The following is a 141922-nucleotide window of genomic DNA, read 5'->3' on the forward strand; positions in this document are numbered from 1 at the left end:
GTGTGTACATTACTTTTAGTTGGTTTATATCATATCCTATTTATTAATATAGATGGGTCAAAGAGTAATTTCAGCTAGCCATATCAAAACTTTGTTTTGATGGATTGTACAAGTCTTAGGAAGTATAGTTGTATGGACTGACAATCTTAACCATCTGATAAGATATCCAGGGTTTTAGGATCATCTTTTGGTTTCTCCAAAAAAGTCAAAATAAGTATTAGATAAGCTTTTAAGTTGTTTAAGTTAAAGACCAATACAAAAATGATATCTAGCAAAGGGCAAGGGAGTAGTAGTGAAAAACGAGTTTCAATGAGCAGAAGGAAGTTCATTCTTATATCCTCAGCTTCATATTGGTTATCACTAGGGGTGACTTCGGATCGGATCGGATCGGATTAACCTCCTTCGGAATTTTTCCAAATTTTTTTCGGAACCTAATATGCTATCCAAATCCGATCTAATTTTTTTTCGGATTCAAAATATATTTCCAATTTCAAACTTTCGAAATTTCGAATAACTTCGGAAATTTCAAATACTTGGTAAATTTTCAAAGATCTCTTTACTTTCAATTATTTTTGGAATATCATACATGATGTTCATTGTAGGGAGAGAAAACCATGTCCACAACACTAATGTACCAACAACAATACGCGACTTGTTTATTGAAAAACCCATTTTCATTCAAACAAGTGATCCAAGAAAAAAACGAAAAAGAACCTCGCGCCCACCAATAGCAAGCATTGCATTCTGTTGAGGTCTGGGTATTTGTAATGTTTCAATCTTTTTTTGTGTGTGGAAATTGAAGCGTGAAGTGTCTGCATAAATAATGGATTATGGTCTTGGACTCTAAGTAGCTTTACATAATATTCTATCTATTGGAATTTGGCTTTTGGATTGGTCTGGAAGTCATTATATGACTCAATGACATTTTTTTTCATCATTGTTGTTATTATAGCGGGGACGGTGTAATGACAGTAGAGTGGTCCAATTCAAGTGGGGAAGTAGCGGCTAGGTTATGTTTTTGTTTTGTTTTTGGAAGTAAAAAACTAGAAAATGAATGAACGATCGAGATCTAATCAAGTGGATAGTGAGAGAAGTATATATTTTCGGAATAAATTGGCAATAATATAGGAATTTTCGGATCGGATCGGATTTTAGAATTATATCCAAATCCGATCCAATTTTTTTTCAGAATTTTCGAAAATCGAAAAATCGGAAAATCGGCCCATGAAAACTACACCCAGAGCCAGACCAATTTCGGGTTGGATTTCGGAAAAATCGGAAATTCGGCAAAAAGAGACACCCCTAGTTATCACAGATCACACTCTCTGAGTCAACTGCAAAGCACTTAGTTTCACTCGGATTGTTCAAGCTTGCATTGGAGTCGGGATGCGAGGTGAGTCAGCTCGAGTTATTTTGCTCCTTGCATGACTATATATATTTGAAATGGTTATGGGGTTAAGGCAGACTCCCACCTGTGTTTTATTTTTATTTTAATAGGTACTGATGTGTCGATGTTATGTTTCAGTCAAGGGGTAACATTCTGTGGGTACAACATTCAAAGTTAACATAAGAGTTTAGACAACTGGTATGGTGTTCATCATTTTTTCTTAAATCAAGGAAGTTCATTCTTATATCCTCAGCTTCATATTGGTTATCACAGATCACGCTCTCTGACTCAGCTGCAAAGCACTCGGTTTCACTCAGATTGTTCAAGCTTGCATTGGAGTCAGGATGTGAGGTGAATCAGCTCGAGTTATTTTGCTCCTTGCATGACTATATATATTTGAAATGGTTATGGGGTTAAGGCAGACCCCCACCTATGTTTTATTTTTATTTTAATAGGTACTGATGTGTTGATGTTACGTTTCAGTCAAAAGGGTAACATTATGTGGGTACAACATTCAAAGTTAACATAAGAGTTTAGACAACTGGTATGGTGTTCATCATTTTTTTTTAAATCTCTACTTTTTATTGTTATTTGTCTTCAATGAGAACAACTCATCCAAGCTTCTAAATCCTTCGCGGGTTTTAGAAGGAAACCTAATGGAGGGTGTTTCACCTCTTTTACCAGTCATGGGACGTACACTTTCATCTTATGTTGATTTAAACATATAACCTATTAATGTAGCAAGTGAACTTAGCTCTCCTAAACTTTGAATTTTTTTTTGAAGAGTTTAAAAAGTCCCATGCCATCTTCATCCAAGTGAAACATTTGTCTCATTCATATTATAAATCAATGCTATATAGTTGATATTTCTTTCATTTTAAAGAATACTTTTAACAAGTGTGCATGGATCGTGAGACTATGCAAGTCTAGAGGTTTTGGTTTCATTGAGTACGCATCTCATGAGAATGCACAGAGTGCTATACAGACCATGTACCAACAGGAACATCATAGCAGAAAGATAAGGGTAAATTTTGCAACAGATCGGTCAGGAGGACTACACAATTGCAGCGGAGACTATGGTGGTGGTGGTGGAAGTGGTGGTAGCAGTGGAGGTGGTGTCTATAGTAGTAGAAGCAATTTTGATGGAAGTGCTATTGCTGGTGGCCGGTTATGGTGGAGGCGGTGGAGAGTATGGTCTCACTAATGGAGGTGGCAGTGATAACTTTTTTAGTGGTGGTGCAAGTGGCAGCGGCTATGGTAGTAGCGCTGTTTTTGGAGGACACGGTTAGAATCATCCTTTAGATGATGAGCTTGGGACTTTACTGACAAGTGGCCGGGGATGATATATCTCTTTCTTTATAAGATTTGAATGTTGCACCAAGTAGAGTGAACATAAGTGTGTTGAGGATATTAGGTGGTCGTCATCCTTTCGATATGATCTTTCTTTGGTAATGCTCACTCATGTTTTGATTTTTATGTCGGTTTTAATGTGAGAATGTTTTGGTTAATTGGTTATATGTCATGCATACCAGATTTGATATATGAATATGTCAATTCATAGTTAGGGTTGGTGCACGTTGGCTAGCCTTCAAAGGTGCTAATAAATCATGGAAGTTGATGTGTTTGATTTGCTACCGAAAACTATATTGATCAAATTTCAGTAAAAAAAAGTTACACACCTATATGAATATGTTCACTCTTTTTCCATTCTAAGTGAATTAACCTTATTATTACGTGTTAGTATAGCAATGCTTCAATCAATTGTGTGTTGTAATCTCAAAACCCAATTCCCAGATATCGAAACCTTGGAATGTAACTTATATTATATATATGGTCAAAATAGGCAAGCATAATAATTTGGTATATCGAATGTACAAATTACAATGCACATGACAATTGTGAACTTTTCTTGTTGAAATAGCATGCAGGGCGGTTTGCCATATGTAATGCCAATGTTTATTTTTTATGTCTTATATTATATTTCAGAAAATGATATTTCACTTATAGTTTTCTTCTATATGTATGTGTGGATTCAAAACTGTTGTTTTTAATGACAACACATTTCTATTACATTGATTTTAAAGTGCAATCTGCCCTATTTTCTCTTATTGATTCAAGTAGATAAATAACTAAATTTTATAATACCTTCATGGCTTCACATGCTAGGAAAGTTGGCGAGGTTACCCATTGATTTTGCTCTTTGTGGCTTAAATAGTAGTTTCCAACAAATAGTAATAACATATATGTCAAGGTTAGAACAACATATATCAAAAAATATATTTAAGTTGAAAATGCAGAGGTGAAACATATTACACCAAAATCATGTTGAATATAATAGATATGGTTGGATATTTTCGCATCTTAATTCAGATTAATGGCCTAATTAGCTTAACCATAGAGATTTTTTTGGGCATAGGCTTAACCATAGAGATGATTGCATCGTCCTAATTGCCTTTTATTTGACAACTATTTTATATATATTTTTTTTTTTTCCCATCTGCATTGGCGAGTGATGCGGAAAACTTAGGATATTTTTTTACCAACTTAAGCTAATACATAAAAGTGAACCCATTTTCTGAGGTTGAAGTCAGCAAAATTAGGTGTATAAATATCTTATGTAACACGTTGAATGAACTGTGACACATCACTTGAGAGGATGTAAATGGAGATGAACCCTTTATTAATAGTTCTATTGTTCTTACTTATCTAATCTTAACGCCTACTTTATCTAATACATGAAAGTATTCCCCATATAGCTATATCTATCAGAAACTCATTGACCCAACCACATAAAAAGTTGAAATACAAATTAACAAGATTTAAATTAACAGGCATATCCGTACAAACTATTGCAAAAAAAAAAAAAAAAGGCCCACAAATAACAGACCCAACATAAGGACCTAAAGCAACAGACCTTAAATTAACTGACCTGGCCATAGGCCAGGCTGCATAGCTAGTATATTATAGTATATTAATATAGATGGGTCAAAGAGTAATTTCAGCTAGCCATATCAAAACTTTGTTTTGATGGATTGTACAAGTCTTAGGAAGTATAGTTGTATGGACTGACAATCTTAACCATCTGATAAGATATCCCGGGTTTTAGGATCATCTTTTGGTTTCTCCAAAAAAGTCAAAATAAGTATTAGATAAGCTTTTAAGTTGTTTAAGTTAAAGACCAATACAAAAATGATATCTAGTGAAGGGCAAGGGAGTAGTAGTGAAAAACGAGTTTCAATGAGCAGAAGGAAGTTCATTCTTATATCCTTAGCTTCATATTGGGTATCACAGATCACACTCTCTTAGTCAACTGCAAAGCACTCAGTTTCACTCGGATTGTTCAAGCTTGCATTGGAGTCGGGATGCGAGGTGAGTCAGCTCGAGTTATTTTGCTCCTTGCATGACTATATATATTTGAAATGGTTATGGGGTTAAGGCAGACCCCCATCTGTGTTTTATTTTTATTTTAATAGGTATTGATGTGTCGATGTTATGTTTCAGTCAAAGGATAACATTCTGTGGGTACAACATTCAAAGTTAACATAAGAGTTTAGACAACTGATATGGTGTTCATCATTTTTTCTTAAATCAAGGAAGTTCATTCTTATATCCTCAGCTTCATATTGGTTATCATAGATCACGCTCTCTGAGTCAGTTGCAAAGCACTCGGTTTCACTCAGATTGTTCAAGCTTGCATTGGAGTCGGGATGTGGGGTGAGTCAGCTCGAGTTATTTTGCTCCTTGCATGACTATATATATTTGAAATGGTTATGGGGTTAAGGTAGACCCCACCTGTGTTTTATTTTTATTTTAATAGGTACTGATGTGTTGATGTTATGTTTCAGTCAAAAGGGTAACATTATGTGGGTACACATTCAAAGTTAACATAAGAGTTTAGACAACTGGTATGGTGTTCATCATTTTTTCTTAAATCTCTACTTTTTATTGTTATTTGTCTTCAATGAGAACAACTCATCCAAGCTTCTAAGTCCTTCTGCACGGTTTTAGAAGGAAACCTAATGGAGGGTGTTTCACCTCTTTTACCAGTCATGGGACGTACACTTTCATCTTATGTTGATTTAAACATATAACCTATTAATGCAGCAAGTGAAGTTAGCTCTCTTAAACTTTGAATTTTTTTTTAATATAAAATTGAATATATTAGTTTACCTACGAAATGAACGATGAACTCAAAACGTAAGTAAACTAAAACTATCTACATGTCTATTTTTTATCAAAGATTTCTACTCTCAATCCTATGAGATATAGTGGAGTAGAGTGATTCGTTCCACTCCTAGTCCTTCCGCATGCTATGTTCTCTACGTATAAGTACTCTACTTAAGGTCTAATGAGAGATTTACAAAAAAGGCAACTAGACTACGATGCAACTACCCACAAAAAGCAACTAGTCGGTTATCAAAATAACTAAGGGAATGCTACGTTGATTCGATGATAAGGAGTTAGAGGGGGATTGATTCCACCTTAACTTCGACTTAATCCTATTAACGGCGAATAAATCGTAATCGAATTGAACTGTTTCGCAGAACAATTGGTTCTTCCTAATCCCTAATTACACATGACATTCCTACCAATTTATAACTAGCATGTGAACGATTAAACCCATTCTCATGGTGAACTAATCGTTTCTAGAGTGGAAAGGAAATTACGACGATTCTATGATAATCGGAATCAAGCTTTCATCAAGGCTTCTCAACCCCCTCTAATGGAGGTTTAGCCGAGAATCATTACGCAATCATTTTCGATTAAATTTAAACTAAACATGATATAAAGAATTGAAATTTACTAATCTAAATTAAACAATAATTAAAATCTAATTAATAACTAAGAATTGAATAACAAGTAATAAATGAATCAGATCTAACACAAATGTAAATGACAAGAATCGAAATTTAACAACTAGCTATTTTATTAATCAAACTAATTAAGAGTAATGATTCTAATAGTTTAATCTAAAATAAGAATTGGATTTGAAATTAAACTTAATTAAAAACAATTAAATAAAAACTAGATCTAGAAGCTATTTTAATGGCTACTTTTTACTCTAACCTATCTACCATTAACTATCTACCATTAACAAAGAGCTAAGCTTTTGTTTTTATACTTTCAGATCCAAAAATCGTGCATGGGCTTGGAGCCATGTTTTGGGCCAGAGAATCAGGCCCAAAACCCAATTCTTTCAGTCCAAAAAGGCCTCTTCAACTGCAGTTGGCTTCAATAGACTTTTCGTCCACTTCTGCTCCTCTGATTGGATCACGACTTAGACCATTGGAAAGCTCTTTCTGAGCTGGTCGTTTTGACATAAGGTAGGCCCCATTCCGAGGTCTAAGTCCAAAGATATGGCCTTCTAAGTTCTCACGACTTTGTGTCTTTGTTTACGCCCAGCGTCGACTTTTCAGCTTTTGACCGGACTTTAGAAAGGCTTTGTCTTCTTGAATCTTGGCCTTTAATCACGGAACTCCTTAGTAACCGACCTTTGCTCCTTTATCTCGCTAAAGTGGCACATTTCTGCACATAATGGACTTTGAAGCCTGAAATGCATAAAAACACGTGTCGGTGTTAACTCTTAATTATTACTCACATAATTGGTCTAAAAGTATGTGCATTCTGGGTTAAAACTACAGTTTTGGGCTCTTATCAAACCACCCCAAAACAGCATTTTGCTTGTCCTCAAGCAAAGATGAGAAATTAGAATAAGTGACCAAAAATGGAGTTCTAACTACTCTCGTTTATTTGAGTCGCGATTGCATTGACCATATCGCACAAGGCGTCTTAAACCACTAGGAATTCCCTAGTGGACGAGTTATAGCCTCGTGAGAGTTTTCCGATGAAGGTACTCACAAACTTCATCTATACTACAACGACTAAGAAATAAAACTATTGTTTCCTTATTCATGCTCTAAATTATCTATACCTCTCATTAGCAATGCATATAGAGTAATCAAGTTGAAACCTAAGCTAATATATGCATAATAATCAATCATCTACAATAAACATATATACAATGAGTAATACTATGAAATGCCTAGCGTGTTCGTTTTCTCTCAAACTTCGAATAAGCGTCCTTAAGTAGGTTCTCACAATAATAGTCAAGATACAACACTCGATTTTTTCCACTCAAGTTTTATTTACTCTACAGTGCTTGATGGGCACACTTTACCTTACAATTAATCTCAATGACAACAAAGGAAGCGAGTCGATCAAACACATCTGCCACTTACTATCACACTAACATATTCCTAATTGAGCTAGAGGTCTTTATTAGGTGTTGCAAGGGATTAGGAGATGGTTTAAGAAGGAAGGAAATGGATATTCAAAAAGGACAAGTCCGAGATAATAGAGTTTTCATATTATGTAACTTAGAAAACCTTGTTATTTTCTTTTTGCTTCTATACTTTGTTTCCATCCCTAGCCATATTTTTTTCTTTTTCTTTTCTTTGGCTTTTGACTCCCTTTTATTCTATTTTTGGAGTTTTTATTTATTTCTTTTTTTTTTTTTCCTTGGATGGAAACTTCTTTTCTTTATTTTTTGAAGCAATTAACTAACTTTTGTTTACACAAGTTTTTCTCTTCTTCTTTCTTCCTCATTCTATTCTCGGACTTATTCTAAATTGGGTAGGTTGATTTATTTTTTTATTTTGTTTTTGTTTTGTAACAAAGGTAAAGGGATTGTGGTTTATGAAAGGCTAAAGAAAGGCTCGAGAGAGGCTTAATTAGCGGAAAATAATTCATAGGTTTGAATTTTTGGCTATATCGATCCAAAGAGGGCCTAAATTCTCGCTTAGGATATGGCATAGTGATCAAGCAAGTGGGCGTGTGATATCTCTATCCGGTTTTACTTCTCCCTTGTGTCATTTCTCAAATGTTTAAACTTCATATAAGGCTTTAGGCTATATTCTCACAGGATTTGTAGAATAAGTACTCTAGCCTAGATTTGAAACTTATCGCTAACAATCATAGATACTCATGTAATATATTTATAGATAGATGGAAAGATTATTACTTACATATTAACCTAAGTTTCTAACAATTATTCGATGCAAAAGCTACGTGAGATTTCTAGATTGTTAAGAGCATAGAAGGAAAACAATACCACTATTCCTAAGTGTATAGCATGAACTTATTTTATTTATATTTTTGAATTTTTAAAATTTTAACTAGAAAACAAATGCATATTAACTCTATCTATATCCTAATAGATGCCTTAATTACACGTGTTTCTATGCCCCCAAACAAGAAGCATCGTTGTCCTCAAAGCATTTAAATAAAGAGGGTAGGAAAAATACCATTGAACGCCGTGAAATTCGGGGATATCTGCCAAACAAAGTTAGAACGTACTAATATAGGTAATAAAAACTGACGCAACTCTATACGAGTTCTATCCATTATGGGGTTAACAAGAATGAAATTGCTTGGGACATAAGCAGACACTAACTAGAATGAAAACTTACCTTATCTCCCGTTGACTCATCATCTTACTCATCCTCTTCTTCCATAAAGAAGTGAGGTTCCTTTAAGATCTGCCATGCCATGATAATTTGCCGGGCTTCCCGCCATTTATCATCTATTATTGCTAACCTATTAAGAGCCACTTGGTGCGATGGGGTGTAGGGTGCAACCCGATGAGGTTGTATCCTCCACCATTGCCAAGTCATTGCGCGGAAGGATCGAATAATACTATTGGTGGGTCATACAATGTCGATCGTAATCCAATCCGCGGAAACGCGTGTACAAAAAAGCGGAAAGAAACATAGCATAATACGGGAAACTAGAAACGGGCATAAGAAGGAACTTATGCCTCATGCTATGGGATCGAGCTAAACTAGATATCAAGGTTCGGGAAGGTCATGACATATACGTCCCGGTGGCTAAAGCAAGGAAAAACGCCGCAAGTGGCATCATTCATAAAGAAAAACGCGTCATTCCCCAAAATGTTTAGCATGATCCAAAACATAACAGTTCCTATGTTCATGGACGAAGGCTACCAAAAGCGGCGTTATAGTCCCCTTTGTCCTCGATACGGAAAATGCCCGCCCATACGACTCATGCAAAAACTCATAAGTGTAGACATACATATTATCTACCCAATAGCACCATGGGTCTTGTATTTCAGCGGGCATAGCAAGTCCAAGAACAAATGCTAGCAAGAACCTGGTAATTTCCATTGGTTCATTATCAATGTTGATGGAGAACACTTGTTCTCCATCTGGTCTTTCAAAGAAAATGCAGTTATCGTAAAAATAAGATGCTAGTGTTGGAGAATAAAGTACATCCGTCTTACCATAAGCGGCTCCCGGCCGATGTGATCGCCTCGCGAAACCAAGCACCATAAGTAGTGCTTTGGAACAAATCTTCGAAAGACTGTTCCGGTATCAATGTTGGAGATGTCATCTCAAAATTACGCTCTGGAATAGCTGCGAATGATCCGGATACTTCCCGCATAAAACTGAAATTTTTTTTGTCCACGGAAGTCAGGGCTCGAGTGCGCTCTGAGTAGTTGGAATTTCCAGTGTTTGAGCGCCGTCGCTCATCTTGAAGCGAAGTCGCCTCGACAAAAATTCAAAAAAATATCGCGAGAAAAGTGCGCGAAGTTGCTGAAACTCGGAAAATGAGCCGAAACGTGGGAATCGTGGGAGTGAAAGGTGAGTGATGGAGTTTAGGTGTAGTGTGAGTTGTGAGTGTAGAATGTATGAAGTTTATATAGGTTTTAAGTTGCTAAAACGGATCGGAAGTTGCCAAAACTAATTACTGGCGGTTTCCTGGAAATCCTAAAATTTCCAAACCCGAAAAAGCGGAAACAACTCATTATCTTGATTCTAATTCAAACCTAGTATCTTTTAGGTTGAATTTATGATAGAATCTACCTATTTAATCTAGATTTCATCCTACCCTTATACTTATTCCTGGATATGCCTAAACGGCCATATTTTCACCTTGACTCCGCAATAAATTCTAACATGAGGGTTATCTAAATATCATGCTGGAATAGATAAAATCACCCCCAAACAATTTGGGAAGGTGGGATCAATATGAGACAACCACGCATAATAAAAATAACCGCATTATATTAAAATTTTCATTCGGAATACATTTCACTACAAAATTCAAATTACGGAAATAAACTTACATTAAAATAAATAACAATAATGAAACTACAAATAAACATAAAAATATCAAACGATGCTATCCCTAACTACTCCGGTACTGGTAGCGGAGGGCACACGGTCCGGAGACTGCTCCTGGGCTCCTGATGGGCCAGCACCATTCGTCCTTTGGCGACGACGCTCGTGCCTCGATGGTGTGTCCTCAGAAGGAGAGTCCCCGTGAGGTGGGAATCGTGTAAGCATCTCTTCCCTAACTCGGCGCTGAGCTTCTAGCTCGGCCCTCATCTCTGTTCCCACCTCTCGCCTCTCTCGGTACGGACCTCGGGTTATGATGCATCGTTGCCTGTCGAGTCCGGAGGTCTTCGCAGATAATGTTGAGCGAACGCATGCCACGATGAATCACAGCCATGCATTCTGCGTCTGACCAACACCTCTCCAAGGCATCCGCATCAAAACAAGTCAAATCCTCATCATCCTCCGAGGCATTCTGATTTCCCCCAACCTCCTCGGCATTCTCCTCTCCACCAGCCTCTTCTTCTTCTTCTCTATCCTCAGCCAACCTCCACACTCGTTGGACACACTCCTTATAGATGCGCGGGTTACGGTGTAGGGTGATGTAAGTCCTATCAATCGCCTGAGCTGCTTTCAACTTCAACATGATCTTGGTTATCAACACGGGGAGAGGGCAAATGACTTCCCTACTCCCCCTAATCATGCTAGCGAAACTCCAAGATCTAACTTCGTGCCACGCTCCTCGAGTATCCATAAGATATGGAGGCGATTCGGGCCGATGTCGCCGACCTTCTCCTTCCCCAGGGCGTTCCGACCAATCCATCGAGTTGCAAACAACCGGTTTGGTCCTAAGGAAGCTCGTCGAACACAATGCGATCTCGCGTTGTAGTCCCCTCCAATAACCTGTCTCGTTCATCAATGGCTCTACCCCCATTATGTTGGGACTCTTGCGGGGTGACATCGGATGGATTCTAGGCGGGATGCCTAGAATCTCAGCCAACAACCCGATCGTCACTTCCTTCCTCCCTCTTACGCCACCACAACAAAAATCCTAGTCCCTTCCAACTCCCTCGTGATTGTAGAACCGCCCCACTAAGTCCTCGTGGGTAATATGCTTCAATCCGAAGTACCACAAGCTATTCCAGCCTCGATCGATCATTTCGTCACCGTAGAGCACGGCGCAAAGTGGTCACCGGTAAAAGCTTGCTCCGGCAAAATTCGGCGTTGTTGAGCCATTGGAAGTTTGGAATGTAGTGGGGGTTTAAATGGGATGTGGTGGTGGGATTTAAATCGAACGACTGAAGCAACAATGGTGGTGGTGGAGTGGTGGCGCGGCAGCACCAAAATTTGGAGTTTCCGGTGGTTTTTGCTTATTTAATTTGGTGGAGGTGGTGGTAGGGCGTGTTTGGAGTCGATTTGGGTTAGGTATTGATTTTGGGCTTGGGTTAATTTTCGTTTTCTTTTTAATTTGATTTTGTTTTAGGTTTTGTTGAAGCTTTGGGCGTTAATGGCGGTATGGAGAAGAAGATCGCGACTGTTGGCTAAGGTAAGGGCGCGGTCGCGCTGTCGGTGGGCGCGGGTTGGGCCCAAGCCCAAATCGAAATTTGTGATTTTTTTCGATTTTTCGCGAAACTTCAAATCAAAATTGCCGCCGTTACACGGTCCGATTTTTTCGAATGAGTTATGGAAATGATCAGGAGAGAATTTCCAATCCAATGATCCATAAAACACTCTATTCCGATCGTGGATGACATATAAGATAGTGGAAAATGCCCCGAAGTGCGTGCATGACGTACGTTATGCGAACAATTGGACTCTAAAATCATGGATTATGTCAACCCGAATCATAATATAAACGGCCTAAGCAACTGTAATGGGACATAAACATTCTAGGATAGAAACACGAACACCCCACCCCTAAACAAATTTTTTACAACGAAGCTTAGAAAATTTGTTTTTAGTAGTGGGTCTTTTAAAGTCAGATTCCCGAGACTTCCTATATTACTATGTTTATTCTTTATATATATATATATATATATATATATATTATATATATATATATATATATATATATATATATATATATATATATATATATATATATATTTATTTATTTATTTATTTATTTATTTATTTATTTATTTATTTTTAATTTTAAAAAGAAAACAATAAACAAGAAAGACATAATTCACCACATAGAGAAACATGACTCAAAAATCCAAGAAAACATGCAAGAGTGGAAAAGTGAATTATGTTTAAACGTGGACTTAGGATCCGTACTTACGACCACACACTCCATAGAGGGGCCGGTTACCTTAATGGTGCACTCACCAATATATGGAAATGAAAGAAAATGCACCAAACACAAAAGTTGAGTCATTTATAGTCGATACTTTCGAGACTTTATCTAAACGTATGTATGAACATGCGGTTTATCATATATCAACAACCGAAATAGTTGTGGATCATTCCATAAATAAATATCACAAAAACATATCCAAACACAATCAAGCACCAATATTTCCTATGACGCGAAACCTAGTGAAATGAAAGCCAAGTCGATAACCCTATTACGTAACCTAGCATGCACCTTCTTTTTCATTTTTTTGAATGAGTGGGTGTTCTAGTAAATAAGTGTGGAAAAGTGAATGGTTGTGGAGAATATGGTGGATATGGATAAGTTGTAGAAAAGACGACCCAGAAACAATGAGGATGTGGTTTTAGCACAAAACTCATTCATTGTGTGTGTAGGACTGTCTCAAGTTTGAAAATGAAGGTGTCAAATGGGTTGTCCTTACGAAGTATTTGTTTACTAGGTGGATTTAAAAAATTATAGAGCACGGGAAAACAAAAGGATCGAGTGCAAACTCGAGATTCCTTTCAAAGGGTGGAAGGAGGGAGTCGAGGTGGATGTTGTGCAAAGTAGTTCTTGATAGGGTGAATCATCACCGCTCTAAGAAACTCATCGAATTGCTCATCTAGATTGGTCATATCCTCGTTACTATGATAGTCCTCTACATCTTTGAGAAAGTCATCTATCTCATCCTCATCCGTAATATGTGTATCAACTAGTGTAGGGATGGAAATATTGGAGTCTGAACTTCCAAAGGAAAAGAAATTTGGGCATATGATTATCCCGAACGTGTTGTTGAAATAATCTCGAGCAAAGCTCTCGATCATGCTAACCTCTCCATCCATAGACGAATTGGGTAACTGTGTCTTTGTTTTAAAAACATTGACTTCAACAACAAGATGGCCAAAAGACATGGACATTGAACCATCGCGGCAATTAATGAGCGCATTGGCAGTTGCCAGAAAAGGACGCCCTAAGATGATCGGGACAGAGTCGTTAACGACTTTTGTATCGAGGATGACAAAATCAGCCGGATAGTAAAAATCCTGAATTTTTACCAGAACATTTTCGACGACACCCTTAGGATACTTAATAGACCGATCAGCTAATTGCAACGTCATTTTAGTGGGTTACATCTCGTCTAGACCTATTTGTCTATACAAATAAAACGGGAGTAAGTTAACGCTAGCCCCCAAGTCTAATAACGCGGTCGTCGTATAAGAATCTCCTAAGGTGCATTGTACAGTAGGACGACCAGGGTCCTTGTACTTAACAATTCCATTATGTTCAGATAAAGTTGGGAATTGTTTTGTTAAAAAGGCGTCTTTTGGTATATTGGTCTTACGCCTAGTAGTACACAATTCCTTAAGAAACTTAACATGGTGTGGTAGCTTTTTTATAGCTTCGAGGAAGGAAAGGTTTATAGTTAGATTCTTGAAAAAGTCCCTAATCTCCTCATAATTAGTATCCCTAGTTAACACGGCTAATTTTTGTGGAAACGGTGGTTTATGTTTATATTTAGCAATGGTATCACCTAGATGTTTAACCGTGGCTTTCTGTTTCTTAGGTTGTGTTATAACTGGCACCTCTACAGTGGTAGGCTCTTCAGTTTCTATTTCGGTATCTAGTAAAATAGCGGTAGGGCGGTAGGGTAACTAACTATAGGCATAGTTACTTTGTTATCAACCACTCTGCCAGAACGGAGAGTGGTGATGGCCTTTAACTCACCTATATTTTCATATTCATTACTAGTATTATCGGTTACCTCAAAGGCTGTATTTGTTGTTTTAGGATTAGGTATTTCGTGACCTGGAAACACACCTTTGGGTTGGGCTTTATCTTGAGCCAACCGTTTGGTTAAATTATTAACGGATTGTAGAAGCTGTTGGTTAGATTGAGCCATGGTTTGGAAAAGTTTTTGGCTCACTTGTATGAAGGTGTCAAGACGATCCGGTTGTGTGGGTGTAGTAGTCACGGGTGGTGTGGTTGGAACTATTTCACGTGAATTATTTATGGGTGGATTTTGATAGTTATTATTTACCGAACGATACCTCTATTAGCATTATAATTATTATAACTACATTGACCTTGTGCTTGACCTTGTCGAGGTTGCACTTGGTTGTTATAATTATTAAAATTCCCCGACCCTCCCTTGTCGTAGTGGGGCTTGGTTGAAGTTGTCGTAGTAGCCTAACATATTGATTATTGTACCGCGAGGTGTGGCGTGTTGGTTATTTCTCCAACCGGTTGGGATTTTGTCTCCAAGGGCGTTAGTTCACTATTAATAGAACAAGCCTGTTCATAGGTTATAGACAACGGAGTCGGGATGTTCGGGGCTCAAATGAAACTACATGGATTTGAATTTACATTCATGACGGGGATAGGCTTTTGTTGAACGTAAAAATGGCCTCTACCTTTTAGTGAGTGATTCGATTAGAGTTTTAAGCTCGAATCATGTTTAATTTCAAACATACCGCGCCTTAATCAGTATTTGATGAACTAGCGGGCGATGGATATCATCACTACCCCCAGTTGTTATTTAAGCTTTAGTTTGATCCTCTAAAATTTATAAGCCTCCGAGGCTCCTTTTTTCTTAAGAAACTACCCCCATTCATTATGTCTAGGATTTCTTTATGGTGGTGTAGAAGTCCTTTGAAAAGGCAATTAACTAACGTGTCTTTAAGCTAAGTTATGATGTGGACACTCTATAAGGAGATCGGTGAAACGATTCCAAGCCTCTGAAAATGATTCATAAGGATTTTGTCGAAAAGAAATGAATCTTGGAAAGCATCTCATCCGTCTTTTAGGTGGGTAAAAATGTTCCATAAACAAATGAACAAGTTTAGCCCACGAGTCCACGTAATTAGGCACTTGGGCGTTAACCAAGACGCCTTATCGGCTAAGGTGAAAGGAAATACCCTTAGTTTAATTTGTTCCGCATCAACCGTAGGATGGTGGAATGTTATTAGGACTTGTTCAATCCTACGCGTGTTGATAAGGTTTTTCATGGTCTAAGCCATGAAAAGCGGGTAACAAATTAAAATATTTGGGGATTCGAAATCCCCAATCGGTCTATAGAACGATGCAAGATTTGGGGCTATCGCTCAAAGCTTTGTAGAAGTCAGAGAGAGGAGTCTCTTCTTCGTCGGGCATTGTGTCAAGTGATGTGTGTGAAATAGTAGCTAGAGGTGTAGTGGGTGGTATACTAGATAGACTTGTTTGTTGACGTTGTTGTGTAATTACGTTCTGTGTTTTTGTTCGGCCAGACCTTAATCTCATACAAGGCTAAAACCAAACTTAGCTAAACACATCAACACTCCAAACAATTCTGATATACTAGTATAAACCTCTAACATGAGATGCGAGGTGTGGAAGAAAGGAATACCTGATTGCGTCCTTGCTTCGCTTATGAATAGCGTCTTGTTTACGTGTGTTCAGTGTGTATAACAAGTTAGAATACTGAAAAATATGAAAAATCAAAGTTCGAATCAAAACTGCCGAAATCCGGAAAAATTTGCTAAGGGCGCGGGTCGCGCTCGCATAGGGCGTGGGCGCGCTCCGTGTAACTTGGTATTCCAGAGTTTAAGGGCGGGTCGCGCTCCACATGGGGGCGGGTCTTTGCTCCGTGCTATAAGAGGCAGTGCGCTCTGCTAGAACACGGTCGCTTCGGTGTTATTTTGTCGAACTTTCCAACGTTGAATCGGATAACCACAGTATGAATCAAACACGGGTGGGTGGGTGAAATGGGACTTTAACAAAAGTACTAACACTATGAAAACAATACGAAAGTGAAACTAAGATGGCAGCGGCGCCATTTGATAAAATATAAAATTGAATATATTAGTTTACCTACGAAATGAACGATGAACTCAAAACGTAAGTAAACTAAAACTATCTACATGTCTATTTTTTATCAAAGATTTCTACTCTCAATCATATGAGATATAGTGGAGTAGAGTGATTCGTTCCACTCCTAGTCCTTCCGCATGCTGTGCTCTCTACGTATAAGTACTCTACTTAAGGTCTAATGGGAGATTTACGAAAAAGGCAACTAGACTACGATGCAACTACCCACAAAAAGCAACTAGTCGGTTATCAAAATAACTAAGGGAATGCTACGTTGATTCGATGATAAGGAGTTAGAGGGGGATTGATTCCACCTTAACTCGACTTAATCCTATTAACGAATGATCGTCAGAATCCGAATTGAATCCGCTTCGCCAGAACAATTGGTTCTTCCTAATCCCTAATTACACATGGCATTCCTACCAATTCATAACTAGCATGTGAACGGTTAAACCCATTCTCATGGTGAACTAATCGTTTCTAGAGTGGAAAGGAAATTACGACGATTTTATGATAGTCGGAATCAAGCTTTCATCAAGGCTTCTCAACCCCCTCTAATAGAGGTTTAGCCGAGAATCATTACGCAATCATTTCCGATTAAATTTAAACTAAACATGATATAAAGAATTGAAATTTACTAATCTAAATTAAACAATAATTAAAATCTAATTAATAACTAAGAATTGAATAACAAGTAATAAATAAATCAGATCTAACATAAATGTAAATGACAAGAATCGAAATTTAACAACTAGCTATTTTATTAATCAAACTAATTAAGAGTAATGATTCTAATAGTTTAATCTAAAACAAGAATTGGATTTGAAATTAAACTTAATTAAAAACAATTAAATAAAAACTAGATCTAAAAGCTATTTTAATGGCTACTTTTTACTCTAACCTATCTACCATTAACTATCTACCATTAACAAAGAGCTAAGCTTTTGTTTTTATACTTTCAGATCCAAAAATCGTGCATGGGCTTGGAGCCATGTTTTGGGCCAGAGAATCAAGCCCAAAACCCAATTCTTTCAGTCCAAAAAGGCCTCTTCAGCTGCAGTTGGCTTCAACAGACTTTTCGTCCACTTCTGCTCCTCTGATTGGATCACGGCTTAGAACATTGGAAAGCTCTTTCCGAGCCGGTCGTTTTGACATAAGGTAGGCCCCATTCCGGTGGTCCGAGTCCAAAGATATGGCCTTCGGAAGTTCTCTGGCGACTTTGTGTGTCTTTGTTTTACGCTTTCGCGTCGACTTTTCAGCTTTTTAACCGGGCTTTAAAAAGGCTTTGTCTTCTTGAATCTTGGCCTTTAATCATGGAACTCCTTAGTAACCGACCTTTGCTCCTTTATCTCGCTAAAGTGGCACATTTCGCACATAAATGGACTTTAAAGCCTGAAATGCATAAAAACACGTAATCAGTGTTAACTCTTAATTATTACTCACATAATTGGTCTAAAAGTATGTCTGTTACAGGGTTAAAACTACAGTTTTTGGCTCTTATCATATAATATGCATAATATTTGCCCATATGATTCTCATTTAAAACATAAAGAATTAGAGTTAATACAAAAGTAATGCTTTTAGTATATAACCCTATCAATAACAATAGCTTGGCTACACATATCATTTGCAAAGATTGGGAACACTTCTATAAGTAGTCCCACCTAGCTCTTCTCCCATGCCAGATGTATTAAATTGTCTGTTATCAGTCTCTAGTCAACATATTTCATTTGCATATGATAGAGTGGGTGGTTGTTATTTGGACCATTCTGATGGTGCCAATCTCTCTCTTGCCCAACTATGCACCATAAGTATGATCGTATCCCTGGGATGATTCCTAGTTCATGCAAAGAAAAGACCTACTAGGGACACCTTTGTGACCATGAAGTTCATCCTAGAGCATCTTTTTAAGCATTCATCCTTGGTTGTTTAATGATATAAGGGCGTTAGTTTGCGTCTTCATGATTAGAGGTGCTTTGCCTGCAGATCTGCCAACACAATTGTGATCTGGTACTGTCGGGCAATCGGGTGTAGTGACCTAGACTCAATTTGTTGGTTCCACCCTGAGATTCGGCCTTTAGTTTAGTATCCATGCAGCTTCCCTTGGGAATCACATGGGCTAAATGCCCTTTCCTCTCTCTGCCTCTAGCTTAAGCCAAAATAAACTAATTTTTCTTTCGTACTCGAGCAGTAGAACATATATTACTTGGTCAAGGCAGAAGCTAGAGCAGGAGCAGCTCTACTTTTATATTTCTTAAAAGTGGTAGGTATTTACCTAGAGCGTAACTTATTTTCAGGTCTTCAACGACTTATATTGCCTTAAGCTTGAGGAAGATGTGAATGAGGTTCTTTTTGCCCTTTCCATGGCCCTCTCTGTCAATGAGGCTAGCTCACCAGATGCTACTCTTCAACTTTAGAAGCTGTTAAAGTTAACTCACACCGAGAGAGGGCAAACTATTCTTGATTCCATAAAGAAGATTGAGTGTTTGAAGTAGGACGCCGATGAGGCTAAGCTCACCTGATGCTACTACTCGACTTCAAAAGTTGTTAAAGTTAACTCTCCCAAAAGGGCCAAATTGTTGTAGATGCCTCAAAGAAGATTAAATGTTCAAAGTAGGACGTCTTATGTCTAACTTACTGTAACTTGATTTTTGGTAGTGCTGGGCTGCTGGCAATAGAAGAATTCAAGAATTCTGTTGTAAAATTTGTTTAATTTAAGGTCATATTTTTTGTATAGTTATTGGCCTCCATATTTCTGAGGAAGCTTGGGGACTGCGTATCAGAGTCTCACCCAAAAGTTCTTTACACGGCTTGTTATGTTGGTCACTTTGTCATACTATGGAAATTATATTTCAAACCTTTCTGTAGTTCTTTTCCACTTCTTGTTTCTACTCTTGGAGAAACCATTCTCAGAGGTTAGATTGGTTCAATGAATTGACTGTCAGAGTTTTATACAATGTGGCTTGAATTTTGGTTGTCAGAGTTTTATATAATTTTGGCTTGAATTTTATATAATGTGGCTGTCAGAGTTTTGGCTTGAATGTGCTGTCAGAGTTATATGTAAGAGTTTTAATTTTGGCTGGCTGTCAGAGTTTTAATTTTCAGTGAACTCTGTAAGACTAAAACTATGTAAGAGTTTTAATTTTGGTTTGGTCAAGTCGAGTTTTAATTTTCGTGAACTCTATTCTGCGCTACTATCGAAACATGCCAAAGAAGAATGCCAACTCTTCTTTTTTTTTTCCTACGATGTTACAACTTACAAGTCAAAATGAAAATAAAAATGATCCTACTTCATGGTCCTTGTATAGTTATATCAACCTCCTCATCTTAACAGAAGACTAATTCCACCAAACACACCATGAACTTGATAAAGTTATTTAATCTTTGTCTGTAACCAATAGCTAGACCAATCAGTTCTTTAATTCTCTCAATTTAGCAGTGGTTCAGGCCTTCAAGGTGTTCTATCCTCTTCAGTCTAAGAAAACTTCAATGCCAACACTCTGCAGCGAATGCCTCTAGCTTGAGCAATGTGATGGAAACGAGAGACATCATCAAGGCCCATTCCTTGAGGACAACTAAAGTAGAAATATGGCTCGAACCCATGAACGTTGCAGCAGACGCTATGCCCTAACAATATATAAAACAGAACACTTAAATTTTCCAACATTATCCAAAAATACATCTCTTTTACGTTCTCAATATCTCTTAACTGAATATCTAGTTTTCTTTTACTCATTTAAAAAAGACTCGACGTCATGTGATGTCAATTATTATCAATCTACTGTTGGAAATGAAAGTTAAAACCATTAACTCTAGACACAATCTGTAGACTTGATGATTCACTCAGATTGTCACAGGTTCCAAGTTTCACAATGATAGTAACTGTGCAACCTTTGTCGAGACCATCACTTCAATCCAAATATGACTTTCCATGAGATTAAGAAACCTGATTTCATCCTAGAAATGTGAGATGATAATTTTACAAATTCAACAAAAGAATTGCCAATAACTAAAACGTAAATTTACAGAGTTGAGCTTGATTATCAGGGCCCAAACAAAAAACAAAAAAAATAAAAATAAAAATAAAAAATGGAATTGTGCCATTAAAAAAATCAAGCTAACAGAGTCTGTGCTATCGTTCATAGCTCAACAGCTCAAGCACCTACATTTCTCATTCCATTAGAATCTTGTAGTAAAAACATATGCCACTAGATCAACAGACATCAGTGGCACGGAATTAAACCAGCAAGTGACCACAATGAAGTTTGACTGGAAATATGAAGTTATCAGTTTTCTTTGTTCCTAATCATGAGTCAGGACTATAATAACCAGATTATTTATTTGTACCTCTTACAAAGAGCAAGTCCAATTCCTGTAGCATCATTAATCCGATTTGGTCCACTACGAGATTGTGCAAATTTAGTAAAAAGATGTGGACTATCTTTTGGACTGATTCCGTAGCCAAAATCTTTAACCTGCAAATAAAAAAAATGTGACAATGTAAATTAATGTGCAACATAAAAAAAAAACCAAACGTCTCAGCAATTGCCGTTTCACCATGTTTATGAACATTAACTCCTGTAACATGTCTATCAGAAACACTTCATAGTATATTTGAAGTTCAAACTAGTATTCTTTGATGCCCATTCCACCCACCGCCCCGCCCTTCTTCTCTGTTATTCTTAAATTCGTCCATATCAATTATATTGTAGAATTTATTGAGCATATTTTCTTTTTTTGTATGGAGCAAGTATTAACAGTTTTATTGAACAACATAGTAATTTAGACTACTTAACACATAATAAATTCACATGCACCATTCACTGACCTATATACATAAATAGAAATGGTTGTCACTTGACACGGTAAAATTCAGAGCCCCTCTAGTCTCTCAGGGATTCTGGTTTGGCAACAGAAGCTAGAACTTAAACATAGCCTTCCTTAGTGAACTTCACAGCATTACCAACAACATTCAATATTATCTGCATGATTCGTTTCTCATCTCCAACAGCAAATACAGGTAAATCAGGTGATAACATTAGTGTAAGTGATAATTAATGAAGGTAAATCAGGTGACAACAACTTACCTCTTTAAAAACTCCATGAAGGTTGAAAGTTTTGCAATCTAATTCAAGGCTTCCATCTTCTTGAAAGTTCGAAAACATCATTCATAAAAGTCGCAATTTGGGTTAAAATTGGTTGAATTTGGAGGTTAAAATGGGTTGAATTTAGAGAATTCGATTTTGGAGAAGCTGCAATGGGTTAAATTTGGAGAATTCGATTTTGGAGGAGCTGCAATGGAGAATTCGATTTTGGAGAATTCAATTTCGTGCTAGAGAGGAATAGGAAAGGAGGGGAAAGGAGGGGAAAGGAAACCCTTCGTAATTATGATTTCCGTACCTTTAGATTTGGGCCTTTGATTTCTGATTTAGATTTGGATGATCTAACGGTTGTATTTGGGTTCTTCGATGGCTGTTTCGGTTTTGGCTGTTCACCTAGCCAAACCGTATATTATATATAATTTCACCATGAACATTCTCTTCTGCGTTGGCATTCTCGTCCCGAAAACATTCAACCAAAAATAAGCAAAGTTTGATCACCTTATGAAATATAAAGTTGTGATTAAAAAAAATAAAGAAAAGTACAAGTAAAACAGTTTAGAAATTGTATAAGTAACCACTTATGATACCTTGGTTCGTTAAGATTCTTGAAGTATGATTAGTTGGTTGTGACATATAATCTACCGAGATCACCAATGTTGCATACTCGTGAAAAAACATCATGTTAAGTGAAATAAATGAATAAGAAATAGAAACAATCAAAAACATTATATAAAAACAAAAAGCTCTCATTCCTTTAATCAATCTTAAATCTAGATGATGTTGCATTTATGATTGAAACACTTAGAATTAGAGTTACTCTTTAAAACTTTAATACACTTTGGGAACAAAGTAATACTACCAAGAGGGTCATACAAATCATAAGCATTATCCAATAGGTCACGCATAACAAAATTTTCTAGCACATCTACTACTCATCTTGTTTTACAAATCAAGCAATAGGGAGAAAAGTATCCTCCTCACTGGAAACATAGTTTTTGTCAAGAAGACTACTTTGTCAGTGAACGAGTTCTATTATGAGAATACTCTTCCCACATAACTTCATAGCGAACTGGAAAACACTTATAGAGTAATGGTTAAAGAGTAAACACTTCTTCACTAAAATAAGGGTTAACTACCCATCTGGTATCCATGTTGGCACGAGGCTAAACTCTAAACCTATGTGGAACAGTCACACGCTCCAAGGATGGTGCTTAGATGACTATATACAAAGAACCAGACTTCCGTGCATAAGCAAGCTAGGCCAACCAACAAAAAATGCCATGTATGCTATAAAAAGTGTACCAAAGAGCCTCTCTACTGCCTCAAACAAATCTTTTAATGGACTGGAGTTATTTACATTACCTTGTGCAGGAAGATGCCAAGATACAAATTTCAAGAAACTAATCTAAGTTTCAGACGGGTACACCTACCAAACAAACAAAGAAAAAAAAAGAGGGACACATTCGAGTGACCGAACCTCTCAAATTTAATTGCCATGATGCCTCACGAGGGTTTTTCAAAGGAGCAGCAATGTGACAACAAATACGACCGATTATGCACCATGAGTTTTAAAGTTAAAATGAGAAATTTAATTGATAAATTATAAAATTGCAATTAAAAAAAAATCAAACTAAAAAGGATAAATTCTTACCAAATAAATTGAGAATAAAAAATGAAACGAGTAAGACGATCTTTAAAGGCACGAACCGAGAAGCTCACAAACTGATGAAGCACGCACTAACTGACTTGTGAAATAATATATTAACAAAATTAGTAATTACAACTTCTGGACTTTCAATTCACAAAGATGAAAAATACTCTCTGTACACTTGATTTCGCACCTGCTTTGGCCAATGAAAGAACATAAAGCACCATGAGCATAAATCCAAAATTCTACCATGATAAGAATATTCAAGAGGTATCAAAAGAATTAATATATAGCTTGTCTAAAAGATTTTGGAGCTATGGGTAAGCCTTTACCTACATTTTTGGTCTCGGTACATATCCATCAACTGATCCAAAATTAAAAATTAAAAATCATAACAATAAGAAACAAAAAACAAGCAATATAAAAACAAGTGCAGAAGAATTTGGAGATTAGCCCAACTGAGTGTGACAAAAGAGAAAAGATATAGGCGGGGAGTAATCAAACAATAGTACTTATAAATTACTAGTATATAGCCCGTGCCCAAGGCACTGTTACAAATTAAATCCAAATCAACCAATCAATCATAAAAAAGTCCAAGGGGTGGGGTGTATAGTTGACCAAATCAACAATGATCCAATCTATGGTTAACATTGTAGACGTACATGACTCTATAAGACTTTGGATATGCCATGTCACAACTTGTGAAATACAAAGAACTGCTCATCAAACAATAGTACTTATAAATTATAATACCTCCAATAGAGTATCCTTTCTGCTGTGTGTGGGATTGAGCTTTTGCACCACTGAAGTCTACATCTACACCATGTATGCTTGCACACTGAAATTCCATCTTGTTCTCAATCAATGTCCCAATTTTGTCCGAAAATATATATTTTATCTGTCTATGATCCTCATTTATATTCAATTTCCTCATTTATATTCAATGCCCAACACTGGAACCTCGAATTTGATGCTTCATCATAAAGATCGATTTGCGTTCCTGATCATGAAGTAGGCCTGCCCAAGGTGGACAAGCTCCATTGAAATTTCGAGGGAAATAGGTATCAAAATTTGGAACACGATATTGACCAGAGGGTGGAGACTATCTCCAACCCCAATCCATTATAGTATGAGTTGTTGTAAAACACTTTATCATGGAAGGTTAACTAAATCCAGAGGATGCTACTTGGTCGTTGTTTCCTGTTTCAAGACCACACCAGCCAACCCACACATTCATTCTATCAAACACATTAAGAGCAAGACAAACGGCAATTTAGAGAATAACCAACCAACTAAAGTGAATCATCACAAAGAAACAACACAGAGAGAAACTAAATCGCCAATTTAGTATCGAACCCTCTCAAATTTAATTGGAAAGAACTCTAGTAATTAGATTTCCTCAAACGACAAACATAGATCAAACACCATAAATTTCAAAGTGAAAATGTCGTGGGATACTCATAACAGAAAAGTGGAAAATGAATGTGTCGTAATATAAACTAACAAGATGCCACGGTTTTTGTAAATTAGTGGTATAAACTAAAATCCAAAAAAAATCAAATAACTATCTACCGTGGTATACAAATATTAGGCACGGTTATTACAAAAATAGTGGTATATAAACATGTACGTGGCATATGTCTTTATGTAGTAGTGGTGGGTGCCTAGCCTCCAGACTATGAGCTGCTTCCAACATCGGGGTTTCATATCACACTGAAATTGGTATTGCCCCACCTAAAAAAAAATTAAATAAATAATAATAATAATAATAGAATTTCCTTGTTATCATCCCTGATTAAAATGCCATGTGACATCATTTTAGGGAATTGACATAAATATGTTGGATATCTTGTTGGACTAACTAACACTTTAAAATTAGTTGGATATATATCTAGCTTCTTGGACTTGGACTAAAACACTATGAAGAAATCCCTTTATGAAGGATGATGGCAGTTAACTAACAATTGGATTTCAGAATAATATAACGGCTGTAATTTGTTAATGATCACATTTCCTGATTTTTTATATGTACATCTACCACTACGTAGGGATGAGCCAGATGGTGAACTTGGAGTTGTACATGCATGTTTTATCCAAAGGCGCACTAGGGACTGCACATTAGCTTTAATTCTGGAATCCACATATTTATATCCAAATTAAATCATGGCGAAACATGGTTATACGACTTGATTAAAAAAAAAAACTATTAATCATTAGCTGTTAATTTAAACAAGTCTCCATCACCCAGTGCCGGCCCTGAGTTTCTGGTGGCCCGAAGCCAACTCTTAAAATATGGCTCTATATGTGTAAATTCACATGTCAAAAACAAAAATCGATGCATTTTTTGCCTAGCGTTATTATTTGTTATCTCCTATTTTTAGTCGAATTCCTTTTTGTTTTATGTAACAAATAAGATTTTATACATCTTTTGACTTCGTAATATGTGAAATAGCAAGTGGATTTAATAATTTTATTAGCCATATATAAGCTACAATTAAGCCTATAATTATATTGTTCTTATTAGTAAGTGTTTATTACAAGGTGTGTTAAACTGTTTCAGTGGACTCTAGTGGTGGACTGGTGGTCCCTTACTTTTCCAAAATAATGGGGGCCCAAAGCGCTTGCTTGTGTGGCTTTGCCTCAGGGCCGGCACTGCCATCACCGTACCTCTATAAATACCAACTTGATATTACATTCTCTTATAAGCTTACATTCTCTAGCTTGCATTACGAACATATATATATTACAGTTCTTTTATAGTTAACATTTAATTCATTATGGCGTTAACATTTAATTCATTATGGCTTCCAATAACAATGGATATGTTGTTCTCCTTCTCTCCCTAAACATCCTCTTATTTTCCATGGTTGATGCAACTAACTTACACTCCCACACCAACTTCCAAAGGTACATGCCCAAGAGATGCCTTAAAGATTGGTGTTTGTGCTAATGTATTTGGTGGTTTGGTTAGTGATGCGGAACTAAAAAAGATTTAGAAAAAAAGATGCGGAGATTTTCAAAAAATAGAATAGATTTAAGAAAGAAGAAGATTGAATAGAAGAATTGTAGAAGTTGAGCCAAAAAAATATAATAGATTTTGGAGATTTGATAGTTGGGGATGGTTATATGAACTCCACCTTATATTGACTCCAAAGTTGCTCCACTTTTAAAAGTGGACTTACATGATGAATTGAGGGCTAATGTTTTGTGGAGATATACATTACATGATGGAGAACACCCCCACAAAAAATTAGCTCAATTGAATATGCTTAACTTTGTCAAAAATTGTTATGAAATTAAAAAAATCTGGGCTGTTAGCTAATTTCATAACATTCTAAACGATTTTTTGACGAGGTTGTACATCTTCAAATGAAGTGATTTTTTGTGATGATGATTTATATTGTGTGGAGAATATCTCCACCAAAAATCAGTTTTTAATTCATTGTATTTAGTGGTGGAGTTATTTTGGAGTCACCATAAGATGGAGTTCATATAACTATCCCCTTGATAGTTTGATAATTGATAATTGGTTGAATGAACTAAACTACAATGACCTCTTTATATGGGTAACCCATACTTGATTAATAAGGAAACTAGACTTCTAAATCTAACCTAGACTTCTAAGTTAATTAAACTATAAATAGAAAATACTACATATTCCAAATTCCTATTAAATAATAATTTTAATTTGAAAATAATAATTTTAGCACAAGCAAAAGAAATTCTAGCAAGAATGAGGGGCTAGTAATCTTACATCATTCTTCCATTCTTTTGAAAAACTCGACCTCGAGTTGATGATAGGAAAAAAAAAATAACCTTGTTTTGTCAAAAACAATATTTTCACAATCTTTCGACTTCTTTGGTGAAATTTGCGTAGTCTTTTGCTTGAAGTAAACACATGTCCAAAGGAAACTTCAAACGAACTTTCGACGATATTTCTTGCGCTTCTTCGAATAATATGTAACTATTGGAGAAAAGAACAATGTAAACAAATCTTTATAAGATGGAAAGATATAAAAGTTGGTGTGCACTATTCTTCTTAAAAAAACTCTATCTTTTGAAAAATCTCATCTTTTTGTCCGATCTGTAGACTTTGAAAGTTGGAATCTTCATAAGCAATATGTGGAGTATTCTTTGTAACTTGTGGAGAACCAACATAAGAAACAACATCTTCTTCGTTCATCGTTTCAACATTTTGAGGAGTATAGACTAGTGTTAGTGGAGGTGAGATTGGAGGTATAATTAGAGTGGTTAGGAAAATTTTCGGTGGGGATATAAGAGCGATAATTTCATGGATTATTACAGAGGTGTTAGGGTTTGTAAAAGTGGTGGTGGATGTTGCAGAAGTAGATTTGGGATTTGTGACAGTGGTGGTGTTAGGGTTTGCAAAAGTTTTAGTGTGAGAGAATGTTGCTTTGAACATATTCATGAGTCTTGTCTCTAAAGCTTCAAGTTTTGCATCAAATGTTTCGAACTTTGAATCAAGGTTTAATTCGAACTTGTTGAATTCTTCATTTGTAACAAATTTAGTCATTATATATTTGGTGTGGCTTACGGAAGTGGTGGTGGTGGATTGTTTCAAAGAGGTTTAGAAGAAAAAATGCATAGATTTTCAAAAGAGGGAATAGATTTAAGGAAAAAAAAATATTTAATAGAAAAATTATAAAAGTTGATGGAGAAAAATATAATAGGTTTTGGAGATTTGATAGTTTGATAATTGATAATTAGTTGAATGAACTAAACTAGCTACAATGACTTCTTTATATAGATAAGCCCTACTTCATTAATAAGAAAACTAGACTTCTAAATCTAACTTAAGACTTCTAAAGCTAATTAAACTCTAAATATTAAATATTAAATATTTCAAATTCCTAATAAGTAATAATTATAATTTGAAAATAATAATTTTAGCACAAACAGGAAATTCTTGCAAGAAAGAGAGTCTAGTAATCATACATCAGTTAGTGCTCAAGTAGGTACCCCTATTGCACACTCATTCAAGGGCTTGTTGATCTTGAAGCAGCAGTGTGCCTTTGCACTGGTCTCAATCTCAATGTCTTGGGTCTCAATCTCAATGTCCCAGTATCTCTCAGCTTACTTCTTAATATCTGTGGGTGAAAGGCACCAACTGGATTCCAATGCCCTTAAGGTTGGTTTTTGATTTGGTTGCTTTGACCAAATTGTTTGTGTTATTTGGAGCTTTGATTCGCAATAACACACTGTTTAAAATAGAAGTGTGATGTTTCGTACTTTCGTATGTATGTAGGATTAGTATGTCATTCAATTCTTATATACATCACAAAGTAGAGATGATGTGATTCCCTATGACCCTATAACTCCTATAAGAGCAAGTCCAATGGGTGTTATATGGGTTGCTAAATGTCATATAGTACCCCAAAAACCAAAATATCATTTCAATGGGGTTGCTAGAAGGCTCATAAATTTGGCTAGTGTGATAAATCTAGCCAAATTTGTAGCTTTGTCTAACAGCTACCATAATAAATTTTGGGAGACGGACGACACATTTTCTGCTAACTGTGTGTTAAATTTCGAATGACGACAGAAATTGTGTCATCTGTCTAAAAAAAAATTCAACCTAAGTTACAAACTAATGGATGGACGGCAGAAAATGTGCCGTCCGTATCCATTTAGCACATCAAAACACAAAAGAGCGTTGGAATTAAATTCAAGTTTTGATCCCATATTTGGCTGGCCAAGGTAAAAACCCTTAAAATCTTATGTGGCAAGGGTTTAGCGGCTCTTTTAGCAACCCTCCATTGGACTTGCTCTAAGTTATTGTAACTAGTTCATTTGTTCAATCAATGAAAAAAAAAATCTTTTGGTACTAGAATTTGTTACTTAACTTATTTACATGCTTGAAATAATATAGAAATTTTCTTGGAAAGTATACAGGACATTCGTTATATTACCAATTATGTTTGCTCGGAACAAGATATAGTACTGGTTGGTTTTGATTTCATAAAGTATATCTGAAGCAGAGGCACAAAAAGCTGGATCCATTTACGTTTCCATTGTAATATTCGATAGATAATATGAAGTGAATCCAGAGTTGAAAAATAAATAATCTAAAAAAATGCTCATTGCAGCAGAACTGACCCATTTTGTTCTGCCTGGACTAGAAAATAATTGCCTCGTAATGATATATAACAAAGCAGTTCGTATAGTAGAGATAATTTTAGTCTGTGTTAAGTTCATCTGTCCGTTGGATGTTGGAACTCAGACAACAGAGGCTTGTTATCCGTAAAATTTAAATTGGCAAGGTCGACTAGAAAATTATATTGATTAAAATATATATAGTACTTCCACTAATTTATCCTTGATTAATTGTTCAGAGGTGGGATGCTTTGTTGATTCCAGAAGAAGTTCTCTGGATCAACCTTGTTTTTCACCTGTGCTAATCTTTTGAAATTATCCTTGAAATACATTCTGCCCCAAACCCTAGCATTTAAGTAATTAACTTGTCCGGACATCTTCATTTATGCCCAAGTCAAGGTCCTTGTAGTTGATATTTGCAGCTCTTGGGGACTTGGAAACATAAGAGCATTTCTAGGTGGACGCATTCGTGGTCGCATTATTCAAATTTGAAGAAATGCGTCAAAATTTCCCGGAATTCCAACTCTAGGTGGACGCATTTGTGGTCGCATCATCTGCTTGTTCGCAAATTTGGCAATTTGGATGCAGATGCGACGCGACATTGGTAATGTCGCGCGCCATTGCAAATGTGGCCCCACAACTTTTTTGACTTTGACCAGCACCACACGCGCCAATTGCACTGTCGCGCGTCACTCCTAATGTCGCGTAAGGGTTTTTTTTTCACTTGCGCGCCACTCCTAATGTCGCGTGGGTTGTTTTCAAATTATACATGGGCGACATTACAACTGTCGCGCGACAGTGCTAATGTTGTGTGGGTTGTTTTTTGGTAATCGAATTTGCGACTAACTTCTTCATTCACATTCTTCAAATATGAAGAGTATGCTACCACCACCTAGAGATGCTCTAAGGAGTCATGTATTTGTGTAGACGTCTTACGGATTTTATGTACTTTTTAGATGCAGAAGCCCCCTCTTGCCACCACATGCAATACTGAATATTGTACAAGTTCCCAACTCTATGGGGAAATGGAATTGCAGATTCTGATATCTTACTCATTTTTCCTCCGAAAGGCTCCCATATCAGCATCGGCGATTTCTCTTTTTCTAATAGAAATTTCCATATGCCTTCCATGGAAGCACTGGAAATTGGCTCTTTTACAAAGTCAGATTTACACTTGAAATAATTCTTTGATTGCTGAGACCTGTTCAACAGAACATCCACTGGTTGCCCGTTCATATTTGCAGTGTAAAGAATTGAATTGATCCAACTCATTTCAGTGCAATCTTTGGCTTCCACCCCAGGTCTGAAAACTCATTTTCATTAGTGGAAGTAGTTCTTTGACCCTTCCAAGATATAGAGACTGAAATGAAACTTGTATAGTTCTCTTTTTTTGTTTCATTGTCCACAGCTTGTATGATAGCTCTTACGAAAAGATCTGCGTGGAACTTATCTGCGACGTTTTGCCGTTTGTGAAGAAGAATAGTAACTCCTGCTTCCAATTTTTTGTGCACATTGAAAACTGTGACAGTAGATGGGACAGAAACTAACTTGATTTTCCATGATACAATAACTCCAAAACTAGCACCTCCGCCGCCTCTTAATGCCCAAAACAGTTCTTCACCCATGGATTTCCTATCATGTAGTTTCCCTTTTACGTCAATGAAGTACGCATTCAAGATATTATCAGCAGCAGTGCCATATTTTCTAGATAACGTGCCAATGCCGCCACCACTAATATGCCCTCCTATACCAACAGTAGGACAAATACCTGCAGGAAATCCATGAGTGCTACTTACTTTTGCAATTTGGTAATAGACTTCACCAAGAGTGGCACCAGCCTGGACCCATGCTGTGTTATGGTTATATATATCAACATGTACTTTTTTTTTTTTTTTTGATAATATATGGGTTCAACGTGTACTTGTCGAAACTTAATAAGATCAATTATGACAAAAGGCTTTTGAGATGTATGTGATAGGCCTTCATAGTCATGACCGGCCTCCACTTCGAACTCTGATCTGAAGCTCATGTTTTTTAGAGCAAATAACTGCAGCTTGGATGTGTGATTCATGGAAGGGTGTGACAATGAACTGAGGATTTGGGGTTGTAGAGGAAATAAACATAAGGTCTCTTGTACAGAATATTCCAGGATAGGTGAATAGGAAGAGTCACTTGGTGAATATATATAGTATCTTTGTGATAGGTGTTGAGGTATTTGAATTGTGGGAAAGGCATTTGTTGAAGTTTGTAGAGATTGAATTAGAGGTTGCGCTGACATAATTGAAGAAAACAGGAATAGATGTATTTCAACGAATGCATAGTAAATTGAGAAGTCCATATAGTTGCCTGAGTGTGTTCTATGCCTCTATTGATCAAACATACTATATATATAGCATTTTAAGCTATAAATGAAGTCCATTATGCACAGATAATAAAACAATGTGAACTGACTTCGATTTGGTGTTAGTTGTCTCCATTTTACTCCTTTTGGATGTTTTCACATGGTGGTCCTATTTTGACTCCTATATATTTTGAATGATATAGCTCTTCAAGTTCCCTTCGAAGTTCAAAATTTACAGGAATACTTATTTTTTTGACTAAATGAGCAGAGAATTGTATTAAAAATTCTTATTTAGTTGATAACAGATCAGATCTTGCCGCCTTGGCATAAGCCCGTAGCTGAAAAAAAAATTATGTTTTGTGAAATTTTAATGTTTTATAATGAATAAAAAATTTAATATTTATAATGAAAACAAAAATTTAATGTTTTGTGAAAAAATTTATGTTTTGTGAAAAAAAAATTTGCATAATGTTTTATCAACAGGCAATTTTTTAAGGGTCCTATTACTGCCAGACCCCATTTGTGTTGGGCGGTTTCAAGTTGGGCGAAGGCCGAGGGGCCTTGTCCCATTGTGTCAAGCAACTCATAAATCATACACCCCCAACCAAATACCAATAAACCGCAAACCCGGCAACCCCACAAACCCACACACACTTTCGATTTCCATTTCCACGATTTCACTTCAAACCCTCGATTTCGCGCTCGACCAAAAACCCACAAACACTCATAATCATCCCTTCTACTTAACTTAGCCACAAATATCCTCTTTCTTTCACACACTCTGTTTCTCTCTGTTTCACACACATATTTTAAAATTTAAACAACTCGTAAGCTTGCTTCTTCAGTTAAGATGTGATTTGATTAATGTGCATCTGAACAACCAAGATCCAATCATCCAACTAATCAACATTCCGTTGTAAATGAAGCCATTTTTTTCTTTAGTTATTCTTTTGTTTCCTTTAGTACTGGAAGAAGCACATATGATGGGAGTCAATTATCTCCATGAATATTTAGTGATTGATTGTGAGCTTCATTAGCATACATAAAAGACAAATACTATTTTGCTCAGATGACCCCATCATTTCGCAAATTTGAACTCATTCAAAGGAAAGTTGGTGACTCAATTAAACTACCATCCATACTGAATAAAATATTTTGCTTACAGATTGTGAACCTTCTACTGAGCTTTGTATCTGTTGACGTCAATGCTATTAATCATCAGAATGAAACCGCAATGGATTTGGCAGATAAACTCCAATATGGAGATTAAGGAAGGTCAGTTGAAGGTCGGTGCGAAGCATGCTAGGTATGAGGCAATGGAACCGAAAAGAACATGTTAGTGATATAAAGCATGAGGTGCATTCACAGGCTTATCTACGTAATGCAAAGACCCACAAAAGATGTGCGGTATTGCCAAAAGAGCTACGGAAACCGCATGAGAAGCTTCAAAACACAACAAATTCTATAACCATTGTTGCCGCTCTTTTTGCCTCTATAGCATTCATGGCTATATTCAATCTACCCTCGATTACTTTGCACCTTGGACCGATCTTTGGGAAAGCCAACATTGTCGACAATGTTGGGTTTCAAGTGTTTTGCTTTTAAATGCTACATCTCTGTTCATATCTCTAGTTTGTTGTTGTGTTCGGATACAATATGTCAACTGGAATATAAAAAGTATATACCATCAGTTGCAAAAACTCAAGCATTCTTAGAACTGTTTCATTTCTAGAATTAAATAAATTTTCCAAACAAATACAATACGCACCATATAAAGATTACACCAATGATCATTTTGCGCTTTTGAGTGTTTGATAAGCCAATCAATGACACTGCCTATGTTGATCGAATCCTTGCATGAGATCATGTAGCGGCAGACTTCTCTATCTTTGATGGACTCCACTTGTATGTATGTTTTTGGCATTTGGACGGTGTGGCCACACCGTTTGAGATAAAGTCAAACGGTGTGCCACACCGCCCAAAATGCCAAAAACAAAAGTCATATTTTTCAAGTACTAGTTTCAAACGACATGGCCACACCGTTCGAGACTAAGTCCAAACGGTGGCTGGCTACACCGCCAAATGCCAAAAATTAGAATTTTTTTGCCAAGTTCAAATCTCAAACTACAGGTTCCAATGATTTAGTCTCAAACGGTGTGGCCATGTCGTTTGAGACTAATTACAAACGACATGGCCACACCGTTTGAGATTAAGTCCAAAACGGTGTGGCCACACCGGCCCAAATGCCAAAAAGCGAAGTCATATTTTTCCAAGTTTTAGTTTCAAACGACATGGCCATACCGTTTGAGACTAAGTCCGAACGGTTGGAGTGATGAGACCGTTTGGTGTGAAATACAAACGACCTTTTAGCAAACGCGTCGTTTAATTACTACATGCATAATTATTACATGTATAATTATTACATGTATAATAATCATTTAATTATTACATCAATAATTCCTACATGCATAATTATTACATGTATAATCAATCGCACACATCAATAATTCCTACATGCAAAATTATTACATGCATAATTACTACATACATAATTATTACATGTATAATCACCGTGTACACATCAATAATTTCTACATGCATAATTATTACATGTATAATTACTACATTCATAATTACGTTTAATTTATATTTACCTTATTCTTATTAAATGCATCATCATCCATTCATCTATTGTTTGGCTTTTTTAACTTGTTTCTACATTCTTTTTTGAATGGGGTCACTTGGAACTTGTTACTATTTTTTCTTCGGGGTTAAGTGATGATGATTACATTTTTCACCTTCGCCATCTTCACAAAATAGGGAAATAGGGTTGGGCTCTTCCATTTTAGTGTTTAGTGTTTTAGGGTTTAAGGGTTTAAGGGTTTATGATTTTTTATGGTGGGAGAAAAGAATAAAAAGAAGGGTTGAAAAGGTTCGCAAAATTGTTTTTGGGGTCAACACAAAACAACTTTTAACAATTTTTTAGTTTTTGGAGATGGCATGCCCTTTTTAATTGGAGATGGCATGCCACTCATGCCTGGCTTGGAGTCAAATGCAACTTGGTAGCTACTCGGCCTCCATTTCTCTAAAGCCTAATCTCCAGTGGTCCTATTCCTTAGTGGCTTATTTGATTATTTCACTATCCGGGTTGAGTGGGTTCAACTATTGGACTATGGGTTCTGAATATCTCTCATCTCTTTCTTCATTTAATGCGCATGTACTTATGTGTTTGTTTGTCATATAGACCCGGATCCATTCAACTGGATTGATTGGCTAATGGAAGACTTACTATGTGGAACAAGTCAAATATGGTGCTCTTTATGTTTTGCTCACAAAAAAAAAAAAAAAAGGTCAAATATGGTGATCTACTTATCTCTGAAGGCGATAAGATCATGACTGGGGAACTGTGATAATACAAAAAAAGTTACAGATTTGTAGTAGGAAACTAGGAACAGAATGGGTTTAGTATGGGTCTAGACTTCCAGTGCTCCAAGTGACCTTATTGATGAGTTTGAAGCCGAGTTTGTGTTGCACTGTGCGTTGCACTGAAAATTCCGAAGCTGCCATTTTCATTTTTAAAAGGATTTTGATCAAAAAAATCCATTGCAAAGGGAAAAAAACATTGCTCAGAGAAATTGTATTATATGGAAATGAAATAGAAGTGTGGATAATTGCTATCAAAAAAATACTTTGTAGGAAAACATTTTATTCAACATATACAGATATACTCCAGCCTTACGCCCTTCCATGAAAAGGTGGAATGCTTTGTTCATTCCAAAAGAAGTTCTCTGGATCCACTTTGCTCTTCACAGTTGCTAACCTTAGAAAGTTTCCTTTGAAATATTTTTCACCCCACACTCTAGCTTCCAAGTAGGTTGTATTAACATCGTGATTTATGCCCAAGTCAAGATCCTTGTAATTGACATATGAAGCTCTTGGTGATTTGGAAACATAAGGAGTCATGTAATTATACAGCCTTTTTGTTGCCTCTAGATACCTTGTAGTCGCACTTCCGTTTTGCCATGGCATGAAATATTGGATATTGTACAAGTTACCAACTCTATGCGGGAATGGAATTGAGGATTCTAAGATCTCATCCATTCTGCCACCCAAAGGTTCATCGATCATCATTGGCGATATGTCTTGCGCCAGCATCACTTTCCATATGCTTTCTAAGTCAGTCTCAGAAATGACATTTTGTACAAAATCAGATTTTCCCTTGAAATAGTTCTTTGTTCGTTGAGACCTGTTCAAAAGAATCTCGACGGGGTTTCCAGTTAGTCCTGCAACGCTTAGGGTCGAATTGACCCAACTCATTTCATTACAATCTTTGACCCCCAAACCAAGTTCTGGAAAACTGATTTTCATTAGAGGAAGTAGCTCTTTGATAGTGCCCAGAAATACAGATTGGAATGCAACTTCTATAGTTCTTCTTTTTTGTGCACCCACAGCTTGTACGATAGTTCTCATGAAGATATTTCTGTCGAACTTATGTGCAACATTTTGCCATATGTGAAACAGACTGGTTGCTCCTTGTTCTAATGTTTTTGGTATATTACAAACAGTGACAACTGCTGGAACAGGAACCAAATTGATTTTCCATGCAACAATGACTCCAAAGCTGGCACCTCCACCTCCTCTTATAGCCCAGAAAAGATCTTCTCCCATGGACTTCCTATTGAGAATTCTTCCTTTCACATCAATGAAGTATGCATCGACAACATTATCAGCTGCAAGGCCATATTTTCTCATTAGAAAGCCTAAACCCCCTCCACCGATATGTCCGCCCACGCCCATAGTTGGGCAAACACCTGATGGAAATGCATGAGTGTTGTTACTTTGTTCCGCAATACGGTAGTACACTTGACCAACAGTTGCACCAGCTTGAACCCATGCTGTTTTATCTGCGATATTCACATTGATCTCTTGAAATTTAACTAGATCGATAATGATGAATGCCTTATGCGATATATAAGATAGACCTTCATAATCATGACCACCACTTCGAACTCGAATCAAGAAACCGTATCTTTTGGAACAAATGACTGCAGCTTGGATGTGGGATTCTGTCAGGGGTGTTACAATGAACTGAGGTTTAGGTGTTGTGGAGGAAATGAACATAAGATTCTGAATAGAGAAATCCAAGATGGATGAATAAGAAGAGTTATTTGGGGAGTAGACTATTTTGGTTATTGGGGTTGAAGTCTTAGATATTTTCCTAAGACATTGAATGAAGGTTTCAGAACTTTTACCAGAAGCCGTTGATAGAGTTGAAGTAAACAACAACACATGTATCAGAAGGGATGCAAAGCCTATAAAACCCATGCTTGATGCTTGGCCTTATGAGTTTGCTCAAGTTTTTATGTCTTTAAATAGAGATCGGTTCCGTTGACAAACAAAATATATTGTTCCAAGTCCAAGTAAAAGTATAATACAAATAGATTACTTGACAACAAAGTAGATATTATCTTTAAATATGTTCATGCACAACATGTTATGTACTGTATTGAACAGTTTATATAGTGCCCACAGCTTATATATAGTGTCATATATAAACTGTCGACGAACAAATTAATAAATATAAATTAAAAAATTGTTCAAGACACTATAAACTCCTACGAGTATGTCCATCGGTTAACGGGTGTCCGTTTAAAAGTAAGCCGGTATCTTTAAAATATAATAAAAAGTCAAGTTATACGAATCAAATAAGACGCGCTAAACAACATCCATTTGGGCGGCTCATTTGTTCTATTTGATGACGATCAGGACTTGAGGTAAATACTTCACCGCAAACTAGATGTGGAACGAGCCTTAATTGCAGTGCGGCATAGAAAAGTCTTGGTCATTGCTAGACATATTGTGTGCGTGTGTGGAATCAATCATTTGACACGTGTTTGGATCATTCCACTAAAAAATTGTTTATGTGTTGTTTAGTCCATTCAACATGAATTTCTTTGTTTTTAAAATACAAGTCAATTATATCACAATTCAAATGGAGTATAATGAGGATGGGGTGCCATACAGCCACACTAGTCAATGAAAAACTTAAATAATGGTAGAATATGCACAATGCATCTGGCGTATACTGGCTGTGGACATGTTCATGGGATAACTGAAATATTGACGAACAATAAATAATTGTACGACGTTTTTGTTGTACTAGTTATTCAAAATTTCTAGAATAAAGCTTCAGATCTAGGATTTGATGGTAAAGTTTCTGAACGCAAAGAAACGGATTAAACTAGAATGAATGAAGGGTTGACTTTTTTTTTGTTCAACTCATATCATTTCCAATGCAAGTCAATATTTTCTTCCTCTTATCACTTCTACTTAGGTATTTTTCTTTTTTTCTACTATTTTGGTGAAAAGCAAGGTGAAACTCTCTAATGCAAAAGTGAATATTAATCTCGGACGACAGAATGTTAGATTACGTCGGGACATATAAAAATCGAAAAAACACTCCGAACGGAATGAAACATCCCATCTTAAAAAAAAAAAAAAAACCCCAAAAACAAAAAAAACCCCAAAAAAAAATCGAAAAATTATGCGAGATGGAATGAAATATTCTGTCCGAAAAAAAACCCATTTTAAAAAAAAAAAAAAACATACAAGACAGAATCCAACATCCCGTCCGAAGTTCACAAATTAGCCACTATCTCGGTTGAAGGTTTCACTCTGGTAATGACTTGGGAAAATAGTCACCCTCCTTTTCACCTCTGCATTGGGCACTGGATTTGAACAAAAAAGAGGTGAAAATTTTCACATTCCCCTCTTTTTCACCTGCATTGGGAATGCTCTCCCAATGCAAGTCAATATTTTCTCCCTCTTATCACCTCCACATAGGTAGTATTTCCCCCTTTTATCACCGTTTTGGTGAAAAACAAGGTGAAGTTGTCCAATGCAAAAGTGAATATTAATCTCGGACGGGATGTTAGATTCCGTCTGGACTTAAAAATTGAAAAAACGCTCTAGACGGAATGAAACATCCCATCTGAATTTTTTTTTTAAAAAGTCGAAAAATCATGAGACGTAATGTTTCATTCCGTCCAAAAAAAAAACCCATTTTTAAAAAAAAAAAACACACGAGACGGAATCCAACATCCCGTCCGAAGTTCACAAGTCAGCCACTATATCAGTTGAAGGTTTCACCCAGGGAAAATAGTCACCATCGTTTTCACCTCTACATTGTGTTGGTATACGACTCAGATTTGGATAAACCATACAGTTAAGGTTTTGGTTTCCTATTCTAAATAGGATTCTAATTGAACCTTACAAATCCCACCAACTGGTCTCGTATTAAGGTTTTGGTTTTCTATTCTAAATAGGATTCTAATTTGATACCCACCTCTATAAATACAAGATCAGTTGGTGGGATTTGTAAGGTTTAATTAGAATCTTATTTAGAATAGGAAACCAAAACCTTAACTGTGTGGTTTATCCAAATCTGAGTTGTATACCAATACATTGGGCACTGGTTTTGAACCAAAAGGAGGTGAAAATTTTCACATCCCCCTTTTTTCACCTGCATTTGGAATGCTATTAGGGAGAGATCCTAATTTCCCTATAGATGGGGGTAATCCTAATTGGCTCATCTGGAGGTAATACTAGTTAACCCATGAATGAAACACCCACAATCTCTATGCTGAAAAGATGAAAATGGTTGCCCTGGTTGCCGGGGATAATATCTGAGCTCTGAGGTGTCATTTGTTTTTTGCACACAAAGTAAAACAAATATTTAGACGCGCCCTGAGGTGTCAATCCTAGCAGATTCTACTGGTACCAAAACGTTGTCTGAGAGAGTACAAGAAACTATTTTTTGTAAATGGAGGATGAGAATAACTTCGGTCAGATTTTCAGATCAAATACCAAATTATTGAGCACTTACTTTTCGGTTACACCATTTATATCCAACATTTAAGATGGATCAGCAATAAGAATATACAGCAAATTATATAGACAAATTTCATTATCATTGTAATAGAAAATACATGTGTGGAATTAAACATCAGAATCCATGCTAATATCTCTTCCTGTGCTCAAGAAGTCGAGAGGAAGAAGTGGTATGCTTTGTTCATTCCAAAAGAAATTCTCTGGATCCACTTTGCTCTTCACATTCGCCAACCTTAGAAAGTTACTTTTGAAATATTTTTCACCCCACACTCTAGCTTCCAAGTAGCTTGTATTAACGCCCTGATTTATGCCCAACTCAAGATCCTTGTAATTGACATATGAAGCTCTTGGAGACTGGGAAACATAAGGTGTCATGTAACCGTATAGCCTTCTTGTTGCTTCTAAGTACTTTGTAGATTCACTACCATCTTGCCACGTTATGTAGTACTGAATATTGTACAAGTTACCAATTCTATGTGGGAATGGAATTGAAGATTCTGAGATTACATCCATTTTTCCACCAAAAGGTTCACATATCATCATTGGGGATATGTCTTGTTCCAGCATAACTGTCCATATCCTTTCCAAGTCTGCAATGGAAATAGGTTCCTGCACAAAATCAGACTTACCCTTGAAATATCTCTTTGATTGTTGAGACCTGTTCAGCAGAACATCCACAGGCATTCCACTTAATCCTGCAACGCTAAGAGTCGAATTAATCCAACTCATTTCAGTACAATCTTTGGCATCCAGACCAAATTCTGGAAAATTAATTTCCATTAGTGAAAGAACTTCTTTGGCAGTGCCAAGAAATACAGATTCAAAGACAACTTCAATAGTTCTGTTTTTTTCTCCATCCACAGGTTGTATGACAGTTCTGATAAGAAGATCTTCATGAAACTCAGGTGCCAATTTTTGCCACTTATAAAATAGACTAGTTGCTCCCTGTTCCAATCTTTTGGGAACATTAAAATAAGTAACAACCGATGGAACTGGAGCCAACTTAATTTTCCATGCAACAATTACTCCAAAACTAGCACCTCCACCTCCTCTTATAGCCCAAAAAAGATCTTCACTCATGGATTTCCTGTCATAAATTTGTCCATTTACATCAATAAAGATAGCGTCGAGAACATTATCAGCAGCTAAGCCGTATTTTCTCATCAGAAAGCCTAATCCGCCACCACTAATATGCCCTCCTACACCCATAGTTGGACAAACACCTGCAGGAAATCCATGAGTACTAGTTTGTTCGGCTATCTGATAATAAACTTGACCAACAGTAGCACCTGCCTGGACCCATGCCGAGTTATCTTCTACATGCACACTAATTTGTTGAAAATTAACGAGGTCGATAATGATGAATGGCTTGTAAGATATATAAGATAGGCCTTCATAATCATGGCCACCACTTCGGACTCGAATTAGTAACCCAAATTTTCTAGAACAAATTACTGCTGCTTGGATATGGGATTCGTGAAGGGGTGTGATAATAAACAGAGGTTTTGGTGTTGTAAAGGAAATGAACATAAGATTTTGTATAGAAAAGTCCAAGATGGGTGAATATGAATAGTTATTTTGGGAGTAAAGTACGTTGGTTATTGGAATGGAGGTATTAGAAGCGCTTGATAGGCATTGCCTGATGTTTTCAGAGCTTGAAACAGAAGTTACAGATAAAAATGAAGCAAACAACAGAATATGGATTAGAAGGGGTGCAAAGCCTATGAAACTCATATTGCCTCCAAGTGTTTCACTGGGAGTCTGGGATTATGAGTTTTTCTCAAAGGTTGCATGCTATATATATTTTGAGCTCATAAAACAATGATGTTTGAGTCTGTTTCAATTCACATAATAATACACCCTTTAAAGAAAAGATAACAGGTGGATTACTTGAAAAGAACAAATACATAAGTAAAACAAATAATCACTACAATATCTAGAATAAATTCAAGTTATTTGAAATGAAATAATGTGCTGTATCATACACGAGTCATAAAATGCAAGATGAGTTATCATTCACCCTCCAGTTTGCTGACGCATTTTCTGTTTTCATGTAATGCAAATACTTAATTGCCTTAATCACTTAACGTATGAGAAGTTGCACGCAAAAAGAGACGTGGAGATGGAAGGATTTGGTTTGTGCATTCTTGAGGGTGAAGACTTCATGTATGATTTTCATAAATATAATATTGCTACTAGTACATATTGCTAGTTTATCCAACACAGAAACATAGTACGAGAAACTCAATCACAGTTATCAAACAATTTGATGAAAACTAATACGGACACATTTACAGTCTATTAGAATTTTAAGTATTGCTGAAATTCTGCAGAACTTACTTTGTTTGTGTGAAAAGGTGTGCACTGGCTGATCCTTTTTATCCTGAATTACCCTGCCCCGTTTTCTTACATAACAGAGAGTGTTGTTGATCAATCTTAACAAGTCTAAAGCCTTGTACTTCTGTAGATATCGAGTAATAGATATATCCTTTCCAGTTTCCATCTCAGAAATTCATATATATTTTTTGAAATATTTAGAGGGTTAGGCAGACCCACACCGGTTACTGCCACAACAACTACAAGAAATTCATATTACTGCCACAACAACTACAAGAAATGAGTTCCAAGAACTTACTTTCTATATATAAGATAATGTTCTGTCATTTCTAGTACATACTCCTCTTTCCAATAATTATAGTGAGGCCATTAGACCGTTATGATTGCACATCATGACATGATAAGTTGCTTCTCATTGGTTAGCAGAACCTCCCCAAAATTAAAATCTGACAGAAATATAATCTGAATATGGACATACACCAAGGGAGTTTTCCCCATCTTTTTCCGCTTGAGAGGAGAGGCGGAATACTCTGCTCATTCCAAAAGAAGTTTTCTGGATCGACCTTGCTCTTCACAGATGCTAATCTTTCAAAGTTATTCTTGAAATATAATTTGCCCCAAACACTAGCTTCCAAGTAGCTTGTTTCGATATCCCTATTCATGCCCAGGTCAAGATCCTTGTAATTGAAATATGAACTTCTGGGAGACTTAGAAACATATGGAGTCGTGTAATTGTATAGCCTTCTTGTTGGTTCCAAATGTTTTGCAACTGCATTAATCCCTTCCTCTTTCCATTCGATGAGGTACTGAATAGTGTACAAGTTACCAACTCTATGTGGAAATGGAATGGCAGACTCCAATATCTCATCCATCATTCCCCCAAAAGGATCACATATCATCATGGGTGATATCTCTTCTCCCAACATCACTTTCCATATACTTTCCAACTCGGTAATTGAAATTGGTTCTTTCACAAAATCAGATTTACCTTTGAAATATTTCTTGGATTGTTGAGACCTGTTTAACAGAACAACGGCAGGCTGCCCATCTAAATTTGCAACCTTTAAAACTGAACTAATCCATCTCATTTCAGTACAATCTTTGGCCTCCAAACCCAACTCTGGAAAGCTTATTTCCATCAAGGGTAGTTGTTCTTGGACACTTCCAAGAAATAAAGACTGAAACAGAACTTGTATTGTTCTGTTAAATGCTCCATCCACAGGTTGTACTACAGTTCTCATGAAAAGATCTTCAGGGAACTCATGAGCAACGTTTTGCCACTTGTAAAAAAGACTAGTTGCTCCTTGCTCTAGTGTTTTGTACACATTGCACACAGTCACTACTGAAGGAACAGAAACCAACTTAATCTTCCATGAAACAATGACTCCAAAACTAGCACCCCCACCTCCCCTTAAAGCCCAAAACAGATCTTCACCCATTGATTTCCTATCAAGAAGTTTCCCATTTACATCAATGAAAAGAGCATCAAGAATATTATCGGCCGCAAGGCCATACTTTCTCATCAAAAAACCCAATCCTCCACCACTGATATGTCCTCCTACTGCCGTAGTTGGACAAACACCTGCAGGAAATCCAAGAGTACTACTCTGTTCAGCAATCCGATAATAGACTTGACCAACAGTAGCACCAGCCTGAACCCATGCTGTCTTATCTTCTATGTCCAATGCGATTTCTTGAAAATGAACGAAGTCAATAATGATGAATGGCTTCTCAGATAAATAAGACAAGCCTTCATAGTCATGTCCACCACTACGAACTCGAATCAGCAACCCTTGCGTTTTAGAACAAATGACTGCAGCTTGGACCTGGGATTCATGAAATGGTGTGACAATAAACTTCGGTTTTGGTGTTGTGGAGGAAATGAACCTAAGGTTTTGTATAGAAAAGTCCAAGATGGACGAATAGGAAGGTTTACTTGGGGAGTAAAGTATGTTGGCTATTGTGGTGGAAGTAGAATTGAAGTTGTTGGAAAAGCATTGGATGAAGTTTTCAGATAGTGTATCTGTGGTTGCTTCTAGGATTGGAACAACCAAAAAAAGGTAGATGACTATATGGGATATCGACAGTCGGAAATCCATTACTGACTTTCATATGTGTTCGTTACAGTTCCAGTTACACATATGTGATACGACTATAGGAGACCAGATGATCTGCACCAAAGACCAGAGGTGAAACATAAGGATGTAGCTCAAATTACTTAACTTAATAATCATGAATCAGAGCTTTACATTATACTTTAGTATATGGGTAGGGATGTAGGGACATATATGTTTCACATACAAAATCACTCAGGAGACAGCAACAGGATCTTCAAAGTTCAAAGGCTGAAAGATTGCTACGTGTCAAATCAAAATGGTGATTCTCTTGCTCTCTAACAATGTCAATTATTGTGGTGATTCTCCACCACTGACTTTGGTACTGGAGTCTTCTTGCTCTCTTTTCTTGTCACTTTCTCACTTAAAAAAAATTGACCCTTAGTTTATTTGGTGGTTGAATATGTTGTCAAAAAATCTAAAATAATCGATACCTTCTTAATTTTGTAATCATCTCAACTTGTTCTTGCAATTAGCTTTCTTTATTTGTCCATTCTTTAATCATCTCGACTTGTTCTTAGTTTGTTGAATGACGACAAACAAATATTACTAGACTAATTAAAAAATATATCAACATGAAAACTTAAAGAATTCAGAGACAACACTGGCTTTCATCCAAGCATATAAAGGTGGACTATATAGTTATATACACGTACATGTCCAAAAGTGGGGTATATGATCAAGGAATAATTGCAGAACACAAAAGAATCCATCACTACTGGATTATAAATTTGCACCTAACGGATTTAATTATATCCCACGTCTTTCAAGTGCATACACTCGCTATATGTGGACAATATTCATGGTAGGGACCTAACTCATAAAGTCATAAGTTGAAGTTCAATAATGTATAGATCCCAGAATGCCGAATGCCGGCCCTCAGGCTGTTTTTCAATTGCTAGACACATCCATCGTGACCAGTATGTTCACTAGTTCTAGATTCAAGATTTATGTAGTCATGCAACTCATAAAAAAACTAACAGAATAATGGAAAATGGATTTGAGTAAGGAAAACAAACCTTGTATGAGTCGCTGGTGCCTGGTTTATTAATATGGATGAAATAGATAAACGCCAAGGCAGGATTTCAGTTTTAAAACTGATGTATATATTGTGCATCCCTTGGACGAACTAAAGCAACGATAACTAAGAAGTTCGGGAGGCTGCGAGTTTGATGAAATACAAGTTTAAGGCAGGAGATGGAGAGTTGCTAGACACGTAGAAGGCATTGCAAATCAAGCCATGCCTAACCACCATGATGGGCAGAAGTAGAGTTTGTTCGGTGTATGAAGGTAACAAAGCGGGAAAGCGGCATTTCAAGTATCGCGCAGGTGCGACCAAAATTAGTCCTCGAGTACCAAACATCTACTATCTATATACTAAAGCAGAGACCTCCATGGAGGATTTTCTCTCATCCTGGCAAGACTCAATATGAGAGTTAGTTTTTCTCAACCTATAAAAAATAATAATATGAATAATAGTCTTTTCTAATAGTTTACAATCTACGTATACAAACCTCTTTGAAGAAGAGTTTGAGTGTATTTCCAATTCTTATATATTTGATCAAATAAAAAAAAAATCGCAAAAAAATAGGTGATTTGTAAAAGGTAATTTCTATTACTTAATCAAACACTTTTAGTGTTTCAATTCTTATATATTTGATTAAATAAAAAAAATCTTTAAAAATAGGTGATTTGTATAAACTAATTCCCTATTACAAATCATCAATTTTTCAGATCATGATAAAAGCACCGCTTATTTGAATATATCCTTAACGGCCTCAAAACATAGTTAAAAACAATTATACAAAAAACTAACATCACAAAATATATAATATAAAATGAAAAAAAAAAAATAACGGAAAAAACAACAATGACAAATATTTTAAAAATATAAAATCTTGAATGAAACTAACGTCAAAAACAATTAATGGGGAATCAAAACCTATGGAAATGCATCAACTAACTTCAAATAATATTTAATGGAAAATCGGAATTGAATGCAAATGCAAGCATTAAATTAATCTTAAAAAGTAATTAATAGAAAATTGGAATATAGATACAACTGCATTAAACTAACCTCGAAGAATAATTAACGGAAAATCAAAACTTGGATGCAAATACATCAAACTAACATAAAAAATAATTGTTGGAAAATCGAAACCTGGATGCAAATACATTGAACTAACCCTCAAAGATTAAATTAACTCTTAAAATCGAAACCTGGATGCAACTGCATTGAACTAACCTCAAATAAAAATTAATTATAAATTGGAAATATGATGCAAATCGTGGAACTAATCTTAAAAATAATTAATCGAAAATCGAAACCGGATGCAACCGTTACAACTAATTTCAAAAAAATAAACTAGATGCAAATGTATTGGACTAACCTCAAGAAATAAACGGAAATCAAACCTGGATGCAAATTCATTGAACTAGTCTCAAACAATAATTAACGGAAATCGAAACTAGATGAAAATACAACTTTATCAAATAATAAACGAGAAATCAAAAAGCTGGATGCAAATGCATTAAACTAATCTCACGAGAATAATTAACGGAAATCGAAACCTGGATGCAAATGCATTGAATTGACCTCAAAAGAACAATTAATGAAAATTGGAAATTGGATGCAAATGTATTGAACTAACCGAAAAAGAATAATTTGAGAAATTAGAAATTGAATGCAACCGCATTGAATTAATCTCAAAAAATAAATAAAGGGAATTGAAAATCTGATGCAAATCAGTATTGAACTAACCTCAAAATATAACGGAAAATCATAAAACCTGGATGCAAATGCATTGAACTAATCTCAAAATATAGTTGGGTTATATGTTATGGGAATGCCCTCGATAAGTATAGTTTTGCATTTAAAATGATGTTTATCTTATCTCTTTCCGTGTAATTGGGAACTCATTGCTATTCAAGTAGCTTCAATATATATGAACTTTTCTTTATTAGGCAATCTCACAAAACTTCAATCAAACTTCTTTTTTATTAAATAACAAAATGAAATTGAAGGGTTTTATCAAAAGTGAGTTCTTTTTTTAATAGAAAGTGAGGTTTTTTCACGTTATAAGAAATTTGGTTGAGTGATCAATATAATATTAGTATATAATAGTTCCGCATATTTTCAAATATTTTTCAGAATAATTAATATAACATCACCCGTTAAGTAGATAAGCTTTGAAGATTTCGCATAGTGAGTCATGCATAATTTAAAGAATAATTAATGGGAAATCGGGAACTGAATAATCTTCGATGATCCCACATAGTAAATCAAGCATAATTTACTTTTTATGTCATATTTGCAAGGACACTACAGATGGATCATTAGAAGTTAGTATTACACACCTCATTGGATAATTAAAAGAAAATTGGAAACTGGATTCAAATACATAACTGAGCTCAAAAAGTAATTAACGAAATCTAAATTTTATGCAAATGTAATAAACTAAACACAAAAAGTAATTAACTAAAAATTGGAAATTTGGATGCGATTGCATTAAACTAACGCTAATAACTAACGGAAATTAGAAATTGGATGCAAATCTTTGAAAAATATCTAACGGAAATCAAAACGGTATGCAAATACATCAAACTAACCTCAAATAATAATTAATGGGAAACCAAAAAAAACCTGGATGCAAATGCATTGAACTAAACTCAAAAAATAATTAAAAGAAAATAAAAACCGAATGCAAAGAAATTAAACTAACCTTATAGAATAATTGGTGAGAAATCGAAACTAAATGCAAATGCATTGAAATAATCTCAAAGAATAATTAATGGAAAATCGAAAACGGGATATAATTGCATCGAACTAACCTCAAAGCATAAATAATCAAAAACTAGATACATATGTATTGAACTAACCTTAAAAGAGTTATTCACGGAAAAACCGAACTGGATCCAAATGCAATGAACTAATCTCAAAAGACTAATTAACTAAAACATTAAAAATAGATGAAACTGCATTGAACTAACCTAAATGAATAATTAACGGAAATTATAAATTTGATGTAATCAGATTGAACTAACCTACAAAAATAATTAATGGGAAATCGAAAACTTGATGCAAATGTATTGAACTAACCTCAAAGAACAATTAACATAAAATCGGAGAAATTAGATGCAACTACATTGAACTAACCTCAAAGAATAATTAACTAAAAACAAAAAATGTTGGATGCAAATCAGATTAAACTAAAATCGGAGATTAACTAACGGAAATCATAAATTGGATGCAAATGTATTGAAATAACCTCAAAAAATAGTTAAGCTGGAAATTGGAAGTCGGATATAACTTTCAAGATCGATCTCAAAGCATAAATGTCCGCTTTTTTTAGCCTTCTCACATGAGTATTTACGAGTAATTAGGAACCTAAAAGCGAAAATGAGTTTATAAAAACAGACTCTTTACATGTATGCAAAGGTGTATAGAAATAGTAAACTATCGAACTAACCTAGAAAAACAATTAACGGAAATTAGAAATTGGATCAGATGTATTGAACTAACCTCAAAGAGTAATTAACGGAGAGATTGGAACACGGATATAAATACAATGAACTAATCTCAAATACTAATTAATTAAACATTGAAAATTGGTCGGATGCAACTTGCTTTTGAATTAACCTTAATGAATAACTAACGAAAATCATAAAGTAGATGCAATTGCTCTTGAACTAACCTCAAATAATAATTAATAGAAAATCGGAAACTTGATGCAACCGCATTGAATTAACCTCAAAGAATAATTAATGAGAAATTGAAACTGGATGTAACATACTACATTAAACTAACCTCAAAAATAATTAAAGGAAAATCGAAACTTGATGTAAATGCATTGAACTAATAACCCTAAAATATATTTGTATTATATGTAGAGGGAATAAATGTCTCGACAAATATAGTTTTGTATTTTAAGTAGTGTTAGTCATAATTCATTTATTGTGATTGGGAATGTCTTGCTATTCAAGTAGCTTTAATATTATCTTCGCCACATTGGGCATTCTCATAAAACTTCAATCAAACTTTTATTGTTAAGCCTAACAATAAAAAGAAATCGATGAGTTTTATCAAGGTTTGATGCTTCCTTTTTATAGAGAGTGGTGCAAGAAATTTAAATTAGTAATTAATATAATTTTCATATCTCATAGCTATGCATAGTTACTAATATTTTTTAGAATAATTTAATATAACGACACCCGTTCGTAGGACACGTTCATGTGATAAATATTTTCAAGTGGGAGTAGTGTATTCTTTGAGGATATGGAAACAATCAATCTATTTTAGTGATTTGTACACATTAGTACGTAAGCCGAACGGTGATGATTTCTTCGCTAAATTACCATAAATCTAATAAAACTATTAAACAAACTAGATCGAGTTTAAGATAATTCCATTTGAAAATTACGGATTAATATCCTAAACCACAAAGTGAAGAAGCTATCTCAATTTGACCCCTTAGTTTTCAAGTACTTATACACCATAATCGCTGCTCATTAACGTATTTTGGTTTATTTTTTCAATAAAAATATATTCGATTCAAAATTTGCCGATAAATCACCATAAATATAAGAAAACTATTATATAAGCTAGATCGAGTTTAAGATAATTCTATTTGAAAATTACAGATTAATATCCTAAACCACAAAGTGAATAGACTATCTCAATTTGATTCCTTAGTTTCAAGTACTTATGCACCATAATTGCTACTCATTAACGTATTTTGATTTATTTTCAATAAAAATATATTCTGATTTGAAAATTTGCATGCAATCACTATAAATCTAAGAAAACTATTATACAAGCTAGATCGAGTTTAAGATAATTCTATTTGAAAATTATAGATTAATATCCTAAACCACAAAGTGAAGAGGCTATATAAAGTTGATCCCTTAGTTTCCAAGTACTTTTGCACCATGTATTATTGCTCATTAACGTATTTTGGTTTATTTTCAATAAAAATATATTCTGTTTCTAAAATTTGTGTGAGACATTTTGTAAAGTCTTTTCAAAGACACAAAATATTTAATAGATCCCGGCGTATGACCGGGTTCAAAATCTAGTCTATATCTTAATATTAAAGCTCCCACAAGGAGTATTTTTTTGCTCTATTAAAATTCCACGCCATCTCCTATTAAAAACGGAAATTTCTCTCCTATTTGAAAAATAGGAATTCCTCTTCTATTATAACGAGAATTCTTATCCTATTAAAACAAATTCTAACACTTCTAATTAAAAGCGGGAATCCTTCTCCTATTAAAACAAAATCTATTTTCCAATTTAAAAGCGGGTTTTAAAACTTAATTAAAACTTCATTTAAAACAATTTGTTAAAAATTAAAAATCATTTATCGATTAAAAACGATAGTCAACGGGTTAGAAAAAAATCTAAATGTTTTCAAAAGAGCCCCTGCGATGTATGCACAACCTACAAGCTAGCTTTTAATATTAAAGCTCCTACAAAAGTTTTTTTTCAATCTCTATTAAAATTCCATGTCATCTCTTATTAAAACATAAATTTCTCTCATATTTGAAAACGGAAATCCTTTTTTACAATGAGAATTTCTCTCCTATTATAACGGGAATTATTCTCCTATTAAAACAAATTCTAGCACTTTTAATTAAAGTGAGAATCCTTCTCCTATTAAAACAGGATGTCTCTCCCAATTGAAAAAACGGGTTTTTAAAATTTAATTAAAACTTCATTAAAAATAATTTGTTAGAAAATTAAACGGGTTAGCGACTAAAACGGTAGTCTCAATTTTCTAAAAAAAATCTACATATTTTCAAAAGAGCCGGTGCGTATGCACGGGCCTACAAGCTAGTATCGTCTAAAATCTAAGAGCATTCCCCATGCAACTCATTATTTGCAATGCCGCTTTCCCCAACGGTATGTTAGATTCTGTCTAGACCTAAAAAAACGTTCCTAACGGAATGAAACATCCCATCTGAAATTTAAAAAAAAACCGAAAAAAGTTGAAAAATCATGCGAGACAGAATGAAAAAACACACTAGACGGAATCTAACATCCCGTCCGAAATTCACAACTCAACCACTATCTTAGTTGAAAGTTCCAACTTCATTTTGACTTGAAAAAATAGTCACCTTAGTATTCACCTTTGCATTGGGCAAAAGTTTTGAACCATTGGAAGTAAATAAAGTCACAAACCCACCATAATGACTTGCATTGGGAATGCTCTAAACTGACGTCTAATGGCATATTACAAAATTCTGAGAAATCCACATTCATAATAAACAGCCGATTTTCAGAGACTGGCATTATATATCTTAACGGACATCACCATTTTAAGTTTTTAAGTGTTGAAATATTCTCGGTTTTTTTAAGTTCCTACTTGCTTACTTGGTAAGCCCTCCATACAGTCATAGAAATTTTATAGGACCTCTAATATCATCACCCAAAAGTTTTACCAACTTAACTAGAAAACACTTAATATCACAAATCCTCAAATCTCAAGTCTCAACCGGCAACAAATGTCGTTGGCTTTGATCCTATCATAGAACAGAAGCTAGATAGTAACATGTTGTGATTGTAATAATTTAATCATATACAACATTGACATATTTAGATGCCTTTGAGAAAAAGGGAAAATGCGGACAAAGATGGCACCATTTTTTTACCGTGATCTCAATTGAAATTCATTTGAAACTCGCAATGTTGCAAGTGTCACATTAATTATCCATCACAATTAGTCAATTTTAAAAAGAGAAATTTTCCGCCAAACTGTGCTAGGCCTAGGAGCAAAGCAAGAAAAAGTACCAAATTGAAAAGGAAATTTGGCACTAAACGGACGGCAGGGCAGTTGACTTGGTCTTGCATGGAAGAAACAATCAAACTTGACCAATACGAATATCTTGTTCACAACAAACGTCCAAATTTCCAACCAAGAGAAGAAGAAGAAGAAGAAGAAGAAATTAAAATTACACTACTTCAAGTCCAACTCTTTTCAATGAATCAACAAAAGAAAGATACTCAACCATTCTTTGATCTTCTATCAAAACTTTTAACTACAGTTCAAGAACTTGCTTCTTTATCAGAAAACACTCATATCCAAAGAGAGCTTTTCACAGACTTTGCCCTCTTGGTACATCAGTTCACACCTATACTTGAAGAGTTGAGAGAAAGTTATATCATAGAAAAAACCACAATTATAAAGTCACTGGAGTCACTGCACACTGAGCTGAAAAGAGCTATTACTTTGATTCAGAACGGGAAGACAACATGTTTTTTTAAACAGATAGAAGAGGTTGCACATGATCTTGGTAGATGTTTGGGGCTGGTTTTTATTGCAAGTGTTGAAGATTTTTCAGTTGAAATGAAGCAGAAGATTGGGGCTTTACAGAAAACATTGATGAATGCCAAGTTTTCGGAGATTGGGTTTTCGCAAGAAGTTGAAGAGGAAATCCAAGAGGATAGAATTGAGCTTGATGTGGATGGTGTTGGGTTGAAGCTTAAGTGTGGGGATGATGAAAAGTTTAAATGTACATTATTAGGATTGAGACATTTGCTTACTGAGAAAATGGTTTCCAATGAATCGGTGATTGAGGAAGATATCATTCCAATTCTGGTGAACAGATTGGCTTCAAGTAAGCAAGATAACAGGTTCAACATCATTGTAGTACTGAGAATCCTAGCATCTGAGAATGATGATAACAAGGTTGGTTATTATGTAGAATGTGTTGTTACGTATGTTAGTTTATGTGTGTCTGTTTATTTTCTAAATGAGTTAGTAGTATGCAGGAAAAGATGGCAGATGTCGAGTCTTTGCGGACATTGGTGCGGTCTTTGACGAGAGATGCTGAAGAACGTCGAGAAACTGTGGGGCTTTTGCTGTCTCTCTCGGAGATTCCAGCTGTTCGTAAGAGGATTGGCAGAATCCAAGGCTGCATTGTTATGTTGGTAGCATTGCTCAATGGAGATGATCGTCTTGCTTCAAAAGACGCAAGGATGTTGTTGCGTGCTTTGTCGAGTAACACTCAGGATGTGCTTCATATGGCTGAAGCTGGTTACTTCAAACCTTTAGTACAACACCTTAACGAAGGTAATTACAAATCTTCTACCATCTCTTCCAGTGTCCTTGTATTTGCTTCATAGCCATAGAATGAATTCAGAACCATAAAGGATACGTGCACTTGCCATCTCTCCGCAGGTTCTGATATGAGTAAGATTCTAATGGCAACAGCAATTTCAAGGATGGAATTAATAGATCAAACCAGTGCTTCCCTTGGAGAAGAAGGGGCAATTGAACCCCTTGTTAAACTGTTTCGCTTTGGGAAGCTGGAAGCTAAGCTATGTGCATTGGGTGCTTTACGTAATCTGTCCTGCTTAACTGAAAATGTCCATCGTCTTGTCAAGTCAGGCGTTGTAGAATCTCTACTTCAACTCCTTTTCTCTATCACATCTGTGCTCATGACACTTCGGGAGCCAGCGGCAGCCATTCTTGCAAGCATTGCTCAGTCTGATTCTATTCTCGTCAATCAAGACGTGGCACAGCAGATGCTCTCTCTTCTAAATTTGTCTAGCCCAGTAATTCAGTATCACCTCTTATGTGCTCTGAACAATATAGCCAGCCACTCCAGTGCATCAAAGGTTAGAAATAAAATGAAGGAAAGTGGTGCAGTTCAGCTTCTCCTGCCTTTCCTAACTGAAAACAAGACTCAGATCAGGACGATTGCATTGAATTTCCTGTACAATGTCTCTAAAGATTTTGCGGGAGAGCTTACTGAGCAGCTCGGAGAGACCTATCTTAACATTATAGTAAAGATTATTTCAGCAACAACATGCGAGGATGAAAAAGCTGCTGCAGCAGGTTTACTTGGTAATCTCCCAGTAAACGATAAAAAGGCAACAGAGATACTTAAGAAGGGGCATCTTCTTTCCATTATAGTCTCTTTGCTTGGTTCAACCACTATAGCTTTCACGCCCGCGAGGATAAGGTTAGTTGAAAATGTAGCAGATATATTAGTTCGATTCACAGTTCCTTCGGATAAGAAACTACAACTTTTATCAGCAGAACAAGGTGTGATTCCTTGTTTAGTGAAGTTACTCTCAATTGGGTCCCCCGTTGCCAAATGTAGAGCAGCAACTTCACTAATGCAATTATCACAAAATACACAATCACTTAGCAACTCCAAACCCTCAAGATGGTTGTGTATTTCTCCGACCACTGCACATTGTGAAGTTCATGATGGCTACTGCTCTATCAAAAGTTCATTTTGTCTAGTCAAGGCCGGCGCTATCACCCCACTCATCCAAATTTTGGAAGGTAAAGAGAGAGATGCTGATGAAGCAGTTCTTTGTGCTCTTGCAACTCTACTGCAAGATGAGATATGGGAAAAGGGAAGCAATGTCATTGTTAAAGCCCTAGGAGTGCAGGCCCTTACAAGAGTTCTTGAAGTAGGGAGCTTTAAGGCTCAAGAGAAAGCCCTTTGGGTGTTGGAGAGAATTTTTAGATTAGAGACCAACAGAGTACAGTATGGAGAGCCGGCTCAAGTGATCCTCATTGATCTTGCACAACACAGTGCTCCAGCATTGAAATCAAAGATTGCAAAGATACTAGCACATCTTGAGCTATTACAGATGCAATCGGACTACTTCAATACTTAGACTAAGCTCTATGCATGGCTTGGGTGAGCTACTACTGTGTTTGTTTGTTTTTTATTGCTAGCCACCCAATTTTGTATATCAAATCAACAAATATTTTCCTATGAAAATACTAAATTTCCAGTGGAACTTTGTTTGCAAATCAGTTATACAATCCAATTATTCCTTAATCATTTTCAGAGAAATGAAATGTCCAAAGAGTTTCAAAATGCAATGATGTTAATGCATGTTTAAATTATTCTGGATAAAACTTTCCCTGGCAATTAAACACACACTCAGTACTGTGTTTATGGTTCGGATACAAAACCTTCAGAGAAATACCCTCTAAAGTAACATAAACAAAATAACATATGAAAACATGTCAGTTTTAAAATGATAAAATGTGACCTTTGAACCTTCAGAGAGGACCCTCAGTTTGCTTGTGGCAATGGAAACAGCTTTTCTATCACACGATTAGAGAGAATCCTGTTAGGATCCAGTTTCATCCGTGCTTCGTTATACGCATCAACAGGAAAGCGCTTCTTCAATCTTGCTTGGAGTGCTGCAAGCTCGTCCTTGTCCTTTGGGACCTACAGTAGATAAAGAGCAATTGTACAGTATGGTTCCTAAAACACATATTGCATAAAGGCGAAAGTTACAATGAACAAAGTAATACCCAACAATGCAAATTACAGTGCTCCTGCAGCAAATTAAATGATTCTACCACCATCAAACTCTACACTAGACCAACTGATAAACCCTAGACGTAAACTTGATCAAACCCACAAAACTTTCATGCCCAATCTCAAGTATCTCAACCATCAATTGACCACACTAAAATAGTAATTAACAGCATAGCCCCTATTCATTCCCACTTTAAAACTATAATTAGAACTAAACATGACCTCCAGGATTCTTACCCTATTCATTCCCACTTTAAAACTATAATTAGAACTAAACATGACCTCCAGGATTCTTACGGAAAAACAGATCATCCTTCAAACTTCAGTAACAATGCCGACTATCCTAATTCACAATCATAATATAGGAGGGGGGGTGGGGAGGTGTTAAAAGAGATCAGATATGTGATTCCAGCAATATACAATCATAATTCACAAAGTAACATAATTTCCTCGCAACACATTCTAAATCATGTGCTCAAGTGTATTCTTTTTATATTAATAAGAAAACCCTTTCATCAAATTAAAAAAATGACGGTCTGTGACATAAAAAGGTCAGACCAGATGATATTATTATTCAAGAGGTTACTGCAGTTATTAACTGAGTTATACCCAGATAGATCTTGGCTACAAGCATATATAAGTTGCGATCACTACCTCAATCTTAGCCCAATGTTCATAAGAAGAATATTTATCCCATAACCGAGTCATTGTCAAACTCCGGTAGTGGAAGAACTCCTCTGTGATCTCCTTTCTCTGTCGAGCATCCAATGTAGGAAGATACATGATTATACCTACCTGGTAAAAGCATGAAAGTTTAACAGCTCAGAAAATCATGTTCAGTATATCGTTGTTGAAACCTTGAGAGCACAAAAGATTTTGTTCAATAGTAGTTATGTAAACAGATATTGTATTAAGGAGAATGATTTAACTCTTAGAAAACCACAGAAGTTAAAGGTGTGTGTATGTACACTATTAATTTCTTCTCTTATTGGGCCACTAAGCAAATTAGCAAACAACCATTTTTCTCCCTCCAGTTTCTAGTCAATGACCAAATGTAAGATGGTTGTTTGTGCATGTGATTCAATAAGGGAAGGAGGCGAAAGTGGATCATACATGACTTCCATATGAAACAACCAGGCAGTGATATAAAGTTACCCATGAAAATAAAGCATCTTCTACCGAGCTTGAAGCAGGACTCATGAGGCTCATGCTGCGAGCAGTCCACCGCTGCTCTATAGGAGCAGGTGCTGGTATTTTTTGGTTCTGTATGAGCTGCTTCAACTCTTCCATGTATTCCAGGTCCTGCATGCTTGGTTTTGCCAAAGTTCCAGAAGGGAAGCAAGTCTCTGAGACCCACTGTTGACCACCACAATCGAACCCCAAAATCTCATCATTCCAACCCACTCTATATCCTTCTGATTTCCTCCAGAAGTCTGCCTCTGCTTGATTGGCTTTTACCACTAAGTCCTTGTCAAGAGGATCAACAGCTAGAATTTTATCTCTCAGCTCAGTAAATGAGAGCTCACTTATGTCCTGTTCCTTGTCTTCAGATGACTTAGCTTTAATGTCTACAGTCCTGCAAGCAACTAAACTAGCAAATGATTAGCTGAAATAAAATAATTTATAGAACTCAATTTTCATTTTTATGAAACGTTAGGTTCTAGACATGGGGAAAAGAAGAGAAATATCAAACAAATCCAGGATGAACTTTCGTTATCAGTAATCTATGTAAACAGTCATAAATATTCAGTAGACGCCAGTAACCTTAAAGTGAGTGTCAAATGATATACACACAAACAAGTCTATGTCCAATAGTCCATTGACAGTTTGACACAATGATATAACCCCATTAGTATTGTATTGGATTCTGGGAGTGATGATAATTAATAGCTTTACCTGTACTTCTGAAGTAACTCTAGGTACAAGTCACGAAGTTGTTGTAATGCTTCATCCTTTGTATATTTGGGTTTGAATTTAGGTGGACCCTTCCATTTTGAAACAGGATTGCAACTCACAACCACAACTGTATCTGTATATGGAATCCACAAATACTTTAAATGCTTATTTTCAGCCAGCCTTTTCCTGCACACGTAAACAAGATTTTGAACTGTAAAAAAAACACTCACAACAAACCAGATTGAACATATACCTATCAAATTAGACTTTATAAACTTGTTATTTCAGAATCAAAAGTTATAAACGAATCAGAATCAAGGAAATAGTTACTTGTGATTCTTCTTAATATCGTCGATGTTGGAAACAAATGTATGCTCCACGAGCTCATGCCTCTCAACACACTGGATGGTGACTTCAGCAACAACTCCAAGACCCCCAAGACCACAGCGAGCTAAGTAAAACAGTTCAGGATCTTTCTCCTTTGAAACTTCTATAGTTCCCTTGGCAGGGGTAACCAGTTTCATGCTGATGACCTGCTCATCAATGGGAGGCAATCTTGCACCAGTGCCATGTGCACCAACCTGAGATGAATACAGAATTGAAAACAAAATATAAACCTGATAAAGACAAGGGATATTTTACAAATTCATGAAAACACACAAAATTAAATGCACAACGAAATACAAATACAGCTTATACAATTCAAAACTAAGTTTAAGAAAGTTGATATTGGAAAAATTACAGAAGTTCAATGATAACCTAAAGAATTGGCATATCCTATGATCAAGAAACTGGAAATATGTATGTTGTAAGTGGGGCTGTGGGAGTCACCTTAGACATGGTATTTTATCATAGTCATTCTTTCTTTTTGGATCAATAAAATACAAAATGTTCAATCCATAATAACATGTTACAAATTACATATAATGATCTTAATTAGCAAGCAGTTTCCCTTTATCCATTAACAGTCTTAAACCTATCAATTCCTACACAATACAGATTGTTCAAACTTTTAGGTCCAAACTCGAAACCCATATATTCACATTCATATTTCTCTCAAAACCAACATCCACCTATAAAAAAAAAAAAAAAACTACCTGAACAATCCCACCAATCTGTTGTTCCCTAATAGACGCGAAATTCTGCAAAGTAAGACCATGTTCCTTAATCCCATCAACAAGTTCTTGAACTCTAATCCCAGCTTGAACTCTAACAACTTTATTCTCCCTATCAACATCCAATATCTTATCCATTAAAGCCAAATTAACCATCCCATTCCTCTGTAACCCAATCCCATTAGGCGAAAGCCCAGAGCCTACGGGTCGAATTTAAACTTTTTATCATTAGCATCTTGTACAATCTTTTCCAATTCTTGTAAATTCTCAGGTTGGTAAAAATTCCTAGTTTGGACTTGATGTGTACCACTCCAATTTGAAATGGTATGTAAGTCTTCAGGTAATGGTTCATATTTAAAGAAATTAGCTTTTTTGTGTTTAGCATTTTCTGGTAATGGGAAGGAGTAGTATGTGACAAGGCCGGATACTAGTAATAGGGCTGTGTAGCCTATGTATTTACGGATTTCTGCTTCTTTTGAAGATGGGGTTGGGGTTGGGGATGGGGATGAAGGTGGTGATGTGGAGAAATGGCGAAAGGGAGTTTTGAGAGGTGGGCTAGATTGGAGTGTGGTGCGGTGGAGGAGTGATTGAGTGAATGTGGTTTTTGTTGCTCTTTGTGCTGCTGCTCTAAACATTTTTTATTTGTTGTTTGTGATTTTAGAGTGCCCTTATTTTATAGGTGGTTTTGCAAGGTAATGGTTTGGTTATATTTCAGAAAAACAGACCAACAACTCTGCTACATAATAAGTACATAACCAGCATGTATGAATAAATTTTGAAGGGGAGTTGTAACAATAGAGATACAGGTGACAAGCAAACTGATTCAATTTCTTAGTTTACAACCCACAATACCAGCTGAAAGAAGCTAGGAAGGAGCATTAATAGAGACTTATTAGAGCCTTGCACCAAGCAAGGTCAATAAGAAATCCTTGTAATATCCTGATGTATCATCAGTGACTGCACTGTCGAGGCTTGTTTTGAAGACATTGTTGTACTCTCCTTTTATATTCATCATGTCGATTTCAGCACGAGTTACAATTGCTCTTGTTAGTGAGTCTTCATCAGTTCCAAAGCCAACAATTGAAGCTCTTACAACCTGTGTTCAGGGGAAAATACTTGGTAGTATGAGAAGCTTTTCTTTGGAGTAGATGACTATGCAACTAACATTAGATATTACCTCTGCAAACTGTTTTTCTGGTCTGTCGATGCACCAAACCACCTTTTGCAAAAGAGACTCCAAATCACCTGTGCCGCAGCTTTTAATATCCTATCAAGTATCAATAGCAAACTTATTAATTGTTCTTATGAAAAGATCATTATATTAAGACGACTCAGATCAAAGTAAAAGACATTTGATTGAAAGCACCAAAAACTTGCTCGAATATAGGCATTGTAACATTTGAAAACATAGCTTCTATGTTATATCATAATATACCGCAATTGCTATATGTAACAAAAGCACTTAACTGAATGTAAAGAGGAAAATCTACTATATGAAAAGTACCTATGGAAATAACAGCTATGGTTGTTCGTTAGCTACAGGAAGGGTACCTGGTCGATGGGATTCCCATACTTTTGCGTGTATAACTGAAATGTAGCTCTGAGTTGGAATACATTCCTTATGCTCAATGTATGTACCACGTCATCGTGGTCCAACTGCTTCATTTCAATGGCCTCCCGAAGCTTAGCAGCTTCTAACTCCGCAACATTGCCATCAATTACTTCCCTGTCATATCTGTAGGAGCTCACTAAGCCCACAAGAAGCTGTCATTTCCACGAAAACTTTAGTCACGGCACATTAAAGAAGAGTAACTAAACCAGGATCAGAAGTATGTACTAGCTGAAGTTGCTACAATTCCATTGAAATGATAGTGCTAATGAAAGAAGTAGTCAATTTGGTTTACAGAAGGCATTTCAATGCTAAGTATAAAACTATGTGAATCAAAGGCACCTTTTTCAGTGGGGCGGCTACATTGGAAGCGATATCTTCTTCGAGTGAGCAATCAAAGAGAGAACAATATGACTGTCTCACAGCCATGAGATGATGTGGAGATGTGGAACATGCTATCTCTACAATCACTTGCAGATGATCTATATTTTTCTTACTTTTCTTTAAGACCTCATTGGCAAGTTTTGCATCTCTTTCATGAGGATCCAATGTCCACAAGACCACTGCTTTCTGTCATAGCAGAATTTCACATGTTAAAATCCATAAAATAAAGGTTAAAAGTGAACAGCAGCTTGATTACGGATTACTCCTGTCAGACTTAACTTGAAATGCACTCGCGCTAACCCTGGTTTTGAAGGTAATACAGACTACTTGTGGCAATTAATTTCAAGTTTATATATTCACAAAATTCTCCGGTCTTGAAAGGATGTTAACCCAATTTTCTGATGGCGACTAAAGAATCAAATAGCAATTGAACAATGGGATTGACATTTGCTTGCATCCATTGTTGTAGCTTCTTCCGAGACTTGGAGAAAACCCAAAGGCACATTTTGAAAGATCACCCGGCCTTGGTTAAACAATTTGCAAAATGAAGTAGTTGTGATGTACTTCTATTGTAATGTTATGTTTTGAAGATTCAATTGTGTCAGGCTCGAAGCCTTTGAAAGTGATGTATGCCGAACCTTCATCTAATGACTATACTCTTAGAGAAGGCATGTAAATTCCTATATTTTAATGATACAGGTAGGGGTCTGCCTTAACCCCAAAATCTATTAAAAAAAAAAGCAATTGAACATCCTTTTAAGAATAACAATGATGATTATACATATGAAGTGTGTAAAGTAACTGCTCCTTATATGAATTCTAAGGTGAACTATTTCAAATCTTCATAACATATTATATATGGTCCTATTTCTTCAAAACTGTCCGAATTCTTTACCTTTGCTAAATTATTATTGAATTTAAACTTTGTTACTAGTACACATGATCAAGTTACAATCAACCAAGATAAAAATGAAAAATTAATATAACCAAAACATTCAAAGTTAATAAATAAAAACAAATACTTGTATGGTTGTAAACATGGATTGTTTTTCAGCCAAACCAAGATCAAGGACAAAAAAAGTCTACCTCAAAATCACCAGAAAGCTCAGAATGAAGACGATCAATGAGAGATTCATTGTAAAGTTGCTGATAACTTTCTCTAATCTTCTTTATCTGGCTAGCATTCCTATGACCCAACACCCATATGATTGCTTTCTCATCCGTTCCCCATCCTACAGCCATAAATACATAATATAACCATCATTCATTGCCATATCACAATACCATTCCTAACAATAAGAACATGCAAGAAACTTAAACAAAGCAACCAAGACAGAAACAGACAGCATACCTTGGAAAGCTTTTCTAAGGCGTTCACTGTCTTCATTTGGAGTAGGAACAATTTGTGGTATTCTGATCGTACTCATGTTTGATGATACTGAATCCGTGAAAAGTTTCTGTGCTTTGTTCCCTGGAATGTAATGTAAATAAATAAATGTAATAGAGGTTTTAAAGGAAAATAATAACGTACGTCAACTTATATAGTTAGTTATATATTCAACTGATGTTTTACTTTCTTTGGCTAATTAGATGCTTTTATTAGCATTCCACATTTTCATTTCTAGGAACTATAACGTTTCTCTGACTCATAGAGTGTACAATGATCCTTTTCTTTTGTGACTCAACTACCCTTCTCTTGATTATTGACCAAGTTATGGACTTTTGGCGCAATAAACCGGAGTGCATACTGCTACTACAAAAATCTGGGATGTGAAAAAGATAAACGAGGGCATACACTTGATCTATCATTTCTTGTTCTCTGTCTGTGTCTATGTGTGTGGTGTAACTGTGTAAGTAATTGACCCTCTAATAACTACATTGGTCCCCAGTCCCCACTATCCCGTTCAGTTTGATGGAGGACTGATTGATAATATATATATGGGTAGCATGTTTCACTGATTCCACATGAGAAAGTAGTTTAGTGCGTGGATCTTGTTAGTTGTTTTGGCATGAGAAACATGGTGCTCTTTTAAAAAACGTGTACAATTTCCATCACATACATTCTAAAGAATAATGCTAATAATTAACCTTTTCTAGAGCTTGCAAGTTGCAACAATAATGCTGATGAGTCCACAAAATTGTTTTTTTTCACCCTTTTAAAGTTTTAATCGCCACTACACCAGTATGTACTATGTAGCACATTTTTGTCATATTTTAGCCGTTTGAAGTTTTGAACAGCCTAATTGAAAATTACATCAAAATTTGCTGATAGAAATTAATCCCATCCAAAGCAAGAGTGCATTGGTTACTTCTTAGCATATCCTCAATAATATTCTTAGTCTCTTAGAGCAAGTCTAATGGAGAGTTGTTAAATTGGGCTGCTAAAAAGTGTTACATAGGTTTTTTAGCTTTCCCAGTAAAATTTGGCACCCCAAAATCAAAAAACCAATCCAATCGCGTTTTTTGTTTTGAAGTGCTAAATAATACAGACGGCATAGTTTCTGTCATCCGTCCATTATTTTGTAACTTAGATTGAAATTTTTTTGGACGGACGGCACAATTTCTACCGTCCATCAAAATTTAACACACGGACGGCATAAACTATATCGTCCGTCTCCCGAACTTATTATAGCAGCTACTAGCGAAAATCTTAACTTTGGCTAGATTTTTAACTCTTTCCAAATTTAAGACCCTTTTAGCAGTCCCATTAGAATTAGAATGATATTTTTGTGGTTAGAGTGCTATATTTGCCTTTAGCAGCCCATATAGTCTCTATTGGACTTGCTCTTAAGTGGGTGTACGTGCAAATGAAATATGAACCGAACTCACCAAACGCATTCAATTTGTGGATAGGATCGGATCAAATTATTGAAACAATATATATTTGTGGATGAAAGTATATTTGTGGATGAAAGTCAGACATCTTTTTCAGCTAAACCAATGCTGCCTCAAGAATCAAGGACAACTGATAAGGATATATCAAGTTGGATCGCAACTTCAATTTACAGGTTGTTATTTGATGGAAAGTGTGAATTGAAGAAGAGATTTTGTGTATACTCTGATCCCACAAAAAACTGGCACTGTCGCCTAAATAATTTTCCTTCTCAAGGTGCCATGCCATTCACGTTTTGATATCTAGTACGAATTTGCAATTATTATGGAATTTACCTATAAAATATATATAAGATGCATTCATGCCAAGACCTGCCTTTGTGAGTTTGTGTTGTTAATATTATGAAAAGTCTAATTGATTCTTGACCATGAAGAAAACGCCAGAGTGACTTTGTTTCATGAAATTAATCTTTTCCTTCCAACCACAATTCCGGCAGAAGTACAAAATATTTATGCAAACAACATTTTTTTTTTTGTTACAAATTAGAGCTTCAAATTCTTACCAGAGCATGTGAAAGTGTGAAACACAATTACAAGTTACAAACTATTAGTATTGCTTATGGAGTAATTAAGCACAATGAACAACATATACAATTAGCTAGATTTCAATTCTCATTACGTCAAAAAAGACAGACTAATAACCCTTTGTATGAATAATGATCTTCACAATTTTTGGAACAGATGTACCTCTCTGGTCCTCGTTATAACTTAATGAAAATTTGAAATGGTCAAATGTGTTACTAAAAAGCACCAAATTAATCCAACTCATGTAGCACATACAAGGCTTCAAGATATGAACATACAATGAGTTTCTATCTTAATAATTGAACTTAATTAAAAATTCTTAATTGGATGAAACATATATAACAACTAATCTTTCAATTTGATGTTACATGACCGATTTTAGGACAATAATAACGAAGTTTATTTGGTAACGAACAAAATTCTTCATGGTAAGTTCATAGAAAAATAAATATCAATGCAATAAGTGCTTAATGAATTGAAAAAAAGAATAGAATGCCCTTGGACTACTTAAATGACCAAAGTACCCTCCGTGTCTGAATATAAAGATGCAGCTGAGGCCAACCATCACCATTATATTCTTAATTTCAAACTCTTCGGACTTGTCTACTGTTGTGACAAAGAAGAACAAGAAAAATGGCATTAGTAGAAGACGTTGAAGCTCTAAGTAGAGCCTTTTCAGGTTTATTGTCTTTATTCCACTTATTTTTATTTGAGTTCACAAAAATAAAATCGTAATTTGTTTGGCTTCTCTCATTTGTTTTTATCTTTTAATATAATAGGAATTGGGATAGATGAGAAATCGATAATTTCGATAGTGGGGAAATGGCATCCGGAGCACACAGATTCATTTAGGAAGGGATGTGAGTTCTTTTCAGAGGATGATCATCATCATGCATTTGAGAAGTGGGAGAACAAATATGTCAAACTACTCGAACTCGAGTTTTCACGATTAAAGGTAATTAAATTATGCAAAATCTAGAGTGCGCAGGCTGTACGTGGAGTAGATAATCTAGGCCCTCCTATCAGCAAAAGGTGCAGTACAGGCGCACCGGTACATCTAGCGCACGAGTTACTATATATATATATCAAAACTGCCCCATAGGCCCATACGGTCAATGTTTCATTTACACCAAAACTATTTTCTTTAGCTGGTTAATAAACGTAAATGGAAAGCTATATTCTAGTAAACCGTTTATTTCGATCTGCTAAACATAGAACATTTTGACAATATAGGAAGCGGTATTACTATGGACCATGCATCCATGGGAAAGAGATGCCCGTATGATCAAAGAATCTTTGATTAAAGGACCCCAATCTTATGGTGTCATCATAGAGATTGCATGCACTCGGTCATCGGAACAACTTTTGGGAGCAAGGAAAGCATATCACTCTCTCTTCGACCGTTCAATCGAAGAAGACGTGGCTCAACGCATTAGCGACATCAACCGCAATGTAAGAAATGCTGCTTCTAGATCAATGCGCCATTTTCTCTTTGTTAATAGTGAAAAAAAATCCTACCTTGAACCATGAAGATCAATTCATAAATTTGTAGACTTGGAAGTTGGAATAAAGCATAACAGGAAAGCACATAAAAGAGTTGGTCCAATCCCATATAAATATAGTCGTAAGCCCAAGCCCACACGAAAGTAATCAGAACCAAGCCTATATAGGAGTCATAAGTCCAAACCCATTATATGTAGGTGTAAAGGTTGTTGTTGTTACTAAAAAATAACTATGAAAAGCCACTATTGTCTTTCAACACCTATCTTTCTATTTTCCTATCACATTGCCCTGACTGACTCTGGAATTTGCTCAAAATGCACAGTTCTTTGTTGCACTGGTCAGCCCCTATAGGTATGAAGGCACACGAGTGAACGAAGAGACTGCAAAATCAGAGGCCAAGGTCATCGCTAGCGCCATCAAGAATTCTGGTGACGGACTTGTTAAAAATGCCGAAGTGTTGAGGATACTGGCAACCAGAAGCAAGCTATACCTTAAAGTTCTTTTCAAGCACTACAAGGGAACTAAATGGCAAGACCATTGATGAGGTAAGTGCGCATATTTGTGTGTGTGTGTGTGTCCCCTGTATGTTGCTAAAGTAGTGTGTTCATTTGCATGCTCATATATTTATTAGAGTTCTGTCTTGAAGATATTATGTCAAAATTTCTGTTAGGAACTGAGTCAGGGTGAGTGGATCTTGAGAAATGCAATTGGGTGCCTTTGCTCTCCACCAACCTATTTCAGCAAGGTGAAGTAGCGTATCTAATAGACCACATTTTTGTAAAATTTGGCATAGAACATAGTTTTTAAAGATTGCAGTTTATTGGAATGCAGATATTGGATATGGCACTGAATGTTAAAGCAGATGAGCATACAAAGGACGCTCTAACTCGAGTGGTCGTCACCAGAGCTGATACTGACATGAAGGAGATCAATGAGGAGTACCAAAAGCTATATGGAATTCCCCTTTCGCAGAAAATTGAAGAAAAAACTAATGGGAACTACAAGGACTTCTTGCTGACATTGGTTGCAAGAGGAAACTAGAAAACATAGGTGTTACTGTTTGGATTTCGTACTTCAAGTACCAATTAACCAATTATAAAAGGTGTCCTGGCCTAGTCTTGAATGATACGCCCTTGCGAGTATCAATTCTTCCGTTTGAGTGTTTAGTTATGTTTTTTTCCTTAATATTAATAATGGAGTTTTTGTTCTAGCACCATATCATCATAACATTGCATTTTCTCAACTAATTGTTCATGTATTGGACCTTGATACAAATATCCTGAAACTCTTCATACCCTTGGTTTACCATTCTTCAAAATACAGAAATGGAGGATTTGCCCTCTAACTTCTCACAGTATGTTGCCCCACATGTAATTATGTAAATGATACAACATACACTGGGTACTCAAACACCGATGTATTCTTGTAAGGGATCCCTTCTTGTAATCATACAGCAGTTGCTCATTTAAATGTTCTAATGCAAAATTAACCATTATACCTTGGGAACAATGACATTAGTACTGAATTTCAAGTCTCAACTTATCCATACTTTGGTGAGGCATGTTAGCTTCTCCTCTTAAGTCTAACAGGCAATCCACCTTTCATCTTAAGAACAAGAGACAAAACATAAGGTGGCTTTTTCATTTTCTCCACACTCCCACCACCATCAACAGCCACAACCTCAAAACCATAAATCACAGCAGCAGCAATAGACTTCATTTGCATATAAGCCATCTCTTTCCCCAAACAAATTCTAGGCCCACTATGAAAAACCGGAAATCGAAACTGATCCAACGGCTGGAACACCCCATACTCATCCAACCATCTTTCAGGTCTAAACACATTACAATCTTTCCCCCACACACTCTCATTTCTCCCCACAGCATAAGCTGAATAATCAGCAAACCACCCTGCTTTAACCTGGGTCCCATCAGGTAAAACATCATCATTAACAGTTAATCTTGTATTAATCGGTACAGGTGGAAATAATCTCAACGACTCAGATATCGCCGCGTGGAGATAGTGTAACTGTTTCAAATCTTCATAACTGAAATTCCCAGATCGTATATTTGGTACCTGAGTTAACTCATTGTAGATTCTAGTCTGGCAGTCAAAATTAGCTGATACTAACCAGAAAAACCAAGTCAACGCCGTTGACGTAGAATCCTTCCCTGCGAGAACAAAGCTAATAATTATATCTCGTAAAAACTTCCGTTTCTTATTCGTATCTCGAGGCTCATCACAATTCATGAATCTCGATAACAAATCTTGTCGATCTCCTAACGTAGAATTATCTTCTCTTGATTCAATGATCTTCATGGCATAGTTATTGATCACGTTAACCCCATTTCTAAGACGTTTTTCAGATCCCACGTTCAAAAATTTCTTGGTCTTCCATAGCAAAGGCAACGGTGAAACGAATCTTTCAAAACAAATCCCCGCAGCTTCATCGAAAGCTTTAACAAAGGAAATTGAATTGTCATTTGACTGGGGCTGTTTTTGCTCTAAACAGCCAGGATCATCACCAAAAGCAAGTTTGCATATATTATCAAACGCGAACTTCCTAAAAACATCTTGAAGATCAATGCTTTCAGAATTATCACAAGATATAGAAAGCAATGGAACAAGTCTTGAAGAGATTTCGTGCTGAACTGTTTGGTCAAGAAATGAACGAAGTGAACGAGTGTTAAACTCAAAACTAGCAATCTTACGTTGAGTAACCCAAAGCTCAGAGTCAACGTTAAAAATGCCATCACCAATAAGATCATGAAGACAGTTGTGAAACCTTGAACCTTTTATATAGTTTGAGAAGTTGGTTCGAAGAAGGTATTCAATGTTTGAAGGATTTGAGGTGCAGATACCATGTGATATGTTGAGGAAAGAGTGGACGGCTAGAGTGTTTGTTGGGGTTGTTGAGAGCATGTCTGTAATCCAGTCATGGAAACGATGATAGTTTCTTAGGAAAGCTATTATGTTACCTATTAGTGGGTAGGATGATGGAGAGGGGTTTTGGTTTGGGAAGAACGAGTGAAGGAGAAGATGAGGAGGAGGAGAAGTGATGGTATAGTGCATAGGAGTATGGGTAAGGTTAGCTCGTTGAAACCTGCTGCCATTTTTAGTGCAGGGACATCAAGTGTGCTGGAAGCCTGGAAGAAGTTGAGTTAGTTCAAGAATCAAGATGAGATAAACTACACAACTTCATTTTTAGCTATCTTAGATCTCACATTGATTCACAAAGTGAGACACAAAAGTCGTACATCTTACCGCATTTTGCGAGCGAAGTTATGTGCCGCCGAAATACGCGTGGCGTGAAATAACTGACAGACTTAAAATAATACGTTTAGGTACAAATCAACATTAAATAATTATGGGTCTGCAAGCCCAATCAAAAGAGCTCAAACGAAATAGCTTGCCACTCAAAATGGTGGCACGACAAGTTTTAGCCAAAGAATGCTAGCAGACAAGAGTTGCATACTTTTTTTGCCAACTACAAAGAGTTACATACATGCCATTCTCTAGAAGCCCAAAAAGTTTTTCCCATTTAGATCTCAAGATTAAAAGTTGTGTTTTTCCATTTTAGTGTGAGAGAAGTCCAATGGGCATATAGCACCCAAAATACCGTACCTAATGATCATTTGTGACTTTGTCTAGTAGTTGCTAAAGATAACAGTGGGTTAAATTGCAACATATCGGTACTGTTCATTGTTACTGTTTAGAATTTAGAATTTTTGCTGCTTGGCATTGTTCATGTTTACTGCTCAATTTTTAATGTTTTAAAGTGAATAGTAAAAGAGAATAGAAATTTTGTCGTCCGTGCATCCACCTGATTCCACAAAATATTTAGACGTGTCAAATTTGGCTAGCAAGCTAAAAATGTTGTGGCACCCTATTAGCAGCTCGCTCTCTATTGGACTTAGTCTGAGTGATGTATACTTATGCAACCACTAGCAGCTTCTAGCACTCCTCGTGACATGGGGACCTTCTGTCGTTACTAGTGACAGTGCCAGTGTTGTATACTTGTATTTATGTCCATGCCATTTTCTTCGTTTACAAGTTGGAGCCTACAGCCTAGGCCCTAGAGCTAGGAACTATCCAACAAACAAAAAAGTTAAATTTTGGACGAGTCATCGAGTATGACTCTCAGGGGGCACACCCAAGTCATTTTGAGCCATCCACTAATCCACTTGACCACTATAGCCCAAAAGCAGATAAGTAAACCACATGGGATCCGTCTATATTTCTCCAAGGAAAGCAACTTTCAAACAAATTTCAACCACGAGCACTATAACTTTCCAGATACACAAAATGGAAAAATCAAAATGCCACTTAAATGAAATCCAAATGAATCTCAAATCAAATTCCAACCAATAAAATTCCAGCATTTGATAATACTCTCTCAACCACAACTTAAGATACGCACTCCTTACACGTGTCACTTTCTCATAACACCCATAATCACCACCAATCATCCCATAACGCCACGTTAGCACACCCTCATTTTCTCTCTCCTCTCTTCACTTCTCAGCACTAGCTTCTCTCTCTTTGGAAAAAAAACAACTCTTTCACTGTAATTTTTTTTTCAAGAACTCTTTTTGATGATTGTTTCTGTGTTTTTGAACGATTTGGTGTTTGTTAGAGTTTGGCCATGTGTAAACTAGACTACTACAGCAAGTGTTTCATTAAAGGGTTGAGTTTTGGTGTTGGGGTCTTTTTTTACTTGTGTGGAGATGTTTGATTGGAACGACGAAGAGGTGAGTTCACTTAGTTTGTATAAAGTTTCGTTCTTTTTCGTCGAAAATGAATCACTTTATTGACTGCTTATATGCTCACTGCTTTCTACTTATATATGTTTTTGTGGGATGTTTTGGTCTGTGTTTGATTATTGTTACTGTTGTTGTGGGCCCAGTTTTTTGTGAGGGGAGTGAGGATTTCAGAGGGTGTTTGCAGAATCATTATACATATAGTATACATCAGCTAGTGAGATTGGTAATGATAAGTGATTAGTAAACTGTGAGAATAAGTTGACTACTGAATGGGAGTGTAGAGAAATGTGTTATTTGTATAAATAAGTTATAGATAATTGAGATTGGTGGATTGTGTTATGAATTAGTGAAATTGCCAATCAATTGTTGGCATGAATGTTCTTGGATTGATGAAGTTGGAAACTTAATTACCAATTTCAAATAGAAAACTAAATTAACAAAAAGTGGGGAAAAGAGTGAACTATCCAACTCTTAGTATCCAAACATTTATGTGGAAAGTACCATTATATATTGAGTGGACACAAGAAAGAACTATATAACGTGTCGTCTTCTTTGAGTCCTCATCCATCTTTAGTGTTTATGTTTTATTTCCAAGATATTGTAATCTTCTACTGATTATTTTGTTTTAGCACATAGAATAGAAGTTATATTCAATTTCTGTTTGAAGATCGTTTGCCATCAGTGAAGTAAATAAATATGCTTGTCTAATTCTTTCCACTTTGTTTCAGTTGTGACTTGTAACCATGACATGGTTGTTTTTTTCTTGATTTTAGCTTGGGGACATCATATGGGGTGAGGTCAGTGAAGTTGATGACCACATTGTACCTTATCCCAAGGGAAATGAAGGGAAACCACTGGTTACATCTGGTGATTACAGAAAGAAACAATTTATTCAAGGACAGAAGCCTGTTAAGCTTGCAGATCAGAAACGACCTAAAAGTTACATCTTTGGAATTAAAATGGAAAGCAGCACTCAATGCAATACAAATGAAGCACTTCCAGCTCCAGGAGCGGAAATTGACTCCTGGCCAGGTTCTCCTTTAACCAATGTTACATGTGATGGGGGGTATGGGAGAAATTTCAAAATATCTACTGATATGCAAGTAACTGGAACTGAAATGCCCAAATTTGATTCGGGAAGAGGTATTAGTTTGTTTATACCTTCTTACTGTTGATACACCTTAAGATTACGTCATCTTCAAATATCCGCTTTTGTCAACAGAGGATGCTGCTCAATCAAATAGCAGGCCTAGGTCGTTTGTAGATGAGTGTGACGAGAAAGAGAACGGTGGATTTCTTGAATATAGTTGGGAAAACATTGGAACCTTTGATGATTTTGACAACATGTTTAGGTAATACATCATATCTCTTTGCTTCTTGACACGTGATTTAATTGCTAGTTCTCAAGACCTATTGACATTGGATTGGATCTTCTGGGGTTCTGGCTTATGAAGCAAATCGTTTCTTACATCTTTTTTGTTTTTCGTTTTTAAGTTATTGGTATCCATCTGACTAATTATGTCCTTACAAGTGATGATTCTGCAGAAATGATGAACCTATATTTGGACGTGAAAGTCTTGGTGACGCTGAACTCTGGTCATCCTCTGCAGATCTATTCAGCAGTCCAACAAAGTCATTCCCTATATGCTCCCCCAATTCAGGTATGAATGCATCGAGTGTGTCGGAACATGAAATGAAGCAGGAGTTTGTGCAACATGAAGACCACCCTCTGACCTCTGGCTTTGGGAGGACAAATGATCTCGTCTCTTGTGATATTAAGGATGTAGACTTGAGCAAGGATCAAGTAGCCACAAAAGAGTGCTTCCATCTTGTGGACCCAACTGTTGATTATGATGGAGGAAAGAGCAAAACCTTGCTGGAGGAAAAGGTGGGAGATGTCAATAGACTTTCGACCATATCTATCTTGTCTGTTTTTTGCTTGATTGTTTTTTACTTTGAAAGAAAACACTGTACTTGTTTGCTTCCGCAGACAAATACCAAGATGATGGAGACAACAGAAGCATGGAGGACACATCCCGCTAGAAAGGTATTGCATATCAATCTGAAAACAATCTTTAACGGGTCGGGGAAGTCTTTGGATTTTTCTATCCAGTGTAGATTTCAGGGAAATCATTACAGTAAATGGAAATACGGAATCTTCCGGGGATCAATATCCAGTACTAAAGTTTGAATTTGAGTGATGAAAGTAAATGCTATCTAAATCTTTTAACTCGGTTCTAAATTTGGTTATTGATATCTCAATCTCTAAGGGAAGGGAATGAACCTTGTAATGTATAACTCACATCTGGATTGACAATGACACCTTAGTTCTGTTGTCAGTAAAGAGAAGTTAAATGAGGCGGAATAAGAGATGGGAGTTTTTCATCTTCTTTACTTTACCTTTAGTAAATTTAAGTGCAAAAATTGTCACTAAACTAGGGTGGGCTGAAGGTTAAATATATAGCTTAAACACACTATCTTCCTGTCGTCCCTCGTACGGTACTCACATTTCAAAATGAGGAATATAAGGCAATGTCGCCGTCTTGACAAATATAGGACATCTCCCGCTTTTCCTTGGGCTGTGCTTTCATTTACAACTATTATTTTCGGGTTAAGATGAGTTGTATTATGTTTCATGTCTACTTTGTGATGTCTTTGCTATTTTCATCCTATCCAATACTTCATGATGTTTTCTTGTAGCTCAATCTCATCAACTTTTACTTTGTTTTGTATTTTATATTCCTCTTGATTGCACCTCCTTCTAAATTCTGAACAATAGGTGGTTCTGCTTAAAGTGCCATTGGTTCATTTGTATTCAGGTCAATGGGAAAAGGAAGGTGTTGAAGTATCCAGAAAATGAAGAATGTGAGGACAGATCATCTCAAGAATTGCATAGTTCGTGGTCTAGTGTGAATCATTTTCAACCCTGTGGGAACCAGTTTGCAAATTCTGTTGTACAGCCTATTCCATCTTCAGTCAATTTGCAAAACCAGCCTGTTGGACCTGAGTCTTTGTTTTACTGGCAAGCCACCCATCCATATTTCTTCTCTGGAGATGGTAATTCCCAACATCACTATCCCTTCATGCCAACACTGCCAAACGTTCATTCCGAGAGAGATCAGCATCAAGCAGTACTGGTGGACTATGGAAGTTCTCCTGCATCATTGAAGCATGCAAATCCTCTGAAGGTGTTTCCAGCTCCCTCAAGACCACCAACTATGACTCGCCAGGAAAAACTTGAAAAATTAAAGCGGAGGCAACAAATGCAGGCTATGCTTGCTATTCAAGAACAGCAACAGCAGTTTGGTCCTCAGGGCCCTCGTAGTGATATGTATAATGCTGACAAATTCCCTCTCGAGAATCAACACCCAGATACAGAGGGTAGTACAATTGAGGCCGAAGAAAACCTGAAAGTTACTCCCTCCATGGAGCTTAGTTCTCCTATAGAACGCGATGATTCTAATACAGTTGCCATGGAGACTGAGAATGGTTCGTTAGAAGTAAGAGTGTTAGATCAGCTTCAAGATGTTATAGGAAAGGTACGAATCATCACTTTCCAAGATTAGATAAATATTTCTCCCGTTATATTGTAAAACTATATCTTTCCTCTTTTTTTTTTTTTTTTTGAAGTGTAAGACAATACTACTTTCTCTTTCTACAGCTGGATATTAAAGTAAGGCTTTCTATCCGGGATAGTTTATTTCGGTTGGCTCAAAGTGCAACGCAAAGGCATAACACCATTGATACAAGCAGTACAAACAATAATATGCAGTGTGATGGTGCTACTACGAAAGAAGCAGACGAATATAACAGGTTAGTGAAACCAAATGCATTTCTTATCATTACATTATTATTATTATTATTTTTTTTTTAATTTGTAGTTGGGCCAGTACTGTAATGTATCTTACCATTATGGATATTAACCATAGCAGTTTTGTTACCCGTAAATCTTAGACGCGTACATATTTTTTTAGTGATTAAACAAATTTTTGTTGTTTTGGACTCGTTACATTTCTAAATTGTGTCTAGTTCTTTTTAATAGCGTAAACTAATTAGAGCAGCTTATAACTAGGTGCGATAGTCGCTACTTTGGTACAATAACACAGTTTGGTTCTTTCTCAACCCTGCCTTGACCGGGTAAAGATAAATGATTACTAATAAGATTTCCAATTCCAGTATTGTTTTAAGTGATACAGATTGAGAACTCGTAATTCCGACTGATACCGCACGTGAAGTTGTGAACCCTGTCCTTCAGTAGTTATTTTAGAATCTTCTTGGTCCCAATTTCTCACTGTTGCCGAAATCAATGTGGACATCTATTTAATGGCAGAGACCAGCAATGTCATGTAGTATTAGGGGCCACTGAGATATCTTTCCAGCATTCAATTCCTAGACAAGCCTGATCACCGTCAATTATTTTGACTTGACTTTGTATTCTTGCAGGTTACATAGGATACCAGAGGTCGAAAGAGACACAAATCCAATGGACCGAACTGTAGCTCATTTGCTCTTTCACCAGCCGCTGGAACCATCCACAGGACTGGTCAAGGATGGTGAGATAACTGGATCTCATGGTTTTACTAAACTCATTTGCAAACCGGAGAGGGAAGGCATCAATCACATTTCAGCTGGATGCATATCTGAGTGCTCAATTGAGAAACAAAGTTTACCTCAGCCATCTTGCATGGTGTCTGAAAGAATGAATGTGGATCAGTTCCAGAGCAATTGTTACACAAATACCCTTCAAAATATAGCAAATGTTGAACAAGAAAACTTCGGAAAATGAAGGCTCCAACAGAGTATAGTGTAACACGTGTTATTTATCGGTAATTCCTTCCTTTATCCCCTTCCATAAATTTTAGTTGCCTTCTGTCATTGTGTGGATTTTTTGGTAATGTGGTGTTTGTTTTATTGTCAGTAACCGGTTTTGATCGAGCATGGGGTGTAGCGACTGTTGAACTTTAGTTCAGATGAGGTCGCCTTCCTCCTTTATTCGGACAGGAACTGCTAGTTGCTTTAATACATATCTGTTTCTGTAAATGAGTGACTACCTTATGCCCCAATAAGTGCACCTGCTGGGGAACTCCTCATATGCAGGTTAAAGTGGTCTGTATCTAAGATGTCCAGTGAAACCACAACTTAAACATCCATGTTTAAGTCTTAGCTTGTGTTACTTATTTCAAGTTTTCAACCGTATCAGTTTGTCTATGGATCATGTTTTCAACTTCTTATGAGATGGAGATGTATATATGTAACAGATGTTTATATTTGGCTAGTCTTCGTAGTTGGTAACTTGGTACTAACGGAAGAGTTGGAGGCCAGAGCAAAAGTTGTAAAAAAACATGGTTTGCTAGTCCCAAGCCAAGATTGGCTGTATATCTGACTCAGAAGACAGTACTTCATCTAATTGTATATGGTTTCTTATATTCTTTGGGTTCGAGGTGGCAAAATTTGAAGTATAAGAGCGTCTTTAATGGTGACACCAATTCATATGCAGACACCAAATTTTGGTTAAAAATCATCTTTAGTGGTACACCAATCAGTCAGTAACATAAAAAAAAAACCAAACACCAAATAGGAGCCCATTCTTCTCTGGTGTTTGGTTTGATATTTTATCTGTGGTTGGGCCTGTTGTGGACATGTTTTTGAGTAGACAGACATTAAATGTGTTGTTCCTTTAGGATGGTGCTGTTTTGTGGTTGCAGCAGCTTTTTATGTATGTTAGTTTTCGTCGAGTCCATTGCACATTCCGTTGGTTCTTTTGTCAATTTCTCCTTAAGATGTCTTCACTGTAGATTATTTGAAGGCATTTAGTTAGACTTAAAGTCACGTGAATAGGGAAGAAGGGAAGAAGCACTCAAGCAGTCAAGCTTACACCAAAATAACCAGTTCCTTTTTACGGGTGTTGGTCAGGATCTCGGTTAAAGTCTTTCTGAGATTCTGCATATAGAATTAGGTTAATAACAAAGGTCGACCACAATTCTGCCCCCATGCAGAGTGTGACACCGGATTGGGCGGTGAACTAGAAAGTAATTAACACAAGTACAACTCAAGAGAGAAACAAAGAACTCGCCACCCTATGGAAATCCACCAAAGGGATAAGAGTTATATAACCAAGAAGGACTCCTTCTCAATAACTATAAATTCATTCAAAATACTGGTTTTCTTCCATTACAAAGTCTTAGAGAATTTATAGCTAAATACAAATTTCGAATAAGACGAGACGAACATTAAAACTGATAGTTCTCCTAGGTTCACAATCAAATATTAATCTGAATCTGCACAGGACGTCACACCACTAGAAATCTCATGAAATCTAGTTTCCAACTCAACTTACATTTCGCAAAACAAAGATTTTTAGAAAACGTTATGATCATTAAGCCATAAGGTGTCAAACTGGACTGCCAATCCCAATTAGGCTTATTTGGGCTGTTTCTAGGACTTTTGATTGGATGTTTTGTCATCAGAGTGCTTACACTTGGACACTTGGTCAGTGTTGGAATGTTTAGGTACTTCCTTTCCTCATAGTAAACAAATACTTAAGCCCCGAATACTTCACCATAAGCACAGTAGCATTACTCTTATAGTAAACAAATACTTAAGCCCCTAACAAACAGCCTAATACTGCAACCCGGTAACCCCCAGTGCTACCATAAGCACAGTAGCATTACTCGCTCTGCGACTCAACGTGCGCTTACTGAGAGTTACTGAGGAACTCCAGTTTACTTTCAAATGCTGTTTCTTTCAAACTGTTATGCAGTATTATATTGGCGCAGTTAGTACGTCAACCTGTTAGAATAACGAAAAGACTCGAGGAAGGCTAAGATAACAATGAACATAAAATCCCCGTGTTTGACGCATAAACATGCAAATCTCCCCGGAGCAGAATTTACATTTAACATTGACAACATATTGCAAAGAATAATCTGATATTACATCTTATTCACAGTGAAGATAGCTCTCACAACAGAAAACGTTTTGTATATGTATGTACACAACAGAAGTTACAAATTATATCGTATACATGCCAAACTGCTACTCACCTTCTCTTGACTGGGATATCATCTGCTTTTTTCTGCGCAGCAGCTACCGCGTTTGCCAATTTAGCTCTTATTTTTGGTATACTTACAGAGAGTTTATTCAGACAACTTGTGTACTGCTTTCCCTGTTTGTCAAGAAAATCTGAAAACCTTGAAATGCTTGACTGGTTAATTCTGACACCAGTCTTGTCAAATTTATCCAAACACTTAGCTAAGCTACTGAACAACATTGAACCATCAGAGACAACCCAGTTGGCCAAAACTGAAGCGGTAAATGTCTCAAAGGTATTATCAGGTAATGACAAAATTGTGCTAACAAGCTCTGGAGTAGGAGCACGTCGACAACAAAGAGTGAATAGGCCTCCAACGGCAATAGAATGTACATTGGGATCAAAGTCACCTAAGCAGAAGAAATCCGTAACTACGTTCTCTACTTTGACTTTGGATATCGCTTGCTCAGATCCAATCAAGGCCCAGAGCTTCTGTTGTTCCACAAATCCCCAACTGAGAGAATTCTTTATAATATGAGATACTAAATCAGTATCCTCACCAAAAATAGCAAAGCTCTTCAGGCATATCTCAAATTGCAAAGCAACAATATCTGCATAATCCAACATTTCCAGAAGTAAACGAATGAACTCATCCTTACCAGTGGACAAATCAGGAACAAAAGAAAAAATATTGCACAATATTTCTTTCAATCTTTTCTTCTCCCACTCGCAACAGGACATCAAGTCTGAAATCAGGATCTTATCTAGAGAGGTATCTTTTTCTAGATTACATGACATTAGAAAACTTCTGTAAGAAGTAAAAGCACCTCGTATTAACTCGATAACCTGTTTACTGTCAATTTTAGATGCAGGAGGAATAACATTGGCAGAGCCCTTTCCTCGGATAGTCATGAAAGAAACATACTTGTCAATGTGATGCTTCAACAACAGCGTCTCTGAGCTACTTATCCCACTAAAATTGTTTTCATCTTTTGGAGTACCCGAGCGATCAATCTTATGTGCTTCATAAGCAAGTCTCGATGCATAAGATAGGATGCGGGGGCCTACTAGATAACCATTCTTTGACCAGAATAGAACCAGTTCTTGTATCCTTTTATTCTGAGAAAAGATGTAAGTGCAAATGACTAAGGCTGTTGCGGACTGGATTTCATCATCAGAGTTAAACTGAGCTAACGATTTGAGAGGTGCAAACATGTCGTATCCATTTGAACAGAATGCCTTCGTTACTTGAGAAGCTAATGCTTCAGGACGGAGAAAAGAGTTCGCTGAAGTTGCACTGTCAAGTGATTGGATACCATGGTTTGCATAGGAAAAAAGCAACTCCTCCAAAATTTGAAGTCCTGAATCTTTTGAATGCTTTTTGGATTCTCCAAGTCTTCGAACTAAATCCTCCATGATATTTATTGGATTTTTATCATGAATAACTGGTGGAGTATGAGAAGCAACTGGGATTTTTAATACTGAAGAAATGGTTTTCATTCCATTTCCTTTGGGGACCATAGGCGGCTTTTTCGACACCGAAGTTTGCTTCTCCAAATTAGAAGGGCCTGGCAAACTCGGAGGTGGCAAAGGATGATGTGGAAGACGCATTGCGAGTGCAGACTTCGAACAGATATTAGCCAGTTTTTCTTTGAGCAACGGAGAAAGTAGAGTACAAGAACTAAACACCTCCAATGAGTGCACAACTCCTTTCTTAACAAGCACACCAAAAGTGGTTGAAACACCTCGAACAATAACATCCTTCCGTTGAACATCATAGATGTCCACAAGGTGTAATAGAAACTCAAGTAAGTTCTTAGTAATGTCAATGTAGGTGGGTATAGAGTTCACCATCAACAACATCCCCGGCTCAATATTCATAATATTATCTACCCTCTCATTATAAAACATCCAATCATAGAACAATGCAAGTTTCGTATTAGCTTCAACATGACTATTCCTACAACATGTTAATAACCAACCTATAATTGCCCATCTAGAAATAACATTAGACTGAATAATCTCATTCGGCGGGTGATGTGCACAACATATAAACCTAACAATATCAGAAATAACAGTCTCACCTTCCGGCCTGTAAAAGAACTTCTTCGCAAACCACGCTTGGTATCGCTTCTGAAACCCCCATTGTACATGAGTAAGTAAAAATCTCAACTGGGTCTCCATTTCAGGCGTGATTCGCAGTAAAAGATACCGACTAGACGTCCTCAAACAATACAACTGTGAAATATCACTAAAACCATCAACTCCAAACACACTAGGATTCAATAACAAGTCTTTCCAAATATCCTTAAACTCTGGTACACAAACCAAGTCTTGCAAAATCCTAACAAGTTCTCTACCAATTCTCAAACACAAACTAAAATGATTCCTTATCACTCTAACACAAAAATCAATCTCCATTCTCTTCAAAGCTTCATACTTTGCACCAGATAACTTACAATGATCACTCAAAACTCTAAGAAATGTAAACAGACCACTAGTTAAAACAAGCCATTCTTCCAAAACCCAGTCCCAATAGTCCAAAAAAATTCTAACCAACTCAACACACAACCATAAATTCCCATCACTAAAATCTCCAACAACAATACTTCTCATCAACAAAACCACCAGCCCATCAACTCCAACACCAGAAACATCCACAAGTACACGCACAACACTCAACAGTTGTACTTTTACAGACTCATTTAGCCTTGGGTAAGTTTCAAAGACAAGTTTTGATACTAAACTTGTAAAATATTCATACCCGTCTGTTATTATAGCATGTAAGTGTGTTATATGAGTTTTGAAGGAAAGGGGTTGTGTTAAAATGGCGTATAAGATAGCTTGGTTGAGATTTGAGTATTGGGATGGTGTTGGGATTGTTAATGGGAAAGGGGGTTTAAGTTGAGGTTTAAGGAGTTGGAAAGAATCGAGTAGCGTGTGTTCTAATTGGTTTTCTGCTTCGTGTAGTTTGAGTTGAAGTAGCTTCGAAGACATTGAAGCAACTAGAGAAAAGAGGCCAAGGAAAAAAAAAGAGAGAGACACAACAGAGAAAATAGTTAACGGGTCGGTTCTAATCTGGGTGACCCGAAAAGAGTTTTTGCTTTGGGCCCCAGTCTAATTGCAACCCAACTGTTTGCTGTCTACAAGACCTCAATTTCTGACTCTCCAAAGTCCAAACGTACAAAGTCATATCTCAACCTACAAGTTTAATTAATGGTTGATATTTTGTAGATAGGATTTCTCCACCATAACTAACATACCCACCAAATTTCGGATCATTCAAATTGGTCTAACCTAATCAAATATTATTATAAAATCAAAAAATTCTGAACCGTTAGATAAATGTTCAAAATTTAATTCTAGTTTTCGCAAGATTAGACATATCCAAATATGATAAAATTTTGTGGACATGTTATCCCTTGTGAAAAAATCATATCCACATGTCTTAATTCAATTCGTAAGTCGACAGAGATGGAGTGGCTACTTTGTTGTGAGAAGATCATATATATATATATTGGATTTTGTATAATTTATTATTGTACCACTTTGTTTTAGGTGTACCGTGTTAGATACTGGTTAGTTGTGTGCAATTTGTTATTGTTTAAACTTCTCATCTTTCAATTATTGTGGCCACATTTTTACTTTTTAAACTCGAAATGAGCTACTCTTATTTTATTCACAAACAGAATAAGATTATAAGATGGAGCAAGAACAAAATTTTCCATTCACTTTCAACATTTGCATTGTTTTTGGCACCAAAGTCGCCGGAAAAAGAAAAAGATATGGCCATGCAGAATGGGACAAAAGGGGTCATAATCATAGTAGACTATATTTCTCAACTGTAAATTTACCCGCCATTGATGATAAAGCTTTGAACGTAACTTGTTATGAAAAACAGCATTGTATTACAAGGCCACAAAGTAATACGACAACTCAACCACAATCGTTAATGAAAATGAGGATGTTCCATTTTCTGTTTTCAATATAGGACCCCCTTAACATACGCTTTGACTTTATTTAGTAAACATGTTTTCAGAGTAAACGTAGAAACACCTCAAACACAAAAAAACCAAAAAAAAAACAAGAAACAAATGAATTGTTCATGTGTTTTTCTCTTACTTTCAAGGTATAATTCAGAGCAATGCTAGATAACATGTTTTTTTTGTCTACATAGCTTTGCTTTTGATTGTTTCTGCAACCATGGCCCATCATCTACTTCTACATATTTTTTTTCATAGTTCTTTAATCTGTTTTTTATTCCCTTATAGAATGTGAAAAAATATGTTCTTTATGTTTTTTTACATTCCTTTTGTTTGTCTTATATTAATATTTTACTCATTTTTGAAGAATTTTTCATCTTTTTTATTTTTATTTTTCCTTTTGCATACAGAGGGGACCTATTTTCTTCCATTTGTTTACTTTGATATCTTATTTGTTTATTACTCTTTAAATGCAGATAAGAAGCAAGATTTTGGCTATGCTGAAATGAAATTTTAGTTTGTGTTTCAATTGTGCATCTTACAAGTACAGGGAATATAGTAATTGCGCAAATGAGCTTCCTCGTTTACTCCTCCCCAAGACCGACAGTGCAAAATGATTTTCTTAAATTTTAAAATAGCTATCTCAAATTCTGGGGGTATAGATGACTACCAGGCACGAAAAAACCAAATCCCACGATGTTCCAGGTATGATTTTTAGTTTATGTATATTAGCAAACATTTATTGTTTATTAGTTATCATATTTTAAGGTGAAATTTTATGTAAATGTTGGTTACAAATGTAGAATGAAGTGTCTGTTCTTAGCTTTCATATGGATGGCAGTCTTGTTTCAGTTGATGCTATTTACATGCTAATAAAATCCAAGCAACGCCAGGCACCAGAATACGAAATAAATACTATGCACATTGAGGCTTTAAGAAAGGTGCAAGTGGTTAGGCATTCATAACTAAGACATCTTAACATGCATCTCGAAGAATCAAGTATAGTTAGGAATGATTTGAGGCGGTAGGATTCTGAGATTACAGTCAGGATGGCGTATTTCTGGGTACTCCTAAGAAAATTGGATATTTGTATTGTTTTTTGCTGAAGGCATAGATTCATAATTTTCTTAGCTGGGGGTTCGAAATATAACTCTATTTTTCATCTCTTCATGGTATTGGTCATTAACTCATTATGCATATCAATAACTGTGTCTGTATGTACTTTTTGGCTAAAATTGTGTGCTTGTGAAGAGCCAACCGTTGTGGCTGTGCGTAATGTGCACAAAGGTCATTACTGGTTGCAATTAAAATTTAGGAGTAATCGCTACCGCACTCATACTTTTCACGTTATATGAAGAGTTTATCTTTCCCTTTATCAGGGGAACTGTACTCCGAACATTATCACCCAAGTCCTTTTCTTTGGAGTCCAAGAAATGTGTCTGTTTAGGTATTAGTAACTACTTTTGTGGATACTCATTGCATATGCTATTATAAGGTTGAATAGTGGAGGTGAAAATGTGTATGAAGACTGTAATTTTTACTGTTGGATCAGGTTCTTGCCTGCTAGATCTCTTGTGTTCAGAACGCCCAACCACTTGGACTTGCCACAAGGAAGATCAGATACGGCCAACAAGTATGTTTTGCATTACTATTTTTTTTTCCCATAAACACTTCCGAATGTACATTTAAGAGAGGGGTTGGCTGACCCCTACCAGTTTATTCAAAAAAATGAAAATAGAGAGTACATGAAGATTGAAAAAAAAAAAAAAAAAAAAAAAAATCCCAAAGGGAATACAAATCTCTCTTCATGAATAATTAGAGGGACCATTCATATCATGAATAATCTCTCTTCCAATGAAATTCGGTGTTGAAGGCCACCAAGAGAAAACCGACTTAGAGCAAAGTCCATTGTTGGCCAGTATGTCTGCAACTCTATTACTATTTCCAATTCTTGATATATCCTATTTTCTCCTGCTTTTTTCTCCGTGTCACTGATCTAAAAAGATGCAAGTTGAGTCCTAGAGCAGGCAACGAAAATGTCCCCCTTTACCATGTAAACCTTTTTTGGCTCTCCAACAACAGCAATAGGTCACCATAATCAATGCAACGGGGATTGAATATCCTAGACAAACACTTAAACTACTGTACATATCCCTGTGTCCTCCAACAGAACATTCCAGCAACCGTACAACAGTCATCGGTGGTTTAAGGTTAAGCAAGGAGAAGTTTCACAATTTGGTGAATTCCTTGCTAAACTAGTGACAGTTTTATGATAGTCCTTACGGATCTTCTGATAAAATAGTCCATTTTGTAGTCGCCCCTTCTTTACTATCTGCATTCATCGAACAATAAGAATGTGTCAAAAGTCATCTTGATCGAGTTCTTGACCTCCTAATTTATGATTGTTTTATATTGCCCCTTGGTTTCTTATTATATCCAGTACTACTGATCAGGTCCACTCGGAAGGTTAGAAGATCTATTACGTCAACCAGGCAACAACTTTTGTGCAGACTGTGGTTCTTCAGATCCCAAATGGGTGTAAGTTTCTGATACCAGACCATTAAGCAGGAACTTATTTTCTTTTGACATCACTATAAATCATGTCTGAGATTCTACTTGCTTCTGTGTTAATGGTGAGACTGTTCTTGGGATAAAGTGTATAGTTTTGAACTATCTCACACCACTGATTGTGTACAAAACATGCATGCCTTCCCCAACGAACTGCAGTACCTAAAATGCGTTGATTATAAAATGAAAGAATAATGTAGCTGATTCATACTGTCATTTATCTTTTTAGCGTTATCTAATTTTCTTCCCACCCACAACAATACTTTATGTTTTTAATTTCTTGCTCACTAGAAGTAGCATGTTTTCTAAGAAATCAGTTGGTGAAACCAGGTCCTTAAGTCATGGAGTATTTATCTGTATAAAGTGTTCTGGTGTACATAGAAGCCTTGGAGTGCATATATCTAAGGTACTAGTCCTGAACCCTTTTGTTTTCTTTTTCCCTTTTTAGGGGTATAATTCTGAACCAAACATTTATTAGATAGTATTGGAAGTTTGTTCATATGATTGGCCTGGAGGCTCTGGAAGACGAAGAATGAGTACCAAACTACTGTACTCTGTTTTTAGGAGAAGAACAATCTTTCAGTGCAAGTTCTCAATAGAAATAGTTGTCTAAACTCTTTTGTTTTTATAGACTGGAAATATGCAGTCGCAGCTAATTTACCTGTAGTAATGAGTTTTTCATTTGATTCCAAGATAAAATGATAACGGTGGAATCTTAATATAGTAAACGTTGTAAGCATTATTTGTGACTCAGGTCTTATCAGTAAAGCTAGATGATTGGACAAATGAACAAGTTGATTGTTTGGTTGAGAAGGGAGGAAATACTGCAGTAAACTTGAAATATGAAGCTCACTTTTCTGATAATGTCATAAAACCAAGACCAGATTCATCCAATGAGGAACGCTCAGACTTCATCAGGTAAAATACTTTGACTCTGTACTTCAGCATATAGTATAAGACATATCATTCTGTATCAGAACACTTCTTGATATGCAGGAGAAAATATGAGCTTCGGCATTTTTTAAAATCTAATAAACCCAACACGTGCTCTATTCCATCACCAAGTTCGTCTAAGTGGAACACTTCATGCAATACCAATCTTGATGCTTCCCTGGACAAAAAAAACTTCGAGAAACAACACACGAGCAATCGCATTCAGGGACTAGGGCATGCATTTCGTCACAGCTGGAGAAGGACTGAGTGCAAGTCCTCAAAAAGGACCAGTTCGAGCAACAAACCGTCGGTACTACAATTAATAAAACTTATGATCATTCTTCTATTTTCACTTACTCTCAGTGGTCTCGTGTTTCATTGATACACTTACAAACTACCCTGTTTGTAGCCTGGTATGGTCGAATTCATTGGAATGATTAAGATCAATGTTGTAAGAGGCACCAGTCTAGCTGTCAGAGATGTGATGACTAGTGATCCTTATGTAATCCTGACGCTTGGAAACCAAGTAAGTTTCTTTCCCTCTTGAAGTTTTACATTATTTACATACCCGGCTATATATTACTAAATGGAAGTTCATCAATTGCATCGCAGTCAATGAAAACACGTGTAATTAAGAGCAATCTGAACCCAGTCTGGAATGAAAGGTTAATGCTATCAATTCCAGATCCTGTTCCGCCTCTGAAGTTAGTAAGTTCGTTCTTCCTTTTTAGAACATTTAAATACAGATAAAAACAACATGCACCAGGTCACCATCACCACTCTGAACCATCAAGCACACTTTTAATAGAATAACAGAAGATCCACTTTAGGCAGAAAATGGAGATAGGTCTTTAGTGAAGATAAACTGAGTGTACTATTTTATTTTCTTGTCTATTATTTTACAGCAAGTGTACGACAAGGATACATTCACAACCGATGACTTCATGGGAGATGCAGAGATCGATATTCAACCCCTGCTCTCCTCGGCCAAAGCTTATGAAAACTCAACCGCCAGTGAGTCTATGCAGCTTGGGAAATGGGTAGCAAGTAAAGATAATACTCTGGTAAAAGATAGTCTTATCAGCCTGGTAGACGGGAAGGTAAAGCAAGAAATTGCACTAAGGCTGCAGAACGTTGAACGTGGAGTTTTAGAAATTGAACTTGAATGTGTACCTCTCAGCCAATAGCATATACATACAGAAAAAAATTCCCCCAAAAAAGCGAAGATGCTTCCACACAACCTTTTTGCCTCTTTTCTTAGTGACCATGAAAACTTACTTTACCCTACCTGTTGTATTCTCAAGATCATACTAAACCATTGCCTAGTATTCTCTGATATTCCTTGTACTCTAAAGATCGAGTTTTAGTGTTTGGGTCCGAAAGTTGGTTGTGCAAGGGACATTTGTATTTAATGTAAAGAACTTAAAACTTCTTAAAGGTATCCTTTTAGTGCGTGAAACTTCATAATCTTCGCCACTAAAAATGTTTTTATCAATCTGTTGAAGATGAAATAAGGTGACAACAACCGGTCAAATCTCACACGAGTTGAAGGCCTATGGCCATTCATTAATGACAGTGAGCACCTTGTGTTTGACAGCGATGCCAAAGTTCCGAACTAGATTGGGTTCAAGTTTCAAGTGAAAGAATTCAACCTTGTATAGTTTCTCATCTCTAGATTTCAGCACATAATACAAGTACTGGTTGTAAAATATCTCCAGCTTCAGTTTTTCATGTATTGTAGATTTGTAGTACAATGATACAATCCACTCAATCCAGATGAATGGTCTGATTACTGATTGACTAGCAACTGACAAAACATTGCATAGTAATAAGGATTAGAAAACAACCACCTAGACATGAAGTATCAATCAATCGTACAATGACTAGAATCAATAAAATTATTTCTTTTATTTCTTTCTGAATTCAGAGAGTTGATGAACAAGAATAACCAATTCTTAAAACAATTTACACAATTAAGGGATTAACGATTACTAACAAGAGTTCTACAAACAAAAACGTCTAAACAATACTAGTAGAAGATCTCCTTAGCAATACTCCATTCACACTAGGAAGGTTGCTTGCATTTGCCAACTTCTAACTTTCTAAGTAGCCTAGCACTCAAGAACAGCAACTCGGGCAACGAAGCAATCCGTTTTCATTGCAATCCAAGCATCTCGTCAACTGCCCATCTTCCTCGACAAACACCTTTCGACTTCCACTACAACTCGAACATGGAACAAACCTTGCATCACCACAGTTTTCACAAACAAAACCAGGATCCTGAACTGGAAAATCTTGTACAAGTTTAGCCAACTCTCCATCTTCATGAAGTTGCTTAACTTCCTCCACTCCACCCAAATATCCCCCCTTGATAAAAACTTGAGGCAAACTGACACTACTCTTATCCAATGCAGTCTGCAACTCTTTCCTATAAGCTGAATCCATTATAATGTCACGTTCATCAACCGGAACTCTAAGACCCTTAAAAATAGTCCTAACAATGCAGCAATCTTCATAAGTCCTTCGTATACCTCGCAAACTAGTGTAATAAATCACAATTCTATCTTCAGTACCTGGTAACTGAACCTTATTATCAACCAAATGCATAACTTTATCCTCACAAACTGGAGATCTCATAATTTTATTATGATTAAACCCCGTTTTTTTCGCCAACTCGGCTTTTCTAAAACTAGATGCAACATTTGAATCCATTTCAGCTAATATCAACTCTTCAGACAAATGTTGCCACAATGGTTTTATAGAATTCTCTAATGGAACTTCATGAACATCACTAATATCAAAATAATTCATTTTCATTGACTGATACGAATCTCGATAATTCTTCTTCACTTTCCCATTAACTAAACTAGTCTTACTTTTATCAAGTTGAGATCTTTTCACCTTATCCAATGAAGGGCTCGCCTCAAAATGGTCTAAACCTTCATCTAGACCAGCCATGAGTTCCCAAGTATTGATAACAGAATCAGGTGATGGATATTCTTCAAAATGGTTGTTTTGCAGTTTAGTAGGTGTAGAAGAAGAAGAGTAAGAAGAAGAAGAAGAAGTTGTAAGATGTTTTGAGTGGTTGGAATTTTCTTCTTCAATGAGAATAAGAGAACCATAAGTAGTTGAAGTAAGAGAAACTAAATGATGTGTGTCACCTTTTTTCACAGGTGGGTGGTGAACAAAATGATTTGGAAGTGATATTGTTCTTGGTACTGAAGAAAGTAAAGTATCTGGTCGAGAAGCAGAACAGCCCATTTGATAGAGAACAAGTTTTTGTTGGTTTTAGCTGAAAATGAGGATGGATGTGAAACTGAAAGCGTGTGTAATGGCGAGTTTGAAGAAGAAAGTGTTGAACGACGAGAGAGAAGTGGGAGAGAGGGAGTGATCAAAGAGTAGTACGCGCGTAATAGTAGTTAGAATTGCAGTTGAGGTTGTTGGTTATATTTAATTATTTTTAAGATGACCTTCAATGGTCATTTTAATTATATGATATATTTTTAGGTGTCAATTTTTAATGGTCATTTTAATTAAAGAATTGCACATGGTTTAATGACTTTAATCACTTTATCCATGTTTTGAAAGGATTAAAAACAAGGGAATGTATAAAGAGGCATGTGTTAGTGTTACTTAATGCTATCTTTAAGTCAAAGAGTTTGGGCGTTAAGAAAAATCAATGTTATTTAAACTCACAAAGAAAAGTAATGCCAGCAGCTTTGATAAATTGCATTGAGGGATAAGACAATAGATGATATTCGTCAATTTTTCTCCACTTTCGAAAACATATCCCTCATCCACATATACAAAGAAGGAAATGCTACGGCAGACACACTGGTACAATATGACATTTCTTTAGCGCGATACATGAACTGGCATGGTAGACTTCCAGATATCATCTGTAAAGATTTCTATTTCGACTGTATGGGTGTTTCTACGCCCCGTTTAGTTTAAATAATATGTAAAATATTTGAGAAAAAAAAAAAAAAAAAAAGGCAAATCAGCAATGTTCTTTTCATATTAAGCCATAATCACCACATAAATGAATCTGTCTGTATTGTGAGTTTTAATAGACATTTGTATAATTTTATCCATTCATAATAGTTCGTCTGCTCCTACTTTCGTTAGATGTTAATTAGAGACTGGCACATTTATGAGTTATATATCCGATCCAATGAGTGAAAAGCTTCGGTCCAATGAGGGAAGTTGAGCTAGCTTCATTTATACACTGCACCAAACCAAGATGGACAATTGATTATGTGAAGGACCACTAAGAAAACAATGCACTCCATATTCATCCAAACCAGCAGACACTGATGTTGAAGTTTGCTGGAATGATGGTTCATTCTCAACTCCAAGAACACTGTACGAAGTCTTTGTCATATTACAAAAAGATAACTTCTATTATTGAAACAATTTAATTTATATATTTTGTATGACACCAATGATATTTAGCTTTTTCTGCTAAAATATCTGGTTTAGTTTATACTGCAGGTCCTGTATTCGTCTGTTTAACTGCCAATCGTTTTGTGTAAAATTAGAAGTACTTGGATCAGATATCATACCAGTTCATAAATTGATTACTGAAAATGGTCTATCCAAAATCGTTATTGATTTATTGACTGCTTGTTTATGATTAACTGGTACAGTGGTACAAGTACATGATACATATACTAAGTATTTTCTTCCCTATAGTTTCAATCCATACCGGCTTCCTCATATAAGTCATAGCAGGAGTTGAGTTGAACATATAATTTTCTCTATTATAAAAGTGTGTGTAGGATATGTACCAATGTTGGATTGTTTGGCAATGGTCATGAGAGTTTGTAATGAAGAATATAACTGGTTTTATTTTCATGCTAATATTGTTTGAAATTACTCTATCCCTCAAAACTAATTCTCATGAGTCATGACCATCTTTACGGAATAAAATCTCATGACCATCATTTGTTTAGGATGCTTATTCATTGGTTTGTTACTTTGTTATGAGATTGATTGCTTATCTTTCGTCCAAATGGTTATCAACAATATTTTATTTTTTATTTTTCAGTGGTTATGTTATTTGAACTCACTCTTTTTCTATGGTTATCAACAATATTTTATTTTTTATTTTTCAGTGGTTATGTTATTTGAACTCACTCTTTTTCTTGGGTGTTTTTGAAATGTTGGAGGAAATTGAATTAAGATGTGATTAAGAACTAAAGTATTACGTTTGAAGAGTAAGATTAATCAATCATATTAAACTATGAGTTTCTTAGATAGTTGTTCCAAGAGACACCTTTTACCATTTTACTGGTTGTCTCCTTGCTTATGGAAGTGCTGTAAATTAAATAAATATTCAATATTGATAGTAACCTATTGCGGTCACTGCACCGAATAGTGATAAAGTGGTATGAGGCGCCAGCCATCACAATCTTCTTTTAAGTTAAGTAAGCGATACCATCTACGGGTTCAAAACAACCAAATGCGGAGTATGCGACGATTTTACTGGTTGTCTCCTTACTTATGCAAGTGTTGTAATTATAAATATTCAATCTTGATAGTAACCTATTTTCATATTGAAAATAACTCGAAATGTAGGTACGGACATCGTCAACAATCAAGTTTTCAATTTTCACTTTTTTTTTTTTTTTTTTGAGCAAACCAGTCCCTAAGCTACACATACACAATTCTACAACCTTGCCGAGGGGCCTGTCCACCTCTAAAACATACATTACGTTGTAACAAGTATAGCCTGGCGTCACTACACCATTCTACAACCTTGGCGAGGGGCCTGTCCACCTCTAAAACATACATTACGTTGTAGCAAGTATAGCCTGCCTTCACTACACCATGAAAGTACCATCCGCCCAAGAAAAGAATAGTGATAAAGGGGTCCGAGGCGCCATCACAAGCTTCTTTTAAGTTAAGTAAGCGATACTCATCTATGGGTTCAAAACAACCAGCAGTGAAAGTGGAGGCGGCGTATGGGCTGGCGCGGACGACAGCAGTGGCGGGGCTCAAAAGCCAAGGCTATGGAAGATAGGACCCGGCTAACTCGAATCAATCACTCTATGCTTTCGTCTCCTTTCTTTAAAGAGATGGCAAATCGGGGTGAGGTCTCGGTAGATGTGGATGTCTTTTCTTTTTTTAGTGCTTTTTCAGCGAACGGAGGCACTTGGTTGGCAAAACCTATTCCGAGGGGGAGAGGTTAAGCGTAGGAAGTTAGCAAATGAGCAGTGCGGTCAAAGCCTGACAGAAGTTTTCAATAGGAGATTCCGCATTTCATTCAAAGGAGTTATGAGAGAAGGGGCCTTAGCGCGCCTGTAGCAAGGCAAGAGACGGCTCAGTGCTTCACTATCAAACCAGTTCACAAGACCCAGGAGACCACTTTAAGGAGTTCTTGGTAAGACTCGGTATGACGCAACCACATTCAAGAAGCAATCGGAGGAGGATGCAGTCGTCCATTGGGCAACTCAATCAAGTAAGAGTTCTAAAGTGCAATGTCCGGTTCTGGACAAGAGATGTAAGTGCTGCGATAACGAGCTATAAGGGGAAGGTTTACAGATCGAGCGAAAAAACCACTGCTCAAAGTCGGCATTGAAGCAACTACATGAGATGGAAAGCTACCCTCCACGTGGGGCAGAGGAGAGGCTCTTAGGCCGGTTAGATAAAGAAAGGGCCTACGCAGGCAGGAGCTTTGTATTAGGCCAGTCAAGCAGTAGTCGAGGAATGTGAAATCTGTGGGATATTATGGCGTGGGTCGAATCCACTTAGAAATGGCTAGTTTGAGCCTTCCTTCACTGCTTTCTATGCTATGGCAGGGGGAGCTCGATCCTCATTGGCCATGCACCAATGCTTGAAAGCCGTAGTGCACTACTAGCTAACCTAACAGAGGCCGTGCCATCACCAGACCATAAAGAACAACCTGCCGAACCAGACTCCACTACATTCGCTACTGAACACCAGTACTTCGCACGAGCCCCATCTTGATTAAGAAATGAAACAAGCTACGCAAACTCCTATATGAAAGGAACTCAATTCCTTTCAGGCCGAAGACTCGTTAGGCAGAGTTTCTACTCGCTATACTAAACTACCACATTTGTTGTTCTACTAATGTAATAAAAGTTACAATCAAAATACTGAAATAGCGTGACAGTCTCTCCCATGAAAGTAACTTCTTTATGTGTAGTCGTCTCACCATCTCTAGTCCTCTGCCTCGTCTGGATTCGCAGCTCCAGCTCTGCCGTGTCCAAATATTTTTTATCATTTTCAAATATTTGATACGCCAATGAATGTTGTACCAGTAAACTTAAACTGAAAAATCTAATAAAAAAGATCAGATATACCCTTACCGAATCACAGTAAACAAAACTCGAGAAATCCCAGTTCAGAATCCTTGTGTGCTACTATAAACTAGTTAGTGATTTCACATTTCTTTAGTACTACAATTTATGATTTTCAAAGTTTCTAACTCCAACTCCTTCTGGGGATCCAATTTGAAAAAATGCCAGCTTGAATCATGGAAAGCTCTAAAAAAATCATCAGAAACAACATCAACTCCAACTTCAACTGAAAACCTTCTAACACCCAAAACAAATCTCGCAGAATCGACTATGACAGAGTTTTTAAACTCTGACACATACTGCTCATACTTTTCGAAGCTGTTTCCAAACAATACCATCTGATTCAAATTTTCTGGACGCCAATTTGCCTGCAATAGATTGTCATACAATACTGCCTCACAATGTGGCATGAAGAACATTGTTGGCTTCACAGCTTGTCTACGTCCTTGCTCGTTCACCTTGAGCACAGTACAACCCAAAGCTTCCAATGCATTGGTTTCTGTTGTCGAAAGAACTGGATCAAACACCTCAATGTCTCCAATCCAATCAAACTTTCTCTTAATCAAGATTGCAAAAGACAACTGCAACCTAGGACAATCATATGACTCAATGCTGCCAATACCATAAATCACCATCTGCATTTTAGTTTCAGAACCCAATATCCTTAAAAAGTAGGTAAGCACTTCAAGTGTTTCCATTTGATCAAGAAAAGTTGTGTAGAAATCAGAATTTTCTAGTTTTCTTATACACATGTGCATTTTCTGCATCAGTTTCGATTCTCTTTCAACGTCAATCTCCAAATCAGTCGGGGTCCATTGTTGTTGTTGTTCAGTAATTCCAGTTTTGGGGAGATACCTTTTTTCTGTCTGCCACGGCGAGGAGTAACAATCGTCCAGTCAGCCATGACAAGTCTAACTAATTAAGTTAAGTAGTAAAATGTCTTGATTTAGATCCTGTATCAAAATTAAACTCAGTTTTAATGATTATATATGTTTATATTAAACTTGGTAATTTGTTAGAGAGAGAGACGGGGAGAGAAAAGAGTACCTTGCTAATATGTTGGGCGGCGGACAAGAATCAAGAGAGAGAGTGATTTTTTTCGCTCCAACCGATATTTCATTGGTAAAACAAGTGCAACATCCAATAAGGCTTCACCACGTGGAACGTGAGAGTTTAGCATAACAGACTCACCACTCACACTTATTTTACCTACGTGAGTAAATGTAATCTCCGGCATGGTTGCAATGATACCATGATTATTTAGCACACCTCTCTATCCAGTTGATATTAGATCGGCAAGCTATTGTTTTGGAAAATTGTTTGTTTCTATAATTCTATTACATCTAAGTTGAGAATTGAGATGTGTTGAGGTATTGGAGAAAACTAAATATTCTAGTTCTGATAAACTAAACTTAAAATTTCGGTTAGTTTTGTGTTTCTTGTCATTGGATAGATTTATGTATTTTTAAACTAAACTTTCATACCGGTGGAGGCGATACTGCGCAACAACATGTAAGATTTTCCTGCTCCTGATGATAGAACATATTCATTCAAAAACTGAATTAGCCTGCTTGTATGGAAAAGAAAAAATTAATTAAGGAAAAGAAAAAATTAATTAATTAAGTAGTTATGATTTGAGGGTTTTTATATAGTAAGATTTTCCAATTTATGTAGTAGCTTTTTATATACAAACCCTTCTATGGAAAAGAAAAAATACATTAAGATTAGAGGGTTTTTGTATAGTAGGATTTTCCGTAGTAGGCTTTTTATATACAAAATGATTTGAAGGGTAGAGGGGAGGAGATATAAATCAATTCTGGCTCAAAAATGATTAAAAAGTTTAGGCTTAAGTGAAAAGAAAGTCGGTAACAAACACATGCTATAGTGCTCACAGCAACCCAAGAAGATGAGTAATACATGGCAACGCTTCATCTAAATAGAATATGGAATTAAGGTTACATATCACTAAAGTTATTTAAGCATTATATGGTACACTTCTCTCTTTTCCACATATTTGCCATACCGGGATATAACTTTAGGTATATTTCAATTTAACAAAACTTCTGTCACAAACGTGACAACTGGCTGCAAAGCAGAAAGTAGAATTCAATCTGATGATTTTCTCTTTTTTCGCGATTTCGTCTTCTTTCTTGTGGAATCATCTCCGTCTTCATTCAACAAATGATTATATTCTTCAAGACTAGCAAATGGAGATGCACCCATCTTTCCCCGAGACTTCCGCTTTCCCTTTCTTTTGTTGAAACTGTGTGTCTCATCACCATCCTCTTCACTAAAACCATCTGCATCCCCAACATCGACATGATCTAAACCATCACTCTCGTCACCATCTCCTTCAGCCAGATCTGAAGGGGCGTCTGTTTCTGCATCACTGTCACTACCAATCAAATCATCATCGTCATCATTAGCAACTTGTTCAAGGTCATCATAATCATAACCACCATCGGCATCCAGAGAAATATCCCCAGAATCCAACATGTTATCAATCTCCTCATTGTCACTTTCATCACCGCCGATCTCCTCATCGCTTTCGTTGTCTCCACCAACTCCAAATAATTCTTCAGTGGCCTCATCCTCCATTGCTGCCTTTTTCTTCTTCTTCTTCTTGGGCTTCTTTGAGGAATTCATTTTGTTCATGTAGAACTTGTGGAAGACGAGATCTTCTGGGGGTACATCCACCTCAGCAAGCGAGATGATCTCAGGTCCAATCAAGTGGTTGCTTGTATCTAGCTGCAAAGAATATATATATTGAAATTCTCAAAATGTTCCTTTGCATTGTCATATTGCCACATAAAATTAGCTTTTAATAAAAAAAAATACTCTTTAACTGAAAGGTTATCATTAAACTTTACTAAGAAAGTAATACAAAGGCCATTCTAAGTTTCGTGGACATTATAAATGGAACCCGAAAGAGAGTTTTTGAAAGGGTTTCAATGTTTTGAGGGATTCAATTATAAATAGGATCATAGGCAAAACTATTAGTAAACTGATAAAACTCGACTTGAGGCTAACCTTCTTCGATGGTTCAATCTGAGAACCACCATGCCATGTTGTTTGCTTCGGTTTCTTCTCCATCAACTTGTCCAAAAAGGCAGTAAGCGAGAGATCATTTAAAGGGTTTCCATTGTAGACGATGTTGGCCCCAGAAAGAAGCGTCCTAGCCATAGTAGACACCGATGGATGCACATGTGACGCTAGTACCATCAGCTCCCACCAACTTGCACGCTCAGCATGACTGTTAATCACCAAAAAGAGAAAGATTGACTGAGCAAATCCAACAAAATGATAGGGCAGAAGACATTAGATCAACAGAACATTCCCCCCCCCCCCCTTATTTTTCAGTTCAGGCATCATATTGATATGCTTCATTCAGAGTTCTGTTATACTGATAAAGAAATTGATGTGATGCACAACTGGATCTACTAATAAAAAAAGGATATGTAAACAACCAATAATCATTGAAAATTAACAGGAAGGTACCAGTAAGATGGCTCCCTATGCCGCGGATCATAATTGCCAGGCAGTGAAGACCATACATTGGATAATGAAGGCTTGTCTTTGTCACCATTGGTAGCAGTCTTAAATTCATTGTCATCACTTACACTCTCTTTTCTTAAAAAGTCATCTCCTCCATCAGAAACATCGGAGTCAGATGAGACAGAATCATCTTTAACCTCCGAATCAGAAGATATACCACTGTCAGATTTGAGATCGTTGTTTCCATTAGGAATAATCTTATCAGTATTTTCTGGCTGCTTAGGTGCCTCAATTTCTGGGCCAGCCTCAGGTTCTTCTACGATATCCTCAAAATGTTCGAGTTCTTCATCAGCTGACTCGTTCTGAAGCATCAGATTCCTTTTTCAAGAAAGGTACACCAAGTTTCAGACACGATAGGGCTTTGATTAACTTATTATTATTTAACAACAAAGTCAAAGTTGTTACATTTCGCTACTATAGAAATCAATCAATGGAGAGTCATAAAAAGCTTTACCATAATGGTGGCCTTGCTTTGAGAACTTCAGACAGAAGAAAGAGGCATCCACAGGCAAATTGAGGGGGCTGCTGAAGCGCAACCTGTCCAAATAGATGAAAAGTTAATCTTTGTTGAAAATTCGGTATCTGAAAGAAGGGCGTCAAGGTGAACTACAGGCCAATGTACTTCAGCAAAATCATGTCAACTACTAGTCTTCAGTAATTCAAATTTTAACCACTGAAGTTTGTGTTCCATGTGATTATCTATCTCTAATCTCCTGTCATGATCTTAATGCCCTTCCTAAATTTCCTTGTCATATTATCTGGGGTTCTAAAGTTCCGTCAAAAGTTGCCTTTTTTGTTTGGTGTGCATCTCTTGGTAAAATCTTGACTATTGACAATCTCAGAAAAAGACGTGTCAAAGAAGTTATTGTCAACTTTTGTCCGTTGTGTTTAAGAGATGGGGAGTCTGTGAATCATATTCTTTTGAGAGTCCACTATGAGAAGGGGAGACGACTTTGGAGCATGTTGCCTTTTGCGATTTTGTGGGGCATTTGGTTGGACAAGAATCAGAGACACTTTGAAGGAGCAACAACGCCTATGGAAAAAGTTGTGTTGGCAATCAAAACTCTTTTATATTTCTGGTCAAAGGTGCATATTGAGACACAAGACATACCTTTTGGGGCGTTGGTGTTTCGATGGGAATCCATCATGAGATGATCGGGCTAAGAGACTTGTCACTTCATGTTTTTTTCATTTCTTTTCTTTTCTATATGTATGTAATGGAGGATATCTCATCCTTATATATCTATCTTTAATTATATTAATAAAATTATACTTTACAAATATAAAAAAAAAAAAAAAAACTATCTCTTCTTTATATCACATGCAAGATTCCAAACATTAACTGATGGTGCGAAGAAAAGGTCACTTTCTGTCCTCTCTTACTTTATTATAATCAGCGACATTAATATATAGGTAACAAACGGGCTCCTTTCCAGATAAATGAAAATTTCGTATTTAAAAGTTTGCAATATCTCAAGTTCCATGATGAACTGAAAGGGATTTGGATACATGGAGACACACATAGACGAACAAAGAGAAAAGGAGAGGTCCAGATTTCACAGGTAATACATATATCTTGCCTCTTCACGAAAACAAAACTTTTCTAACATGTGTGTTCCTCATAATCTTTCGAAAATGGTTAAGACAAATGATCCGCTTCCTTACTCATGAGCAATAAATACAAATTACAAGAAAGCAAGAACTAAATCCACACAATCCGTGAACAGACATATAGAATTTAACACAAAGAATATATGAACCAACTACTGACATAATTCTTGAACAGTATTAGCACCGATCAAAGAAGAAAAGGTAAATATAATAACACACAGTAAATTAATAATCTGAATCTAGTCAGAAAAATACGGAAGAATCTATACAACAAACCTGCATGAGACGCTTCGAAAAGGCTGCCACACGCTTCAAATTAACGTCACTTTTCATAGCTCTGAGAAGTAGCCCAATAAACATTTCTGCCTGAAATTTTGCCAAGTGTAATACTGTGAATTTGTGAAAGACTATTACCAAACAGAAAGAAAATCATCACATACATTTTAAATGACTGAATAGAAACGCATGCACCCCTCCCATCAAACCGATCAACTTAATTCTTCTTTGTTTTGGTCGATAAATGAGATTTATTTAGAATATCATTGTGTGAGAGGTTCACACTACCCAACAGTAGTTACATCAAAGCTGCACTGTAGCTTCCCAATTAGTTAAAAGTTAAAACTGAATAAAAAATCACATTCCTAACAGTAGGAAGATGAGATAGTGAGATACCCAACCCCAAAGAACATTTAAAAACATAAATAAATAAATAAGAACAAAAAAAAATCGAAGGTTACACAAATTGGGTAAGAGCATTTTCATATAGCACACACTATTGCACCAATGCTAGCAACATGTTGTACTCTCAATAAGGTCCATTAAGACCTGCAAGGCACCCACCCCGTCAAGTAGTTTCCCTTCCACTAATATGTAAACTAAATTCCTTGACCAAAATTGGAAAGTAGGTTTTCTTCAAAGGCTTAATTGTCCTAGTCATCTTATTCATTGTCATTGGGTCTAAAGTATGAACCATGTCCTCCTCGTGTGACCGCAGAGTAACATCCTTAATTTCAAAAGGAGACTTGGGTATCAATCTGCCATGTAGACTACCATTCTAAGAAAATCAAGGTTCCAGTTCAAGCTCAGGCTAACATCAAGAAGTATGGACGGTGAGGGGCAGTCACTAGATGATGCATTTAATGGAGGGAGACCCATGCAAAGAATTGTCACCTAGCCAGCTATCCTCTATAGATGAACATTATTCCCTCTCCAAACCTCGAAGAGAACATCTCTAATTAAGTCTTCCTGGACTCCAAGAAAATCATCAATCCCAAATTAGCTATACATCAAGTATCAACTTGTACCAGTTGAAGATGTTATGCACCATTGAGAAACAGTCTTGAAGTGAATAAATTAGAAGGAACGAGAAGTAAGATGCCTGAAATAACTAATATGCATTAAAACCTACCAAGTTGTGGTGATAATGAAGGCATTATTCTCATCTATAAAGCAAGATTGGAATGTTCATGACATATTAGCATCATTAATAGTTTATCTTATTATCTATGGTTTCATCAAAAACTCACATACCTTTGAAGAATTCATCACAGCAGGGAGTAGAAGTTTCGAATACAAAGCGCGATAAAATCTATCGCTAACAACCTGATTTTTGGAAGAAATTTTATCCAGAAGCATTAACGCCTGAACGCCGATATTGAAATTCTTTGAATGAACCTGCAAGGTGAAATATTCATATCGGCAGTGCAACAAAATTATTCAACCATTAAAAGAGAAGGAATTGGTCTTGTAATCATACTAAAGTTAATATCACCTTTCAATATCTTTCGAACAATGGTAAATTCCTATTCTAATTCAAATAAATTTAAACATATACGATTGAATCTCACCAATTTGAAAAGCATAGGCGTTTGAACTTCAACAACATCATCAGCTTCATCACTAGCAACGAAAGGAAATGCTCTGTTGACTCCCTGTGAAAGGAACACATTCCGAAAGTATCTCAGAATCAACCTGTAACCCAATGGATCGCTACAATAGCTAAAAATAAATATAAATAAAAGGAAAATAATGATATAGTTTTCCCAACATTAATGAATAATGGTATAAGAACCAGCTGAAAATTAACAATAATATGCACCAAAGGTTTTCTAAAATACAATTAGAAAACTGATACCCAGCTTGAGTACTACATGCTGTGGTTGACTGACCATATATTATGGATTCTTGACTGACTATATATTATGGGTTCATATTATAGTTTCCCTTGTGTCCTACAATGGAACATTGTCCAGTGGTTGACTTGCCGATCCAACAATCGTATGCCAAATGTAGCCCAATAAAGTAGCTAAACTAACTCCATCTACCACAACAATGACAAGCTGCGAGAACAATATTTTAATCGTAGCTCGGATACAATAGTTTGTTAACAGCTAGAGGTTCCTTAGACATATCAATAGCAATATATGATTTTACTGACCGTGAGAAGAGCCGATAGAAGTCGCGAATCCATTTCAACATTGGATTCCACTGGACCATCTTCTTTACCATTTCTAGGAGGTCTCTTAAACTTCTTATCCTCTTTGTTTTTCTCCAATCTGTTATTATTATCCGCCTCTATTAAAACCTGGAATATTAATGTTTCAATAAAGGAAAACAAGATTAGTCCAATCAGCAGAAGTTTTAATGCACTGAACAGATTTTCAGAACTAAAAAATTATAACGAAAACATGTGAGGATCGTAACCACAAACAACAAAACTCTTATACCTTAAAAAGTGCAAAATATACATCCACCAGACGCTTTGCAACCTTAGGCCCATCTCCTTTATGACTGAGGCGAACTTGGGTCAAAAAGTTAACCTGGAAAATTCCAAATAGTAATGTTTAAAATTATAGTTCTGATTTATACACTTTGCGGATTCTTGGGTCTTTTGCACACAGTTCAGATATTCTGGTTCTCTTGTTAGTGAGCTATGCACTTAGGATGTTTGTACATTGATGAAATGCAAATAAAGTGAATAGTGTTGTCATTTGCATTCTGTTGAATACCTTCTAATGATTTACAAACTTCATGAATAGCATACTAATATTTTATATAAAAGAAAGTTAATCACAGTATGAAGGTTATACATATTTATATACTAACAGTTTCCTCGCCAGTCTGTGTCCTTGTTTTTCAAGGCTTGGTGAGGAGGTTTTCAAAATAAAGACAGGTCCGATTGCCATGTGTAGTATCATAGGTTGTAGATAACCCACTGGGACAAAAACAGACCCACAGCTTAGAAATGAAGAGATGCCAGTATAACAATTACAACTTCATGTTTATCCGAATTAGCTACAAGTCTACATCAATGCAAAGAACATTAGACAAAAGAACATACAGCGTGGTACTTTGACCGTAATCCCAAGTGAGGTCGAAAGAGAAAAGAGTCCACCTCGTCAATCACTACTGCCTGCAAGTAAAACACTTTTATTTTTAATTATACAAAACAAAAACACATACACACACACAAATCTAGTGTAGTGAAGACAAAAGTACTTGTAAGAACTAAACAAAGGAAACAATGAGATTTGACTGGTGCAATATAATTAACATAATTGCCTGTTTTCTCCATTGGAGCTATCTTAAAAATCCAACAGAATAAGACTGTAACATGTTAATTGTTCTTAAAAAAATCAACAAATTAGGACTATGTAACATGTTAATTGTTCTAAAAATAGCTGGAAACAGCACATTGACAAATTAGGACTATTGGAAAACAGGGAATAAACAAATTGGTAGCTTCTCTACCCTTCTAGCTAAAGCTCTATCCTTTGAATATGTTGTATTCTCCCCACATCACATTGACAAAATCTTTAAAACTTCGTGTGTAGACAAATTTCTGAAGGATCTGGTAACAATTGTGTGCATTGAGCAGAATTTCATAATAACGCATTAGAACATTTTATTTTCCCATCCTTCAAATCTCAAATTTTAGATTATAATAAATACGTCAACTGTTTCACTTTTCAAGGGTAGCATGGATGCCACTGCCATTTATTCTCTCCTTTCTTACCTCCAGTGGTCCTAACAAATTTTACATACCCCAAAAGGCTAGGGATATTTAATAAAGAACGAGCAAACATATAGATAGAGGATATACCTTCATATTGGGATGGGCAGATAAAAGATTTGTTATGTAAAAGTCTGCATTGGATGCACCTTTATTTTCAGGATCACCCAGCTGCAACAAATTGCTGAGTCAGTAAAGCTTAACAAGGTCAATAAACAGCTTATGTGTCACAAAAACAAACTCACACGGTTACACCTAGAATGTTCAGAATGAAGAAAATGAATGAGAGATGGAGAGCAACATGCACATGGACTCTGACAATAAAATACAATAAATCAACATTAACTTACTTTATTAACTAATGCAGATAGCAATCTTCGTTCTTGTTCTGATTTACTCCTCAGCAGGGCATACATTGTCTACAAAAAGGGATAAGTTTCTGACAATTAAGAAACTCAAAAACTTCCAAAAGCAAGATTGAAAACTTTAACTTTGGTTTATCAACCAGCTCGCAAAGAGATAATTATATTTCTACATAATCATTTCCATCAGGCTTTAAATTTCCCCCAAGTTACAGGAACATGTATCATGGCAAACAATTTTATTCTCTGTTGCTATTGAAACCAAAACATCGAATAAGTTACTCATATAATTGAGTAATTATCACCATTCAAACAAAAATAAATAGGAGTGCTTAACATATTATCCAAATTGATAAAATCACAGTGATGACAATCGTTTTCAAAATTGCAAATCTGTAATTCATAGCATGGCACTCAGGACAAAGGCTAATATCATACATAATACAAACAACCAACAAATGACAACCTAAATGGATTGATAGGATCTTAGAAAATTTGTGATAAAGAATAGCAAGTCAATAAATTGAGCAGTCTAACCTTTAATGCTTTATCTTTGAGGATAGGTAGCATATCTCGCGATGCTTCCTCAAGAGCAAAAACAAACCGCTCATACCTGCAATTCATTTTCAAAGTTATTCAAGTGCAAGTAAAAGAAGAAACACAAACAGCAAAAGGGAACCAAAAAATTGGCACTCAAATCTATGCCTAATCTTGGGCATTTTCAAAAATTGATGTCACGAAAACATTTATAGGGTTCAAGATGATGGCTTCTTGAAATGGAGGTTTAATGCTATATTACTACCAATTTGACGCTATAACTAGGAAATAAGGAAATGTATATCTTTGATTTTAGACTCATGAGCCTCATTCGATCCCACTTCTTCTCATTTCCAGGCTTTCACACAGGATGAGTGCATTGAGTGGAGGCTTTGTACTACATTACTACCAATTTCTTTTACAAATAAATAACCTCATTCATATGTTCTACAAGAAGCCCCTAAAGTTTTCACCTCCTACCATCCATTCATTTCTCAAAGAGGGGAAAAATGTATACTTCCCCCTTCAAAATTTGTAGTGATACAACCATTACTCCAATACCATAAAGTGCCAAGCATATCAAAGATTCAAAGAATCATCCATCGTTTTGTTCTAATGTCGTTTAAACCTTTACAGTATCGAAAAAACTTAAGAAGTAGTGGGTAAAGTGAAGACATCCTATCACTTTATGCACACAACAAGAAATGAAAAAAAATGCATATATGAGCATTTGTAAGAATAAGAAGTAGTGTATATGCATGCCCATATACAAACACTTAACCAAAAAATAATAATTTCTAATAAACCTTTACCTCTGCTTTAAGCATTCTTCCCAATACCAAAAGAGTAAAAGAGAGTAACCATCTTTATTTTCCGGAAGATGATTCACCGGCCTCTGAATAAGAGTTTTCAACTTACAGTCTGGTAACAAACTGAAATGAGAAAGTTTTGGCAGTTAAACAAAATGCTTTAGTATCAAGAGAGCGCTGAAAGCAACTTAACGGAAAATTAAACTAACTAGGCACTAACCTCGACAAAAATAATTCCTTTAAAGCTTCAAATCCAGTCAACGCATGCCGCTTTCCCACCTTGGATGTCACCATTGCTGCATTGTCATCATACACATAAAACAATCAAAAATATTTTCGTTTTCACTTCGCATTCTATACACATACACATAATTCACTTATATTAACAGAAACTATTTGCTACTTTACCAAGAAGAGCATCAAGGGACTTAATATTTGCAATGGGATTCTCCCCAACCATAACCGCATACGCAGAAACCTTATCAATCGCAGTCCCTGACCTCTGAGTCGCCATAAGCATTTTCATATCACCACTATGCCCTCTAGACGAATCGAAATCCTGGGTAAACTGAACTAACAATCTCTCCCCAAGTTCCCTTTTCTTCTCAACTAAACTCTTCCACTCCAATACATTCCTCACTTCAATCTTCTTATTATTACTCCCATCTTTACCAAAAATCTTCACCTCCAACTCCAATGCATCCACATGCCAAACTCCCACTCCATTCGCCTTCACTAACGGTAACTTCGGAACATTCTTATACTTATTAAACGGTTTTGCATTATTTTCAACAACCCCTTTGTTCCTCTTCTCTGTTGCACTACTCTTGTAGTCTTTTTTCTGAAACTTTTTACTTCCTTCATTAAAAAGTTTTGCTTTTTCGGGTTTTTGAGATGGTTTTAAAGTCTGAGTGATTGGACTTTTGGGTTTTTGTTGTTGGGGTTTAAGGGGGCCAGTTTTTCGAAAATCTGAGTCATTGAAACCAGAGTTTGGAAGTGAAGAAGATGATAAGCCAAGTGATGAAGCAAAAGAAGCAACGTCTGATTTCAAAGCTTCTATGTCCTTTGGGTTTTCAGGTGTCGCCATTTTATTCTTCTTCATCGTTTGCAAAGTTCACTACTGTAGCGGCTCTTCTTAGGTTGAGCCTCGTTTTCCATTTTTTATTTCTGTTTTTTCTTGTTTTTCTACCATGGCTGGAAAATATCGTGGCGGTATATATCGATAAATCGGGAAATGTCGTCGATTTTCTATATATATACGGGATTTTAGCATGAATATATCGGAAGATGAACAACAATCAGTACTAGTATACTGCTATACATTGGGGGCGTGAGCGGAGAGGGGGAGTGGAGAGAGGAGAGTGAGAGATTGAGAGGGCATGGAGAGGGAGGGAGAGGGACGAAGAGAAGAGATGAGGAATGGAGACAGACCACCCAAATGACTTTTTGTCCACATAATCCCCCTCCGCTCAGAAGGTTCGCTCCGCTCACTTGATTAAACAAAATGGGTAATTTGAATTTTGTAAACAATAAAACTTATTATATTTGGATCACAAAAGTTACATACTTACAACAAATGCCAACATTTTCTTCTAAATCGATTAGCAATTTAACTATTACGATTGTTCAAGGGTTCCAACTGTTGCCAAAGTTATTGCCAGCACCTCTTTGAGTCATGGGTAGTGTGGCATCTCTTGGTGGTGTTGGAGTTCTACTTTGGAGATTGTTGTAGAAGTCATTTTGTTGTGCAGGACTATCAGGTGTGCTAAGTCCATCATGCAATGGTCCTGAGCCTACATATTGTTGCACCACCAATACTGACACTGTTGCCGCAAAGTCAGATGATGACAATAGGTCACCTATTGCACCCAACTCGGGGCACTCACTCCAGTCAGTGAGACCAGCGGTTAGAGGCGTTACCATGCCTTGTCCTCTTCCCACGATATATAGGTCATGGATGTTGTCAATGGACCGAATTGTTGCTACTGTCTCCTCTCCATTGTTGACTATCTTTTCTGTGTAGACAATAGATTCATTATTCACAGTTTTTAACCTGAAAGCATTTATGAATTCGTCATCATACTGCCTTTCTTTGTCATTATCAGTGATTACTGTGAGGATGCCTTTATCATTAGGGTCCTCATTGCTCTGGTATGCAGATTCTATTGCTTCATCACCTGGACCAATTAAAATATGACATGAATTAGATACATCTATATTCAGAGTTTCAGACCATAGTTTTTTTGTCAAATTCGATTATGAAGCATGAAACCATACTCATTGTAGTTTCAAATTACACACCGAACATTGGTAGAAAAGGTTTTGTCCTACTGCGCCCAACCATATTAATGACGAAAATAGTAAATCCTAAGAGGAACACAATAGGATCTACAGTTTTGGTTCTTAAATACTATGTAACCTAGCTAGATCAAATCCGACTCATTTCAATATTTCAATCCCCAATGTATAAGACAAATACTCTCTCTATGAAAGTCAATGAACTTGGCAAGCCTTGCACCTCCGATGATATCTTACTAGAGAGAGATTTAGTAACAAAAATGGTAAACAGTAAATAAACTTAAATAATGGAAAAGGGCGACATATTACTAGGAAAATATTCAGCTTCTCTAAACTTCTAATACCTGGAATAAACCTTATAACGGTAAGTGTAATGCCAGGGTGCTCTGCCATCCTTGTCGCATACGATAGGGATTCTCTATCATCAGGGCCTCCAAAAATAGAACCACAACATGATGGGAGATATGGCTAGCAGCTACTCTTGTTGAACCACCGAGACCTCGATCAACAAGTATACCAACTGAACAAGGAGCATTAGCCAAGACATTCTGGTTAATAATTCGATATGCTGGGTTGGTAGCCTCCATCCCTCCATCAACCGTTTGTTGCTTGTGGAAAGGGACAATAATGAGCGCAACTCGTTTATCATCAGCAAGGTTGCATATATCTTCATGCATGCTAGAGTACGGAGAGATGGCAGTGAGGGGTTGAACTGATACTCCACCTGCATTTTGTCAATATATTCAAATTAGACCAATAACGATGAACAATTTCAAAAGATTTTTCATGTTCATTGCATGAATAATGCACCGCTGGCATATACACATGTGGGGGGGAGTGGGTTACCTGCATGTTGCTCATAATTCTCAAATGCATTAATGATATGGTCAGACTGCGCTTGGGTCCGATTGACAGCATTACCACCAAGCTTGCGCGTGTTGTGAACAATTAGCATGGCTGACGCCCGGCCAGTTAGCTCCACTAGATGAAGGGCATAGACATAAATAGGGGATTTCTTGGTAGGGTGAGAGGCTTCCAAGAGATTTATGATAGTTGGAACATTGCGAGGTGTATGAATGCATGCTAAAATTCGTAGCTCTGAATCTGGTTTTGATTTCTGGATTGTCCTTCGCTTGTATGCAGCAAACCGTCTTGCAGGCTTGTAAATCATCATTATCGTGGGTGAGATGCAGCCTGTTGTTAAAACTGCAACTATAACCATGACCGCGAAAGCTGATTCATCTAAAACCTGTTCCATTAAATTTGTTGGTAAGAAACATACAGCAAAATAGCTATAGGAATATGTTTTTCTAGCTCACCTTCGGAAAGTAATAAAGAAAAAAATATTTTTTGACTAGAAACTTTAATTACCAGTCATTTTAAACATTTCAATCTACTGTGTGTTGTCCAAAATAAGAGAGTAACTTTCTCTGATATATCCAATTAATACTGTTAGTGAAAAAGTTCAGAGAGGAATGTACCTTCTGGTCCCTTCCGACGTTGAGAACAATCATTTCGATCAGACCTTTAGTGTTCATAAGGAGTCCAAGAGCAATTCCTTCATGAAATGGCATTTGGTAGTAAAGTGCAAGGAGTAAAGTGACACCCACCTTTGCAGCACAAGCCATTATTAGGATAAGCAGCAATATTCCTGCATGACTACCTTTCTGATGTATCTTTCCTATATCCGTCCTTAACCCACTTATAGCAAAGAAGAGTGGGAGAAGCAATCCAGATACAAAGTCCTCAAGCTTCTCAATTAATGCAGCGCCAAGTGGACCATTTGGTATTATAAGTCCATATACAAAAGCCCCAAAAATAGAATGTGTGCCAATAACATCAGTAGTGAAGCCACATATCATAACTCCAGTGAGTATGAGGCATATATAAACCTCATTGAAATTCTCTCCCTCTGGTGTCCTTTTAATGACCCAATTAATTGCAGGTCTAATGACGAATATGCATAGTAAAACAAAAGCAACACTTGATCCAAGCACACCAAAAGTAGCCATAGTTGGCGTATCCTTCTCAACTAAAGCAATAGCTACAGCAAGGATTATCCAAGCACACATATCATTAACAAGAGCAGAAGCCATGGCTACCCGTCCAAGTTCTGTGTTCAGTAATTTAAGCTCAGCAAGTATTCGAGCAAGTACTGGGAATGCTGTGACGGAGACTGCAACACCCAGGAAGAGAAGGTAGCTGGTATGGTTTTTATTTTGCGCATCCGCAATGAATGAGGCAGCAACCGTTCCTATCAGGAATGGGACAAGCATACCACAAAGAGCAATAACAACGGCCTTTCTACCTGTGCGCTTGATCACTGCAAGATCCATCTCCACCCCGACTAAGAACAGAAAGTACAGTAGTCCAAGATTTGCCATAGTCTCGAGCACCATTACACTCTTCAAAGGGAACAAACTGTTTTTAAACCATGTAAATTTTCCCAACACAGAAGGACCCAATATAATACCACCCTGAAAATATGTTATTATCGGGTTAATGCAATTTTGTAAACCACAATATATGCAAACAAAAGTAGTAAATTCAAGAAGGGCATTATTTTTCAAATGAGTAATAGCTAAATCTGTTTGAACTATAAATTTAGATTCCTACCAGATGAACTCAAGAAATTTAGTTCGACAAAAACAAACTCTGAATCTAAATCACGAAGGCACTGGTCTGGTGGTAGTACATTCATTTTCACATTCTATTTTAGTTTCTTTTATGCTTATTCCAAAATGAAGAAAAGGAAATGTATATCACATCCAATATTCCTATCTATTGGACACAACCCTTAAGGAGAAGGCTAAAAACTTAAACTACATGCATGTTTGCAAATCATAAACAATCTAGCTTTTTGTGTGCTGGTCCAATAAAGAATTACTCGCCCACATATATGTATGGTTAATGAATCCAATTCTGTTTTCTGCAATTTATAAATAAATGGATTGAGCTAGCTAATTTTGATATGTGCTTTTTATTTATTCAAGAAGACATGTTGATCCTTAAACAAGTATCTAGGACCACAACAGAAAAGAAAAAAAGTTAAAAACATATGCGTGAGTAACAAAAATTTAAGGCCTTGGACGATCGTTGTATACTCTTTCATATTGGTCTTCAACCGAGAATATACATCTTATGTAAAATATAATCATCCAACTCTTAAACAAGCACATTACAAGTATGTCAAATATAAACTTACTATTATCTCGGCAACGACCCTTGGCTGGCGTAATGGTCTGAGTAAGAAGACGAGTATTCGAGTGATTACAACAATGCAGAACGTTTGCAAAATGAAGACGGGAAGTGCATAATCAATCGGATTGTCTCCTTGCCATACGCCATTTGTTGTGACCATGCTTGGTGTATAGCATACAATGTTGGTTTCTGCTGCTTTTGTTCCATTTGACATTTTGGGCTTTCTTCTCTTCCTCTACCTTAATACAAAATATTTCTTTATCCCTTTTTCTGTGTTTCTAACAAAGAAAATTAGGAGAGGAAAAGAGAGGGAAAAAATATTATAAATGGAGTTCTATGATAAAAATAAAGTTGAAAAAAACAAATCAAGTCAAATCAAGAAGAAGAAAGGAACAGCATTGAAAGCTTGGGAAAAAAAATGCAAAGAAGAACTGAAAGAATGAATGCTTTGAATGGTAGGGAGTGTTAAATGGTTAACAGTGATCGGTAGCTGTTTATATGTCTATTTTTGGTTAATAGAGGTGGAACACTTCAGACCATTTCTTCTTTGAATTGAATTGGTGTTAAGCTGGTCTAAGGACCAAAAATGTAGGTCTGGCCTCAACATATCTGCTATCAAACTTTAATTTACTATCACAGAGATTAATGGTTAAGCAACAGTAAGCAAGGTAACAGACAGACCTAAATACCTAATGCATACGTTGATTATGCATCAATACGCACAACAAATTTGAAAATTGTATTTGTTGTATATTTCAATGCACAATCAACGACAGCTAGCAAATTCAAGGTTTCATTGTTAGGTAACTCGCGTTGTCACTTTGGATAATATCGACAGCATTCAACAGCCACTTCCGTTTGGAAAATCTGGTGGCAGCGACATGCATTACAGTACAGACAATGAAATAATTTCCTATGAACTATGCATGTTTTGTTGATCGACTATGCATGTCTTGGATACTACACGATCCCGTCTCAGGGGCTGATCATAGTTCATTATCTTTCTATTGTTTTGTTAATATAGGCGTCCGCGCCGTTTGGTGCTTCGTTCCAATTTACTCTGACCACAGACCCACAGTTGATCCATACTTGGCAAAACAGAGGGTGTGATTTTGTGAACAAAATTGTCTATTGGATTGAATTATTTAAGGCCTGGTGAGGCCAGCTCCGAAAATATTCCATTAGACGTATATTGGTCGATATTTCTGAAATATTGATGGTATATATCAGCATTGCAGAGCTCTTATAATTTATAAATGAAGCTAAAGACACATGTTGATGAAAACATTAAATTTTCAACAATTTAATGTTTTTTCATCTTTAGGGGAGACACATGTTGATGAAAATACTAAAAAAACACCAAATCGACCAAAATTTGCTTCCAGCTTCGGTGTTGTATCAAATCTCTCTCACGGTTTTGGAAAAACAGCGCGGTTTTTCTAACACCGCATAGGCTTAGCCTTCTAAGTGGGTTTATACGACACGGTTTTGAGAAAACCGTGTGGTTTTTCAAACACCGCGTGTTCTCAATGAAAAAACAGGCAAAAAATAGCTATATTTTTCTTTCACTATAAATTGAAACACTCACACAATAGATTTTACACTCACTTTTTTTCTCTACGCTCTACTCTTTACTCTTAAAACCACAATGGTTAGTGAAAACCAAAAGCAAAATCTAGAGGGGCTTCATAGATACAAAAAAATGATGTTGCTCTCACCAATAGTTGGCTACAAGTTAGTCAATATGGTGTAGTAGAAAATGAACAAAAGTCAGACGAATTTTGGAGTAGGATTCTAAATGCATTTCATGCAAATCTAGGAAGAGTGACCGAACGCAACTTGACGGGCATGAAACACCATTGGACTTGTAGGAACCGTTATTTCATAATGAATATTTCTACAAACCGTGAAAACCATGCGCAACGGAATTAATAGTTCTCACGATTTTGGAATGGAAAATATACATTTAGATCAGCTTCTTGATATCTCTGAGAATCCAATAGTTATGAAATCCGAAATCAACCTCTTAATTTTCTGTTGTATTCCTTTCAATAGATTGGACGTTGTGTGGGCAACGATCTACCAACCCCCTTCTTTCTCACAAAGCTATAACCAATTTTGGATCTATCTTTCTTACCTCTCTTTTCAATCCAGAAGAATAGTAATTTCGACCGGAGAGAAAGGGATTCTATTTATAGGCTACAACAAAGACCATGAGGAGAAATTAGGGTTGGGCCTCCTAACGGGCTTGGGCTTCCCATGTTCGCCCATAACATGGCCCAAGTCCGTCAACAAATGGCTTATTCCACTAAAGGTTATTGTTGCACTACCGTCCTAATCCCAAATTACGTGTCAGCGTTTATGGACTCCATATTATATGCTCGTTGATCTCTCCGTGTTTAAGATATCGAATGTCCGTTGATTAAGTCAAGTTACTGACAACTACATTAATCAACTTCTTATGTCTTTGAGTAGTACCACTCAACCTCATTGTCATGTCGGAATAAATCTACCTGTAGGGTTTACATGACAATCTTTTTGAGCTCCTCAAGGTGACATCATCAACCCGACTTCTTGCGGGTCACAGATTCCTTCTATAATCAACAACACACCTTACATACAATGTCATTACCCAATCCATCGAGTTTGTTGATTCACAAATGAATCTCACTCATTGATGATTTAAAGCAATGTACAATACACATAAGTGCCCGTTATTATATCAAGATTAAGAGGACAAACATCCATAATAACAGAGGCGTTTGTTCTCTTATATAGTTAGTATAAAGATAAACAATTTCACTTGGTCCTGTTCAATACACAAAAGTGTACTAGTGTAATTATATAGTTAAGATAGACTAATACCAGATTATATTACAACCGTACCAATGGTTTGTCCAAATCCATCTAGGTTGTGAACGATTACTTATACTTTATAAGGTACTGATGATATGATCTTCTGTATGTCCACATCATATCATCTATAACATCAAGTATTAGACACATGCATATAACTAATAACATATATAATATACATAACATTTGCCCATATGATTCTCATTCAAAATATAAAGAATTAGAGTTATTACAAAAGTAATGCTTTTAGTGTATAACCCTATCAGGACTCTCATTCAAGCTAATATCAACAAGTTTCATGTTATTCTTTCTAAGATTCAAGCATCTCCTCCAAGTGGCTATAATGACAATATGATTATAAGTATTTACTTTTTATTTGTTATTTTGATTCACAAATACATTTTTCAATTCTAATTTAGTTTTTTCTTAATTGGTAGGTTGAGGAAGCAATAAGTGCATATAGGATGCATAATGGGTAGGGTTTGGAAGTTGATGCAATGCTATAATATGGTGAAATATTCACCCAAATGGAATAGGCTACAATTGATAAATGAATTGCGACCCACCAAAAAGTTGAAGTCAAACAGTGGAGAAGGAGGTTCATCAGTTCCAATATCAACTGCGACAACTCAACCAATGGATTATGATCTACACCAAGTTGATAGGCTTGAGGATAGGCCTATTGGAAAGAAAGAAAAAAAATAAAAGAAGGCAAAAAGAGAAAGAAGAAGGTGATTTCTAAAGTGGAGGAATCCACTAAGAAATTTGATGATTTTTTTGTGGAACTTTCTAAAACTACCAAAGAAAGCTATGAATTGGAAGCTCAAAGACAATTGAATAAAGATGAGATGAAATCCGAAAAACTTCAATTGAAGAAAAATGTGATGGATTGGAAGCTCCAAATCCAAAAAGAAAAACTTCAATTGAAAAAAAATGCGTTACGAGTTCGAGAAAATGAAAATGATGCTAAAATACTAGAAATGAAATTAGAAAGATTACTCGAAGATGAACGCGAAATTTGGCAACTCAAGAAGGCAGAAATTTTACAAAAAATGAATAATCGACTTGGCAATATCACTGGTAGTAGTCAAAGTAGTGCATAGTCTAAATTTGAGTTTGTATGTCTTTTAATTTGAGTATTTTAATTTGTCTTTTAATTTATGCCTTTTAATTTATGACGTACTTTAATTTGAGTTTGTATTTTGATTTTAATTAGAATGTACTTTAATTGAATATTTTATTTTAATTTGAGTTACCTTAATTAATTTAAAATTGATACTTTTTATCATTCTAAAAAAAATTCGGCAAAGTCTACTTTGTATTTTCAAAATTCTCATATACACAAATCCTTTCATAAAACCACAAATACATATAAATTGAAATAATAAATAAACACAAAGTCCAAATGCAGTCCAAACAGAAATAGAAATCAACGCTGACCACGCCGCCCACGCCTACTCCACAAATGCTCGACCAAGTCATTCTTCAATCTATCATGAACAACTTTTGAATGAACGCTCTCGACACCAGATGCCCAACGAGATATAACAAAGCGTCGTTGATCTGCAGATACACCTTATCTACTTGGCATTTCATACTCAGGAATATACTGCGGGATATCCGTTTCACGTTCATCTTCTGCAATCATATTGTGTAAAATAATGTAAGCCCTCATAACAGTAGCCATGGTGTAACGCCCGTATTTTTAAATACGTATTTTTTTATTTATTAATTAATTTAATTATTTATTTTCAAAATTCGTCGGATTGGACTCGGGATACGTGGGCCTGGTTTTGGGCCCGAGTATGCGTTGGGCTTGGGTTTCGGACCCAAGTATATAAACACATTTTTCTAGAAAATAGGGTTCAGAGAAAAATAAAATAATAAAAATGGAGGCAGAGCTTGAAGCTTGTTTGCTCGAGCGGTGGAGCGCGACGGTTCGGACTACGGAGGATTCGTCGGGTTTTAATTCAGGTGAGTAGCTATTTAGCTAGTTCACCGGATTTATAGTTTTCGCATATCGGTATACTGTTTAATGTTTTCTATTTTTTTTCTTGTTCATTATATTGTTTTGATTCGACGTCGTGTTGTCGAGTTGTTAAAACTCGAGTGAATTCGGATTTTGGTTAAACTGTCGAACTGTAATACTGTTGAACTCAAGAGAGCGTCAATGGCGGCTCCTCTGAGTGTATGCATTACTGGGATGTCGGGGGTGTAGTATTTAAAGTTGGTTGTAGAGGGGATTGAGGGCTGTTCGAGCTTTACTGATGCTCTGTAAAGGTGTTAATGGCGGCTGGAGAAAACCGCCAGTTATTATTTTAGTTGAACTGTTTAGGATTGGGTGTTGGTGTATTGGTTGAGTGATGTCGGGGCTGGACGGAGGTCTTGTTGGAGCTTGAGAAAGCTTGAACCGGCCAATGGCGCATCTGCCATTCTTGGGATCTTTGGGGTGGGACGATTTTGTAGTTTGAAATGTTGATTTATGTTGTTTTTTGGTTGGATTCACGTTTGGTTGTAGTGGGGGATGAGTGGGTCTTTGGAGAGCGGTTGGTGGGGAGCTTGAAGCACCATTAATGACAACCGCATCGCCCATCCTCCAATAATTTTTGGTTGAACCGTTATGTTTTTGGTTGTGATGAACTGTTTTTGTTGATGGTGGTAGTTGGGTTGAATGTTGGGTTTGTATGGGGTCGGGTGAAGTTGAAACAAAACAAGCTTTAATGGAGGCCCAAATTCCTAGATCTAGTTTTGAGGGAGTATAGGAATTTGATGATTTGAGGTTTTGGTGTTTGACAAAGTTGTAGGGTTGTTGAAATGAGTAAAACCGATTGGTTGAAATGGGTGGTTGTGTGGAGGTTTGTGGTGGATTTGGGGGGGGTGGTGGTGGAGGGAGCCCTGTTGGAGAAGATGACCGGCTGGGCTTGGGCCTGGGTCGGTTTCTCTTGAGGCTTGGGCCCGGTTTAGTCTAAAGTTTTTGGGCCAAACCCCATATGTTATGTTGGGCCAGTTCATTATAATATTTTGTTTGGGCCCGGTTTGTTTTAGTTGTTTGGGCCAACCTCTTATTTGTTTTATTGGGCCGGATAAATCCTTTGTTTCGGACCAGTTTCATATTAAGTTGTGGACCAGTTTAAGTTAAGTTTTGGGACAGTTTTCTTTGTTTGTTTTCGGGCCGAACTCATTTGTGTTTTGGGCCAATTTTAGTATTGCTTGGGGCCAGTCCATTGGACTTAGAAATAGATCTTTCTAGGTCTTTACATGTTTAGACTTTCGGGTTTTAAGGTTTGGGCTTGGCCAGTTGGGTCCGAACCATGACTTTAGTCATGAGCCCTTGAGCCATGCACATTGACCTTAGCCATGAACCATGGCTATGACCTTGAACCTGTCGAACACGGAAACGACAGTTTGACTTTGACCATCGACCGTTGGCCTTGACGGTTGACTTTGACCTTTGACCATGGCAGTTGACTTTGACTTTGACCAGGACATGTTGACTTTGACTTTGACCATGACATGTTGAGTTTGACCTTAACCATGATGTGTTGACCTTTGCCTGTTGACTTTGACCGTTGACCGTTGACTTGGACTATTGACCGTTGACTGTGAATGTTGACTTTTCCAGTTTTTCACATGTTTGTTTATATGGACAAATATAGTAATAAAATATTGTCGATATGGTATAACTTGGTTGGTCATTATCTAATTTAGATTTGACGGGAGTAGTGTGTAAAGCATATATATATTGGGCTTTGATTGTGGATTTTGTTGGATTTGTTTATTTGTCTTCGTTTATGTGTATATTATATGGACACATATAGTAATAAAATGCTGTGGAAGCTAGTATATATTTGGTTGTCATTATCTAAGAAAGATTTGACATTGATGTTGTGTATTTTGACACGTGACGATATTGAGATGTTATGAGACATTATATTCCTAATACGTTATAATAAAAATGTATGCGATACGTTGAAGCATTGGGACATGATATAATATGCTGGGATAGTTATATTAATGCAATATCTTGGAGAAATGTATATACACTCCATTATTTTATATGTGGGATGCTAGTATAATATTGGTGAATATTTGCCCACGGGAGTGTGGTGTAGTGCAATAATATATTGGCACGTGAAAGAATGAAAGTGGTCATGAGATATTATTGAGATATTTCTACATAGTGTGGTTTAGTGCAATAAGGTAATTGACCTGCATGTGATATAGTGGAATTTATTATGAGTCATTAATGTATGACACCTGAATAAATTACGTAACGAAAATCCTAGAACCTGACTACCACAACTCATGTGATCTGCCATGTGTGGGCGATTTGATATATAAGATGTTGTATATATATGAGATGTTGATTGACCCATGTGTTGGGCAATCGTAGCCGAATAGTGGCTTGATATATAAGATGTTGATATATAAGATGTTGTATATATATGAGATGTTGATTGACCCATGTGTTGGGCAATCGTAGCCGAATAGTGGCTTGATATATAAGATGTTGTATATATATGAGATGTTGATTGACCCATGTGTTGGGGCAATCGTAGCGAATAGTGGCTTGATTATTCCGTTCATAAAATAGAACGAGACGCTTGCGATATTTTATGCCGAATAGTGACATTACTTATATAATGGCTTCCGTGTGAGGATTTACGGTGTCGCGCATCCCGACGTGGTGGTTACGCATCGAGTGGTACATTATATAAGGGGAGGCATGTGGATGTACATGTTAAGCGTTGGGTAGCGATTGTGGTAGCCAGGGAAACTAGGTAAGACATAGATCTGACGTGATTTTAGGGACACACAAAGAAAGCCCGAAATAATCTAATTATGGTAATATGTTTGGTTGGTTATTTGTTTAGTTAGAACCTAAAAGGCCTCGATGGAGGAACTACATGCCTTATTCACGATCGATAGTTTGTTGTGTGGTTAGTGGGAAGTTAAAGCGCCTCGATGGAGGAACTACCCGCCTTTAATTATTGTATTTGAGTATGTTATATTAGTCGTTGAAAGTTAAAGCTTCGGTGGAGGAACTAACTGCCGTATGGATTATGTATATATTTGTATAAGTATATGTTGTTTTTAGAGCTACTCACACCAGCATTTTTATAATGCTGACCCGATTTGCATGTTTGCTTATCGGGTGTGTTCATTCAATGAACATAGTTGATAAGTTTTGACAGGTTTAGTGTTGAAGAAGATTGGTTGCTGCTTGTGGTTTCCGTTAGCGTTGCATCTCAGGATATGTTTTGTTTTCCCTCGAGGTGATATAGAGTTTCAGTCGAGACAAAGTTATTTGTATTTTCATTTGTAAATTTTTGGTAATGAAGAAGACTTTTGTTTAAGTTAAAATTTTTATTGGTTTTTATTTTCCGCATATTTAAACTGTTTATGGGTTTTTGGAAGTGGAGAGTGCGTCACACCTCGGAGATCGAAGAGTCGGGAACAAATAATGTTTTTCCGAATTCTGTCGAAATTTGGGGTGTGACACATGGTCTCCAAATACCATAACCTGCACGGATTCGCTAAAATAGTCCAACACGACTTCAATATACCAAACGCCCGCTCTATGTCTTTTTTAGCAGTTTTTTGCTTCTTTACAAAATATTTGTCTTGTGTAACAGTCGGTTTAGCAATCATTTGAATCAAGGTGACATAATTAGGATAAATACCGTCAGCTAAGTAATAACCCATATCATAATGATACACATTCACAGTGTAGTTACAAAGAATAGCTTCATCATTAACTATATCATCAAATATTGGTGAGCAATCAAACACATTAAGATCATTGTGAGAACCCGCCATTCCAAAAAAAAACATGTCAAATCCACATGTCACGAGAAGCAACTGCCTCCAGAATCACTGTTGGTTTATGCACATGGCCATTGTGAGACCCTTGTCATGCGGATGGGCAATTCTTACATTGCTAGTGTATGCAATCAATGTTTCATAGCATTCCAGGCCATCTGTGTTTCTCAGACTCTTCAAGCAAACGCTGAATATCTGCAGCATTTGGTTTGCGCAAGTATTCACCTCCAAAAATTATAATAATTCAATCACAGAAATAGTGCATGCATTCATGAACAGTTGGCTCAGCAACTTAACATGTAACATGTCATCTACTAGATCAGCTGGAAACCCATAAGCAAGCATTTGTATAGCAGCAATTACTTTGATTTTTGGGTGAATCCCAAACTTATCCGCATTATTAACTTTTTGTTGAAAATATGGTACATTATGGTTAAAATGATTGAAAATACGAGTAAATAATGACTCACCAATACAAAATCGGCGTCGAAAGTCGTGGTCAGTGAATATAGAATTTGCGCTGAAGTAGTTAGTATTTACACGAGCCAGTGTTGCCTCGTACTGACGATTCTTGTATTTATTCCTTTCTTCAAACCACCATATGGTTTATAAGAAAACTATGCTTTTTGCTGGCGTAATAAACTCAAACGATGTCGGACCAAAGGTAGAGCAATAACCACTAATTTTTTACAACGCTTAATTGCAATGTTATTATTTGAAGAGCTCGAGCTCGATGATGAAGAAGAAGATGAATCAGAAGAAAATGAATAAGAAGAAGATGAATGATCTATTGAAAAATCGTCACGAGTTTCGGTAGTTTTTTTTTTTTTTTTTAAGGAGATGAGTTTAGGATTAGAGAGAACATGAAAAATGAAGAGAACCACGCAGGATTAGAGGGTTAAACGATTATTGTACGTGGTTTCTGGAAAATCGTGTGGACTTGGGTTTTGAGAAAACCATTAGTGACGCGGTTTTGAGAAAATCGCATGGGCTATATGGCGAGGTTTATTTAAAACCGCGTCATTTGATGTTGAATATTTGATATTTCTCCTGAAATTGATTGGTGTTTTTTTTGTTTCTCTCCTAAAGATACTCTAATAGCATAAAACTTAATATTTTAGGCCTTGCCTAGTGGATAGGAACATCAAGATTGAAGATGGATCTGAGTTTAACCAATGTTTAACTCTAGAATTAGAAAAGTCATATGTGAGAATAAAATATAATAATTTAACGTAATGTGGCACTTTCAGGCCTTCAGCGTTTTCTTTTCTGTGTTTTTTTTAAATTTTAAAAGCAAATTTAACAGATCAATTCTTTTCCTAATCCAAACTTTGGGCATGGCTTGTGCACATAAATTAATTAATTAGGTTCCACGATTTGTCACACTAGGTTACAATTCAGGAATGAACTCTTTGCTTACTAAGAAAAAAAAACCATTTTAAGTACAAGCGTATCTTCTGTATCTCAGAAAACATATCCTCTGTGGTGGAACCGTGGAAGGTCCATTGTATCTGTTGTTATAAAATGAAAAGTATTACAATCCAAAACGTAAAAATACAACTATACAAGTGTCTATAATATTAAATTTCTTAATTAGCTTCCTCACATTATTGTTTTTTTCGATGAATACTTCCTGACATTATTGTCAACCGCGAAGAATAGACGAATAGTTAGAGCATTTTTAATGGTGAGACTTGAAAAATACCAATTTTTTTTTACCAAACCAACACCAAACTAAATAAATACCAAATAACTTCAGTAGAAACATAAAAAAGTAAAGACCAAATGTACGTTAGGTGTTTCTAAAACTGCGCCAAATAAAGTCCAACATAGCCATTGTTTTCGGAACACCCACTTAGTGTTCGAAAAGTCGCGCGGTGTTCGAAACACTGCAACGTATATTTGATACGAATCAAAACAAACACTAAATTAGAGCCGATTTGGTGTTTGGTTTGATATTTAAGAAATTTCACAATTAAAAATAATTTTTACCAAATTTTAAAAAATTTAGTATTTGGTATTCAAGAAGTTTCACCATTAAAGATACTCTTAGGTGGGGGTAACTTCTGAATTTTCGAAGGAGCAGTGTTCCAACCTTTACTCCTTGATCTATGAGTCACGAGTCACGATTCTTGTGATACCCCCTCGTTCATTGTGAGGGTTATGGTGCACTCTGATGTTAATATATAGAGAATAATAAAATGTGGAGTGAAATGCGTAATATCTAAATTCAAGAACTCTAATTTATATCAGTTATTAAAACAAATATAAGATAAGCTCTATCGATCACTTCTCATTTTGTCCGCTAAACTCTTATATCTAAAACAAAAAAAAAAAAATTACACAGGTAAACATTTTTAAAAAACCAAAAAAAGTGACCATGTATATTTTATGATAATAATTAATTAATGGTATGACTTATTAGATTCTTATTCTTGGGGTTTTCCTGAATTTCGATCCAACTGTCAAACCATACGATCCTTCCTTCAATAATTTGTATCGCAACAATGGTTGTTCTCATCCAATAAATTTGTGTTTCACTTGATTTGGATTTTGGGTCAAATACAACATTTTTTATGCGCGGAGGTGGAATAAAAATTATCACCGTTTTGTTGCCAAGCACCCGATCATTGTTCTGTATGTTTTGATGTTTATTCAACATGTTTGGCAACTTCCCTTAGAACTCTACCAGTGCAGATAATGTAGACAACTTCACACAATAAAGAATAGGGTACCTAAAGAATATAGAGAATTTTGTGTCAAAACACATTACAACTATATGCAGCATAACATTGTCTGCTTATAAAAAACGGTTTGTCTAGAGTGCCACTCTTATAGTGACACCCTTATCTCACACTTCTTCTGGTCCCTTGGATCTCTTCTCTAGATCATCAGATCTAATTCACTCAAATATCCGATATTTCAAGATTTTAAAGTATTTCGGAAACCAAAAAACGAAAAAATGCGAAATGTTTGATCATCTCTCACGGTCGTCCTCTTCTCCACTCCAGAAATTTTCGAATCTAGAAAAATTGTTTACCAAACAATTAATCAATTTTCTTATCAACAAGAACATTATTCAGTTTCAGAGAACATTATTCAGTCTCAGAAAGTTTCTCAATTTTCGATCTAAGCTTCTTATAACTAGATCTCAGTTATGAACACACAAGAAATTTGATGATCAAGCTTTTTATAACTAGATCTCTTCGATGAAGCATACGGTTTGGCATACAAGAGAAACTCACCAGGCTCAAAGTCCAATCTCAAGATGTAAGCAATAAAACCTCAAATCTATTTTATAATATTTATTCATCATTTTTATTTTTTTTTTATAATGTTTTCGGTTTTGGATAACATCTGTAAGTTTGCTAAGAAGAGTTTACCACCATCTCAAATCGGTGTGCTTCTTCGTGATTATCACAAGATTTTCAAAAGTGTTACTCGTGCTAAAGATCTTGCATATTCTCAAGTCCCACGGTACTAATCCATTTTGTTTTCTATTTATTTATTCACTTGTTTTTGTATTTTAGTTTTAAAATGGTTGCTTTATATTGTGGGGTTGTAGGGCTTGCACCTAAAATTCTGAAGATCTGTACCATTTGATTAAGAAGCCGGTTGCTATCCATAAGCATTTGGAGAGGAACAGGGGAAGGATAAGGACAACAAGTTTAGGCTGATTTTGGTTGAGAGCGAGGATTCATAAGCTCACTCGTTACTACAAGAGGACCAAGAAGCTTCCTTTGATCTGGAAATAGTGAGTGGACTTCGCACACATTGTTTAGTTATATCACGGTTGTTGTATGCACTTATTAGTATTGATGTCGGTATTCATATTTTATATGAACTGAATGTTTTGAGAAATAATTGGTGAAGTTTGGGTTTATGGTTGCAAAATTAGAGATCCGGCTTGGATGCATGTCTCTGTCCGCTTAAAGAGTAGACAATAAAATCAATATAAACCTATACATTCGGGTTCAATGCATTTTAGGTTTAAAACTTCCTCTTGAAAATCACTTGGTTCTATGTCAATGCCTCACGGTTATTAGAATATGGTATGTAGTGTCTTAAGTTCTAACTTCTAAAAATGATTGTATTTTAATGTGAAACTTGGTGTTCCTCCCCTTTTGCGGCTAACTTATTTGCTTATCGCTCATTTGCCTATTGTTTTAATTAAGTTAAGTGTTATGCTCAAAGGCAATGATATATTTATGTTTAATAATTGTAGATTTAGGTCTTAATCCATAAGTTACCAAAATGGTGCTTGCATGTGTTTTTGTATTTTTCATAATTGTTCAATGTATAATGAATTATAATAAGTTGGTTCTTGAATGTTAGAAGTCTTGCTTCATTCGTTGTTGTTGGTTCTTGAATGCTAAAACTTAAAAGTCTTGCTTCATTTGTTGTTGTTGGTTCTTTATAGACCATGACTTGTAGGTAGGGACATTTTCCTGATTTTATGGGAAGGTGGTTCTCAGATTATAAGATCCCGTTCCCATGTATTTTCTCAGATTATAACACCCCATCAAACCTCTTTTTGGCTTTTCTGATTTTATTGAAATGGTATCTAGTGCTATGATACTGGAGCTCTTCTTTTATGATGCTATCTTTCACGTGTTGCGTTTCTTACTTATATAAAATCTGTTTTAGATGCTTGTCTAGCTCGTTACTGATGCTTTTCTTTTTTCTTTCTTTGTGCAGTGAATCCACCACTGCCAGCACTTTGGTAGCTTAGGTTGAATTCCCTTACTGGGCTGGTGAAGTTCATGTTAAAGGTGTCCGGGAGCTAGTTAGTGTCTTTAGTACCTTAGTTTAATGGGGAATGTTTTTACTTATTAAACGAAGATTGTTCTATTTAATTTTGTGAGGAAAATGGAAACTATTTTATGTTAAAGAGTATTGTGCTTCTGGTTGATTTTGATTCTCTCAATGGGCATTAAATTTGGTTGATATTTAATCTTGTGATGTGCATCTTTATTCAGTTTTTCATTTGTTTTCTTTACAAGGGTTATTTGTACTTTTTGTGAGGTGTAGTTGCTTGTAAACTTTTGGTTGTGCGGACCATATATATGTATGTCAACGAGTCGATGCAAAAGTGCTTGTAGGCGGGAAAGAGTATTTTCGAGGTTAAGTGATATTTTCTTAGACTGGTCTCGGACCTCCCCATTTATATAACCATGGGGTCCTTTCATACAAAAAAAGTGTCGTCAACTTGTAATCTTACATTCTTACACCAAAATCTGCTACTGATATTATGTCTCCCAATTGAGACTATTAGTAGCGAGACTATTTTTACATCTCCCATCTTGATCCGACTATCCATAGCGTTGCACTTGATTTGGAGGTCTTGAGTGCAGCTAACAAATACGATTCCACCCAAAGCCATGTCCATCCTCATTGTATTGGAGATCTTTGTTGAAAACTTGGAGACTTGCCACTCTTAACTATGGTACTAGCATCATTTGAACTTGGATAAAAAAAATGACGTGTCTGTTTTTTTGCCCCTTGACCGGTGTGGCCATACCGTTTGGACTTAGTCCCAAATGACATGGCCACACCGTTTGGGACCTAGTCCAACGGTCAAGACAACAGAAAAAATAGTAGTGTCTCTCAAGTTACTGTCAACCCTCATAAGCCGTTATAGTTCTCATAATATAACATCAAGACAACAGAAAAAATATAACATCAAGACAACATAAATGGCCATGCCGTTTGGACTTTGAACTTGTAAAAAAAAATGGCGTGTCTGTTTGGACTTTGTCCCAAACGGCATGCCCACACCGTTTGTCCTTAGTCCCAAACGGCATGGCCACACCGTTTGGTACTAAGGCCAAGCGGTGGCCATTGTTGGACTTTGAACTTTAAAAAATGGCGTAATGCTGTTTGGACTTAGTCCCCAAGCGGCATGGCCACCGTTGGCCTTTAGTACCAAAACGCGGGCCACCGTTTGGCCTTAGTACCAAACGGTGTGGCCATGTCGTTTGGTACTAAGGCCAACGGTGTGGCCACCGTTTTGGTACTAAGGCAAACGGTGTATATGCCGCTTTAAACTAAGTCCAAACAGACCGCGCCATTTTTGCAAGTTCAAAGTTCAAAGTCATTTACCCGTTTGGCCTTAGTACCAAACGGTGTGGTATCTTTTGGCCTTAGTACCAAACGGTGTGGCCATGTCGTTTGGTACTAAGGCCCAAAACGGTGTGGCCACACCGTTTGGTACTAAGGCCAAACGGCGTGGTCATGCCGTTTGGGACTAAGTCCAAACAGAACCGCGCCATTTTTTTTGCAAGTTCAAAGTCCAAGCGGCATGGCCACACCGTTTGGCCTTAGTACCAAACAAGTGTGGCCATGCCGTTTGGGACTAAGGACAAGGGTTTGGGGCATGCCGTTTAGGACAAAGTCCAAACGAACCATTTTTTTTTGCAAGTTCAAAGTCCAAACGGCATGGCCATTTATGTTGTCTTGATGTTATATTTTTTCATTGTCTTGATGTTATATTATGAGAACTATAACGGCTTATGAGGGTTGACGGTAACTTGAGAGACACTACTATTGTATTGTTGAATTGCATCATTTGTCATCAATATGACGTTTGATTGTTGATTTCATATGCATTGGCTAACTGTTACATCGGGGATACTAACTTTCTCCTCGATAAGTAGCTCTCGACAAGTTTAAGGTCATTCCATTGATTCTGATTGAACACACCATCAGCGGGCATCGTAATATTAGTTTTCCATCGGTAATAAGTTTGACAACTCTAATGAATTATTGTTACTAAGTTTTGAAGTTTCGGGCATCCTCTTCCTTTATTTTGTATCTGCGGACTCATAAAATCCCTACTAATTCCACAAAATCAAATCACTAGTGAATTGTCAATATTATAGACATTGTTTTGAAAGCTTTGTCGAAGTTATTGAGAAACTTATACCACCCAAATTCTTTACAAGTAAATTCTCGGAACCAATATGTCCTTCTATCAATACTATTTTTCATTTACAATTGAAAAGGAATTCATTTCTCAAGGCCAAATGAGTTTTTTTTTGTACAAGGCCAGTTGCTACTAGCCAATCTCCGAAGTGGTCCAAGCACCAAGAACTCAAATCACAAGGCCTGCAACAAGCTCGGGGTCCACTTGTCTTATTGATGCTTTCGGGGAGATGATAGCACCGGATCTGGAATCGGATGCTTGAGAATGTGACATGAATATATATGAAACCCGAAATGAAGGCATACAAGGTAAACAAGAGCAAAAATTTTTGCCGAGGAGTTCCTTCTTAAGAAAGCAAAGACGGCAGAAAAATAACATCCAATTGTCGAAGCAATGATCCTAAGTGCCGACTCCCAGATTGAATATTGTTAGCAAACAAGGGCCTTAATTTTGCTTTGGACACCTCCCATGTCCCTCGCTTCTAGATCCTCACTTGATGAAGGACTGCTATATCGACACACTGGGTGCCAACTTGTGTTCTTCGATTGATATAAAAAAATGACATCGAGAGATAAGAGTATTAAAAAGGAGTTGCTAGTTTTCTGTTATCCGTGTAGCTAATTAACGCTACATACCTCTATTACGAACAAACATTGTTGCCTTTTTTCAAATTTGAAAGAGCCTCAACCCGATTCAAAGTTAAATTACTATTATCACACGAGTTGGTACTTTGCCAAAATATTATGATACATTGAGTTAAATTAGACAATACGGGTCATTTTCATAAAAAAAAATTTGATACAACCTATGGAAATCACTAGTTATTTCCAACAAACAACTATTTTCAATCTTGATGTAAAACAAGAATCCTACTATCTAACATCTCGCAGACCATGCCAACAAGGATCATGCAATGGAAGCCATTTCTCCCATACATTAGGTACTATCTAACATCTCGCAGACCATGCCACTTCTCCCATACATTGCAGTGGAAGCCATTAACATATTTCTATCCAAGATAGTTTGCAAACGAGCGGTTAGGGACCGAAGGATGCCTACCTCTAGTTAAGCGGACACCAGTCGTCCTCTGAAAAGTGATATGAAAATAATATATATGAAAAGCTTACCCGAGCAACAACACCCATCTTCTCTAACTTTTGGACTGCATCATCCACATCAAAGTCACAGTTTCCACCAAATTCTTCAGTGATCAGCCATACATGCTCCCAACCCAATGTACGTGTTTTTCTACCTAGATTAATTGATAAGATAGCAAGGCCACAACGAGAAACTACCTTTTAAGAATACAATTGCGGCCCTCCAAAAAACTCATAGTGTTTCTTTTCTTTTCAATTTGATGATCAAGCTCCAAAAGCTGAAAGATTTACAGTAACTGAATTTCAATCTTTATAAAGTCACTAAAGGATAAGTGCAAGATAATTGCAATAAAACGAAATCTTAGTGGAACTAAAACATGACAAAGACAGCAAAAGTACAACACCACAGCACGAATATGTCAGCTTAAAGCTTCAAGAAATGTTTTAGTTACGGCTCCTAGAAAAATGGAAGGTAAGAACACTAGAAATATTTCCAAATACAAAAGAGTGTTTTGAAGAATATGTTGAAATAGTATATGGGTAATTTCGAAACACATTAACAACTCCAACAATCAGTCTCTTCGCTTTGACTGGTAAATTTATTGTTTTAAGATTTGACCGATCCAGCTTTTGTTTGGTTTGCATTTCCATGTTACTGTTTCGAGCTTATTATTTATTCATATCTCACTTTTTCCATCTCCACGCCACACAAAAACTGAACAATTGAACCCAAACCAAGACATATCCCATTTTCATCATCTAAATTTACATGGAAGCTCAACAAAATGTAAAAACACTTACTTTATGGTTTCAAATATGTAAGTGACTTGTATGTTGAATATGGTCTCATCTCGAACTATGGATTCCTCCATTGGTGTAGGGATACCACCGGACAGGAAACCGGATGATGAGAACCCGCGAGGTTTTGAAAGGCAGTAATGGAGTCAAATCGCGATTTGTGAAGAGTGGGGAAATCGAGTTTTGGCTATACCATAGCGTTGGGTTTTTTTTTGGGATTAAAACGGACTGATTTCGGTGGGGTTTGGTCGTTGGTTGAGTGCTGTCAAGAGAGCTCAGGTGGTCGTTAATGGCGTCAAGAGAACTCTCTCTGGAGCGATGGAATTGGGTTTTAGTGAGAATTTCGTATTTTTCGTTTTTCAGTTTTTGAATTAGTTCGAAATTTTGAAATTTCACAATTTTTATTTCGAACTAGATCTGGTGATCTGATGAACAGATCTGAGAGACCAGAAGAAGTGTGAGATAAGGGTGTCACTATAAGAGTGGCACCCTAGACAAACCGTATAAAAAAACAAAGAACAGCACATATTTTTACTATTGAATGGGTACCAATGTAGGGACTTGTAGAATTTTAGTCTATCAAAATCTTGTGGCATAGTAAGGAAATCTTTTAAAATATCTTCCACCTAATTTAGTGCTGGATAATTCATCTTCTTTTGAGCTTGATGTCATTTAGGGAGAATATAATCCTCTTGTTTATAGGGGGTGTTGGTAAGTGTATTGCCTTAAACTGGATTTGTTGATCAGCGATCTGGACCGATTAATATATGTAATGTAAGGTGTTCAAGTTCAGTGCATTTGTTTGGATTGTTATTAAAACAATGATGCGTTATCGAAAAAAAAATTATTAAAACAATGATTAATACATCAGTTATATGTCGAACACGTGGTTAAAACTTAAACATCATAATATCTAAATCAGTTGCGATTAAGACTTCAAATCACCTACTTGTACGAAGTAGCCGGCAAGTAGGGCTGCTGATCGAGCTATTCGAGTCGAGTTTTGTTATACTCGAGCTAGACTCGCACATGCATGCAGAAGCTCGACTCGAACTCGCTTTTGAACTTAATATTGAAACTTAAGCCCGACTCGTCTAATTCTACTACTAATAGCTCGACTCGTTTTACACTTCGAGCTCAAATTCAGTTCTGCTCGTTTGAACTCGAACTCGAGCTCAAACTCGAAAAAAATATATATAAAACGTTAAAACTAGTATAAATTGTAAATTATAGTTGGGTATAAAGTATAAAATGGCATATAAATTATAAATTATATACTATGTATGGGCTTATAAAAAGAGTAGCTCGCGAGCTACTCAAACTCAAACTACTCACTATCTAGAATGAGCTTTAAATTAAGCTCAAACTCGACTCATACTTTTGTGCGAACTAGTTTGAGTCGAGCCTTCAACGAGCCGAGCTCGAGTTACTCACGAAGAACTAGACTCGATGACCAGCCCTAGAACGAAGCATATACAGTACAAAATATCGAGATATGGGTATTTATCGATACTCAATTTCTTGATATGTATTGTGGATATATCATTCTCTTTGGGGATATTTTACATTGTTTCACATGCAAATATCGTGAATATATCTAAAATATCATAGATATTGTAGATATTTTTTGATATATCACGATATCTATTTATATTTATTTGAAATATAATGGTAAATATTAAATAAAATTGTTACCTAGAGAAAATATCGCCAAATATCGCAATGTATCTCTAAATATCATTGAAATGTCATCGATATTTGCAGTCTCATACTCTCATATATCTCTACACATATCGCGATATTTTTGTATCAATTGTTGAAATCTCAACAGATATCATGATACTTCACGATATATCACGATATTTTGTATTATGGTATGAAGTATATGGTTGACTCCAAACATGGAGATTGCTTTGTGTTTCAAATACGATAGAACCTCGATAAGTCAATACCTTTGGAACCGGGCAAAATCCATTAATTAAGCGAGATTAATTAATCGGTAGATTAATAACGATATTGATTACCCGGTAAATTAATAATTATTAATGTATTCAATTATTTATGAATTTTTAAGTATATTCTTGAAATAATTATACATGGTGTTGTACGGTTGTACCATGGAGCCAATTTCACATAAAAAAACACGGAAGGCAACAATGAAATTAAATAATTTTCTCTTGCAATATAAAAACACCACACTATAACTTCCTAGTGCGTAAAAAAAGATTAGAGATCTAATCCAATTAGACTTAAATTCTCCAAATGACAAACAACACTAGACTCATATTTTAAGATAGCATAATATTTAACCTCATTTGTATTTTTCATTAATTTATGTAATAAATGGGCTACACTAAACTTTACAAGGAATGTTTTGAAATCTATTATCTTATAAATTTAGCTAAATTATTAATTTAGTTCATTGGCCTGAGTCGGGATCAACAAATTTCATTAAGTGCGAAAATTAATTTATCACGTATTATATTAACGAGGTTCTATTGTACTTCTACGAGGCATAGGCGATTTGATTTATTTACTTTTATCACAGGGATATCAGAGGCTTATTGGCACTAAGTTGTTTTCCTGAAGTAAGGATAATTTGATACGAGTGATGATATTGACACTAACCATATTATGAACTACACCCGCTTAGAGATATTTTGTTTTGTTGGACATAAGCTAAGAGTCATCTTCATTTGTTGACTACACCCACACATTTCAAAACAAAAAAGTTTTTCCTTCTTTGTAAGTAATAAATATAAAGGGAGGATTTCATGCTAAATTTATTTTTTTTCTTTTAGCATCTTCCGCTTTGTAATCTTATTTGAGTTAATGTCATTCTCATAGTTTAGACTTTAGAGGAGCTTACTTGAGGTATGAGATTTCAAATTTGAGAATTCAAAATGTCAAATTGTATTTAAGTGAATAAATTCTTTTAGGTTTCTCTCATACACAAATCAAATTACATCATCATCTGTAGTGATTGTGTAATAAGTTGATGACGATAAGTAATTTACTGCTATCATGTGTTAATAATTTATTTCCTTCCAATATTTAATGCTCAATGTTCATTTGTTTCTCTCTAACGATCCATCAAAATTTACATGCTTAAGATGACAATTTTGAATGGAATCAATTGGAAGTAATTATTAAAAATTAATTAATTTAAATAAATTGATCATATTAACTTTTGATTTAAAATGTAATGTAATTAACACTCCCAATTTTAGGATTCCATGTAACAAAAGAAGAGATGTGTGAAGTATTTGGTGGGTTTATTGAGTAGGTGGGTGCATGGTGCTTTAAAAAGTGGGTTTAGTGATGAAGTGGGTGTAGTTCATAATAAGGTGGGTGCCAATATCACCACCTTTTGATATAACAGACTATGTAACTACATTTACAATTATATAGTCATTTATGATGATATTGCACTTTGATCTAGGGGTGATAATTTGGCCCTCAGACGCTCAACCCGGCCCTAAAAAATGCTTGCAAAAGCCCTCAAAAGCTGGCCCTCATAGATTCGAAGGGCGGACCGACCCTCATGCCTATCAGGGGTCGGCTAGGGCCTATGTTTTGGAATATGAGCCCGGCCCTCATTAGGCCTTCACCAGCCCTCACTTGGCATTCATAATTTTTGTTGTTATTTTACATTACATATATGTTTTCTAACTTAATTATCCAGGTTGTATCAACTTTTTTTTCACTACAATTAGTATTCAATAATGAGTGAATTAGAATATAATATATACATTTTTTGTAATTAAATGAAATAGAGGTATATAGGTCATATAAAAGCAAAGTTAACATGTCATTTTAACGTAGTAAGAGCATCTCTAGGTGGTGGTAGCATACTCTTCATATTTGAAGAATGTGAATGAAGAAGTTGGTCGCAAATTTCGACCAACTCTAGGTGGTCGCAAATTCGATTACCAAAAAACAACTCACACGACATTAGCTTATCGCCGCGGCGATTCTTAATGTAAGCCCATATATAATTTGAAAACAACCCACGCGACATTAGGAGTGGCGCGCAAGTGAAAAAAAAACCCCTACGCGACATTAGGAGTGGCGCGCGATAGTGCAATTGGTGCGTGTGGTGCTAGTCAAAGTCAAAAAAAGTTGTGGGGCGACATTTGCAATGTCGCGCCGCATCCGCATCCAAATTGCCAAATTTGCGAACAATAATGCGAACAAGCATGTGATGCGACTACGAATGCGTCCACCTAGAGTTGGAATTCCGAAAAATTCCAACGCATTTCTTCAAATTTGAAGAATGCGACAACGAATGCGTCCACCTAGAGATGCTCTAACATGGTTAACTATTGAAAGCTCTCATCTCTTCCACTATCTCTATATCTCATTTTCTAAAGGTACAATAATAAGTTTTATATTTTTAGTTGAAATTGATATACATAATCAAAAGTATAATAATAATAATAAATAAATAAAATAAAACTACAAAAACAATTAAGTAAATTAGTAGTGTATAATTCGACTGGGCTCGACCCTCATTTGGCCCTCAAAATTGAGGGCGAGGGGTGAGTAAGGGCTTACATATTTATGTCATGACCCTACTCGACTCGGCCTTCAACACACATTAGAGACGGGCTAGTCCAGCCAAACTCTCACTCATGAGGGCTTTTATGGCCCGACCCAACCCTTTTAACACCCTTACTTTGATCCCACATTTAGAGTTGTTTGGGCTTATCAAGCTTTTTAGAGCAGAAGTGTTCCAGAAATCACCTCCTTCACTACCATGCATTCATCTCTATACATAATGTTTTACATCAACTCCTTCACTGTTAGGCATTCATCTATTTAGATTTATATGAAAACCTTGCAAGGTTGGAAATTAATTAAACTAATAGCCATATGACTTGTAATTAACTTGGAGCCTTATGATAAAACCTTGAATCATTTTAGTATAAATAACTTGTGTTGTTATTGATTCATAGATTTTAGTGGTGTTGGGTGTCTTTTACTTCAAAACAAGTATAAAATATTTCAAACAAGAATAAGAGAATTGGGGGAAGAGAAAGAAATTTGGGTTACATTGTTTTATTTTTGAGATTTTAAAACACAAACTTGTAAAACAATTGAAATTTTAAGAGGGAGATAGATAAGAAATGTTTAACTTTGCCATTAGAGTTGAATCCTCAATTTAAAAAGATGTAACACATGTAAATCTTCACTTTTACTTGGATTTAGAGACAAACCAAAGTTAATGTATAATTTTTAATCTCTATAAGAGATTTTCTATCTCTATATTAGACTCAACTAGTATGAAGGAAAAATGAGATATCTTTATCTCTAAATGATCATCTTAATCCTTAGTTCCTTCTCCACATTAGCTATTTTGGAGTTTAACATGGAGAAAGAACTTGTGAAAACCTTACACAAGAATTATTTCTATTAAAATGGAGTATTCTCCTCCAATTGGTTTCATTAAACCCTCCCCAAGAGGAGCTAGCAGTTAGCCAATTGTTATTAGAACTACTCTTACACTAAGAATTAAAGACATGAAAACTAGATAAGATAAAAGCTAAAGAAGTTTGTATTAATGGAGGCTAAAAAGATAGGCTAGTAAATGAACTAATGAGAATACGATATGATAGGGTTTGGAGACTACCCTACTTTTATATGTTTCAAGTAGGGTTTACATATGTGGGTTAGTTAATGGGCTAAAAATATCATTAAAGTCAATTACATTACATTACATACAAGCCCAAAATGTACTAAAAGAGTATGTTTTTTATTGTAGCACCATTATTGTCCATTTGTATTAGTCCTGTGCAAACGGACGTCATATCACTGGAAAAAATTTCTCGAACTGGTCGTTTTGACCTATAATGGACTTTAATTCAAGGTCCATACACATTTGAATGTCTATTGTCTTTTAAGCTTTTTTACTATCTGGGTTGACTTTTGCTTGACTTCTTTGACTTTGGCTTTTTGAAGGTTTTTTCCTTTTAAATCTTGGCATAAGTCTATGAAATTCTCATAGCAATCAACTTAAATCCATTTTTATGCAAATTTGACTTATTTTCACACGTACTCAATCTGAAACAAACATACAAAAAGGAGTAAATGGTAATTAATTTACATTATTATAAAACACAATTGACCCAAACGAAGTGTTCTTAAGGGGTTTAAACCACAATTTTGGATGCTTATCAATTACACTTATAGTATAAAATATCGGGATATGGATATTTATCAATACTCAATTTCTTGATATGTATCGTGGACATAATACAAACTATCACAAAATATCACAATTTTGCGATATATATCGTTTTTTGGGCTGACCGGCACCGAAATATACTGATTACATACCTAGTAGGACGAACTCCTCTTACCGAAAAGAAATCACGATAATTTAAGATAAATTTGGTTTTTTTGCTAATATTACCAAGATATCATGAAACAGTAGGTTTTAATATCAAAAGGGCATAAAGTTTTTCCTCCACCTTACCCCCATAGCCACCCCATATCTCATTGCTCATTCTCTCATTTGCAACCAATTTCAATTATTCAAATCCATTTTTTTCAAAACTTCTTCTCAACTAAAATCATCTATTAACCATACCCCCGTCTTTTTTCAATTTAATACATCATTGATAATCCATTCAATTAACTCGTCACTACAACAAATTTTGGGGTTGTTTCTTTTAATTTGTCAAATTAACCCCATCTTCTTCATCGTACTTTGGTTTGGTGGTGTTTTATTTCCTTTTAAAATATAGTAATTTTCATGTTTTGCTTATTTTTTTTTTGTTTCTTATTTTCTATTTGTTGTTGTTTGTTTAAAATATAACTATCTAAATTTCAAACATAATATCAATTAACTACTGAAAATCTGGTTATTTTTCTTTTTCATTATTTTGTGCAAAAAAATGATTTTTTTAGGACTTTTTGTACATTTCTTGGTAATTTCTTATTTTTTTTCTAAATTTCTTTGCACATAAAGTGAAATATGCCTTATCTATTTTTTTTTGTTTAATATGAAAAATCTTGATTTTTCTTATTTATTCTTTTTTATACTATGTTTTTTTTTGCAAAATCTAGTGGTTTTTATTTTCTAATAAAAATATTTGTTGCTAGAATTATCTGTTTTCCAACTATTTTTAGTTTCATTTTTACGCAATATATGTAATTTCATGGGTTAACTGAGATTTGTTTCAATTTGTTATTGTTTTGTAAAAGGTGCCTCCTCTTACCGATGAGATTTATCGATATGTTGCAATATTTGTGACAATCTGTCAATATTTATATCATTCCAAACCTCAATTTACCAACCCACGAAGGGTGATACATACTGAAAATATCAAAAATTGGCCAGACCGAAATATTGGTATGGCACGATATTTTGTATTATGATCATGGATATATCTTCTCTTTAGAAATATTTTACATTGTTTCATATGTAAATATAGTGGATATATCTAAAATATCGACAAATATCGTATATATTATTGATATTTTTTGATATATCATTTATATTTATTTGAATATAATGGTAGATATTAAATAAAATTATTACCTAAATAAAATATCGTAAATATTGTCGAAATATCACTGATATTTGCAGTCTTATATATCTCTAAACATACCGTGATATTTATGTATCCCTGAGTGAAATCTCAATAGATATCGCGATATTTTGTCTAGATGCCTTCGTCGAGGTAGAAAATTTATGCATTAATCATCCAATTTGTGCATTAAGGACTGAAATCCTACCTACATTAATATCGGTTATCCCAAGATGCTCATAGAGAGCCACGTCAGCACAATTTTTAAGTTGGTACACAAAGTTAATTAAAAGTCAGGACAATATATTGATTATTTGTGAGTCAGTCCCTACTACAAATTACATCTGACGTTGGATTTGCTCGCGATTGTTTTGATGTTCTCGAGATACATATAATAAGAATAACACAATTACACGCCCAATCTTTAAACCAATTTGCGATAACTACGAATCATTCAAACACAATATTTGAATCTAAAAAAAAAAAAAAAAAAAAACCTTCGATTTCAACTAGAAATCCTAAAAACCCAAAAAACCTCCGACTACTATTAACCAAAAACACCATTTGACTTCAAACTACGAAACCTAAAAATCCAAAAAGCCTTCGACAAGTTCCATATATTAAAACTCTTCATAATTAAACTCCTGCAAAACTATCTTCTCTCTATCTCAATCAACACCCAATCTTATTTTTCACTATTCTTTTAAGAAATTGAAATCTATATGGTTTTTATATTTAAAGTATTGTGATGTGTTGCGAGTTTGAAGAAATAGAAGAAATGTATGATTTTGTTAATTCTAATGATAGAGAATATAGTGATGAATGCTTTTTTCTTTGTGTTCTCTGCTTTCTATAGAATGATCACGTTGTTAGTAATTAAACCAAAAATTATTATAGTTGTTAGTAATAATGGTGAGGAGAATGAACTTAGAGAGCTTTTGTTTAAAACGGTACCGTGATACCACTGAAGAATCAACAAGTTCATGAGATACATGCAAGGCACCAGTGACAAATAAATTTGATTCGGTGATAATGACGTTAACAAAAAACAAGTATATGGACTGGAGGTACAAACGAAGAATGGAGTATAATGGATTAGTGTCAATCCATCACCTGCCTCCTATATTATCATGATCGGTGACACTTGCATTATGGGTTACATTATATTTTTGAAGCAATGAAATTTTACGGTATATGATATGTTGATCAATTTTACAAGTTTTATTGTAGTTACTTTATGTATCAAAATTTATGTGTTAATTAATAGTTGACAATGTTGTCTCACTAGGCATGGAGCAATCACAGATTATATGATGTTACTCACCGCATTATGATGAAAGGGGATGCTCTATGGGATTTTTTTTCACACGCCAAGAATAAAGTACAAAACTACAAACTCCAAAAGCCGCTTTAGTCATTTAAGATTGTCGAGTAAGTCTTTAAAATTTTGACAAAATAATCCGAACAAATTTCATGAAGCAAAAGAGCTTGATAGAAGTTTAGAGTGGTCGAGCAAGTCTATGAATCCAAAGTCAGGAGATTGTTGAAGTTCAATATGCATGCTTGCCGTTCTTCGAGAACTCATTAGGCACAATGAATCCCTTTTGGCTCTCTAGGTATTGTCCCCTTTCATACTATTTCTTTCCAATATTAGGTGTTTAATTGAATTACTTAATGATATCTTGGAGGTTTGTTTAATTGTAATTACTTAACGCTTTAATGTTATATATTTTTATCTTGGAGTTGTAACTCTTACCTTTGTACCTTGCTAAGGAAGCAATAGGTATAGGTGGGACAAAAAAGGATAAGTTGGCTAAGGCGTGATAATGTCTTAGCGCTCAGAGAGATGGCTATATGCCCTTTCTCATGGAGAATATACTGTGATACTTGGCATAAATCACTTGAATTTGTTTCTTATATACTAAGACTAGAAAATATTTTTGTAGAAACTTATCTTGAAGGAATCTCAGTCTCAATCTAAATTTAGGAAGTTGTTTGTATTTAAATGTGTAGGAGTAGGACAAGAGATGTATCACTAATTCACTAGAGAAATTTTGAGCTTTTGGAGGAGAAATCCTTTGGAAATTGCTCAATTCTTGATAAAATAAGTGGTAAAATGAAGTGTTACCACTATAGAGAGTATAGACCCTAAACACTATTAAAAGTTGGCTAAGCCTCTCTGTGCTCACCCAGATTGTGCGTTAAGTGCTTCACCGGTTGTATTTTATGTTCTAAATTCCAATAAATTAAGTTATATACACTATAACGTGATTATTGAGATTAATTCATGGCTTTGACAAGTGTATATTAATTCAAGTGAAATGATATTATGATGAATACTTCCAAGTGTGTGTGGTCTGTCTTACTATATGTTCTGCAGCTGTGTGTACTTGGAAATCTTTGCCCAGAGATTATTGAGGAAGAAATAGTCATAGTCCCATCTATCAAGGTTAGACATATATTCTTCCAACTCAGTTAGACACAGTTTGATATACATGATTAGTATACAGATAGTAGTAATTGCAAGACTACATATCATGTAGATTTTGGTAATATAAATAATTACATGCATTTTTGTTATGTACGTTAGATTGGATGTCATATAGAATTTAATAAGATAACGAAACATCGACTCAAAATTGTAATTCATTTCATTAATCTTCTTTATTTACATTGTACTATTTATATGGTTTTTCAATAAAAAAATAAATAATAAACAGATTTTTTCAATATTAAATAAACAATCCTTTACATGATTTTGAATCATGTACACTGCAGTACTCTTTATAAATCATCCAATCCAATGACCTCAGTACCCCACTAGACTCACTCACCTAGCTAGCATTCCTAGCGCCAATGACCCCAGTGACCTTGCTAATAAAGTTATATGTATGGACATCATCAACATTGCACACAATCATTAAATGACCAGAGAAAAACAAATCCGAGGGAATCAATAAAATTGCCCCTTTGTACCAAAACAAATAAATAAAACTGGCCCCTTTCCTTACAAGAATGATGTTAGAGGTTTTGCAATGGGAGCGTTGTTTATCGAAAATAAAATAAAATAAAAGGTTTTGCAATTTGCAGTTTTGCACCACCCCACCAGCTTAATAAAGATATGGTAAGAACACATGATTTCATACCAAGGAAAAGGAACAAATATGATGTCATAGTATCTCTTAAGAGGATTTTGTGGACCCACACCATGATCCTTTTGCTTTCATCCCAAAGCATTTTCTTCTATTTGTAATAAAATCCACTCCTCTATAATCTCACCACCTTGGATTTATGAAGTTGAGAGAATCAAATTGAAACCCCCAAAGACTTATTATTGCTTGTTCTCTTCTATCATTACAAATAAAAAAGTAGGTCCCTTGCTTGCTACCTAATTTAGATATCAACTTGGAAAATGAAAATTTGAGAGATTTGGGATGATATCTGGTCAGATCTTGCTTTCTAGGCTGTGGGATTCTTGTGTGTTGTGGGGGTAGTATTTCAACTCATATTCTTTCTCATCTTCCCAAAGAAAAAACCAACCACCAAAACCACTAAGCCTTTCTTCTTCTTCTTCTCCTTCTTTTATTTATTTTGATCTTCTAGCACTATAATGGGCATGGCAACAGAAACTCAATACCATGTTTTAGCAGTTGATGATAACTTCATAGACAGAAAGTTAGTTGAGAGGCTCTTTAAAATCTCATCTTTTCATGGTACATTTTTTTTTCCCTTTAAGTAAGAAAATAATGATCCTTTTTGTGTTGAACACTTGAATGTATTGATCCTGATTTATTTTGCTTTGGGTCCCTTTTTATTTTTCTTGCAGTTACAACAGTGGATTCTGGAAGTAAGGCTTTAGAGTTCTTGGGATTGGTGGATAATGACCATGTTAACAAAAGCTCATGTCCACCTTCTGTTCCTTCAGCACTCCATCAGGTTAATTTAAATCTGTTTCCTCTTACTATTCCTTACATAGTTACATGTTCCAAAAAGGAAAAAAAAAAGAATGTTCAGTCTTGTTAGTTCTGTTCATTTGATACTTAGATTTTGTTCTACCAGGAAATGGAAGTGAATCTGGTTATTACAGACTACTGTATGCCTGGAATGACAGGATATGATCTGCTCAAAAAAATTAAGGTACACAGGCTTTAAATCTTTAGCTATAAATGATAATGTTTCCATCTTAGGAATCTTATTGTTCAAGTAAACTTTATAAGATTCTTTCTCATTTGCATTAAAAACAATTGCAGGAATCTTCATCTTTAAAGGACATACCAGTTGTAATCATGTCATCTGAGAATGTACCTTCAAGAATTAGCAGGTAAATATACTACTTTTAGACTTTTAGTTATGTATCAGAGAAATGCTATTTTTGTTACACTTTGGAACAATTTGAATGGACCCATACTTCAATAATACTAGAAAATAGAGAAACCAACCCCTGATGCTGATATCTGTTATTAACGTGGAATTCTATGATGGGTATTGTTCAGATGCTTAGAAGAAGGTGCAGAGGAGTTCCTTCTGAAACCAGTGCAGTTATCTGATGTCAAGAGACTTAGACCACATCTACTAAAAGGGAAGTCAAGAGAACAAAATCAACTAGAAGCAGTACAAGAAGCACAAGAATTACAAGTACAAGAACAAAAACAAGAATTACAGCCAGTACAAGAATTACAAGTACAAGAAGAAGAATTGAAATTAGAAGAAGAATTGCAAGAGCAATTAGTTCTACAAGAATCAGAACAACAATCAACACAGCAATCCAATACCAAGAGAAAACCCGTGGAAGAATTTTCCCCTGAGAGGACAAGGCCAAGATACAATGAACTGACAATGATTTGATTAGAATAACTATTTCATCAAATAATTACATTATAATTTTGTTTCCATGCTTGATAACATAGGCTCAAGAGAAAATGTAGATCCCGAGAGAGACAGGTTCATTGCAATGTAAACTGGGGATCATCTGTATAGACATTTAGCATTCATTCCAATTTTGTTTAATAGATATATATTTTAATATTCGATCCCAAGTCCGCAAAAAAGTCAAAAGATAGAAGAATGTATTGGTCAGTCCTAGACGGTTGACTTTGGTGATGTCAAAAAGTTCAGGGTTTTCACACCATCCAAAGGAGATCAGTAACGTGTTTGCCCAAGTGATTTGTAGCGCAACATTTTCCATTTCATTTTTTTTTTTGAAGGTACAGAGGTAGAGAAACATATCTGCTGGCACTTAGAACAGTCGGAAGTCCAAATTAGAAGTCGTTTTTCATATATACTTATAATATTCATTTCAAGCAAAGCAAAAGATTAGCTTAGTCGTTTAATTTCAACCATGCTGATCGGAATATTCAGCTCTGTAAACTTAGGAGGCCCTCATAAGTCGTCCGGCTTACTAAGGGAAACCAAGGAAACGCTAACTATGAAGTTGGATGGGTCACAGCATCAATGGACTTGTGAAGGTGCTGATTAGAAAACTATAACTCTGAAAGTGTGTGTATTTGACTTTAACACCAACAACAAAAGGTCCTCAAGTTGAGGGTTATACAGTTATATAGCGTGTATGCGGACACGCATTCCAATAGATTCTCCGCACGACGATGTGGGTTTATTTTGTTTTTGTCCAAGTATATCAACAGCTCAACACACTTTGCCGACCAAAACCCAAAAACACGCTTGCAACTGTGCAAGAACAGACTTTTGATTGCTGGTGTTGTAGAGTTCTAGACATTTAGCAACACAAGAGCCTGATATATTGACATCATCCAAATGTCCAATGTATCGGACACCTTAATTCTGATAGATATAGATTGTGAGTATATTGTAGAACAAGAGTCCAATATACATTTTGCAAGCGCACACAGCTCCAAATGTTTTTATTCATTAATGATGATCGTGAAAGCACCCACATTGTTGCATATGCTCATAAATGAGTTCCAAACTCCAAAGCAAGGAACAAAATATCGTCCATATATTCCGATATATCACTAATATATTTCATTTTTTTGGTACACCAACATCGATATATATCCACCGAATATTGAATCTTTTTTTTTATATATATATTGGAATTTCCGATATAATAATATATATCGATCAATATATATGATATAAATTGTTGACTTTTGATCGATATTGTTGATTTTGACTGATATATTATCGATATTTCTAATATAATCGATGATATTTCTAATATATCGACATACACAATAAAATTTTGACTGGTCACAAAAAAATTAGATATAATCCGATATATATTGGTTTTGGATACACCGATATATTCACCGAATTCGATATTTTGATCCTTACTCCAAAGTATATTTCCAAATCTCCTGTAACACATGCTCATGGTCTCGGGGCAGCTCAAATAACCAAATCCAGTATTGAATTAATTTGCTAGCTAGGTGGACATATTCTAGTGGTGGGCTCATGGGCTTGAGACAACCCTAAATTTGGGCCGATATGAAAGTGTACGGCGATCACAAACAACTGACAAACACACACTCTCTCCTCCAAGTGCACTCTTCTTTCTTTCTTTCTTTCTTTCTTTTAAAAAAAAAAAGGGCTCTGCAATATTTCATTCACTCAGAAGCTTCCCAAAAACAAACACAGACTCGAAATTTATTTAATTTTCCAAATCTTTTTAATGTTTCAAATTTTACTGCTATGTGTTTTTTGTCTGATCACCTGCTATTGTTTTTTTGTTTATTTTAATGTGTTTTATTATAGTTGAATTGGTAGGTTTATTTTAACTTTAGGTTTTTTTAAAAAACAAGTTTGTGATATTTTATTCACTGAAAAAAACGTAATGTAAAGGTAAACAAATGGTATGTTATTTTTTACTTTTCCAAATTTTTTTAATGTTTCAAATTTTACTACTTACTAGTTTGGAATAGTTGTTTTTTTGTTTAAATTAATATTTTAGAATAGAAAAATTGGTAGGTTTAGTTTAATAAACACTGCATTCAATTATTAACTGATTGATCACTGTCTTGGGTTTTTTTGAAGTTAGGTTTACTACTTACTAGTTTGGAATAGTACCACAGACAAATTGTATTGAGAATAGAAAAAAGGTTAGTAATAAACACTGCATTCAATTTTTTTGGACATATTAATCAGTGGATACATATATAGGCAATGTGAATGGTAAAGCAAAAGGAATGAGCAATTACACAGAAAGTAAAAAGCATTTTTTAGTAACATCTTATTCTTCGAGTGTTGATCCTTATTAATTAATAAAGAAAGTGGTAGAACAGTGGAGACAGGGAAAAAGACAGAGAGAGAATGTTTTTGGAGAGAACGGGAAGAGAGGAGGGGGAAGGTTAGGGTGTAGGACGGTTATAACTGTTATTTTACCTATTTGGCCTTAACGCTACCCCAATAGTCCCAATAGTCCAATACCAAGTGCAATACCAAGTGAATTAATGACACATGTACCTCGAAAAAGCTTCAAAATTCTGAAAGTTAGACGATTAGTCCATCCTTCCTTATTATATAGATGATAAAATTTTGAATGCATAAACCTTTTTTTTTTTTTGTTTTGAAATCAAGTTTTTTTGAATTTCATTCAAATTCTTACCCTCTATGAGAATATTTTTAGATTAAAAACATTGATATTAGAGACGGTGGATGTATTAGAAATGGTAACCCTAGAGCTTGTGTTATAGTTATATTGACAATCTATATCTATCAGAATTAAGGTGTCCGATACATTGGATATTTGGATGATGTCAATATATCAGGCTCGTGTTGCTAAATGTCTACAAGTCTACAACACCAGCAATCAAGCATATTGAGTCCAGGGACTCAATATATGTATTTAAATAATATATGGGTGACAACATGGAAATCCCTCATCATTAGAAAGCCAACAAAATGGTATAACCACTAGAAAAACTATCAATGTTGTTCGAATTTGAAAAAACGGATGTACTAAGAGGTTGATTGTGTTATTTTTTGTTTGGTGCAACGGGACTATATCGCGTTTCTTTGCTTTGCCTATTTTGTCTACCAATTTTAACTTTTATGCCCATCATTTGTTTGAAGAAAAATATTTTTCCTTGAAAGAAGTCTCTCAATCCAGGAAATGTCTCTAAAGAGATTGAGTTCATTCCTCATTCCCACCTCGAGTTTCTCCACTTCTCACTACTCATTTAAAATTGGTCATGTTTTGAACAAGTCGAGGTCATTTACAGATTCAGACCTGCTCGACTACGCAAAGCTGACTCAGGACTCGAACCCTCTGCATTTTGATTCAGAATTTGCTCAAAGATATGGTTACAATGATAGAATTGTTCATGGGATGCTCATAGCCGCCCTCTTCCCTCAGATTATAGCCTCTCATTTTGTAAGTTTTAATTGGACTTTCTTTAATGTTTTTCTTGTTCGGCATTATTTTTATTAACCTCGTTCA

The 141922-nt window shown here is 35.9% G+C and overlaps 14 protein-coding genes, 1 long non-coding RNA gene and 6 pseudogenes across 36 annotated transcripts in view; 8 read left to right on the forward strand and 13 right to left on the reverse strand.

The window, feature by feature from the left end:
- The window catches only part of LOC147485362 (uncharacterized), a 2758-nt gene extending 826 nt beyond the window's left edge, over positions 1 to 1932 (forward strand). For 2 of the 4 annotated variants that reach the window (XR_015202959.1, XR_015202958.1), the window contains 2 exons: positions 1156 to 1585; positions 1661 to 1932. This is a non-coding gene — a long non-coding RNA (uncharacterized LOC147485362). The remainder of the gene's footprint in view (positions 1 to 1155; positions 1586 to 1660) is intronic. The other 2 variants (XR_015202961.1, XR_015202960.1) reach the window with 2 other exon arrangements.
- Positions 1933 to 15560: 13628 nt separating this feature from the next.
- LOC147485363 (small nucleolar RNA R71) lies at positions 15561 to 15655 on the forward strand (annotated as a pseudogene).
- Positions 15656 to 19925: 4270 nt separating this feature from the next.
- LOC147485364 (phospholipid-transporting ATPase 1-like) lies at positions 19926 to 25261 on the reverse strand. Of its 10 annotated transcripts, XM_086573112.1 has the most exons (8): positions 24224 to 25261; positions 23807 to 23834; positions 23664 to 23715; positions 22121 to 23563; positions 21808 to 22012; positions 21549 to 21702; positions 21068 to 21195; positions 19926 to 20347 (listed from the first exon to the last, which is right to left on the reverse strand). In XM_086573112.1, exons 1-4 carry the CDS (start codon positions 24402 to 24404, stop codon positions 23516 to 23518), a joined length of 309 nt encoding a protein of 102 aa, XP_086429238.1. In that variant the 5' UTR covers positions 24405 to 25261; the 3' UTR covers positions 19926 to 20347; positions 21068 to 21195; positions 21549 to 21702; positions 21808 to 22012; positions 22121 to 23515. The 10 variants fall into 10 exon arrangements, 7 of the variants coding, with proteins under 7 accessions (XP_086429238.1, XP_086429236.1, XP_086429235.1 ...); XM_086573110.1 differs by having other exon boundaries at positions 21549 to 22262; positions 22410 to 23563; XM_086573109.1 differs by having other exon boundaries at positions 21549 to 22320; positions 22410 to 23563.
- Positions 25262 to 29540: 4279 nt separating this feature from the next.
- On the reverse strand, positions 29541 to 31995 carry LOC147485365 (monolignol oxidoreductase AtBBE-like 15; annotated as a pseudogene).
- Positions 31996 to 35547: 3552 nt separating this feature from the next.
- LOC147485366 (tetrahydroberberine oxidase pseudogene) lies at positions 35548 to 37425 on the reverse strand (annotated as a pseudogene). Its single transcript, XR_015201674.1, has one exon. The product of XR_015201674.1 is annotated as a tetrahydroberberine oxidase pseudogene (transcript).
- Positions 37426 to 39864: 2439 nt separating this feature from the next.
- On the reverse strand, positions 39865 to 42174 carry LOC147485367 (tetrahydroberberine oxidase pseudogene; annotated as a pseudogene). The gene has a single exon (XR_015200920.1). The product of XR_015200920.1 is annotated as a tetrahydroberberine oxidase pseudogene (transcript).
- A 262-nt stretch (positions 42175 to 42436) lies between these two features.
- Positions 42437 to 45488, reverse strand: LOC147485368 (tetrahydroberberine oxidase pseudogene; annotated as a pseudogene). Its single transcript, XR_015200919.1, has 2 exons — positions 45286 to 45488; positions 42437 to 44323 (listed from the first exon to the last, which is right to left on the reverse strand). The product of XR_015200919.1 is annotated as a tetrahydroberberine oxidase pseudogene (transcript).
- A 6574-nt stretch (positions 45489 to 52062) lies between these two features.
- On the forward strand, positions 52063 to 55072 carry LOC147485369 (U-box domain-containing protein 24-like). The gene is made up of 3 exons (XM_086570370.1): positions 52063 to 52953; positions 53037 to 53337; positions 53446 to 55072. The coding sequence occupies exons 1-3, from the start codon at positions 52114 to 52116 to the stop codon at positions 54900 to 54902; spliced, it is 2598 nt and encodes an 865-aa protein (XP_086426496.1). The 5' UTR covers positions 52063 to 52113; the 3' UTR covers positions 54903 to 55072.
- Positions 55073 to 55113: 41 nt separating this feature from the next.
- GLDH (L-galactono-1,4-lactone dehydrogenase) lies at positions 55114 to 59334 on the reverse strand. Its single transcript, XM_086570372.1, has 6 exons — positions 58555 to 59334; positions 57788 to 58038; positions 57458 to 57643; positions 56717 to 57137; positions 56216 to 56356; positions 55114 to 55468 (listed from the first exon to the last, which is right to left on the reverse strand). Exons 1-6 carry the CDS (start codon positions 58726 to 58728, stop codon positions 55310 to 55312), a joined length of 1332 nt encoding a protein of 443 aa, XP_086426498.1. The 5' UTR covers positions 58729 to 59334; the 3' UTR covers positions 55114 to 55309.
- On the reverse strand, positions 59315 to 62379 carry ANNAT3 (annexin 3). 2 transcript variants are annotated; one of them, XM_086570374.1, is made up of 7 exons: positions 62361 to 62379; positions 61917 to 62036; positions 61652 to 61797; positions 60524 to 60751; positions 60124 to 60336; positions 59750 to 59839; positions 59315 to 59668 (listed from the first exon to the last, which is right to left on the reverse strand). In XM_086570374.1, exons 2-7 carry the CDS (start codon positions 61990 to 61992, stop codon positions 59465 to 59467), a joined length of 957 nt encoding a protein of 318 aa, XP_086426500.1. In that variant the 5' UTR covers positions 61993 to 62036; positions 62361 to 62379; the 3' UTR covers positions 59315 to 59464. The 2 variants fall into 2 exon arrangements, with proteins under 2 accessions (XP_086426500.1, XP_086426499.1); XM_086570373.1 differs by lacking the exon at positions 62361 to 62379 and adding an exon at positions 62139 to 62267.
- A 2124-nt stretch (positions 62380 to 64503) lies between these two features.
- ANNAT4 (annexin 4) lies at positions 64504 to 66695 on the forward strand. The gene is given in 7 exon segments (XM_086570975.1): positions 64504 to 64661; positions 64762 to 64937; positions 65216 to 65434; positions 65808 to 66002; positions 66004 to 66030; positions 66156 to 66230; positions 66317 to 66695. Coding segments are annotated over 7 exon segments (948 nt in total). The 5' UTR covers positions 64504 to 64615; the 3' UTR covers positions 66527 to 66695.
- LOC147485373 (cytochrome P450 CYP94D108 pseudogene) lies at positions 66685 to 68746 on the reverse strand (annotated as a pseudogene). Its single transcript, XR_015201164.1, has one exon. The product of XR_015201164.1 is annotated as a cytochrome P450 CYP94D108 pseudogene (transcript).
- Positions 68747 to 69727: 981 nt separating this feature from the next.
- On the forward strand, positions 69728 to 75674 carry LOC147485374 (protein LNK2-like). The gene is made up of 9 exons (XM_086572887.1): positions 69728 to 70236; positions 71022 to 71391; positions 71471 to 71600; positions 71794 to 72136; positions 72239 to 72295; positions 73068 to 73787; positions 73910 to 74061; positions 74692 to 75074; positions 75167 to 75674. Exons 1-8 carry the CDS (start codon positions 70213 to 70215, stop codon positions 75032 to 75034), a joined length of 2139 nt encoding a protein of 712 aa, XP_086429013.1. The 5' UTR covers positions 69728 to 70212; the 3' UTR covers positions 75035 to 75074; positions 75167 to 75674.
- Positions 75675 to 77063: 1389 nt separating this feature from the next.
- EMB2739 (embryo defective 2739) lies at positions 77064 to 80317 on the reverse strand. Its single transcript, XM_086572993.1, has one exon. It carries the CDS (start codon positions 80273 to 80275, stop codon positions 77288 to 77290), a length of 2988 nt encoding a protein of 995 aa, XP_086429119.1. The 5' UTR covers positions 80276 to 80317; the 3' UTR covers positions 77064 to 77287.
- A 666-nt stretch (positions 80318 to 80983) lies between these two features.
- Positions 80984 to 86221, forward strand: LOC147485376 (Calcium-dependent ARF-type GTPase activating protein family). Of its 5 annotated transcripts, none has more exons than XM_086569749.1 (10): positions 80984 to 81201; positions 81738 to 81966; positions 82814 to 82894; positions 83715 to 83799; positions 84160 to 84235; positions 84584 to 84747; positions 84826 to 85072; positions 85172 to 85288; positions 85375 to 85470; positions 85668 to 86221. In XM_086569749.1, exons 2-10 carry the CDS (start codon positions 81924 to 81926, stop codon positions 85947 to 85949), a joined length of 1191 nt encoding a protein of 396 aa, XP_086425875.1. In that variant the 5' UTR covers positions 80984 to 81201; positions 81738 to 81923; the 3' UTR covers positions 85950 to 86221. The 5 variants fall into 5 exon arrangements, with proteins under 5 accessions (XP_086425875.1, XP_086425874.1, XP_086425878.1 ...); XM_086569748.1 differs by having other exon boundaries at positions 81155 to 81407; XM_086569752.1 differs by having other exon boundaries at positions 81155 to 81407; positions 85375 to 85466.
- A 425-nt stretch (positions 86222 to 86646) lies between these two features.
- On the reverse strand, positions 86647 to 88173 carry LOC147485377 (uncharacterized protein At3g28850-like). The gene has a single exon (XM_086569753.1). The coding sequence runs from the start codon at positions 88021 to 88023 to the stop codon at positions 86881 to 86883; it is 1143 nt and encodes a 380-aa protein (XP_086425879.1). The 5' UTR covers positions 88024 to 88173; the 3' UTR covers positions 86647 to 86880.
- Positions 88174 to 90527: 2354 nt separating this feature from the next.
- On the reverse strand, positions 90528 to 93036 carry LOC147485378 (protein SENSITIVITY TO RED LIGHT REDUCED 1-like). The gene is given in 3 exon segments (XM_086572784.1): positions 90528 to 91984; positions 92097 to 92947; positions 92950 to 93036. Coding segments are annotated over 2 exon segments (819 nt in total). The 5' UTR covers positions 92992 to 93036; the 3' UTR covers positions 90528 to 91984; positions 92097 to 92170.
- A 960-nt stretch (positions 93037 to 93996) lies between these two features.
- Positions 93997 to 104138, reverse strand: EDA25 (CCAAT-binding factor). Its single transcript, XM_086571268.1, has 16 exons — positions 103382 to 104138; positions 103194 to 103269; positions 102977 to 103096; positions 102165 to 102240; positions 101616 to 101684; positions 101356 to 101436; positions 100594 to 100665; positions 99980 to 100072; positions 99691 to 99837; positions 99101 to 99184; positions 98784 to 98927; positions 97530 to 97619; positions 96097 to 96179; positions 95586 to 95960; positions 95118 to 95340; positions 93997 to 94835 (listed from the first exon to the last, which is right to left on the reverse strand). Exons 1-16 carry the CDS (start codon positions 104073 to 104075, stop codon positions 94194 to 94196), a joined length of 3069 nt encoding a protein of 1022 aa, XP_086427394.1. The 5' UTR covers positions 104076 to 104138; the 3' UTR covers positions 93997 to 94193.
- Positions 104139 to 104491: 353 nt separating this feature from the next.
- On the reverse strand, positions 104492 to 107748 carry LOC147485380 (cation/H(+) antiporter 15-like). The gene is given in 5 exon segments (XM_086571599.1): positions 104492 to 105150; positions 105616 to 105711; positions 105714 to 105995; positions 106118 to 106520; positions 106753 to 107748. Coding segments are annotated over 5 exon segments (2250 nt in total). The 5' UTR covers positions 107671 to 107748; the 3' UTR covers positions 104492 to 104599.
- Positions 107749 to 136699: 28951 nt separating this feature from the next.
- On the forward strand, positions 136700 to 138534 carry RR3 (response regulator 3). Its single transcript, XM_086575127.1, has 5 exons — positions 136700 to 137219; positions 137333 to 137442; positions 137566 to 137643; positions 137757 to 137827; positions 138000 to 138534. The coding sequence occupies exons 1-5, from the start codon at positions 137117 to 137119 to the stop codon at positions 138349 to 138351; spliced, it is 714 nt and encodes a 237-aa protein (XP_086431253.1). The 5' UTR covers positions 136700 to 137116; the 3' UTR covers positions 138352 to 138534.
- A 3022-nt stretch (positions 138535 to 141556) lies between these two features.
- LOC147485382 (3-hydroxyacyl-[acyl-carrier-protein] dehydratase FERN, mitochondrial-like) overlaps positions 141557 to 141922 on the forward strand; it is a 708-nt gene continuing 342 nt past the window's right edge. Inside the window, exon 1 of the mRNA XM_086575128.1 lies at positions 141557 to 141856. Within this exon, the coding sequence (XP_086431254.1) occupies positions 141596 to 141856 (261 nt within the window). The 5' untranslated portion in view covers positions 141557 to 141595. The remainder of the gene's footprint in view (positions 141857 to 141922) is intronic.

The sequence above is a fragment of the Coptis chinensis genome, chromosome 7 (genome assembly GCF_015680905.1).
Source record: "Coptis chinensis isolate HL-2020 chromosome 7, ASM1568090v1, whole genome shotgun sequence".
Lineage (NCBI taxonomy): Eukaryota > Viridiplantae > Streptophyta > Magnoliopsida > Ranunculales > Ranunculaceae > Coptis > Coptis chinensis.

Excerpts from the sequence above, each read along its gene's own strand:
- LOC147485364 (XM_086573110.1), bottom strand. The coding sequence starts at position 24,404 with ATGAGGAAATTGAATATAAATGAGGATCATAGACAGATAAAATATATA. Across the intron at positions 23,716-23,806 it reads TATGTACCGAGACCAAAAAT|AATTTTGGATTTATGCTCAT; the intron begins GTAGGTAAAGGC and ends TTATCATGGTAG. Across the intron at positions 23,564-23,663 it reads TCTTTCATTGGCCAAAGCAG|TTAGTGCGTGCTTCATCAGT; the intron begins GTGCGAAATCAA and ends TTCACAAGTCAG.
- LOC147485374 (XM_086572887.1), top strand. The coding sequence starts at position 70,213 with ATGTTTGATTGGAACGACGAAGAG. Across the intron at positions 71,601-71,793 it reads GATTTTGACAACATGTTTAG|AAATGATGAACCTATATTTG; the intron begins GTAATACATCAT and ends ATGATTCTGCAG. Across the intron at positions 73,788-73,909 it reads TTCAAGATGTTATAGGAAAG|CTGGATATTAAAGTAAGGCT; the intron begins GTACGAATCATC and ends CTCTTTCTACAG.
- LOC147485376 (XM_086569749.1), top strand. The coding sequence starts at position 81,924 with ATGACTACCAGGCACGAAAAAACCAAATCCCACGATGTTCCAG. Across the intron at positions 81,967-82,813 it reads CAAATCCCACGATGTTCCAG|GTTCTTGCCTGCTAGATCTC; the intron begins GTATGATTTTTA and ends CTGTTGGATCAG. Across the intron at positions 85,073-85,171 it reads GTTCGAGCAACAAACCGTCG|CCTGGTATGGTCGAATTCAT; the intron begins GTACTACAATTA and ends CCCTGTTTGTAG.
- LOC147485369 (XM_086570370.1), top strand. The coding sequence starts at position 52,114 with ATGGAAGAAACAATCAAACTTGACCAATACGAATATCTTGTTCACAAC. Across the intron at positions 52,954-53,036 it reads CTGAGAATGATGATAACAAG|GAAAAGATGGCAGATGTCGA; the intron begins GTTGGTTATTAT and ends AGTAGTATGCAG. Across the intron at positions 53,338-53,445 it reads AGTACAACACCTTAACGAAG|GTTCTGATATGAGTAAGATT; the intron begins GTAATTACAAAT and ends ATCTCTCCGCAG.
- GLDH (XM_086570372.1), bottom strand. The coding sequence starts at position 58,728 with ATGGTTAATTTGGCTTTAATGGATAAGATATTGGATGTTGATAGGGAG. Across the intron at positions 58,039-58,554 it reads AGATTGGTGGGATTGTTCAG|GTTGGTGCACATGGCACTGG; the intron begins GTAGTTTTTTTT and ends TATTCATCTCAG. Across the intron at positions 57,138-57,457 it reads GAGTTACTTCAGAAGTACAG|GACTGTAGACATTAAAGCTA; the intron begins GTAAAGCTATTA and ends AGTTGCTTGCAG.
- EDA25 (XM_086571268.1), bottom strand. The coding sequence starts at position 104,075 with ATGAAGAAGAATAAAATGGCGACACCTGAAAACCCAAAGGACATAGAA. Across the intron at positions 98,928-99,100 it reads CGCCTATGCTTTTCAAATTG|GTTCATTCAAAGAATTTCAA; the intron begins GTGAGATTCAAT and ends TTCACCTTGCAG. Across the intron at positions 97,620-98,783 it reads CTGTGATGAATTCTTCAAAG|GCAGAAATGTTTATTGGGCT; the intron begins GTATGTGAGTTT and ends GCAAAATTTCAG.
- LOC147485377 (XM_086569753.1), bottom strand. The coding sequence starts at position 88,023 with ATGGGCTGTTCTGCTTCTCGACCAGATACTTTACTTTCTTCAGTACCA.
- EMB2739 (XM_086572993.1), bottom strand. The coding sequence starts at position 80,275 with ATGTCTTCGAAGCTACTTCAACTCAAACTACACGAAGCAGAAAACCAA.
- ANNAT3 (XM_086570374.1), bottom strand. The coding sequence starts at position 61,992 with ATGAGTACGATCAGAATACCACAAATTGTTCCTACTCCAAATGAAGAC. Across the intron at positions 60,752-61,651 it reads AGCTTTCTGGTGATTTTGAG|AAAGCAGTGGTCTTGTGGAC; the intron begins GTAGACTTTTTT and ends CTGCTATGACAG. Across the intron at positions 59,669-59,749 it reads CAGAAAAACAGTTTGCAGAG|GTTGTAAGAGCTTCAATTGT; the intron begins GTAATATCTAAT and ends CCCTGAACACAG.
- RR3 (XM_086575127.1), top strand. The coding sequence starts at position 137,117 with ATGGGCATGGCAACAGAAACTCAATACCATGTTTTAGCAGTTGATGAT. Across the intron at positions 137,220-137,332 it reads TAAAATCTCATCTTTTCATG|TTACAACAGTGGATTCTGGA; the intron begins GTACATTTTTTT and ends TTTTTCTTGCAG. Across the intron at positions 137,443-137,565 it reads TTCCTTCAGCACTCCATCAG|GAAATGGAAGTGAATCTGGT; the intron begins GTTAATTTAAAT and ends TTGTTCTACCAG.